This window comes from Ammospiza caudacuta, chromosome 9, assembly GCF_027887145.1.
Source record: "Ammospiza caudacuta isolate bAmmCau1 chromosome 9, bAmmCau1.pri, whole genome shotgun sequence".
NCBI lineage: Eukaryota > Metazoa > Chordata > Aves > Passeriformes > Passerellidae > Ammospiza > Ammospiza caudacuta.
Genome location: NC_080601.1, coordinates 34,274,446 through 34,395,010, shown reverse-complemented (window position 1 = coordinate 34,395,010; position 120,565 = coordinate 34,274,446). Strand labels below are relative to the sequence as shown.

The 120,565-nt window shown below is 43.7% G+C and overlaps 1 protein-coding gene across 10 annotated transcripts; it reads left to right on the top strand.

Annotated features, from left to right (window-relative positions):
- The first annotated feature begins 38,572 nt into the window (after positions 1-38,572).
- Positions 38,573-119,544, top strand: FGFR2 (fibroblast growth factor receptor 2). 10 transcript variants are annotated; one of them, XM_058810815.1, is made up of 18 exons: positions 38,573-38,745; positions 43,036-43,292; positions 57,995-58,261; positions 58,998-59,072; positions 66,536-66,705; positions 72,694-72,817; positions 89,821-90,011; positions 90,838-90,985; positions 94,954-95,157; positions 103,060-103,210; positions 105,921-106,042; positions 106,682-106,792; positions 107,538-107,728; positions 110,583-110,705; positions 111,954-112,024; positions 113,744-113,881; positions 114,681-114,786; positions 118,346-119,544. In XM_058810815.1, exons 2-18 carry the CDS (start codon positions 43,118-43,120, stop codon positions 118,508-118,510), a joined length of 2,532 nt encoding a protein of 843 aa, XP_058666798.1. In that variant the 5' UTR covers positions 38,573-38,745; positions 43,036-43,117; the 3' UTR covers positions 118,511-119,544. The 10 variants fall into 10 exon arrangements, with proteins under 10 accessions (XP_058666798.1, XP_058666801.1, XP_058666800.1 ...); XM_058810816.1 differs by lacking the exon at positions 38,573-38,745 and adding an exon at positions 40,632-40,820; XM_058810818.1 differs by lacking the exons at positions 57,995-58,261; positions 90,838-90,985 and adding an exon at positions 92,553-92,697.
- Positions 119,545-120,565: the final 1,021 nt, after the last annotated feature.

The window sequence follows — 120,565 nt, the reverse complement described above, 5'->3', positions numbered from 1 at the left end:
TTTGCTTTGGCTCACTCAGCAGGAAAGTTGTGGAGCATCTCCCACCAGGCTTAGACTCCCTCTGGGTGGAGGACTTGGGGGAGAAAATGTGGAGATGCTGAGGGCTAAGCTTGAATTTCGCCAGCTGGTTGACTTTAAATTTATAATATTTTCAAGTATTGGTTGAAGAAAATGGAGTTTGATCAGCTGCTTGGGCCAGGGCTGGATGTGAGCCTGGCTGGTGGGAGTGGGGCTGGAGCCTGCGTGGCGGCCGTGTCTCCACTCCTGGCACTTCCAGCAGAGGCACAAAAACCTTTCCCTTCCACACACAACCTCCTGCCTCCCCGGTGCCAGTAAAAATAAGAGAGCAGCATGGCTTGAATAGCAGACCTCCCTCAAAATAACTCTGTGGTCGTGGGCTGAGGGCAGAAACTGCTCCTTCTCCGCAGCACATGTGAGATAAATGGTTTGTGTGGTTACTTCTTTCCCCTTCCCCCATTTTTGAAAGACAGGGTTCAGATTTTTGAGTGGTTTCCTTCAAGGAAGTGCATGAGAGCTATTAAATACATATTTCTCTTGGAAATATCACCAGAGCCTTCTTTTCCTTGCACTGCAGAAAAGAAGTATATTGAAATATTTTCACTGAAGGGAGCTTCATCGTAGTATTTTATTGGGTTATTTTGCTCAGTCTTATCTATTCTTTGTCACTTTTAGATGAAGTGATTCCTCTGGCAACAAATAATTTCTCCCAGTCACACAACCCAGCCTGGGAATTTTCCTAATTTACTCCACAACAAACTTCAGCAGGTGGAGGAACAGGGAAAACTGAGGAATGCTGAGGCGCTTTGGCTCACTCCCACTTTCTGGCACCCGAGATTAAAGTTCTTTTTCTCACCACAAACCCCTGACCCCTTCTCTTTCTGGTAGCTCAGCATCCTCTAGATGGCCCTTAGGCACAGCTTACGCAGGATATGTGTAGGGGAGAGCAAGAATGGAGTTTCCTGCTGGGAAGGTTTTAGGGATTCTGTGAAATCCCAGAGAGATTCGGGGAAATCTGCATTATAATGCAGTGTTTGGGGCAGGTCTGTGCGCTGAGCGGGCCCACAAAAGGTAACGGAAACTAAATGTGTCAGGCATCGTCTTTCTAATCCAATGTGGCTCTGTTTAATCTCTTTCAAAAGAGGTCTTAAGAACTCCCAGTGTCTTCATTGAGCGCTGGGCTTTCACTGCTGCCCATATGGGGGCTGGGCGCTGGGGCTCTGAGGGCTGAGGCTTAATTAACTCATAGAGGCTTCAGCCTGGGCAGGAGGGCATGGATGTGGGGCTGGAGGAATTGCCTGCAGCCCTATAAGCAGCTCCTTGAGGAGAGAACTGGGAAATTCTGCTCTTTCTGTCTCAAACAGGAGGGACAGAAGAGCCCTGAGATGTGACTCAGGCAGGGCAGAAAGTGCCAGCTCATTCTGTCGGGGTCTCTAGCTGGTCAGAGTGACCCCAAGATGTGTTAGAAAGTCTCTTTTCCCAGCCCAGCAGTTGAAGAAGGAGTCAGAGCTCTTCATTTCTCGGTCTCAAGGTTGTTTATTGTATCTTATCTATAAAAAATTTTCTCCTGCCCTACCGAGGTCCGTCCAGCAGGGCAGTTCCAGCCACTCTGCCTCCCTGGGGTGGTGTTATGTCTTTATACTAAAAACTACATATACAATGTTTAAAATTACTTTCCAATCCCTATCACCCATGTTAGACAGTGACCTTCTACTCTAAACCGATCCAAAAGTGCCAACATCACAGCAGGAGATGGAGGCCAAGAAGAAGAAGGAGAAAGGCTGGACATGCCCAGACCCCTCCATCTTGCCCCCCTGAACCCCCATTCTAAAAACCCCAAAATCTACTTTTTCACCTCGTGATAAATTCACTGCCATTCTACTTAATTTGTTGTGGCTTGCAGATCTTCATCTAAAGTTGGTAACTTGCTCCACAGGTCATAATCAAACCCACAGGGGCATCTTGGGCTCTGTGCCCCCTGACAGGGTCTGGGCTGCTCAGGACAGCCAGAGGGGTGTCCTGGGTCCTGACACATTCCAGCTTCTAAACTCCTCCACCTGAATCCTCCTGTGCTTCCACAGCCATTTCATCCTTGCTTTGCCTCCTGCAGAGCCCTCTAGCTCAGACCCTGAGTTTTAGACTCAAAATTCAGTTCCTCCTTTCTCCCCATAAATTTGTCATTCTCCTAAGGCTGCTCCAGAAAGCTGAAAGTTGTGGGGAATGTGGGGCAGTGTTCAGAATTGGTGGGAGGGAAATCTGAGTTGAATATTAATAAAGTCTTATGGCCCCAAAAGCTGTAGCTCTACTGCTTCATGGAGTTTTTTATCTTATCATGGACTCACAGGATAGTTTGGGTTGGAAAGGTCACCTTGTTCCACCTCTGCCATGGGCAGGGACACCTTCCACTATTTCAGGATGCTCCAAGCCCTGTCCAGCCTGGCCTGGGACATCTCCAGGGATGGGGGCAGCTTCTCTGGGCAGTCTTAAGTTATCTTAAATGTTATGTTATTATGTTATATCTTATGTTGGAGCAAGGAAAAAAGTCTGGATTCTTGTAAGACTTAATGTGCCATTAACCACACAGTAAAGTAAGAGTAATATGCCAGGAAGAAAATGGCTGTATTGAGCAAGAAATGAATGGATGAGAAGTGAAGAATTGGTACAGGCTAAGCTTTCATCAACATGGATCTTTACCTGCTTGTGTAGTTTCACAATAGTAATTTTTGGCTACTTTGGGCAGCATAAAGCATGAAAGTAGAGCATAAAAGTAAGGACCACAGGGGCAGGTAATGAGAACAATGAATAGTCAATCAAGCAGGTTTTTTTTTTCCTCAGTACTCGTCTTTATTTCAAAATTCTAGGTGAGCTTAGGAAGAAAACCTGAATACTTAAATATTAAAAATCAGGAAATGACAGCATTCAGAGAAATGCACACATCCTGCACTGAGCTGTGTTCTGTGCACAGAGCTGCCTGCTCTGGTTGTGACCCAGGTGAGCTACACTGTGACTCTATAAAATACTATTTGCTTTGCAAAGACACAAAAGAAAGGGAGAGGTAGGAGAAAAATGCAGAATCCCTTTATTTTAATCCACCTTCCAATGTTTGGCTTAGCTGCAGAGTAACAACAAAAGAACAGTGTGTATTTATTAACTGAACACTAAAACTGGTATTTAAATATCTGTGAAAAGAAGAAAGGCCTAACACCTGTGCAGCCAGCCAGGTTCTGTCTGTCCTTGTTGGCACTGGGACCTTCAGCTTCCCAAACTGTGCCTGATGGGTTTTCAGCTCTTCCTGGGGCAGAGGAGCTGAGCTTTTCCAGGGAATTCACCACCACCACCAGCACTCCATGCACGGAAAGTGGCATTTCAGGGGGTCACAGCATGAAATGCTGGAAGGATTTCAGGACTGTCAGTCACCCTTGGTCTTCCAAACTGCCAGCTGAAGCCATAAGTTAGTTTTTAAAGTGCTGCTTAGCTGATTTTAAAGCTGTGCTGGTGGGTACCCCAGGAATGCCCAGCTGGAAGAGACTGAAGCTGTTCCTGTCTGAACCAGTTTGTCAATAAAGCCATATATCAATAACTATTTACAGATTGACATCCTGGGGCAAATTCTGGGTTTTATTGTGTCAATGCATTGACACCAGTCTTCACCACTCGAGGGCAGAGGCCCCGGGGTTTCCTAGCAGGGATTTTAATTACCTTAATATATTCTCAGTTGATGACAGGCGACTGCAGCACACAACATATTGCTCTTCTATAGCTCCTCTGGCATTTTCTGGTGGTATTGTGTGGTTGGAGCTGGTGGAAAGGATTCAATTGTAAAACAAAATGTGAAAATACATTGAATATTAAAAAAAAAAAATCCAGACTTCCATGAAAATGTAGCTATCTCTTTATTTATTTGTTTTAAATAGCTCTTTCATGTATTGGGACAAAGGGACATTGTATTAATCGTGAAGTGTGAAATGTTTTTCTTGTTTGCTTGGGACAACAACTGGGAATACATGGATTTGCCTATTTACGCTTTATTGTTATGACAACATTTTTTTCACAAAGTATTTGAAAGCCAGTGCTATGAAAGGAATAAAGTTGGCTATAAAGCTGGAGGAGTTTCATGCTTTTGTTTTAAGCTTGTGTGTGTGAGCTTTGTCAAAATTGTGAGGCTTTCATCTGTGGTGTCTGCCTGATTCAAGGGTTCTTTTCTTGTTCAAATATCCTTTAGTGAAACCCATTTGACTGAAAGGCTGTGCAAACACGAGCTGGCTATGATAAGAGTTCTACATGAAATCTTTAACATGCTTTGTCAGCATGAGGTTTTTTCAGCTGTGGTGCCCTAGTAAATATTCCCCCTCCTGCCTAAAATAAGTTCATTTTCTCCAAGTGCATTTCTCATTTATAATTGCTGTAATTTTGTGATGGATTTATGACAATAAGCCTTTATGCCTTAGGTGAAATGTTAATCCACTTGGATTAGAAAAATAGTGCCTCGTTTCAATAGTTACTTGAAAAACAGTGCCCTAGCCCAAGCTGTGCTACTAAAACAAGCAGCACCAGAACAGTCAGGTCCCAGCCATGCCTGAGTTTGCACTGGATCTATTTTCTGTGTTTCTCTTTCCTAAATGAGCTGCCTGTCAAGCTTTCTTTAGCACCACTAAAAGTAAGGAACCTCATCTTGTGACTTTGCTAGAGGAGGACACATAAATAGCTTAATCAAAGTCCAAATGCGTGATTTTTCTTTCAAATGGGGTTGTCACATCATGGCATGGGCAGGAGGGTTCACCTAAACCCTCTCCCAGCTCTCTAACATCCAAGAGAATTTGTGAAGAAAGAGTTGTTTGTTCTGTAAGAAACTATTCATATCATGCACGACACAACTTATTTTCTCTATCTGTTTGGTTCTGAAATGGGTTTATGGGAGGAACAAGGAGCCAAAGTTGTCCTTGAAAAACTCTTTGTTTCAGTGCTGTTCATTCCTGTGTTGCTGTTTTAAAGTCTGAGCTTTTCCAGCTCCCATTCATCCCCGCTCACCTTTGCTTTTCTTGGTAAAAGTCTGCATTGGCACACAGCTCTGAGACAGGAAAATGGAGACATTTTACCACATGCCTCTGCTGAACACAACTAATAACACGTTGGATATTTTCCACTCCACCCAAGCTGCATAATTGCTCATGGTATGAAATGAAGTTGAATCTGTGTAATGATTTGATGAGTAATTTTAATCAGGGCTGTGAAGAAACTGCTCTCAGGTCTGGAAATGTAAGTGCTTCCTGTAGTAAACAAATCTTGTGGTTTTAGCATTTCGCTTCATTTGGTTTTTCAGATGACAGAACATGTTCCTTCTCCTTCCTGATGGTCTCCAAGGCTTAGGAACAATTTTGTAGCCCAAGTTCATTTGTTCTAGCCTTAAACCAGTTAAAGGGGAGAGAGAAAATGTCATTCTCACCTTTCCCTTTGATAAGGAAAGTCTTGACCTTGACTTCTCTGCTTTCAGCTGTCCTTCAGACAGCAGGAGTGTGATTCTGCTGTGGTTCCCCTGACAGTGAGCAGCTTCTTTGCAGGGTGGCTGCTGGACCAGTGTCCTGCTGGAAGAGCACATGGGAGATGGGTGAGAGTGAGTGGGTTTGACACATTTCAGCACCTGGCAGTGGCTGCAGCACCTGGAGCCAAAGGGGTCCACCAAGGAACTCTCCTCACTTGTAGGAGATGCCAGGATGAATTTGGTTTATAAACAATCCTTATTGCATGTCCTGGGTGCTTTCAAGGCTCCTAAATACACAAGGTTTGCTCCAGTCTAACCTTTGAAAGCAGAAAGAAGCTGCAACAGGAGTGGTAAAATGACTTTTTTTTTTTAATTTTTCTATTGTAATGCACAAGGATTTGTCTGTCCTTGGATGGAAGAGCCTGATCTGATTCTTGGTTTGTCCCAGACAATCTGTGGCTACAAAGGCCAAAGTACTTACATGTCCAGAGTGAGTACAGAACAGAAATTCAAAACTGAACTTTTCAGTTGCCATGTATTTTATCCACAGGCAAATGAAATATATAATAATTTCTGCAAGAATATATAAAGGAAGATAAACCCCTAGATTGGCTGGCTGTTTATTTATTACAGCAATCTTACACTTTCAAACCCCCCTTCCCTGCAGGTTCCTGTGTGCTGCCAGGCAATGGATCTATGGATATATTGTGTATTGGTGAGAACACCCACCCCTGGTCACCCTTGGGAGCAGAATTCCTGAGAAAATGGGAATGCTTGTGAGTCAGGAATTCACGTTTTAAAAATGCCCTCCTATATTTCCATGTGATTCCTTGGTTTTATGAATTTTCCATTAATAATCTTGTTTCCCCAGAATGTTTCCAGCAAGAAAGCACAAACAGGGAAGTGGTGGTCATTTTAATATATATGTAAATAGGAGGACAGTGGTGTGATGCAGAGGATATTAACATCGAGCAGTACTCCACCATTTGCTCTTGGTAAGCACCATTTCACACTGCAGTTGGAAGTTTAAAGTAATGGTCCCATGAGCTATCCTGTCTCCCTCTTTTATTAAATTCTTTGTCATGGATCTGTCCTTTGCCAAACACATCACCTGCTCTTTCAAAACTGAGAATCTCCAGATGTTAATTTTTTACTAAAGCAGATTCAATGCTCCCCCTGTAAAATACCATGGCAAACAAAAGATGCATGCTGTTACAGAAATGATAGGCTTCTTTTTCTGGCAGGTATTCAGCAGGCTGAGAGTGCAGGGAGTGCCTGCTGAAGTTCACGATTCCTGAAGTGCAAGAAATGTCTTTTAATTCCACTCTGCAGAGAACAGGGATGTGCAGCTTTTGCTGGTCTGCAGCATCCGTGGTGCAAGCTCTACCCTGATGAGAGCAATGGGTGAGAAACTGTCCTACCCCTCTCTACAGACAGTCCTAGAAAATATTGCATTAAATTTCTTCACGCCCTAATTGTATCTCAGCCTTCATTTGGTAAGAAAATTTTAAAGGACCTCAACTTAAAGCACTTTTCTGTAGCAATCATTGTCCCCATTTGTGCAGCATCTGCCATGTGGTGATGACCTGGCTGTTGCATCTCCCTCCATCTGGGAGGAAGAATCCCACTACTCCTCCTTTACAGAGAGGACCTGAATAGCAGAATGAAATGCCTTGTGCAATGTCTCAATGAGGCAGAGATGAATTCTGAACTTTGGTCTTACCAGATCCTCACCAGCATCACAATTCCTTTCCCCTGTTCCAAAGGTTTCAGCAAAATAAGCCCAAATGGGCAGCATCACCCTGAGAGTGTGCAGTGGCTTCTGCTTGGCCCAGAAAATGCTCCTGCCTGGTTGGGGAAGGTTTCCCAGGGATTTATGTCACATCCCAAGCACTTGTGAAATTCTCACCAGGAGAACTTGGGATATGGAGATTTCAAAAGGAGTGGTTGGTCTGAAAGGGAGCCCAAGGCATGAATGCTGCCAAGGTGAGTTGTGGGTACAACATGTATTTAACAAAAGTGTAAAATATTGATTTTCTGTGGCCTGGATGATTTCACAAATAATTTTGGCACTATATTTTGTTCCCTAAGCTGTCTAGGGAGATACTGCATATCCATGTAAAAAAAAAAACAACTCATAGCTCAGCCCCTCCTTGTCCTTCACTGCAGAAGCACACCTGAGCTGTATCCACCTCCTCTCACAACCATTGTCCAATACTGCCCTTCCCTGGGTGTTAACCTGATTTATTTGCTGCTCCTTGAAAGACTGGTTTCTTCATTCAGCCTATGTCTTTTATCACCAGCCTTCTCCTTGGCTCTGTTGATAACACAGTTACAGCAAAACAGAGGATTTGATAATACTCTAATTTATTGAGGTTTTTAAATGTTAAATACTTCAGCTTCCATTTCCTGCAGACAGAGGAGGTTTTGATTCTGGCTGCACTGAGGGGTTTTAGGTTTGGTGAAGATTCGGGATGGACACGAACTGAACCCTTTTATCTTCTTTTCCTTTGTAAGTAACCTTCAGAGCCAGTCTGGCTGGAGGACATACGTCTGGCTGCTTCCTTTCTGTGCAGAGACACTGGATCAACACCTGTGACACACAGCTAGGGATGGATTCCACATATTGCAGCACTCACTCCCCTGCAGATGCAGGGACAGAGCAGATTGTCAGCTTCTGCTGCAGCCATCCAATAACCCACCATCTGCTTTCCATTTTTAGTTTAGACACAAGCAATAGACCTGAATCAAAACCGTGGTTCCAGACCCCGTGAGGGCTGATAGAAATTCTTCTGAGCATAATAATTAAATAAATGACAACAACAGCAAAGAAATAAATGGTTTAATCTCCCAGCAGAAAGGCAGCACGGTGCTGTGCACGTGCCTGCAGCCTCATTTCCTCATTCACTCCAGCCCCCGTGCTGTCAGGGCTTGTTCCCTGTCACATCTCAAGTTCTAGCAAAATTTCTGCAGGGCAGGGACTGTGTATGTTTGCCTGGTCATGTATCTATGGGAATAACATGAAGTACTAATGGTATTAACAGCAAGTGTGAAAGGCAATTTGGAAACCAGAGTTAATTTTGAAATTTGGCTCATTGGTTCACCGTGAGTAACCAGGGAGGAAAAAGAAGCCTGTCATTAAATGTAATTAAAATTAGGGGTTTGAAATGAGAATTGTCATCCAAATCATAATGGCTATCGAGGATATGGCCAGTGAAATCATCAGCCATGGTCCAGCCCATTGCCACCCCAGTGTGGCCACCAGGACACCTCCTTCCCTTTGGGCTACAAGCAAAGGTGATGGATGTGGCACAGGGCTTGGGCACAGAAGGAGGAGAGGCTGCAGTGTTGCTCTTTGGGGCCTGATTTGGGATAAATCCATCCTGCCAGGGGAAGCAGTGACTCAGAGGGACCACTCCTCCTCCTGATTGCTGATTCCTGTCCTGACGTGGTTCGTGGTTCTCTCCCCACAGCCTCAGTCATCGCCTTCTCCTCTCCAGCTCTGATGATGCACTCCCAGCCTGCTGGCAGGAGTCTACCTAGAAAACCGAAGGAGCATTGATATAAGAGAATAATGTTATCAAAATGCAGGATTTGAGGGTGAGGCTTTCCAGGGACTGTCTCAAGCTCCTGAGGATTGAAGAGTCATCAGGGTTAAATTCTAAAAAGAAGCTAGTTGCCAAAAGACCTTTGTCTAAAGTGGTGATGTCAAAAGGAGAAAGAGAAAAGGGAAAAGTCTCGTCTGCTGGTGTTTGTCACTTGGAGACAAAAGTGACTGCCCATGGCAGGGGTCTGGAACTGTGTGGGAACTTTAATTTCCCTCCCAGTACAAACCACTCTGGTTCTCTGAGTACCTGAGGGCTTCATTGGTGCTGTCAGAGGGTTGGAAAGCATTTATGGAGTGAGCAGATGAATCTCTCCACAGGGAGGGCAGTGACTAGGCCAGTCCTTTGCTCCCCAAACATCAGGCATTTCCTGACTGTGCTGGGTCTGTGGCACCCAGATTTCATTGCTCTGTTTCCAGTCTGTGGAGCCAAATACTGCCTTGGGATTTTCAGCAGCATCTCAAACAGTCCTCAGCAATGGAGCAGGCCTTGCATACTACTTTGTTCTCTACATGGCTGCAGGCCCTCTGCCAGGTGCTCCCAATCTCCTTGCGAGAGCACACAGGGAGCAGCCCCATTCCCATGGAATTACAGGGCTGAGGCAGAGCTGGATTTGCTGCACGGGAGGCTGCTGGTGGGAGAAGTCTGGCTGAGCTGCATGGCTGGCTGCTGGCAAAGGGATGGGAGATGTTTCCTCTCCTTGTGGCAGAATGAATAGTTTGATCTAGTTTGGTTTCCCCTGACATGGTGAACAAGCTGACAGCACTGGTGAGTGCCAGCTGAGGAGGGGAGAGGAGCAGCAGAGCTGCTGAGAGTCACAAGAATATTATGTGGGACTGGGGCAGGCTTTCCTCTAGGTCTCACTTATGTTTTAAAACCTGGATGTGGCCTTGGAGTTGGTTAGAGAGCGCTTCTACCTTCCTCCAGCCCTGCCATGAGACAATATCTGAGCTAAGGAACCACTGCCATTCCAGAGCCTCTGGTGCTATCCCCTCCCAAGAAAACAAGCATGTGGCTCTCTGCAGGGTGAGAGAGGATTTGGGCACTGCATTCAGGCCTGGCCCTGTGAATGGAAAGACTGAGCTCTGCACAGCACTGAGCAAAGCTCCTCACAGCTTTCTGCCCAGAAGCTGAGTCTCCTCTGCCAGCCTTCAGCCTTGCCCAGCCTTCCCAGGATGTTGTCCAAAGCCATCCTGATTTCTGCTCCCCACTGCAAGGAGGTCAGAATTAGGATTAGGATAGGTGGGTGTTGTCCTGGCCCCATTTTGGAAAGGCTGGTTACCAGGAGTTCAGCACTGAAAATACCTGCTATGGACATGACCCTGCACAGCTCATCCAATGTGAAGGAAACAGTTTTTTTCTGAGTCTCCCAAGCTAGGAAGAAAAAGTGACTTCATAATTTTTTTTAAATGTTTCAGCTTCTGCCTGACTGTTGCAACCTTCCTGTTATTTGCTGCATCATTGTTCATCCTCGCTGGGGAGGGACAGGGAGGGCAGCCCTGCTGTTTAATCACTTGCCTTCACTGCTCACTTGTGGTTAATCCTTGCTCCTCAGCACAGCAAGTGGAATGCAGTAGTGCTGCTTTGCATTACCGCCCTGGAGCTCAGAACCAGGCCAATATCATCAAAATTCAAGGCATTCCTTTCCCAAACCCACTTTACATGGAAAAGTACCCTTAACTCTCTCTAGCCCTGAATGCCAGGCTTGAGGGCCTCTTTACCTGCCAATGATGCTGGGCAAGCTTTCAGCCCAGATAAATCACAGGCAGCTGGGGAATGGGTGGAGGCTCTCGTTTCACCACTTGAAAGGCAACTTTTAAAAGTTGGTTGGAATTCAGCCTTTAATTTTGCACCCACAGATTTGAGCCTGTAATCAGATGTGAGCTGGGATCTGCAGATCCCATCTGCTGCAGCACCAACACCACCTCTGCCTAATCCAAGAGAACAGTTAGGTAATTAAAGGTCTGGATGTGTTCAGCTTTTCCCACCGCTGAATATGGGCAGAGCATTAAAAGGCTTTGGGTCCTCTGCACTCATCCTGGGTGAGCAGATTCCCGTGCTCCTTATCTCCTGGTCATTCCTTTGGGGTCTCTAAGTGCTCCCTGGAGCTTTCCCATTTATCACAGGCTGCTTTCCTAAATTAACTGCTCTGATACGCTGCTCCAAATGAAATTATTACTATTATTGTTGTTATTATCATCATACAAAGCTCCTAAACCCACACAATTCCAAAAATGAGACTTCATTTAGTGAGGATTCTTTAAAATATATTAATTTTATTTTCCAAAACCAAACTTCAGGAGAATTTTGTATGCAGCATCCATGGCTTGGGGCTGTGCCTGTGGGCAGCCAGAGCCTCAACACTGCTTCCAGGGGAATATTGCTCCACACAGCCCAGCAGAAAATTGTTGTTTTTACTGGCATTTGTGCTGCAGCAGAATTTGCTCTGCTTGCTCTTGTTGTCACTGGTAAAGAAACAAATAAATTTTAAAACTGCAGCCCCTGTTCTCTGCATAATGATGGGGAAAATGGTGCTCTGGCTCCTACCTTACCTGAAATGTCACTGCACATCTCGAAGGAAAAGTCAGGGAAGTAAATGAAAAAAGAAATATGGTGGGGTTTTTTTCATTTTTTTCCTAAGTGTATGTAATAAGTATGGAAGGAGAAGGTATATTTTTGCTGGGATACTCCTTGAAGAAATCACTGATGTTTGTGTTTACCGCTGGATCCCATCATGTCAGACCTACTTCAGTCACAGAATGATGGATTCAACTCACAGGATGAAGTGCAATGGAGCAAAAGGATTGGACTTACTTTGAAGTACGTGACTCTCACAGGTGCTGTCTTATTTTATTAAGAAATAAATGAAATCTCTGCACATCTCTGCATGGCTGGGGGCTAGAGACTTCCCCAGAGAAGCCAACCCCAGGCTTCCAGCCAAGCCAGGAAAGCATCACTTACAGTCAGGCACAAGAGGGGAGATGGATTTTGCTCTGGGGCTGTGCTCTCAGCACCAGTTCTCAGTCTAGATCATGATTAATGCTGTGTCCAGTCTAAAAATTTAGATTTTTTTAAAATATATATAACTGGGCATTGAGCTTGCTTTTTTATTTTTATTTCTTGACTCATTTGAATGTATCAGACAAAGTCTTTTTCCTCTCTTGGAAAAACTCTGTAAATCTCTTGTCATGACTCCATCTTGGTTCTCCCCTCCATCTTCCCCTTCACTCTGGAACCTGCATCATGTGTATATTTGACACGATCACATTTGTATTTCTATGTCTTGAGATTCATTTTCTTCTTTCCATCCTTTTGCTTTCATTACCTTGCCTTGTTGCAATTCAGATTGTAAAACCTGTGGGGCAGAAATTTTCCTTCTACAAAAGCACACCCGGGGTGATAAGCAAACCATGGTGCAGAAGGCACATGGTGTGTTCTCATGGGGTGCTGGGGTGTTCACAGGGAAAAGCTCTTTATTGCAGATGAAAGCAGAGCTTGGAAAGGGAGAGGAATTTGTATTTCACAGAATCATTTAGGTTGGAAAATGCCTTGTTAAAGACCATGTAATATATATTCCACATTTGCTGGCCTGAACAACTGAGCAACGTTGCTGAGGGCTGTTACCTCTCCCAGCAGTGGCTGTGGTGGGGGTTTTGTGAGGCTGTGCAGGCTCCTTCAAGATGCAGGACCCTGTCTTAGGAATATCCTGTTTTATTATTTATTTAAAGGATGTTTTCATGACACTGCAATTTCTAACCCAGCATGGTGAGACCATAAAATAATAGCGGGTCTGTTAGGGAGGACGTGTTTTGTTTGGCACATTTTGGGGAAGAGCAGTACAAAGGAAGAAAATAAAGTTGCAATGAGCTGCGCTCTCTGTCCATTGGTAACCACTCACCACAAATAACTGCTTGCTGCTGCCCACACGTGATATTTTAAGGGCTTGAACTCTTAAAAAGAAGCTCTTAAACATCAGCAATATTTAGTGCTGTGCAGCCTCCTGGCCACACATAATGACTGCAGTGTTTTTTATGAAAATGAAACTCATCACATTCTGGGCTTTGCTTTAAGACCTCCCATCAATCACTCAACCCCAAGCCGTGCCTCACACCTTTTCAATTCCCAGAGTCTTGCTCTTTCCGTTACGTTGCTCTTAATGTCTCTTTTTTCTGCCTTCTTCCTTGCTGCCTGCTCCTTGAGGAAATATCCTCTTTCCAAAGCTGTTTGCTGAACAGTCCTCCTACTGATCTGGAGGAGAGAGGAAAACCTGATCAGGCCCATAAGGCAAATGCAATTAGAGCACAGTTATTGACTGTTACAATAAAAACAAACATAAGTAGTACAAAGATCAAGCAGCACATGAGGCAAGTAAAGGAAAAAAATATTTTTGTCTACCACAAAATTACTGGTGGTACTCACTTCCACAGGATATTGCAAAGGACAGAAATAGAGATTATTTTTTCAAATTAACTAAGAAAATGAATGAAGGCTGGATTCATCATCACTTGTTGTGAAATGCAATGACTCAGGTGAAAAAAGCTGCTGAGAAAGCTCCCAGGCAGTTGGTAGGAGCTGGGAGGACCAGGAATCCACTGCTGCTCCTGTGGGATGTGGGATGGATCTGACTCAGCCTCTCTTACGTGCTTTTCAATCATGCCACCTGTCAGGAATAAAACAATTACAAAACATAATTACAAACTGCTACGGACTGCATAAATGCAGTTAACTCAAGGTATGGATTTGCCTTACTGATGAGATTACCTAGTTCTTCAACCTTTTCATCTATCAGTTTCTTCCTTTCTGCCTAATATTATCTTTGTCCTGCTCTGGTAATGGGAAGTTTTGTTTTGCTGCTTCTCAGGGCTGTGCCTGTGGCTTTCTGTCTGTAAATTTGTCTCACACAACTAAAAGTAAAGCAGTTTATTAATTTGTTTTTTCTTTCTCCCATTCCTGACAACCCCAAATACTCTGGCTCTCCTTGCCCCTTGGTCTCCTCCTCTCTACATAGTGGAGAATAAACACTGCAGAAAACTTTTCCACTAAGCAGGAAAGCTTGGTAGGACATTGCCAAAGTGCTTGGTCCCTTATCACAGACCCTCATGGGAAAACTGGGGCTCAACCAGCACCAAGGCCACTGCTGAGTGTCTGAAAACTCTTCCCACCACTCTGTTTTAATTTGAGCCCCCCACCTTCTGCTTGTTTTGAATTAGGGTTTTGGCCTGGGATCACTGCATTACACTGTGTGATATGAGAATATATATAATATATATTGCACACAGAGCCCAGCACTGCTGGCTGGCTGAGCATCCCTTTATCTCTTGTGGCTGAGGGAGTGCAGGATGCAGGCAGCTGAATTTCTTACACTGACACAGCTCCTTCCTCTCCAAGGTTATGATATCATGAAGGAAATGCAAGATAAACCACGGCTTCAGCAATCTCCTTTCTCTTGTCCCTCCCCATCGAGCTGCTGGTGCACACAGACACTGCTGAGCTTTGTTTGGTGCCCTGCTGGGCAGCAGGACAATGCCCAGTGCCACAAGCCACCAGCTGTCCCACAGCAAAGGCACCCACAGTAAACAACCAGGGACAATGGGGGCTCTGGAGAGGGGGAGTGGGGCTGTACCAGGGCTGGTGACTGTGCCTGAGGTGACAAAGGGACAATTCAGCCCTTTGGGACTGTGCAGAGAGAATCAGTGAGGAGAGATTAGCAAGGCTTGGCTTGTGCAGGCTGGCACATGATAACATTATTGGTTGTCATTTGATGCTGGGTGAAGAATGCAGGAAAAAAGTGCTTTTAGCCAGCCAAGTTAGCATACGATGGTGGTAAGGTTATTTTACGGCATTTTCTGCTCCCTTTTTCTGTCCCCTGCAGTCTGGTGGAAGACCACTCTGCTCCTTTCATCTACTGATATTCCTGGTTATCAGACAGCGCCAGGATGGTGGGATTCCTGCCACACCAGCACCAGCACAATACAGCCAGAAAATTTCTGGGTGCATTAATCCCTGGGCAGTTAACTGGGATCAATACACCCAGAAATTTTCAGGGTGACTCATCTTGGGCAGGCTTTGAAAGTATCAAAAACTGAATGCCTGGCCTAAAGCATGCAGAATGGAGGAAAGGAAACTCACCTGTATAAAAAATGGTCTGATGAGGATTTACACTCTGAGGAATTGGATAGCTCTGCACAGCACACAATGAGAAACCCAGCAGTAGGCACCTGGCCTCGAAGGTGTTGGTTTGTGTTCTCCAAGACATACTTTGTAAAACCAAAATCTGAGTGTAAATAGAAGATAAAGATTTTTTTTTTTCTTTAAATGGCCCATTGCCATGACGAAATGGAGCTGGGCAAGCAAACAAGCAAAGGCAGCTGAGAGAATGAAGGTCCCATAACTCACAGTGCATTTGTTTACTTTCTTTGGCATGGGATGCAGGTGCGAGCTGGGTCTTTGTTTCTTGCTGCAGGCTGGAAGGAAGCCTGCCTGCTCCTTGCCATGCAGGTAGCATAACTCCAGTACCAAAGAATATTCTTTAGCCACCTTTTTAATGAAGGCACAAATGCCTTTTGGAAAAAAAGTCCAAGGACCTGCAGAAGTTGAATAAATAAAACCTGCAAACTATTTCGTGTAAGGCTCTAAGGATGGTTTTAATTTATTCACCTCACTTCCCCCTGAAATAACCTAAACTGAATGTTCATGGATTACTCTCCCTAGTTTTGCTTCCTGGCCTAGATCTTTGCACATTTTCACCTCTCAGGTGTTGCAAATCCCCACAGACTCCCCCTGAGTGTAGACTCTGTACATGCTCTCTTCTTGGTTCTGTTAGTCTTTTGTATTTTAAACTTTGTAAGAATTTTTTTTTATAAGCACTTTTTGATTTTAGACCCTTTTAGTGCAAGTTTAATGGAATCACAGAGAACTTGTGGGAGGGCAAAGTGTAAGGGCAGTAGTGAGGATGGCTGAGTGAGCCCAGGTCGGAGTTGCTGGATAAACAGTTTTTGGGGAAGAGTTGCTACATCCAGGCATTTCAGGAAAAGCATTTCAGTTTTCAGAGCTAAATAAGCTGTGGGGAAGCCCCTCCTGGAGCTCCAGGTGGAGGAGGTGTATGTGCAGGAGCAGGAGGCAGACACCCAGCTGTGTAACCTCAACACTTTTCCTGTGGGATGGATAACAGGGAGGAAAGCAGCCTCGGTGGACTGACAACATTATCCTGTGTGTGAGGATGCAGACACTGCAGAGCAGGGAGAGGAAGAGAGAAAGAGCAGGCAGCTGCTCTGTGGATGCTCCGTGTATTTGGCTAATGATGGTAATAAAACAGGATTAGCTGCTAGCCCTGGATTGATGGCCGTGGCAATTGCCAGACACCCCGCTTCCCTTCTGTGAGCAAAGGAAGGTGGCTGCATGTGGGAATTACTTTTAAAAGCTCATTAGCTAGGTGTTAAGTCTCATCAAACAGTTAACATTTCAAACAACTACAACCTGGGTATAATTGCAGCCTCTCTAAATTTGTTTGCCCCATTAATACCTGCCACTATCAATTATTTAATTCCTCCTCAGCTGTTTGAATGCTCAAACTGAGCATTATATGGCTTTATTTGTTTGCTTCTGACCAGAAGATAGCAGAAGCTTTTTTAACCAGAAGAGATGTTTTCTGCTTCACGAACCCTGTAATCTGAAGGTAAGAGATTAAGTGGGAGACAATGAGGATGGTGAGGTTTGGTTTCATGCTGCAAAATCTATGGGAGATTTTGAGACCAGGTTTGAGAAGATTGGTTTGGAGGACCTGGTTTGAGTGTCCCAGATGTGCCAAGGAGGTCCCACCAAAGCAAATGGAGCCTGAGTCATGCAGGAGACTCCAGCTCGTGTTTATTCCAGCAACGGGAGAACCATAGCAGCAGGAAAACAAACTTTGGGACAGAGGACAGATAAATGAGACATTCCTGGGCAGCAGGAGTGAGTTCCACAGGGATGCCAGAGGGGAGAGAGGGACCCCTGCCCTGGAACACTGGGGGAGTGTAAGAGGGGTAAATTGTCCCTGCCAGGCTGATAAGGAAAATAATAACCTGGAAAAACCTTTATTAGTGCTGACCCAAACATTTTTGCCATTTCTTACCTCGGAATATTTGCTTTTATTGCTGTTGATTCTCTTTTTGTCTGGCTGCTTTTTATTGCTGTTGATTCTCTTTTTGTCTGGCTGCTGTGTCTCTGCTGAAAGTTTTGTGGCACAGATGGTTCCCTGGTAATTTCTGTGTATGTCCTCCAGGACAGCTATTTAAATTTTTCCATTTTTTTAAAGTGGCACCTGTTGTACATGGGTATTAACTGGAGAGGGCAACAAAGTGGGCTGGCAGGTGAAAGCCCTCCTCTTGATCTCCCTGTGCTTATCTTTAATGCTTTTAAGCACAGAGAATCAAAATAATTAATTAGGGCGGCATTTCTGCGGTCAGAGGGAGAGCTTTGCTTTGGCTCCCAGCTCCCCACAGCTGCTCAGCTGCCACGTGAGCAGGCATTTCTGTGCAGTGCATATGTGGCACTCTGTGCTCCTGGTGACTGAGAAAAGGGGTTTATTTTGGAAACTGCTAATGGCTTTGTTTGCACGTTTATTCCCTTTGCTGAGAGAGGCTGTGGGCTTGTTGCTGTGACCTTTTGTGCTGCTGTGATAAGAAGCTGTTGTGGAAGAAAGCAGGTCTGATGCTTTGGGCATCCTGGGGCCTTTGGAAAGGCCTCCAAACCATCCAGGCAGAGGGAGGCAGGATGCTGATTGCAGCTGGAATCCATAGGCTGGGCAATGTTTGCTAGGGTAAATATTTGGAATGTAGGTGTAGGAATTTAGAAGGAAAGAGGTTAATGTATGGACTTCTTCAAGGCACTGGGTTGCTGGTTTTGAGAGAGCAGTTCTGGAGGCATCTCCAGCCATGCCAGGGCTGCTTCCAGTTCATTGCCTGCACAGCAGAGGGATGTACATGGAGGGGAATGTGCCTTCCTCCCATCCTCAGTCAGGAACCCTGCAAAGCTGTCAGACACCAGCTGAAAAGGGGCTTTTGCTTCCTGGAAAGGGAAATTGAAAATCACCCCTAAAGACTGAGCAGCAGCATTCTCAGTGTTCTCCCATCTCCAGACTATCTGTTAAATATAGCTGTAAAATAATTCAAGTTTAAATGTTATTTTTTATATAAGAAGCAAGCTATAATTTTTTTCTTGCTCTTTATTTTGACACTAGAGCTGCAAACAAGGCATGTCATATTGCCTTTATAAATTAACCCCCCAAAAGTGGCTCTAACTGACTTTCAAGATTTGGTAATATTGGTTTCCATACATGTTCCCAGGTTCTAGTAGTAAAAAAAGTCTACATACATGAATCATAAGTTATGAGAGGGAAAACTGAATTATGAAGATATCCATGTTGAAAGTACAACAATTTTTTTTTTTTTAATTATTATTCTTGGTTAGATAAGTAGCTTGGAACTGGTCATTTAAAGAAGAAAAACAATGCTGGTTGCTTTTTCAGTGGCCTCTTCAGCTTGTGCATGTAATAATATATAAAATGAGGCATATTTCCATAGCTGCCATTCTGGAGTGAACAAAGCTTGTTATTAGCTTGTCTAGCCTGGTTTGTTTGATTTGAACTTCAGTCAGGGGATGAGTGCATGCTTGACATTTCTTCTGCACTAAAATGTCTAAAGCAATGCCAGCCTGGGCTCCATTATGAGAAACAAGTAAAATCCATTCAGTATGTTCATGAGCAACTATTCTGACTTTTAATATACTTACATAGTATATAACCACTCTTGGCTGCTTATGCAGCCAAATGTTTTTGATATTTAAAAGAAGAAAAAAAAAAAAACAAAACAAAAACTAGTGTAGGTTTTCTTAGATATGGAAAAAGTACCAGCAAAATCCATATTTGTTTTATGTGGCTGAACCTGTTTATATTGCCCATGCTGAGGATTATGTGCCCTTAAACAGGAGAGGAATTTTATCCTCAGCTGTTGTGGGGAGCCTTCATTATAAAAGATGACACAGAAAAAGTGAAGAATTTCCTTAATGAGTGTGTTAGTCATGAAAATAGAAGACAGATCTGTGATTTTTAGCTCATTCCTCGACCTCTGGAAATATTTCAAGTACATCCCTGATCTGATCCCTGTTGAACAAATAAATTGAGTATATCTTTGAGGTTATTAGTTTCAATGGGGCTTACACATGTGCTCAATAACTATGTACAATAAAAACTCTGCTGAGTTCAGGTTCCAGGTTTGCTTTTCAGGTCAAGAACAATGGCATTTGTCCTGAGAGCTACAGATAAAACCACTGTGGGTGTTCAAAGTACTGTTCTCCAAGCTTAAAAATGTTAAAGAAATAGACAAAGTGTGTTTCTCCCTCTTGGATTCCCTGGAGATGTCTGTTTTGGCTGATGGCTTGCCATCAATGTGATCATCAGATAATCCCAGAATGAAAGCATCATTAAGATTGGGAAAAGCCTCCAGCGAGCCTGAGCATGGCCAAGGCCACCACTAACCCATGTCCCCAAATGCCACATCCAGATGTTTAAATCTTCCAGGGATGATGACTCCACCGCTGCCCTGGGCAGCCTGTGCCAATGCTTGACCATCCTTTAGATAAGAAACTTTTCCTGATATCTAAACTCCTCTGGCACAACTTGAGGCCATTTCTTCTTGCCCTGTTGTTTGTTACTTGGGAGAAGAGACTGATCCCCCAGTGATGTTCATCCCTTTAGATATTGCTGAGCAAGCTCCAGGCATCTCTTTTAATTAATGGCATTCTTTGTCTCTCTAAGTATGCCCAAACCTTTTTTTTTCTCCTTTTGCCACAGCAATTAATTAGCCTAAAGGATGATATAAATGGCAGTGAGTGTGACCAGAAATCAGTGTGCAGAAGCAGCCTCTCCCACACACCTTCATGCTGGCTCTGCTGGAACCCTGCTAGGGCTCCTTCCCACAAGATGTGTCTGAGCAGGAGGCATCCAGGCTCTGCCCTTTTCCAGCAGCAGCAGCAGGAAGCAGTTTCAGAGTTCCTCCTTTGGGTTCATGCCACCCAAACATGGATATTTTTCTGGTAAATACAGCTTGCATGCAGCCTGCTTGACCTCAGTAAATACTGAGTGAGCCTGACTGTAAACTTGAGGCCAGCGTGCCGTTGGTGACTTGGAGAGGCTGCTCTGGCAGCGGGGACCTGCCATCAATCACAACCTGATTTTAGGGTCAGCCCTTGCAAGCAGAGCAGGCTCTGTCAGTCTGTAAAAACTCCAGATGAGGAGGAGCTGACTGGTGACAAAGCAGCACTGCTGTGTGAGGAGATTCATCTGTGGCCCTGCAATGCATGCAGAATAACAACAAATCCATACCTTTCCCCAAATTAGTCACTGTCAGTTTTTTTCCTGGTTGCTGGCAGATATCACTTGAATCTTCCTAACTAGACTGAGTCCCAAATAGTTCCAAACTGTCCCCTGGTCAACTTGTATGGAGAAGAGAGTGAGTTCTTCATTCACAAACTCTGTAAATTTGTGTTTCCTTAATGAAATCCCTGCTTTGGGATATCCATGAGGTCTTTAAACTTTCTATCTCCAAATCTTCCTATAAAGGTCAAGGTTGGCACCTGGTAGTCAATGTTTTCCTTAACACTTCACATCAGACAGTGTAACTAACATCCTACTATTTATTGTTTTGTTCTCTGGGGGAAACTTGATTTTTTTTCTTTTTTTCTAATGATTAACCCAGTCACCCGAACCAGACATTTCTGTGATGGTTCCTGTCAGAACATTTTCAGTAGTGGCACAGTAGTGTTAAAGATGGAGATGAAGCAAGACAATATGGTTCCAACAAAGCTAATAGGAAAAACTCCCATGAACTTCAGCAGAATCAGGATTTAATCCCTGCTATTGTAGAGTTAAGAAAAGCTCCATGAGAGAGAAGTCTTTAAAAGAAATTATTAGAGAACAGTTATGATCTCGCATGTCAAATGTATTTAATTAGAAGAATTTTTCCAGTACCTCTAGAGATTTAGGGACATGCAGTGGGACCTTTTCTGTTTGGAAAATACTTTGCCCATTGTGGGCACTAGGAGAGGAACAAAATTGAAATAATCTGTATCCAATTGCAGTTAGAAATGTAATACAATGGGATAGGGCTGAGACCCACAGGGAAGCAGTGGCAGCACTCCCACTGACCTTAATGGGAGCTGGACCACATCCCACACGGCCTCAGAGACGTTTGTGGGGGGAAAAAAATGTCTACTGCAAAGCTGAAAGATGAGAACGAAGAAACGCATGGATTTCAAAACTCTGTGGCTCGAGTGGGGCCAGAGCCAGAACCTGCTGAAGCAAGCACAGAGTCAACGGTCAGGCAGGCTTGGTTTGACTCGTTCTGTTGGCTCCTTTGTTTTGCAGAAAGTTTTGTGGGTTTGTTTGCTCCCACTCTTGAAAAATACCTGTTCATCAGCAGATAATGAACATTAGTAACTCCTCTGTGTAACTGATATGCTGGGTTTTATCCAAAATCACGGGTTTTATCCAAAACCACACTGTGTTTTCACTAATGAAGTCCAGCAGGAGCTGGTGACCTCCACTCTCAGCAGTTCTAGTCCTAGAGAAGAATGTCTCCCATGGGATCACCTGAGCAAGGCCTGGGAAAATGCTGGCAAAAAAGAGTCTTACAGTGGTGGGGTTTCTCTTGCTGCAAGTGGAGGCAGATCATGGTGGTAAAAATGCCGCTGTCTCACTGGCTTTGAAGACAGCAGAAAAATGATGAGGGGGTAAAATTTGCTAGAGGTAAAATATTTTCTGGGTTTGAAACGCAGCTGAGGAAAGGCTTAATGGTGAAAAGGCATTTCCTTCATGTAGAAGAAAAGGAAAGCCCAAAGAAAGAGAATGAAAATACCTTCAACCTCAACAGGGCCAGCAAAGGCCAGAGAGCTCCCAAGCTGCTGTTGCTTCCTTGCCATTTTGTGACCATGAGAAAAGAGGTCTCCACCATGGTTCAGTTCACAGAACTCTGGTTTCTGATGTACAAATGTGGAGAGCTAAAGCCAGGACAAACACAGACCCTCTTCTGGATACCAGGATGAGCTTTGCTCTGTGTCTCTCCAAGTGCATTGGTTCTCCAAACTACATGGAACAGTTTCCAGAACTTTCAGCAAAGCAGGGCTCACCAACACCAGCTTCATAGTGAATTAGGAGGGTCCTCACCCCCAAAGAGCTCTCGGAGAGACAACACACAGGAGGAGCCCAGCTCCTGAGCAAAGAGCTGCCTGTGCTTCCAGAAGAACTTGCTAGAAGCCACAATGCATCTTGGAAGGAGCAGGGATCATATTTCAGCCCTGGATTTTAGGCACACGTTGTGACAGCCGGCGGCAGACATGCCAGGAACTTCATTCCATAAATCACATTTCTTGCAAAGGAGGCCTCTGTGCTCAGTAGTAGTAGCGTTTGTTTCTTCTTTTTCTTGGCTGCTTTGCTTGGAAGTAGTGTAAAGACTTAACCCTGGTGAGAAGGACCTGCAGAGAAATAATGGAGTATGTGAGAGCTCCGGCTTTTGCCTTGTTAAATGAAACTTTGTCTATATAAACACCCTTGAAAAAACCCACTGGTAATGCTGCAAACATGGGATTCAGCAGTGGGCTGTTTTCATTTAGCCTCTTGGCAGCATTTTTAACAAGAATATGTTTTTTTGCGACTTTCAAACCAGACACATCATCTTGGATGAACTATAATGGTAATAAAAGCATTGCAAATATCTCTATTTCTAACCCAGGTTTTGCTGGAAACATCTTACTGCTCAGAGGAGAAATAGAGCCTTCATGTACTGAGTGCAAATTGCTTAGAATTGAGCATATTCCTGTCTTTACCTACACCCCAGCTCTACTCTTAGTGTTCTTTGGTTGGCCCAGTATCACCCCCCTTATTAAGGGTGGCTTTTACTTTCATCCAGCTGTGCTGCAGAAACTTCAGAAGCTGCTGACCTGATGTACTTTGCCTTTTCCCTGTGAAGTGTGTGATGTGTTTAATGCAGCAGTGTTTTGTATACACAAAGGCTATCATCACCCCAAATTACCTGTTTGTAGACAAATGTTTCCTCAGTCACTTGCTGAGGGTGAGCAAGATCTCTGCTGTCAGGTAAGAAAAGGCCTCAGTCTGGAGCCAGGCCTGCTTTGAACATTTCTGAATGAATATTTTGTAAAGAAATGTATATATGGAGACATGGTGTTCAGCTTGATTATAGTGGTGACCCTAAAAAATGTAAATGGAAGTGGAGATAGTAATCACAAAAAGGGTTTAATTAGCAAAGCACTCACTGATTTGTAGAGCAGACATAAGCAGCTTCAATTTGAAGTTCCTGCTCATACCTGAGATGCTGAACCCCATCATCAGCTCATCATAACCTTGTATTATTAACTGTAAGCCTAGGGTTAGGAAGGACTTTACCCTCACTAGTATCTAGAAATTTACTCCAGAATCTCTCTCAATAGCTCAAAACTTTCAAACTTCCATGTGTTCTACATTTTCTTGTCATTGCCAGCTGGTAAAGTTTGGCATAACTGTCACTGTTAATCCTGAGCAGCACAACTCCATTCATTGCACCAGTGAATTCAGTCTTTCTTTTTATTCTTGTCTGATCTGATCCCATTCTCCCTGAACAGACATTCTCATCTTCCTGTGTTTGACAGTCCTTGCTAGTCTTATGCTATCATCAAAATTCAACATGCTCCTATTTTCTGTGCCAAGAATATTAATGAAAATGTCTAATATTGATCTAATATTACTATTAAGCTAATTATCTAATAACCCAACACTCAGTGTCTGGGAACTCTCCTGTTCCACTCTCTATCTTGATGTCCTGTCAGTTTGAGATGACACTTCCAGTTTCTCTAAGAATTCCCTTCTGGCTTTCTGCTGGAAATGCTGGGCTCTGCCCCTTGCTCTGCTCAAAAGCTGGGTGAAGACCAAAAAGCACATTTCTTTAAAAGGTATTTGTAATAGAATCACAGAATGGTTTGGGTTGGAAGGGACCTTAAAGCTCATCCCATTCTACCTTCTGCCCTGGGAAGGGACATTTCCACTGTCCCAGGTTACTCCAAGCCCTGTCCAGCTTGGTCTGGAACTCACAGGGATGGGGCAGCCACAGCTTCTCTGGGCACCCTGTGCCAGGGTTTCACCAACCTCACAGTAAATAATTTCTTCCTAATATCTCATCTAAACCTGCCCTCTGTCAATTTGAAGCCATTCCTTCTTGTCTTGTCATTACATGCCTTTGTAAAATGAAAAAAAAAAAAACAAACAAAAAACAAAACCAGCAGGACTCTTGAAGCTGGGGTTGTCTCTGAGCCAAAACACATCTTAATAATAAGAAGTTGAGTGAAAAAATTAATTGTGCCTTCTACAAAAATGCTGGGTTTATAAGAATCATAGGTAATGGGATGTTTATCACCAAGAGCCCCCAGTGCCTCATTGACTGAGCCATCTGTGAAGATATAGATTGGGTGTGTTGTCACACAGCTGCTGTTTGCCAGTGCAGTTTAATTCCTTGAAGATGTGGCCTCAGCACCGAGGAGGCTGCCCTGCTTTGCAGCAGAGGTTCCTCTGGGAACGCCGATGGCAGCTGCAATGCCACCACCACTGACCACAGCAGAAACCATCGCCTCCAAACACGTTCATGTGGAACAAACACCATGTGGAACACCAGAGCCCATGCTGTTCTCAGGGGCTTTGCCCTTTCACCTGTGTCCTCCTTCACCCAGCAAAGCGACCATCAGCGCACCACAGCCCGCTGAGGGCCCTCACCAGAGGAAGGAGCGAGGCAGCAGCACCATTGTGGTGCAGATCATCCTTCCAGCCCATGTGGTGCTCCAGGAGGCAGCCATGGAGTTAACTTTGTGCTCTGGCATGGCTTGGAGCTGCCAGCCAGCCCGTGAGGAGGAGCAGGGCCCACGCGCCGGAGCCGTCAAGCTGCAACACGCCAGAGCCATGGCGGCGCTCCCGGCACGGCTGGGCCTCACTCCGCTGCTCCTTCTGCAGCCTCCCAAAGGCCAGTGGAAAATAACAATCAGGTGCTGCATTGTTTGCCTTCAAATCTCCCGTGCCAAGCACAACAGAAATTCCCTGAGCTGTGAGGTGCAGACAGGCACAGGAGCGGCCCAGTGGCAGTGCGTGCTCCTGCTGGTTTGTGACTCCCCAACCCAGGGCTTTTTGTACTTTGGAGTTTTGGGGACAGCACAGCCATGGTGCTCCAGGTTTGTGTTGGTATTGTCATTTCATGGAGTCACAGAGTGTGCCGAGTTGGAAGGGATCCATCAGGACCATCAAATCCAGCTCCTGGCCCTGTGCAGGACATCCCAGCTATCCCATCCAGTGCCCAAGAGTATTGTCCAAACACTTCCTGAGCTCTCTCAGGCTTGGTGCTCTCACCACTGCTCCTATTCCAGTGCTCAACCATCCTCTGGGTGAAAAATATTGATACCTAAACCTTTCCATAAATATCTCATTTTAATGATGTTTGATGCAGTGCTGTCCCTGCTGTCGGTGCAGGCTGAAAGCACAACTGACCATGCTTTCTTTTTTTCCAAAAGTTTAACTGGCCTAAATAAAAGTCTGGATAACTGGCATCGATTTAGATTACTCAGGAAATTCCTGTAAATGTAGCAAATTTGCAGTTTACTGGCTATTGCATGCAGTCTCTCCCTGACAGTATGTGCATCACCCCATGCTTCTCTGTGTGACAAACCATTAGTGCCAAGGGGTTCTGGTGTGGGGAAAGGGCTCTTTAATGAAGCAAAATTATAATGAGGTTTTGTGGCTGAAAGCTGAAGCTGAAGAATTCAGACCAGTAATAAGGTGTGCATTCTTGGCCACTGGAGAATTTAATATCTGAAACAATTTGCCTAGGGATATGATGAATTCTCTCTTTGAAAACTTAAATTAAGATGGGGTTATTTTTTTTTTTTTCCTAAACAATCTAGTTCAACCAAAAGTTATGGTCTTAATGCTGGAGGTTCTGGTAGCAAGTGCCTGACCCAGGCAATGCAGGAGTTCAGACAAGATGCTGCAAGTCTCCACTTGGGTGAAATAAAATGTTTTAAATACTGTACTAAAGCATTGCTTACCTTCATGCTTTAAGTCTTAACTCAATCTTTCCTGCATCAAGGAGTGAGGGAAAAGTGAGAACAAATGGCATTTTCTGAATTTTTCTGTGATGTGCTTTTACTTCTGTATCTATTCCTCCAATAACTTCTCCCCGACATTAAATATTACTTGGCTTAAAGGGAATTGTCTCACCTTTAGAAAGCCTCCTGATCTCTTTTCTTGTCCTGGGGAATGGGTTACTGCTTGCCTGATGGAACACCAGTGCTAAGGGATAATTCACCAGGAAATACCCCAGGCCAAGCAATGAACTGTACAGCAGCCCTCTTTCTACTCATTTTCCTGCAAAAACAATCCTTGTGTGCTTAGATATTTAAGGAATGCAAAATACAGTGGTGGTAGTGACTTTTGTAGTTGCTAAGTATATTTTTCTTCTCTTTCCTTAGCATAGAGGGGAATTTTACAAAAGCCCCTATGGTGGGCAGGGCACAGACCTCCCTGGCTGGAGCAGGATTTCTCCTCCTCGCCTCTTGTGGAGGAGCTGTGGCTGAACTGCAGTGGCATCCAAACCACTACTACCTGCCCAAGTGGCTCCTGACCCTTTGCAGATGAGCTGGGGAGGGTATGGGCATGGAGAAGTTTCAAATACCTGGGCTGGCAGGAGTTGCCAAGGCTGTCACCACAGCAGTGCTGAACAGTCAACAATAGGCTTGTGATTAGAAGGGGAAAAAAAGGCAAAACAAGAAGAGGACCTTTGATACAATCCCATAGAAACCACCCCTCCAACCCAAGAGCACCATACAAATTCATCCAGCACTGGATAAATCAACTACATTAATCCAGTGCTCATGATCTAGATGAACCCTTGTGCTCATTTCAGCTCTTTCTGTACAAGGACCTTGAAGGAAAATGAAGATAAAGGCTTGTATGTGAGGCCTACTTGACTTTTCTCTGTCTCTGTGATAGTGGTGAATGAATGTCTACAGGGAATGCCAAACTTAATTATGTTGTCTGTGAATAATGAGTCTTCTCTTAATACTCTGGAATTAGTAGGTAAACAAGAAGTGTTTTTTGGGGACATAGATGTAGTGACTCCAGTATTGGCCATGATTTTACACTTAGATTTATTCAGTCAGTGGGTTTGATGAACCCTCAGACCATGTCCCCAAAATGACATCAGCCAGACTCCCTCTCTTGTGCTTTAGGAGCTCATCCTAATAAATGTTGTTATTTTTTAACCTGTGAGCAAAGCAGGGTTAGAGGAGAACTGAAATACCAATTTACCTCATGTGAAAAGCAGGCAATGTCCAAGGGATAAAATACTGGAAAATTATTCTTTCATTTGTCAGCATGCTAAAGCCAGGATCCATCCTTTTGCCAGTGCTAAATTATTCTTCATTGTGTACAACACAGCTTCACAAATTATTGCTTTTTCAACCTTACTGCCCAGTAGTTATTGAAATGAACAAAAAAACCTCATGCTTTCATTTAGAAAGTTGCTCACTTTGGAAAAACAAATTTATTTACCAGCAAGAATTTTACTTTTTGAAGCAAAACCAGTACTTTGCTGGAGAGTGTTAAGGGGAAAACTGCATATGTTTATCTCCCTGTGTTTACTGAAAATAGACAGAAAAATCTTCCTAACAGAGGTTCTCTTTATTGGTGATGAGGCACAGACCTGAAAATCTCTGGTGGGTTGGGAGCTGGCAGCTGTGAAAGTTCTTATTTTCTTCTGCTTTTGTGGCTTTCATCAGCAGAGATGCACAGGGTGGCATTTGGAGATTGTAGCTCACCAGGAGAGTGGGAATAAAACCCTCTGGATAGGCAAGGAGATGAGATTTATACAAGGAATTTCAAAACCTGCAATTGAGGACTACATGCAGGTAAATTTTGCTGGGCAGATGTTTCTGTCCTGGCCTGAAACACACACACTTTACACTGCTTTGTGTTTGGCCAGTAAATTATTTAATGGAACAAACAGTTAATCTTCAGTCCCAGCCTTGACTCTGGCTCTGCTCTTCAATCTCATATTCACTCCAGAGCAAATGTTCCTGCTGACAAATTCACAGTGATTTTTCACATTGTTGGCACGGTCTGGCACATTTCTTCAAGGAAAATAAATCTTGATATCAAATAGGGAATATTCACCTAAGGAGGAGCTGAGTAAAGGTTGGCTATTGGTTATTTGGGTGTACCTTCCTTCAGGGGAAGAAACTCATCCTACTGTTTAACTCTTGAAAGATATTATTGACTTTAAATAGAAAGAAAAAACATTGAGAGCAGACTACAATCTCCAGACAAATATGTAAAATCCTATCCATGTGTATTCACAGAGCAGAGCTGGAACCAAACAATGAATAAAAAACCATCAGAAAACTTGCAGTAGATGAGGCAATGAGCAATGGCCCAGAATGGGTGGGGATGAGCTTTTTAGCAGGGCTGGTTGTGATCAGACAAGGGGAGGGTGGTTTCAAACTAAAAAAAGGTTGATATAAGGAATTTTTTTTACAATGAGTGTGTGAAACACTGGCAGAGGCAGCCCAGAGAAGCTGCCCCATCCCTGAAATTGTTAAAGGCCAGGTTGGTTGGGGTTGGAGCAACCTGGTCTAGTGGAATGAAATTATTTTTAATGTCCCTTCCAACCCAAATATTTTAGGACTCTGTAATTCTAGAAAGAATAAAAGAAGATGTGGCCCTGGGGTGCTCTGTAGCAGTAATAAATTCAATTATAAATTTCTAGGACTGGACAGGTATATAACTGAGCCTTACCCCAGCACAATGACACCCTGGATGGAAAACTGCTCAAAGGGAGATTTGTCATATGGAAGCGGTACCCAGTCCTCACAAGGAAATAATTTCTGCTGCTTATCTACAGGCTCTTCTGCAATGTGGGGTGAACTGAAGTCAAATATTACACTCTAAAAGACAATTACGTGTCTTTCACTTCCTCAAGTCCCTCAAAAGCCAAACAGTGCTATCTAATCTAAACCACCCCAGCTCTTCTCCATCCCCTCAGACACATGCTGTGCATTACATTTCTGCAGAAATCCACTGGAGTCTGCTTCAGCAATCCCTTTGAAGTCCTTGGAAGCTTATCTGTACTCCAGCAAGCAAGGGTGTGTCTCCAGGCCAGCTTGCGGGCGACCATAAAGCACAAATTTATCCCAGAGGCCACAGGTGGCTGTCTGGGGATTTTTTTTCTCTGAGTATAAAGAAATCTCCAGAAGTTACCCCAGAATAAAGGGCTTCTGAGGCTGTCAGTGCTGCTGAGTGGGAATGTAGCGTGGGCATGGCTCACCAGGACTGAAACAAAAACCTTCAAGAAAGCAGTGAAAATGGTCACAGCTGCCTTGTGACAAAACTCAGCAGGTAAAAACAAAGAAGGTTGGCAGGAGGCAACTGCCTATCTGCCCTCCAAACCCCAGCAAATGCCCCAGGTGCACCCACCAGCACCAGACCTCACCTGCCCAGCTCCATTCCCACTCTCCAGAGGAGGTACAGACCCCACTGCCCCTGCTTATCACCATTCTCATCTCCCTTTCCCAGTAACTACAAATGCTTTGCCAAAAAATAAAAGCTGGAGAATGGTTTTAATGCCACAAGAGAAAAGCAAAAAAAAAAAAAATAAAAAATCTGACATTAATCCTGAGATGAAAATGGTTGAGCAAGTATTTATGTCGATTTAGGGCTGTTCTTGTTACATTCTTGAAACTACTGAGGTTATCTTGTAATCCATCTGAATTGCAGCTTGAGGCATTTTGAGCTAATTTTCAATTGTGCTGCATTTAACTATTCTTTACCTTCTTCTGCCTCCCAGTATTTGTGGAAAAACATTCATCAGGCTTAGGAAACCTAAGCCTAGAGCCTCTGAGGTGTCTCTGCATCAGAAAATGGAGACAGGATTTCTTAAAAATACAAATTTCAGGGTCTGATGAGATTTTGGATTCTGTTGAGAGATGACACTTTTGCAGGGCTGTGTTTTGGCTGGAGGAGGGTTTACTGAGCAGCTCCCTTTCTGTTTATTTTCTGAATGTTTGGAGTGAATGCACGTCTCTATAGATGTTTAGAAAGCAGCGGCGCTGGAGATGAGGTTTATTTATTCCCAAGATATGTATCATGCAAACAGCTGTGCACTGCTTCTCCTCACTGCTCTGGTGATGAGATTCAGCTCCCAGCCCACAGATCCCACAGGGAGAGGCAGCACAGCCCCCCAGGAGTGCCTGGAGGCTCCTGCCTCTCCTCCAGCATCAGGCTTATCCCATTCTGCAGCTGGAGCTCTGTGGAAAGGGGGAGGAAAACTGGACATGACCCAGCACTCACAGAAGCTGTGGCTGCCCCATCCCTGAAGTGTCCAAGGCCAGGCTGGACAGGGTTTGGAGCAACCTGGGACAGTGGAAGGTGCCCATGGCAGGGGAAGTTGGACTAGCTGACCTTTAAACGTTCTTTCAACTCAAACCATTCCATGATTCTAATATGGAATGTTAGAATTAATTCCCTTCTCCCACCATTCTCTCTATTAACAGAAGAGCTCCAAATGGGTGGCAAATTTGCCAGAGTTTTGGATGCAAGGGCATTAGGAGGTTTTTTGCTGCTGGGCCAGTTTGGTGATCTTCTCAGCATCCAAGAAAAGGAAGTCTCAGTACCAAACCCAGCATTTAACATATCCAATGACCAGAGAGATTTTCCTGGAGCACAAAGCAGCTGGCTGTCTCTAAGCACATGGGATCATAGCATGATTTTCCTCTGGGATCTTTTGCCAGTTGCTCCCCGAGGAAAGTGGGGGTTAACCCCATTTTTCACATGCCTCTGGAAAACACTCCTGATCTCCTCCTTACCCCTTAAACCAACAGAACCCGGGGTATTCAAGGCAGGAATGAAGAAAGAAAAGAAACCTTGTATTCCCCAAAGAAACTTTGTGTTTCCCCATCACGTCCTGGCTCCCCGACAGTTTTAGGGGGAGCACCATATGAGCCCCTTCCTTTCCTCCTTCAGCTTCTTTTCCCTTTTGTCCCTTCTCTTGACCCCTGGGCACCCCTGTGGCATGGAAAGAGACCCATTGCTTGTAGTTGCTCCTGCCTGTTTGTTTGCAGAGAGAGGGTTAAACCTGCATTATTTCTTATCTATAAATGATGTTTTTCCTGTTGAATACTATTACAAATGCAGCTCCTTTGCTTTTAGCTCAATTTTTCACTGCTTGTTCCTCCCCCCACCTCCCCTTGGTTGTACTCTGGTGATCACAGCAGTTTCTGTTTAAAATGTTTCAGTTTCCCTGTTTTCTAGAATTAACCACGAGCTTGTTGCTACATGTGGAGCAGGGCGGGACTGCTGATGCCTATATTTTCTTTCTTTTTTTTTTTTCCCCTCAGAAAGTAGATTGCTGAATGTAAGGCTTCAGGGAATAAAATTTACAGGAGAGAAATTGCCTTGTATGTTTTTAAGGCAGAGCTACATTGCTGGCCAACACAGGATTTCACCCTTTGCATGCCATGAAAAACTCTTTTTAGAGCTATAAATCTGGGATCAGTGTTTCTCCAGTTCCTCACTCCTTACTACCCTTTTCTTGTCCTTTGTGGGCAAAATTGAATTTGTTGCTTTCAGATGTGTTGCTGCTCTAATTTGCAGGTAAGGAGGATGAATATTCCAGTAAAAATTTGGAGCGCTGTGTAAAATCTTTTTCTTAGAAGAGATTTTTGAGATTTATCATTTGTCACCAACCAACATCATGATCCTTTTCAAAGGACCTGCAAAATTTTGTGACCCATCCAGCTGGGGAAGGTAGGGAGAGGCTATTTGTCATGAAACCCCCATGGGGGACACCTGTGGGACAGGTCTCAAAGGGTCTCCTTGGGAAATTAAAGGAGCACCGGGATTAAAAACCAGCAAAAGCATTGCTGCACATCCTCACGGACCTGCTGTATTCCTCCCACTAGAGGACAGCAGCTGGGCTCGGCAGCCACCAGGAGCATTTCGCAGCAGAAGCAAGAATAAAACAGCCCTACCCTTCCTGTAGAAACTTGTTCCTTTCTAGTGGTTTTCACATAATGAATCCCAGTGAATATTTAACTAAGTCTCCCCTGTAATCAAGTTTCTGGCCTCTTTACTTGTACCCACAGTGCAAAACATTTCCTGACCCACTGAGCTCAGCAGCCCTGGGAGTCTCCAGCAGGATCTCTGCTCAGTTGGCATCAGGAGAGCAGCATGAGGGTTTTTGGGTTTTTCTCATCCAGCAGTCACCAACACGACCTTTGCTGTCCTTTAAGAAATGGAATCTGACCTCAGCTTGGCTATCTAAATCAAAAGCAGGTCTTCTCTCAAGCCCTGAAATATGGCTGTGTGTTTATACATATATGAATATTCATTCATATGCATATGAATATTCAGTAATGCAAGTCTGGATTTCATGCAAAGCAAGCTTCCCTGCAACCCTTTATTTAAAACAGAAAAGAATGAAGGAGAAAAGGGTGTTTCTGGGTCTGTGGGAGCAGGGAAAAGGACACTTTGGGTCTGAGTGTGGGAAACCTTTCTGTGACTTTGCTTTAAGGAACTCCCCATGCCTGAATCAAATTGTCTTTGGACTTTATCTACCTGACCATCACCTTGCCATCCCATTTTTGGGGACTGCAGCTTGTGAACCTGGTTACAGAGTTAACAAATGAGGGCTGTTAAACCTCGATGCATCTCTGTTTATGTGGAGACTTTCTTGGGCAGATCACTGGCTGCTTTCCAAGGCAATCCAGAGAAATTGTGGGTACCACAATCACCTGGCAAAGTGGAGGAGGAGGCCATCCAGTGGGGACTGGAGCTGATAAAAGGCATGGCTTTCACTGAGAGAGACACAGAAAGGAAGAAGCAAATTCCTGTGAAAACTATGGTAGGAGATAGGGAAGGGAAATTATGTGCAAAGGATGGGGAGAGGAGAAAGAATATTAACTGCCTGGAGAATGCTGACTTGAAAGATGTTTGAGGGTTTAGAAGAATGAGGCAGGGAAATAGTTGTAGGCATTTAGTGCTTTATTACCCAAGGTGGGAAGTAGGAGAATTACTTTTATTTTATATTTTTAACTGCTACAGAGTGACTGTGCCTGCTTGTGTCTGCACCTGGGCCTGCGGGAGAGAGAACTGGAAACGCAGAGCTTGGCACTGCAGCAGAGGATTTGGGAAGCAGGAGGGATCTGTTGGGATTTGGTGCTGTGGGACAGCTGGGTCCTGCCCAGAAAGAATAGAGTGCCCACACTGAGGGTTCCTGCCTTCCAGTTTCCTGCTCCTTCCAGGGTTTCAGCTGTAACACGAGCCCTGGTGTGAGGCTGACTTCACACCTCCCGCTCCCAGGCTGTGCCTGGAAGTTGGAGCACCTCTGCTGAACCCTGCCGTGTCACCAGAGAGGAATCTGATCTGATGTAACACTGCAGGGGAAGCTGCCACAGCCACAGCGGGTCCAGTGAGACACAGGGCTCCAGTAAAACAAACCAGTATTGATCAGCTGGAAACAGAAATGAGAAGTGCTTGGGCCAACAAGCAAAATATGCCCAAGTTCTGCAACAGAGGGAGAAATTTTCTTTGCAGCCTTTGTCTTCTCGTTTTTACAAGTCTGGCTCTGTTTTGCTGTGCCCTGCTCAGCACTCAGAAGTTTATTCACAAAGTTTCTCTGCAGTCTGCTTTAAAGGAGATCACTGCTAAAAGATCTTCTCCAATGGATGCTGCTTTCCACTGTTTAGAAATTATACTGCTCCCCAAGAGTCAGGGGTGCTCTACCAGGACAGTGTGTGACAAATTCTTTATGAGGGAATACATAATAAATGGAGGATTTTCTTTTATTTTGATTAGTTAGTATTCAATATTTGCATTATGGAAGCGCCTGGAGGTTCCAGCTGAGATCAGTACCCTATTGTTCTAAGCCATGCATAAAAACATGGTCAGAGATGAGGAGCTTACCATCTAAATAGATGAACTGGATAAAGGGTGGGAGACAGGAAGCATCTATTATTCTCATTTCATAGCTGGAGAGCTTGGACACAGACAAATTAAGTGCCTTTCCCAGGAAAGCCAATGGAGAAGGGCAGAAATCATTGAATGTCCAGGATCCCAGTGTAATACCCTGCTCAAAACACATCATATTTCCTGTTTAAATATATCTTGCAACACTGTAATGAAAACAACAAATATTTGTTTGGAATATTTTCCTTAAGACGCACAAAATGAGAGGAGCAGCAGAAAGGTTACATGGCTACAAGGCATAACAACCTAAGGGGAGTGTTGATACTCAAATGCCATTACAAGACATTGACAAAGCAGCAGTCAAAATAAGATTTTTTTTTCTCAACTACTTAGCCTTACTGCCTGAAGAAGTATTTTCTAGAATGTTCGACTGTTCATAATGTAGAGGAAGATCAAAAATTGATAGACAAAAGCACTTAATTTGCCCCCTTCTCTAGCTTAACCAAAAATAAGGTTTCCTTGTTTGATCAACACCCAGTAAAACTATCCTTTGGTGGGCCAGGAACTGCAACCCCCCCTTCTCATACCCGTTTTCCTGCAAAAGAACTTGGTAGCCCACCTGTTTCACACTTTCATTGATAATTATTGGATTTATTTGCATTAAAATAATTAATTGTTATCTCAATTTTTCAGTTTAGCAGCCCCTTGAAGTAATACCTGGTGACAACTACTCAGGGAAGACTCTCTTTTAGCAGTACCTTTTATTTTAGAATGGAGTTGCTTTTGTATGAAATTACTTTTCCTAAAGACACCTAAAATCTATAGAGTAACTTTGCCTGTCTCTGAAAAAAAAAATATTTTCAGAAGTGGGTTCCTATGATTTGCTCCTTGGTACCCTAAAAAGGAATTTGAAGATGCCTGGAAAGAGAACGATAAACACTTTGGAAACCAGGTAAATATTTTAGCTGCCAAAGGTTGGGTTTAGACACTTAGCTTTGGAAGAACTTCAAAGAAAAAAAAATTTAAAAATAAAAAGAAATCTTAGACAAGCATTTAATCATATTTAGCATGGGGAGGCGAAATTTTTGGATGGGACAGTTGGAATAACAGGGAAGAATTGTTGATTCCCATTGTCTTTCATGGAGAAAACCCTCGGTGATGTGTGAGGTTGAATTTGGATCTAGGGAGTTTCTCCCTTAGACCTCTAAGACTTGAATGTGTGGGCTTTCATTTTCTTTCATTTTTCCCCTAATTTAACTTCTTGTATTTTATTCCTGCTTTCATCAGATGGAGCTGCGGCATGTTAGCAGGTCCTGCACCTGGAGAACAGATCAGTGCTGCAGAACTTCCTTCCCCGGGGTACCCACGGCCTCCCCTGCCATCTGTCTGCCCCGTGCCAGGAGCCGGGGCTGCTTCCCAGCTGCAATTCCATGGAAGAACCGGGTCCCCTGGCTGCCCTGATGTCTCCGGCACTTGAAAGAAATGTCAGAGAGTCTGCGAGGAGCAGAACTGAGAGCGCTCAGCAGCTCTGTGCTGCGCTTTGTTCCGAGGTGACTTTTCCCACATTACTCGGAGGGGCTGCTTGCCCATCTCACCCCATCTCTCGAGCTGTTTGTCACCTGCTGAACCTTCTGCCTTCATCCCTTCCAGCTGGGCTTTGGTGGGTGAGCTGGGCTCTGCTGGTCCAGCCCAGGAGCACATCTTCACCGTACCCAGCAGGTAACAGAGATGTTGGGCAGCACGAATCCATCTCCTCCCCTCTGCTGGGGATTTGGCCGAGCCCAGCTGTGCCCTCGCTGCAGCTGGAGCCGGGCTCGGACCCTGCCCCTGTGGAACATTAACTGTATCCCTGCCTGCGTGCGGAGGGAGGACCGGAGCTGGGCTGACAGCAGCCACAAAGAGCTGGCAGGGCTGAAAGATTCAATTTAACTTTCTTTCTCCTCCCCCGCTTCCATATGCGAGGGCACACAGCGCTGTTCCTGCTTTTGAAACTTGCGGGGCAAAGGAGCATTGGTGTCCTCATTTTCCTTCCTCCCTATTGATGTATCATTGCCAGGATGAAAAAGGACGTCTCAAGAGCTTTTGAAAAAATGGGTGACTACTCAAGACATTTTATAAAGGAGGAAGAATGGGAGAGAAAATAGGACTCGGTAGGGGGTAGAAGGAGCCTGAATGTGTGCCTTGTCTGTCTATTCTTTCGCTTGAAACCTGGAGCTGTTGTTCCTATTTCAGTTCAAACTGTCACCTTTAGTTCATGATGGCTTTACTGCCCTTGCTCCTGAACCTCAACAGATTGGGGCTTATTTACCTATTCACACTCTGCTGTGGAACCTCATTAATAGGCTTATTAGCCACACCATTCACGTGCAGGAGGGCTCACAGAAAGGATCCCAGCCACTTTGAGAGGAGGAGGAAAAAACTGTAAAGAGATTATGCTCTCATTCAGCAGCCTAACTGCTATGAAAGGCTCCCTGGGCCCACTGAGATCTCTTGAAGCCTAAATATGATGACAGAATTGATCTCCCCCCCCCCCCCCCCACCCCTTTAATTCCAAACATGCTTCTGCTTTTCTCAGATTGAGGAGCTGGGCTGTTGTGGGCCACTTTAGGAGAATGTGGCTCATTTAAGAGAAAAGGCTGCTATTGATAGACTGCTATCTTTTCATCCTCCAAAAGAATAAATTCTGACAAGTGCTTCCAGACCTTGGAAATAGGTGTTCTGATTTGTCATTTTTAGTGGAATGCTTCCTTTTCTTTCAGAGCATGCAAAGATATCGATGAATGGGGAAAGGTATTGCAGCTTCCTGTGCCAGACAATAATTTATGTGAGAATGTGTTAACAATGTTTTCAATGGGCGATGGACATGCCCGGTGCTGGGAAAATTGGATCTTGACTGTGACATCTCAGCTTCTCAATTAGAACATTCAGATGTCTGTTGCTTTAGGAACAACAAAAAACCCTCCACAAAAACAAAAAACTAAACCTGTGTTTCCAATCAATTACAAATTTGTCTGCCATCCCTCATAAAGACTGCAGTAGTGGTGGGAAAATACATGCTGGGAGGTAAGTACATACTCTACAGAAAACTTCTTTTCAAGTTTTTGGTGTCTAGGTGTGTGTAAATAGTCTTACACTATGATGTGTGGCCTCAGTCCTTGAAAATCCCCTTGATCAATACTGCACACACCATATAAAATGTACAGTAGAGCTTAAATAAAGTAACATTAAATTGATCAACACTGATTAAATTTGAGGCAACCACCACTTATTGATTTTGTTGTCAGGCTGACTCTACACAAGCAAGCATTACACAGACTCCATATTCAAAACCTTTTAGTTGATGGTATCTAAAGCAAATGTTTTATTAAGCAAGGATCAGGCAAAGCTATATTGAATTCTGAATACCCATATTATGCAGTTTTAAATCTGTGTGTCCAAACAAATGATGTTTGCATAACTTTTCGACAACTTTTCCCATTTGGGCACCACACAGGTATTAAATGCGCACTGTCAGAGCAATTCACGGCGCAGCTGCAATCAAGCTTTGGACTGAGCAGCTCATGAAGGTGACTTTTGGAGCGGGTGTTATCCGACCATCCTCTCTAGATGGAACTGGCCACAGGCCAACCATGGCTTCTGAGCCAGAAACACTTCAGGAGAGGTTTCGAGGACCGCTTTTGAGCTGGTACCATTTTCATGTGAGGATGCAGATGCTGCCCAGCGCCGGGGTGCCGGTGCCGCAGCCGGGGCTCACCCTCAGCGGGGGCGCTTTCCGCGCTCCCCACTTTCCTTTCCTCTCCTCTCCTTTCCAACCCGCTGGAAATCTTTCTTTCAGCGGAGCGCCCGTCCGGGAGCTGCTCGGGGTTCCTCCCCGGCAGCCCCGCGGGATGAGCTGTCCCGCTCCCCGGGCAGGCAGCGCCCGGAGCTGGGGTCCCGCTCCCCTCCTGGCCCTCTCCGGTGCCGCCGAGCGCTCCGGCTCCGCGCCGCGGGGGCATCCGCGACCCTCGGGCGGGGTGGGCGCTGCCGGCTCCGCACCCCGAGGGCCGGGCGGGGGAAGGGGCTCGGCGGCGATTGGCAGAGCCCGGCAGCGCCGTCCAGGAAACGGCTCGGGTTGCAGCGGGGGGAGTGACCGGGGGAGGAGGAAGGAGCCGGAGGAGTGCGCCGAGAGGGGGAAAGGGGGGAGAGAAAACCCACCTCCCACCCGAGGGGGCCGTCGGCGTGACAAAGCTGCGGCGGCTCGGGGCGGGCGGCTGGATGGAGCGGAGCGGGACCCGCGGCGCGCTGCTCGGCGATGCCCGCGCGGGGGAGGAGGCAGCTGGCGCCGGGCACGGCGGGCTCGCCCCTCTGAGGCGGTAGCCGCTGCGGCCGAGCCAGGGCACGGCACGGGACGGGGCGCCGGGCCGGCTCCTGCCTCGCCTCGCCGCCCTCCTGCCTGCCCCGGGCGCGTCCCGCGGGGGATGCGCGGCGCTGCGCCGCTGCGGGCTCGCCAGCCGGGGCCGCCCGCGCAGTGAGCGCGGCCGCAGTGCCGGCACTTTCGCCCCGTCCCGGGAGCCGCCGCTCGGCACCGCGCCCCAGCCCGGGAGCCGCCGCGCAGCGGAGCCCGCCCGGCGCTCTCGCCGCAGGTAAAGGCAGCGGGCGGGCCGGGGAAGGGGCGGCCCCGGGCAGGGCTGGGCTGGGGGTCCCGCCGCGCTGTCGACTCCGTGGGGCTCGGGGATCCCCCGGTGCGGGCTCGGGGCGGGATGTGCCGCTGCGGGGCTCGGGGATCCCCCGGTGCGGGGCTCGGGGATCCCCCGGTGCGGGCTCGGGGCGGGATGTGCCGCTGCGGGGCTCGGGGCGGGATGTGCCGCTGCGGGGCTCGGGGATCCCCCGGTGCGGGCTCGGGGCGGGATGTGCCGCTGCGGGGCTCCGCTCTGCAGGAGCTGCGGGTCGGGTTGTGGTCACTGTGGCCGCTGCGGTGCGGGGGAAGCCCGAGCAGCAGCGCTGTTCCCCTGCCTTCCCCGCATCCCCGCGGGTGTCTTTGGGGACGGTGACAGCAGGACAGGCAGCACGGGCTGAGGAAGGGGAGCTCGGCCCCGGAGCAGCAGCCCCGGCTCGGTCCCGGCCCCGGCTCGGAGCCCCGTGCTGCCCCGCCGTGCTGCGCCCCGTCTGAGATAAGGGGGGAGAGAAATCAATGAAATATATATTTAAATGCAAAACGGCCCCTTCAAACTGGGACCCATTATGCGTTCGGTGTGAAACGCTATCAACATTTAAAACTTTATTGTCTCCTTTGTACCAAATCCCTGTAAATCTTCCACTAGCCTTTTCTCATTTTCATCTGAAAAGCCTGTTTGGGCTGAATAGACAGCAATCAGCAGCCTCTGGACTTCTCCCGCTCTCTGGAATGTCAATTAAAATGCAGATTTTTTTTCCCCCCCCCTCCCCGATCTCTTGGTGGCAAAAGACTTGAGAAAAACAGGATAGTCCTGGAAAGCAAATGAAAGAAGTTCAAACAATGAAAAAGTACTGAAGCTGCCAGCCGGTTCCCATTAGTCCTTCAGAATTAATGTTTAATAGCTGTGATGCTCAGATTTGCTTGGAGATTGAACTCTGCTGAAGAGTCTTGTTAGATATATATGTGTATATATGTTTTTATAGACGGATGTATATTTCTGCATTTTCTGTCCATACACAATTCCTCTGTCAGTGGAATCGTGTACATAAAGCTGTTAGCTTCAAAGCTTCATCTACGTGGATTTTTCTGATGAAGATACTGGGCTTTTAGAGCGCTTGAGGTTTCTTTGTGGAGGGAAGGTCCATATTTCACTCACATTTTGCTATTCCCCGCCTAATTGAGAAAGATGCTGAAAAGTTATACAGTGAGCAATGTATTGATTTGGTTAACATACTCTACAAATCGTACTGTCCCTGGGGAGTGATAAACATCTTATAAACAACAATGCAAGTAGATTAAAAAGAACACTGAGCATTGAATTTAATTAATGCCACTGCTGAACAAGTACTACTTGTTTGTGTGTGCGAGTGTGTTTAAACTGAAGTACAGCTTGGAGGAATTTGGTTGGGCTCCCAAACCAGTCTGCTTTCCCATGCTTGTCAGTTTGGCAAAGAAAATTTGGGCAGGTATGTGACGAGGTGAAAATTGACTTGATGAGCGAGTGGCAAGGAGAGCCATCAATCATTGGGGGCTGACAACTCCTCCCCAAAGTGTAGGCTGAGAAGAGAGACAGAGTTCCCTTTCAAGGGGAAAAATAAACACTACGTGTGGCTTTCACTGAGTCTGAGACTCCAGGAGGGATTATGGTATTGTAGTCAGGAAGCCAGAATTGTGGAGGCCAAAAAGCATGCTGGGGCTGTGTTCCAAACATTGAGATAGACGTACATAATTATCCAGCACAGGAGGTCTTTCCAGGGACTCGTCCCCCGGCAACTCTGGCAATTAAACTACGAAAAGAATTTGGTTTCGTTTCATCTTCGCTGGACTCCACTTCTTTTGGGAGAGGGCAACCCTTGAAATTGAAGCCTGTTTGCTGTCCTGGTGCTAGAGTGCTTTGGCTCCATGGATGGGTGCAGAGCTCTGATTTTTGCGTTGTTGCACCTTCACAAGCCGGGATTTTGGCTTTGCTGCTGCCCTGTGGGTGAAGAATCCCTTCTTTCTGCCGGCAGATGTTGAGGTGCAGGAGGCAACAAAAATCTTCAGGTGAGGAGACGCGGGGCCAAGGAGCCTTGTGCTCCACTTCTGGCTTTAGGATGAGGATAGGAACCACAAATGTGCTTTCAGTGGGGTTTAGTGTAGCCTGAAAATCTGAAACTGCAGGAATGTCAGCGGAATTAATGCTCTTGGAGTCTGAAATACACACTGGCCTTCTGGTATGTTTTCTTTCTGCAAAACCATGATGGGATTTTGCATTTATCAACATAGACCTTAATCGGAGTTTATAGGATGATTTATGGAAATTAAATCAGCATTACAGCCAGGCTGTTAATGAGGGGTTTCTACCCACTTTACAGCTGGATAAACTGAGCTGCAGGGCAGTGGAGCTGAGTGGTGGCATCCAGGGGGGTTTGCTCCATCCTGCTCCACACACAGACTGGTCCCAAAGACAGAGCTCTCTTCAGCTCTACACCTGCTCTGTGCTTATTTAGAGAAGGGCTGGGCGAGCTCTTGGCAAATGTTTGTGCAGTGGTCTGGTGGTGTTTTCACTGGAAATTTAATGGTAGTTGCTAGCTTGTGGTCTGGGGTGCTGGAGCCAGGCTGAAATCTTTACAGGAGGGACAGGGCTTTGAGGTGATACCAACCGAGTTGGGAAAAGCTTGTCCTGAAGTAGCAGGGATTCACCTTGTATTGTTTTCCTCAGGTGACTTCTTTATGCCGTCCAAAACCTGTTTCTACTGACTCCAGAAGTTACTGAGTATAGTACCCAAGATAAAAGATGCCTCAACAGCATTTGTGAAATTTGTGGCAGCTATCACAGGGCTAATAAAAATCAGAATCAGCTCTTTAAATGGTTGGCTTTATAAAAGGAGAATCTGTGTCCCTGTTTCAGCTTGTTGAGGTATCACACCAAATCCCGATGACAAGGAATTTGGAGAAGGTTTATTTATCTCCACACTCCCTTACTTTTTTTTTTTTTTTTTTTTTTTTTTTTTTTTTTTTTTTTTTTTTTTTTTTTTTTGTTTTTTAATTTTCAAGTGTTGAGGGCAGGAGGGAAAAAGAGGTTTTGTGTTATTTTTTCCCCTTCCAGACAAGCGCTCTCCAAATTTCAGTTGAGTTTCATCACATCTAAGATGAATCATTGACCAGATTAGAACAATTGCTGCAGTTACTTGTTTTATCCATTTACTGAGGTTTTACTTTTATTTCTGAAGCGGAAAATCAGGTCTAATTTTCTGCTTGAGCTGTTTAATCACCCTGTGAGGAGGATGCTCTTCTGACCCTCACCTGGCATCATCTCAGTGTGGAGGCAACAGGGTCCCCTAAAGGGAGTGCCAGTTCCTTTGGTGCCACTTCTCTGTCAGACCATGGCTGGATTACCACTTAAATCCATCCATTTAAATTCATTTTATTATGAATAAGATATATTTTTTCGGAGGTGGGGGGAAAAAAAAGTCTATCTCAATAAGCATCATTGAGAGACTGAGCAAAGAAAGTTTTGTGCACATAGCTTGGCATGTATGGATGGAAAGTGGTGCTGGGCAGGTCTCCTATGAAATAGCAATCTATACCATATTTTATCCATGTTTTAATTGCCTGTAATGCAGCGTAGCAAACCAATATCACTGCAAAGACTTGAGCCTTTCACCTGCCCAGGACTCAGGGGCTTCCAAAGGACACTAAACTGAGTCAGAAGAAGGTACCTCCATTGGGGAGCTGGGAGTCCTGAGTTGAAATAGTCTCACAGATTTTTCCAAGTCTAAGCAGTATATTTTTTCAACTGTTTTTCTTGTGGAAAATTACTGAATTCCTGCAAATTCATCTGGCTGCAGAACTGCCTAGGTGAAGGAATGAAAAACAAGGCAAACTTACATAAACCTTCACACAATAACAAGAATATAATTTGTATAATTGTGGTAATTTTGTAGCATTACAGGTTATGTGCCTGCACATGTGGGTGCCTCTCACTTTTGAAAACCTGTATGTTTTTCTGTCAGTAAAATAGCTCTCAATATGTGCTGAGAAGTGATTTTGTGAAAACAAGGAGGACTTGGTTACGCCTCAGGTGATGATGGAAACTGCTAACTGCTAACAGAAAAGTCACTCACTTTTCACATATTCTTGAAGCTGGAAAACTATTTTTCCCATCCTCCTGCTCCCCTCCCTCTCACTTCAGGTCCGTTTGAGGCTTTATGAAGGTTTTTGGTTTGTGTTTGGAGATGTTTTTGCTGACAGCGTTCAATCTCTCTCCTCCCCGCAGCAGCAGCCGTCGTTCCAAGGGAGGAGGCATTACCCTGGCCGAAGGCACAGCTTTCTCTCCATGCTTCTCTAGAGGTGCTCAGATGGGATTAAAGTCCACATGGAGATATGGAAATGGACCAGGAATTTACTCTAAAAAGATGGTCAGCTGGGATTCGGGTTGCCTTATCTGCCTGGTGGTGGTCACCATGGCTGGACTTTCCCTGGCTCGACCTTCATTTAATTTAGTTGTTGAAGACGCCACGGTGGAACCCGAAGGTAAATCACTCTCAAATGCTTCATTCCTTAAAAGAACTTAATTTTAAATTCTTGGACATCTGAAATAGAAGTCAAGATCTTTCCATGTGCTCTGGTAAATCTAAGGCAAGGAACAGAGCAGCCCTGGAGAGTTACGGTTTCTGACTTTCCCTGCTCTCGCCCGGGCTGTATTTGTACAAGCGTGAGTTTGTTTATTCTTGTGCAAGCCAGTGGTGTCAGTGATTTCACTTGGGACTGTCATCACGTTGTATAATCAAAGTGCACAGATGAAAGTTTTCAGGAATGGGTCTTTAAGGAAACCAGTCCGTGGCACTTTGGTGCTGTTGTGTGTTGCTGTCTCAAGGAACGAAGCGGATGAGTGGCTGCTCTGCTCTTTGGGATTGTCTTAACCTGAGGAGTCCAGAGAAAAATGAATCTTGGTAGTTTTCATTTGTGAATGTTTAGTTTTGCAGGCACTCTGCAAAAACGGTATTGCAGCTTTGTTGGTGTTTGCACTCGGGACAAACTTCCCTGGTGCTGTTACTATCCAGGCACAATCGGTGGTGCAGTGTCTGGATCACCAGTTCTGGAGGTGTGAATGTTGAGATCTCAATAGAAGGGCTGGAGTTTATTGCTGTGAGAGCAAAGGCCATTCTAGACCTTCACGTTGAAAGAGGTGTTTTGAAAAAATCTATTTTTAGCCTGCACTTGTTGGTATGTTCTTGGTTTGTCTGTTCCTCAAGCTTTGCAAAGTGGTTTTCTTCTCTGGAGAGCTTAGGAGGGGCTGTTTTTTTATTGTTGTGGGCTGATCGTGTTGAAGAATGATTTTGCTGTGTTGTGCTGGATCATTCCTGCTCTCTGAGCATCTGGGGGAGGAAGTGAGGCTTCTTTCATAAGGTTGTATCTGTCTTTTGGAGGAGTGATCACAGTTCCAATAACTCAGCTGTCAAGCTGATCTAATAGTCCACAGGGCATTTCTGAGCTGGCAAGCTTGCTGCAGAGAGTTTGGCCTTTACACATTCTACTACTCATGTCCGTGGACGCAGCTTGGTTTTTATTTAATAATTCTTCATGCAAAACTTATTTGTTTCTATCCACTGCCTCTAAAAATAGACGTCACCAGCTAACACATTTCTAGAATCCACTCCAAGTACATTTTTATTGATGGCAGGGGATGAACTATTTAGAGATGATGAACCCTCTTCCCTAGCAAACGTTCCTGAAAAAAATTCTCAAAGAATAGCAATATTGTCATCTGTCAGCCACAGAGATGGTTGATAGCAAAAATGCCTTTTTTTTTTTTTTTTTTTTCTCTTTAGAAGGTAACCCGAGATTTAAAAAAGAAAAAAAGCCCAACTCTTGTTGCCACTTACTGTATGATTTGTTAATTGAACATCTGGTGCCTTTTTGGCTTTTCAGGAGAATGACAAAATCATGAATAATTCTGGTTTCAGACTAGCTTTGTAGTAAGGTCCCCTAGTTTTTGGGGTTAAGTCAGAAATAATGTATTTGAAGACTGGTGAAGTGTTTTACAGGAAGAAAAGTAATATTTTTTGGATGGTGACTGGTAATTTTGTAACTTTTCAGGGAAAGAATAGCTTTTTTTATTTTGGAAAGCACTGTTTGAGTTTGTGTCTTACACACTAAATATGTTGGGGGTGGAATCTGGGTTTTATCAAAGAGTAAATTGTTAGAAAAGATTTAAAACATCTTTCCTGGGCAGGAATGTTACTGATGTGAAACAATTTTAGATGTGAGAACCCAAATCATTACCAGCAACAAGAAAAAAAATCAGAAAACGCTTCTAAGTTAATAGCATAATAAGAGCTTTTATGCTGTAGAATACAGGGAATTGTGTGGGATTTATATCTGAGATTTGGGAAATAAAACCTCCTTTATGTATTTCATGAAACCCTTTGATAAGAAAAAACAAACCAAAACACAACCAAGTTTTTACACAATCACCTTCTCTGGGTTCTATCACTGCCACCCACAAGCTCTCCAAGCCCAAACCAAAAAAGCCCTTCAAAAGATCTCTTCAAAGACAGAGCAGACTTCTTTTTTTAATTTAGTAAATGCTGTTTTGGACACAGCTAATTTGGGGGGTCAGGTGCTGCAATAATGTAAATTTTCAGTGGGGGTGCTGACTGCAGTCATTAGAGCTATGACATTTCATGCCAGCTGAGGAGGTCGGCAGGGCCGTGACCTTTGTGACATTTGCTGATCTGCTCCTGACTCTTCCTTCACAGACATGCCCTGAATTGTCTGCTTTTATTTATTTATTTTTAATACAAGGTGCTTGGATTGTTATTGTTTATTGTCTTAGTGACTCAGACTATTGGAAGTGTGGTACAACATCAACAGGCATTGAGATTTGTTCCTCTGGGTGTAACAGAGAAAATACCTTCTCCCATCTGTGTGCAACTTTAGGATCATTTGAAATAATTTTCTTCAGAGTGTCTGGCTATGTATAAAAAGTACTGAAGCATGTGCTTTAGTTCAAGCAGTATTTATCTAACAGGGTAATCAGCTGGTGGATATGTGCAAGATGTCATGCATTAAGGGGGTGCTGTGCTTTTTGGCTCTTCTCAGTCACTCTTGAGTAAATAAATCTCCCTCTGCGACCATTGGGTATCACTCTGGTCCGTATGAAAGTGTTTACACTGAAAATGGCATCTTGATCCATTGTGAGTGGTAATGTTGGTGCTGGTGCTGTGGGATCCTGAGTGTGGTGGATCTCAGCTGTGGTGCTTTATTCCCGAGCAGTGATGGCCAAACCCGGGGCTGTTGAGCTGTGTGAGCAGAAACAGGACCTGTAGGACTTCTGTGGGGACTGTCAGCTCTCAGATTATATCTCACATCAACTGTTTGCATACATGTTTTCGTCCTAGGGGAGCAGAGGGACTTTTTCTGCTTTTAAACATTTAGAAACAAGCCTCCCCCAGCGTGCACAAAGGCAGCATTCTCTGAGCCTGTGTGTGCCCAGGCCTTTGATGATAGCCAGCGTTTCACAAGGGCTCTGACCGCACACACGGGCTCAAGGCTTACTTTGTGAACTGAATAATTAGTTTAGACAGATATTTGATAAATAGTGAGCTCTCCCTTGACCTCCCCTTGCCCAGGCTGTGTGTTATCATCCTGCTGGGGAGCTAATTTGGTCTCTTACCCTCCTGCAATGCCTTGACACCGTCCTTGGAGCACCCACTTGGAGCCCCTGCCTGGTGTGGTGACGACGCGTTTCAATTCTTTTAATTTAGGTCAAATTTCAAAGGATTAATTTGAGCTTTCCACAAGGGACAGCCTATTTCTGTGTCCCGTGGAAAACACAGTAGTTCAGAATGGTCCTAAATTTGGGAGGTTCCCAGGAGCAGCAGGGAAGGGGAGAGATCCCCTTTAAGGGGTGATGTGTGCTTATGGTGGAAGTGAATAATGGGTTTTTCTATGGGATTTACTCAGTCATAACCACTTGCTCACACTAAACAACATCCAAAAAATAGGTATGTTCAGCACAGCACCTTCCTTTCTGCAAAAATGTTGAGTCATATTTGCAACGTACCTTCATTTTTGTGAAAATGTTGGCAGTGCTTAAAGATTAATGTCACCTGTGGTCAGCACTGTCCACTTGGAGATCCTTCTGTAGCTGCTGTGCCCTGCCTGGGTCAGGATGTGGGATTTTGTGAGGTCTCCAGTGTGTGGAGGAGGGATGCTGTGGTGGTGGGATGTCCCCTGTCCCACTCCCCAACCTGGTGTCCCCATGGGTCTTCCCCAGCCAGTGCCACCCTTCTGAGAGGTCACAGGGCTGGGGGGACCCTGCACATCCATCATTTTCCTGGGACAGAGCACCAGAATGCTGCTTCTGGTTTGGTAGGAAAAAAATAAAGCAAATGGTTCACCCAGGGTTCCCTTTGGGCTGTTTTATTTGGCTTTTTCTTTTTCAAATGTGAACAGCGGCTTTGATATCTGCGAGTTAAATTAAGAATTCAAACCTATTAGTTAAATCAGAGTCGGCTTTATCTTTTTAATTTCTTTTCCTTTTAATTTTATTTCATGGAAGGGCAATTATTAAAGCCCATTATGGAGGAATGTGACATCCCCACAGCTTGGTGAGGGCTGGCTGCCCTTTCAGGGATCTGGTTCAGTAAGTTATTTGGCCCAGGACAGGATTTGCTAGCTGAGATTCTGGGGAATTGTACAAGCAGCCAGATTAAATCAGTCTTAATGTGTCCATTCTGTGTTTAAAATCTGCAGCCCTTTAGCAGGGGCATGGTCTTGAGCTTCAAACTAATTGGACATGGGTAGGGTTGTTATTTACAGTCAGTGTTGATGAGACACTGGGAGTTGGTAGTCTCTCAGTGTGGCTACTCTTTTGCAAAGTAGCAGAAATAATTGCATGTTTTAGGCTTATCTGCCATACAGCTGAAGCTTTTTGAAGGAGTATAATAGTTATTAACTTTTGGGAATTTGATTCCTTTAGTGAGGGTTTGGCTTTTTGGGATTTTTTTTTTTGAGCCAGAAGACTTTCAAAGATGCTGAGTTGTGAGTTTTTTTAATCTTTTTCTTCTTTTTTTTAACCCACTTGTATAGATAAAACCCCAAACCAGTGGCCGACTCCAATGAATGCATAGTTTCCTAATATTAAAATAGTTCTTCCTTGGCAGTGAAATAGCAACAAATTTCAGGCCATAGCAGCTTTTTTACAGGCAAGTTTGAAACCTCTGAAAGCAGAATTTACAATGAAAATGCTGACATCTTCAGTTATGCAAGGTTGTGTATGCATGAGAAGATGGACTATTGTGATGTTTTAATAATAACCATAGCGTAGTCCTTAATGAGCTTATTTCTATATCCAGCTTCCCAGCTTCACTAGAAATGATCTTTAAATGACTTTAAACAAAAACATTCGTGTTTTCTTAAAATGAGTATTTAGTTTTGGATCGGATGGGAATGCTAGAAAAATACTGAGCTATGTCTTTTTTCTGTCATTTATAGAGAAAAGTTCTGTATTGGAAGTGTCAGATTTTCAAGTTTTTAACATTGTGCGAGTCTTAAAAATTGAAGCTTTAGAGTAAAAGAGACTTTCTTCAAAGCAGCGCTCCTGAGCAGTTTTACTCTTGTGTTTTTAAAAGAACCATCACCCACTTCAGCAAGTTATGTCTTGTCTGTGTGTAATAGCACACCTGGTTTGACTAGGGGAGAAAATTTATTTCAGTGTAATTAAAGAAGTGCAAAATTCAGGCTGAAAAGGGACCATGAATCCCAGCTGGACAAGTGGGAGCACCTTCTGCAGAGGACACTGATTTGTGTTGGTGGTGGGAAACAGGGCAGTATTTGGTTTGGCACGGAGCCTCCCAGTGTAAAATCATCCTCTGAGCAGTTTGGGGACTGATTTGGAGCTGAGGCCTTTGAGTTGGGGTTCAGCACACTGCAGGGTGTGTTTGCAGTGGGTTTTTTTGGGGAGATTTGGCACAGCATGCTCCCCAAATCACAGCCGCCGTCTTGCAGTACCCGCGACTAAACTGACTTTTAGGCTGATTGAAAGAGAAGTTGGAGCAACTGAGCAACTCTGGAGCGACTTTGTGAGAGTCAGATCTTAAATAAGGACCAGATTTGCAGGAGTTCAGCAGCCAACAGCTCCTGTTATAATTACGAAACGTGCGCTGGGAGTGCCAGAGCTGTTCTGGAAGTTTGGCCCTTCGGGTTTCAGTCGGGGCTGGGAGCGTCAGCAGAACTGCCTTGGCATTTGTTCCTTGGGGACTGTGCTTCCCAACCAGGACAGTTGCAAAACAAGATTCTGTAAGAGCAGTGGATTTTTTTTTAATGTGGATTTTTTTTTTAAACTTTCAAAACCATCTTATAATTCATAAACTGATTATGTATGTCTCCAGATTGTCCTTTCCCATCTCTTAATTATCACTGGTGGTTTCTTTGGTGGTTTTTTTTCCAAAGAATCCTTTTTTATGGTTTTGTTTTTCCTGGACTTCTGAATATCAGAGTACCTGATACTGGGACGTGTTGTGTGGGCATCATTTTCTGCTGGTTCAGGTTTTTGTGCCTCTTGTCACCACACAAATGCAATTATCCATATCAAAGAAAGGGACAGAAAGCTGAATTCTACAGTGCTGCTTTGTTCACTTGCTGTGCTATTATTATTTTAATTGTATTTTTAAAGTGACTGTAAGTGAAAGCATTTGGTGAACCCCAGTGAAGCTGAGGAGTTGAGACCTGACCTACTTTCATTCCCCTCCTCACACGTTGCAGGTTGTGTGTAATTATTGCTTTTCCTCCCCCACAAAAGAACTGGCTCATCAGTTTGGGACATTGACCCTGTCAAGCAAAGCCACAACAACTGGGAAGAGGGGAAAATTCCTTTGTACCAAAGAAATGGCTTGCATTTGTGAGGGTTTACTGGAAAGGGAAATGTGTTGGAGGACGGGAAGGGAGAAAAATGAGCATGAGAGGCTGGTTGAGAACAAGAAAATCATAGTTTGGTTGTACTTGAATTTTTATTTTTTTTTTCCCTCTTAGCTGTTCTATTTTGAATAGAGTTTTGTTATGTGGAAGGAAAAGGTAGGAAAAGAGTTTGGTGACATCTCAGGCTTTCTCCCAGGGGATTTGTGTCTGATTCTGAGTGGGGTTGGAGTGGGATGCTGTGGCTGGGGATGCCTTGGTGGGCTGCACCCACCAGAGAACAAGGCTGTAGGAGGTTCCAGTGTGGTTGGACAGACAGAAATTGATCAGAACACTACGCAACAATTAGTTTTTAAACTGTAATAAAAAGTTGTAGGGTAGAAAAAGTCATGCTAGGCTTCCTTTAGGATGGGCTGTGTGGAGAGGTGAGCTGCTGGCAGGACCTGCTGCTGGGCAGGAGCAGAACCTGCTCTGGGAGACTGGCTTTGCAAGTTTGGAAAGTGCCTTGCTCAGTGTTGCAATATTTAATTTGTTTCAAGGAAAGTAACATGACATCTAATCCTGAATGCCACCTGACAGTTCTTGAAAATAATTTTTCACACCCAGTTCAAATTTAGAGTAATTCTTGAGCATGGTTCTGTTAAACATTGTTTATTTATGAAAATCAGTGCTGTTGAGATACTACAGTATTGACGTACCCAGATTTCCCTGATATTGTTTACTCAGCAGGGTAGCACAGGTATTTCAGCCGTGCAGGATTGACATGGAGACTCTCCAATAAATCTGTAGTGAACCTCAGCTCAGTAATAGCTCTCCTGGCTATTCAGAAGGTCTGAACACTCTTTCATTAGTATGGCAAAATGCCCAGGAGCCAGTGGTGCCATCAGGAGTGATGGAGGTAAAGCATTGCGTGCCACCTGGAAGGGCAGGTAGCCAGCCTGGCTTCTCACTTCAGGGCTTGTGCTGCTCTTTCTTTGTCCCCACTGGAGACTGTCCTCTGTGTGGAGCTGGAATTAAACAAGCTGTGATGCCTCTTGCCTAAATATTGCTCTGGGTTGAAAGGGAGCCTGGAATGCCTTGAGGCTTTGAAGTGTTTGGAGAATATCCCGTGGTTTATACCCCTGTGTGTTGTGGATGGGACTCTCAAAAATGCTGAGAGGATGTTTTGGGGATATTGTTTCCAGTGCCTATTTTCAAATCCCGCTTTAGGAAGTGGGGGGAGATGGATTTCGGGGGAACAGGCAAGATGAGACTTCCAGACGAGCTGCTAAAATTAAGAGGATTTGTATAGTCAAGTAAAAATGGGACCGTGTACAAAAGAAACAACTGCTGACTTGCTTGTAGGGAATCTGAATAGATGTTCTCTGCATCCAGAACTAACACTGCAACATTGAATTGTGCAATTTTTAACCTCCCAGTTGTAATTTATTTCTTTTGCACATTGAGCAGTAATAGTCTTGAGCATGGACTTTGGCAAACCTAGAAGAAGAAGGTTCTGTTTTTATGTTTGGATCTATGCTACGTTCTGTTCAGGTTTTATGTTGCTCTTGAAATGCAAATAAAGAATCTGAAAAAGTGCTACAGATTGGAATAGATGGAAGAAAATACTAAGCCCAAGAAAAACCTTTTGCAACCAAATGTACGTGCTGGTACGCTTTCCCAAGGCTGTAGATCTTATTATGGAGCCTTTCCCAAGCACACTTTAAGGCTGGGTTGAACAACAGGAGCTGGTTTAATTGCTCTGCCACTCGGTTACGTGCAGAGTTCAGTCAGGGAGATTTGAAATTCTGCTCTTGCTGAAAGAAGAAACAATAAGAAAATGTTCCTAGTTTCAAATTCTGCTTTTTTAGAAAGAGAAGATTAATTTTTTTTTTCAGCTTTTCATTTGAGGTTCTGGCAAAACGTGATTCATTTCCCCTTTGTATTGTATAATAGATTACATGAGAAGACTCTTCTGTAATGAGTTTGAAGAGCAGTTAATTATTTTTGAGATTGTGTTACATGTGTCTTAGGTTTGTTGTACTTCTCAGTTCACTTAGCAGAGAGACTCCCACTCTGTTACTTAAAGCAGATGGTGGAGTTTATGACTTGAACAAAAATGGTCAAGATTTGGTGAATGCTGGAACCAAGCATTCACATCCTGGAGATGACCTTTAGTTTCTCATCAAACGGATGAAATTACAGAAGCCAGCACAGTAATTTTAGGGGGTTTGGTGTGGCTTCTCAAGGTTGGGGGTGCTCTTTCCCTCCTTGGTTGCCAAGTCTTGGTGCAGAAGCCATCCTGGTGCTTTGCTGTTTCTTGCCCTATCTGCAGACCAGTGCTGTGGTGCTGCTGTGTGCAGAACCCTTCGTCCCGCAAGGAGCAGCCCGTGCGCAATGGGACAAACAGGAAGAAGCGGCAGGGCAGTTCCCAGCAGCAGGAGGTGGCCTTGCTGGTCTCTCTGCTGTTTACTTTGAACTTGGCATGCTCTGAGTCTTCCCTGGCCTGGCTTCCAGCAGCACAGAGCCCGGGGCCAAGCCCAGGAGCATGTGATACTCGCCGATTTTGACGCAGCTTGTGCAGCCGTAACCAACAACCACGGCTATAAAGACAGGTAGGAGCAAGCAGGCTACGAGCTGTAGGAATTTTTCATCTCTTCACGAAGCCTAGACAAGTATAATTTATTTTTCTTTGGGAATGAATATTTCCTTAACCACGGGGTGGGTGAGACACATCCACCCAACTGCTTGGCTTGGTCAAAGCCCTGATGAAGCTTTTCATGTCCCTCACCCTGTGTCAACCAAAATCCTTGTGAGGTTTGGTCCCACTGCCCTCCTCTGCTGGCTGTGATGAGATTTGGGTGGCTGCAGCCAGAGCCAGATGCTGCCTGGGGATTGTTCCCTGCTGACCCAAGACAGATGGGATATAATCACATGGGGATAATTTCTGGTTTTAACAGAGATTTTTTTTCTTGTCCACGGAGTCCCCAAGTGGCAAAACGCTTTGTTGCTCACCAGAATTTTTTGTTTTTCTAAGCCTTCAAAGCTTAGGAAAACAAGATATAGTGCAGTGTAATATTTTCCCTTACCCATGATGACATTGGCAAGTTATTGCAATTGGAGGAGATTCACTTTTTTTTAGATGGTTTTAGTATATGTAGCACTCAGTAGGAGTTGACATGGTCCAGGTCAGTGTGGCTGGAACTCAACACTGCTGGAGCACCAGCCATGTATGATGTGGCAACTTTTTTTTGCAAATGTTCATTTCCAGGGCAAGAGGATTATTCCTGTTCCTTACGTAATTTTTTTTTTTTTTGGTCTGGTTTCATTTCTTTACCATCAGATGATTATGTCCTTATTCTATAAGGATGACAATACTAACGAACATGCCAGGAAAAAGTTAGTTTGGAGAATCTGGCCCTTTGTTTTGTGAAACTCTGTCAAATAGAGCAGCCCAGGAGTTTCTGGTAAAGGAACAAGTAAAGATGTAGAATCTGCTACATATTTATGTTTGTAACTATCATGGATAGCTCTTTCAAGTTTTGTGTTGAAGCTTTTCTACAAGGCCCAGATCTTTTTGATCAGATTTGAGCAACTAATGATTTTATACATTAGATGGGGGGAAATGATTCTTGGTCTTTGGAGTCTTGTTCAGGGACAAGGGATTTAAAAAACAATGAATTGTTAGTGTTTTAAAATTATGGGAGGAACTGTAGCAATTTGGAAAGTGTTTTATCAGAACAGAGACTTCGTGATGGTGCCTGGCAGAGGCAGAGCTGGGCAGAGCTGGCAGCTGGCTGATAGTGGCAGTACAAATGGGACAGCAGGAATGCAGTGCCTGTGGAGCAGCTGATGGATGAATTGCAAACACTGTTTTGTGCCCCTTTGTCTGAGGAGCCTTTGTTTTGCTGTTGGCTAATGGGAGGTGGTCACCATGGCCAGGAATGACTCTCTGCATTCTTAAACTGGTGGCTGTGTCTTTTGCAGGCTGATTTTATCATCCATTGTCAGAAGAGGCCATGGAGATCCTCTTGATAATGGTCTGCCAGTTTAAATTAAGGGATAATCACATCATCTTGTCTCTGGGAGGTGGGAGGGAAGGCTGCACACCTGACTGGTGATACCTTGGCTGCCTCCTGCAGCCTCCTAGAGCCTCGGGCTTGGCTTGCAAAGTCATGAGACCTATTTGACATCCCCATTGCATGTTGTTCATCCAATGTGGTCTTGCTGGACTTCCCTCAATGGCAGGAGAACCATGAGGAGGGGCAGGAGAAGCAGCAGCGGTGGTGGTGGTGGTTGGCAGCCTGGTGTTCCCTGTTGGGACATTCAATTTTGCAACGAACCTCTTGGATTCTTGACAGGTCAGGTCTGTTGACCCTTCTGGGCACACTGTGGTGAGTGTTTAGTTATTTACTAAAGCCTTTTGAAGTGAAAGTGGCTTGATGGGGTCTGAGGCTTTTGTGTTCTGGAGAGTTGTGTGAGAATCTTTGCTGGGGCTAGCTATTAGCTGATCGTTTCATTATTTGGCTCTGTAACTAAGTAACTAAATGACTTGAGACTTAAGATAAGCAGCTCTTTGTTAACTTTTTAGTAAATGGAGACTAATAATTATGATAATAATAAATTTTAAACCTAAGGAAGTATAAACCTCTCAGTGACCGAATTTGGAACAGAACTGTGATTTGGAATACAATTGCATATCTTAATCATCTGAAATAGAGCAGTCAGAGTGTCCCCAGTCCTCTATTGTGGTCACGGCTTTTATGCAAACAGTCTTTACCCCACTTGGTGGCTGGATGGCTTAAACCATGCTGTGAGGCTGTATGAGCAGGCAGAGAAAAAGTTCACAGCTGTTTATTTAACAGCAGCTTGGTTTTCCACGGCAGTATTGTTCAACAGCTCCACCTATACAGTTTAAATACATTGTGTGCACCACTGTTATCAATAAGGATGTGGCTGAGAGCAGAAAATAGCAAAAGCAGTGTCCCCTGTCCTGCAGTGTTTTGAGAACACCCAGAGTCATTCTGCATGTTACTTGTTTGGTGTTCTAAGGGGTGACAGGTGTAATTCACGTCACGTAGTGCACCTCTGCAGGAGGAACCAATGCCACAGTTACAGGATTTGCTTAAAAAGGAATCCTGTGCCTCCTTAGATGGTTTTGAGCTCCCTGCAATGAGCTGGGACATCTTCAGCCAAAGCAGCCTGGCCTGAAATGTTTCCATGGATGGAGCATCCACCACCTCTCTGGGCAACTTGTGCCAGTGCCACCCTCATTGTAGAAACTTCTTCATACCTAACCTGACAAACCCAGCAAAGGGCTGGTTCACAGCCCTGTGGTGATGGCTGAGCTTCCAAGAGGGCTGGAGGAGCTGGATGTGATAGCAGGTTATCAAACCTTCCCTGTGGAGCAGGGACAGAACCCTACTGTCAGCCACAGGGGAGCCGCTGGTTTGATGGTACAGCATGGACATGAGCTCAACATTTGTCCCTAAATTTCAGAGCAGCGAAAAAATCCTTGTGTAGTGTCCCAGGGAGAGTTAACTTGCAGCATAGGTTGTTTATGTGCTGCTGGGAATTTCTGAACAGTTTGAACTGGTTGAGTTTTGCAGTGAAGCTGTTGGGTGGATTCATGCCTCGGAATCCCACCTGTTCTCTGTTTGCTTTTGGGCACCATTTCAAACCCACACTGGAAAAAAGTTTATAGGCAAACATTATAAAAAGTGACAGTCTTAAGTGCTGCTACATTCTAGTTTGGCAACACAAAGGCTTACCTGAAATAACTCACAATTTCCAAACATGACTTCATTATATCATGACAACACTTTGCTGCATCTTCCCTGATACTCTAAAGAGAAAGAAATGGAGGAGGATAATATATACCAAATGCTAATACCCGTTTGAAACTTGTTTTTCCTTTAGTGTACCAGTGATTTTCTTTGTAAAAGGAATTTTTTTAAATTGTAGTTTTGAAACTAATTACTGTTCTTAAGTTTGGATTTGGACTTGTGTTGAAAGACTCAGTGCAAATTTGGAGTTAGTGGTTTAAAAAGAGATGAAATCAGGGATGTGATATTAAAAATTTGTTTTAATTTTCATTTCCTTTTAATTGTGTGTGGGCTCATCCTGTGAGTTTCCTGGCACTGTTCAGCAGAAGGCTCTAATGCACTTAAAGGAGGTTTGAGGTATCATCACCCAAGGTGGCTTTTAAAGAAGTTTAAACAGACATTTTTAGACTCCAGTACATTGCTGGCACAGTCTCAAGTTTGTACAAGAAATTTTTTTGCAGGTAGAGCATTACAAAGAATTCTTACTAGCTTCAAAGTAAATTAGGTAACTGGCATCAGGTACCTTTTTTATTTGACAGTAAAATCTAATTAAAAAAAATTCTCAAGCAGACTCTAACACACTCATTACTATGATGAAATATATGTAGAAAGGAGCCCATGCCTCTCCTGGAAATTCTATTTCTAAAAGCATAATGTAGCACTCAGTGAAACACCTGCATTGCAGACCTGTGGGTTCGTGATTATACCAGCAAGACTGAATTAGTTTATAAGAGGTATAAATCTGTATTGGAGCCTGTCCTAGACTCTTGAGATGGAACTCGGCATGATGGAAAGTTTAGAGACCTCATTATAAAATCTAAATCCAAGAAGCTTTACAGTCTCTGTAACTGGTTGTGTTGGATTGGGTTTCATGTGCCACCCTGATGTGTGTGTGTGTGTCAAAACTGTTCTTTGGGAAAACATGTTTGCCCTAATGAAAAAGGCAGGAGTCCCCCACCGTGCTGGACCCTTCTGGTGCTCATGGAATCATATTTCAAGTTAGAAGAGACTCATGGGGACCATCAAGTCCAACTCTCTGTTCCTTTCAGGGCTGCAGAAAACTCAGCTACTGACAGAACTTCAGTATTTCCAAACTCCCATCTCCAGCCCTGCTCGGATGTAGTGCTTGTTTCAGGCTGCCCTGTTGAAAGTGTGATACAAAAAATGACAACCCAAGGAGGAGGAACACTGGTTTCAGGGTTTTGGCATTCTTAGAAGGAATTGTGGACATCGAAAAGCCACCTTTCAGTGCTCCCTGAGAGTCGCAAGCAGCCAGAGAGGTGTTTTATTTATTCCTGGGCACACAGGTTGTGCCTGTGCAGGGCAGGACGTGTCCGGGGTGCGCGGGGAGCAGCTGTCTGTGCGCACTGACTCTCCCCATGAGCAAACAGAAGATGCCTCTGTGCTTCTTTCCTTTATTTACCATTCCTGCCTCCCTTGGCAAAGCCCTTGGGACAGGGATAGTGCGGTGGTAGGGACACACCAGTTCCAGAAGCAGTGCCTGTCTGTGGGACAGCCTGAGCTCGTGGTAGGTGTGCTGAGCCTTCCCACTGCACTGTGGAGACAGTCTGCAGTGCCCGGGGCTGCTGCTTCTTTCCCCCTGATGAGAGCTGGCCCTGCAAGGCAGGGATGAAGCCCTAGTAACTATAGGCAGATGTAGTTTTCCAAGGATGTTTTTTTGGAAAAAGACTGTGGTTTGACATTCTTCTTGTTACCAGAGGGAGCTGACGGATGAGCCATTGCGCTCGGAACTTCTGCGCGTACTGCGACTCTGAAAGCTTTGCCTGTGCTCCTGGGTTTCTGCTGTATTCACTGGGCAGAGGTTGTGAAATAAGTAATGAAGCAAAAAAGAATTTAAAGGGAAAAGTTACTGCCATGGAGAGAGAAGCGCTGGTAGCGCAGAAGGGAAATGTAGAGACTTTGTGATGGGCACAGGGAGAAAAATAAAAGGCATCATGTATACTGTGTATAGGGACTCATGGTTATTAGCTTAGTGAGTGAAGGGGGTTTTGGACATCCTTTTCTTTCAAAACAGCACTTCCCAGGTTTTAAAAATTGAAAAGCAACCTAAAATAAAATCAGGTGGGGAATGATAATTATTCATTGGAATTGTGGACCCAAATGCTAAGACAGAAAATGGATTTGCCTTTTGACCCCTCCTTCTCCTACAAGTCCTTTGAAGCCTCCGGGTTCTGCAACCCTCATTGTCCCCTGCTCTCTGTGACTGATGAGAGGAGTAATGTGTTGGTGTGGCACTGGGGACAAGGGACATGCCAAGACACTGATCAAAAGTGCCTGAGCTTCACTTTTGGTGAACTTCTTGAAAATAACCTGCATGTGGTTCAGTTTAACAACACAGAACACTGGGCTAATCTGGATGAAACTTTTTTTTAAAATTTAACATAACTTGATTTCCGTGGATGAAAAGGGCCTTGACTGACCTGTGTTGGAAATTCTCTCCTTTCCCTTCTCTTTCTTCTACTTTTTCCTCCTTTCCTTCCACCTTCGCAGAGCCGCCAACCAAATACCAAATCTCTCAGCCAGATGTTTACTCAGCACTTCCAGGAGAGACGCTTGAGTTGCGCTGTCAATTGCGAGACGCCGTCATGATCAGTTGGACTAAGGATGGGCTCCCTTTGGGGCCCGACAATAGGACAGTGATTATTGGGGAGTACTTACAAATTAAGGATGCCACAGCCAGAGATTCGGGCCTCTATGCTTGCACTGCTGTTAGGACCCTAGACAGTGATACTCTGTACTTCATTGTAAATGTTACAGGTGAGTGAGTAAAACACAGGTTTTTGCATGCAGAAGCTGTAAGATGGGATGTTAAGACACTTTATGAGCTAATATGAAACGGTCCACTAGGGCACAGTGAGTTGAGTTCTGTAGCTGTAAATTTTATCCCCAAATTTTAAATTGTATCCCCAGATTTTTGGGGATTTCTCTCCTTGTCCTGACCCTAAAATGGACTCAGTTTGTATCTGCTCCCTTTTGCTCCATGGGCTCTACAGAGATTAACAGTTGCTGTAGAGCTATCTGTTTTATGCTACTCTGACAGGATTAAATTAGACAGAGTTGCTGTGATGATGATGATAAAGCCAGTAGAATGAATACAGGTTTTTGCCCCATGCATCAAAAGAGGAAAATGTGTGTTCTACATCCTTCAAGTTTAGAGAGTGTGTTCGACATCCTTCAAGTTGTTCTGGAGATGCTCGATTGTGTTCAACTGCATTTCTGTAACAGAAGTTAAAATATTAAGCAGAAAGAGATTTTTGCAATTAGCAAACTCCCTTGGGAAACTCTGAGCACTTCAGGACTATTAGCTAATTTTGTTACAATTTTACATGGAAATGGCAGATTTTGTGGCTGGATTTTCTTTTCTCTAGCTTCTGCACAACTAACATAAACACTTGTTCTTCTTAATATACAGTCTAAGATGTAGCTTATCAATTTATTTTTCTGTAAAAAAAAAATAGGCTGTTTTAAAGACTTGGTTGTTTTTAATGTGCAGATGCTCTTTCCTCTGGGGATGATGAAGATGACAATGATGGGTCCGAGGACTTTGTGAATGACAGCAACCAGATGAGTAAGTAACAGAAGTCACTGCCAGAAGTCACTAGCAAGATCCACATGGAAAATTTTGTCCCATCTCTTGCACTCCTGTCTTCAGAGCTTCTTGGTTGTTAACTGCATGTACTGTCAAATATCTTTGTATCTTGTCCTCCTCTGTTTTCTGTTTCTCGTAGCTCATAACTTGGAAAAGAAAAATAAAATAAACTAATATTCTTTTGAACGTGCTTTTCTGGTCTGTACTTTCTTTTTTTCCTTCTTCCTGGCATTTCTGCAGTTTCCTTTCTTTCTGAATCGAAGTTTGGTCTTTGTCTGGTTTAGACTCTGACAGATGAACTAACTTTTCCTGAACCTGAGCAGAAATTCAACAGAAGAAACAAAGATCCAGCTCATTTTGTTAAAAGGTGATATGAAAACTTTTAAAAAAATTAAGCTGTAATGAGGAAAATCCTTAAATCCCTAATCTCAGCAGAAATCTCGCCAGGGAAGATGAATTTGGAGACAATGAGGTTCTTTTGTCTGCAAAGGACCTTAAGGTTTGTTGCAAAGAAGGCGATTCAATGCTAAACCCACATTTTATGCTACTTATGTGTGATGAAAATGGGCTAAAAGAATCTTAGACCTATCTGAATGCGTTAAACTCCGTCCCCTTTAGAGAATTCATAAAGCTATTAATAAACTCTAAATAGAGCACTCTCTAAGAGGGAAAAAAAAAATGTAAATTCCACATTGGCTCCTGATGCACTGTGCAAAACCTCCTCCATGACTGGTGGTTTTCTGTCACTGGTGCCTGGTAAATTCAATAACAGAGAGAGCACAGAAATCCTTTGTGGGAGGTGTCAGTGAGCAGCACCCACAGTGGGCAGGGGGTGTATTTGCTGCTCAGCCTGGTCAGGAGCTGCAGCTTGGAGCAGTGTCCAGGTGAGGAAGCACAGCCTGATTTGGGCTGCCCCAGTGGTTTGTGCCTTTTGTGTGCGGCTGCCCCCGGCCTGGAGCTGTGAAACATTAGATGCTATTTAAAGTGATATAAGTTCCTAGCTGCCTGTTTGGCCTCTGCCATCTGTTAGTGTGATTAACCCTGGGCTGATGCACAGGTGCCTCTGGAAAGGGCTGAGATCAGGCAGCTGGAGGCTGCCCTGACAGAGGAATGCAGTGGCAAAGAGAATTGGAGAGCTTGGAAAAGGGACACTGCTTTTAAAAGAAGTTGTCAAGGCAAAACTCACCAATCCAGGCAGTGTTAGCTCTGCCCTGAGATGGACCCATGGTTAGAAATTCCTGTTAGGAAACACTTCTGATGTTTGCTGTTCCTTAAAGCTTTACTGGTATTGGTCAGAAAAGGGCTTGTGATGTTTTTGGTGACAACTGTGCTTCTGGTCTGCAGTGATGGCTTTGGTGATCCATTGTGACCATAAATGGCTTTTGGGAGAAGTGAAGGACCTGCTCTCAAGGCAGCTGTGCTCTGTTATGGCCTCAGAAGGATTCCTGCCCTTCCAGCCACAGGGAGCAGTGCCCAGCGGTTGCGCTAATGACGTTCTTGTAAAACGAGCTATCATTTTAAGCTACTGTTAATCAATCTTGATTGGGGAGCTGGTGAAAGGCCCTTGACAGTGTCCATCTGCTGGGACAGGGCTGTGTGCTGCAGCAGGGGCCAGCACACTTTCCCTGCTCTCAGTGAAAGATGCCTCTCAGGCGGGAACGTTCAAACATCACGGATGGCGGGGAAAGCGCAGCCGTGGGGATGGAAGGGAGGAAACTGCAAAAGGAAAGATTTGGGCCTGAGCAGAATGTTCCAGAAACAACTCCTTGTTGGATTGCTCTTTAAGAGGTGCCCACTGTCTGCTGGGGGAGCAGCACAGCCTCCCAGGCTCTGAGCTGGAAGCAGGACAATGACTGAAGGGTCATGGCACCGTGTCCCTCCAAGCATTCTGTGCTCAGTGAAAAGCTGCATCACAGTAACTGCCTTGGATTAATACAGGGCTGCTGAAAGAGGGTTGAGATTTGGCAAACCATGTGTGGAAGTCAGGGGTGGGACTTGGTGTGGTGTGCTTTGTAATCCTTCTTTTCCTCTTCCAAGTTTTCTGTCACATCCAGGAGGCCACGTGTGACTGAAGGTACTGTGTTACAAGGCAGGTGGAGAGTGAACCAGGAGCTGGGTGTGCTGTGGGGCAGGCAGTGCACACAATGGCCAAATGCCCTTTACCTTCCCCGCCTGTGGGATGCTGAGCCTGGCAAAGTCCACGACCTCACAATGGTCCCTGGCTGCTGGTCTTCTACAGAAGTCCTTTAAGTGTTTCCTCAATCATGGTTTGAGCTTTGCAGATCTCAAATGATTTAACTGATAATTTGCATACAAATTATAGCTGTGATCATTAAGGATAAGCAATGGAAATTGGCCTGGTTATGCCTTTACTGATGGAAACAAAAGGCCATAGTCTTCAAAGGTTGTTGCTTTTTGATGAAACAATTCTGATAAAGTCCAGCTGTCTTGGCATGTTAATTATGATGAGATGAGGCAGGAAATGGCTGTAGTGCCTTCAACAGGAAGCTGAACCTTGGCATTCTCATTCCTGCATGCTTAAAACTAAAACAAACCTTTTAGAGCTGTTTTATTTGCCCTGCTAAGTATTCTTTTAAGCTGTTTTATTTTCTTTGCCTCTGTTGCAGATACATATTTCAGAGGCCACGGTTTCTGCATGCAGGTGGAGAGGCTGTTGAGGAAATCTAGTGCAATTTTCAAGGCAGCCCAGAAAGTACAATTGCTCTTGGAGTCAGTGGAGGCTGTAGGTGACTCTGTAGATGTGAGGAGCAGCTCCTCCTTGGGAGAGGAGGGCACTGGTGTGTACCATGTGCATTTGACCACTGGCCCTGTGTGTATTTTTCAGTGAGAGGCACACAGAGCAGATCTCACTCTGTGTTTGCTGTCCCTTCAGCTTGACAGATACTTTAACTGTCTGAAAAAACACTGTGGTAGATTTGTTCCAGACTGCATCCTGAATGGATTTTTATTACTTCCAGCTTTTGTTGAAGGGATTAGTGCTCGTGGGGAAGGTGCGGGATTGGTTCCACTGCAAAACAGTCCCCTTTCTCCACAAAATGCCTTTGTTGGCAACTCGAGATTTCCCCTTTGTTACCCTAAAGATGGACCTTAGCTTGGATCTTGGAGGGTCATCTCCAAGGACTTGCTTTTACAAGCTTAAGTGCTGATCATCATTCTGGCAGCAATTGAAAAGACATTGCTGGCGCTTACTGCCTTGTCCTTGTTGAGATTTTGAGAGGTAGCTCTAATTTGAGGGGTTTCTATACTCCTGGCCTGATACTGGCAAGGCAGCAGCTGTTGTGGTGGTTGCAAGCAAGCCCACCAACTAATTTATTCTGTAGACCTCTGGGTAGCCCTGAAGATGCTGCTGCTCTGCCTTGAATTCTGGTCAGGCAACTGGAGGCTTTATGACTTTTTTTTTTTTTCTTATCGCCCTTTAAACAATTTCTTCTGGGCCAAGCAATGGTAAATTGGCACCAAGAACAAAAAGTATCTAAATGTAATCCACATGCTGTTCCTTTCATGCCTTGAAGAGTTTCAGAAAGGATGAAACAAGGTTCAAACTCATCAAATCCTGTAGAGTGGAAACCCACTCAGGGGAGCAGCAAAAATTGGATGTTGCCTAGAAGTGTTTTTTAATTAAAGGTCAAATACAATAGTACTGCAAACCTTGGAGGTGTTTGATGTGGTCACTTATGGCGCTCTATTGCCTGCTTGAGGAGCTTGTCAGGCAGGCTTGGAGTTGACTACTTTTGTGTTTCTTTGTATTAGAGAAGTCCAAATAAAAACTGAAGAGTCCTGAAGTGAAGTGGTCCCCTGGGCTTCCTAATTTCAATTTCACATGCAGGAGATTTGGCTGATTAGATGTAATGTGTGTGCAGTGTGGGTCAGCAGGATATTTTCCTCACTAATGAGAACTCAGAGCAATCAGGAATTCCCACCCGTTCCCCTGCTGCTCCTTGCTGCTTCATGCTGGAGTCTGCCCTGTGGTCACTGTGAACTTTTAGCAGTGGTGGCACCTACATCACCTGTCCTGGTGGCAGTGATGGGATGTGATGGACGTGGCCTGTAAGAGAAGTCAGCACCTGGTACTCATTAACTGTTCATTATCAGTTTCAGTGAAGCTCAGTGTTTTTCCTCTCAAGACAAATAGAAGCACTAAAAGTTGTTTTAGGTTATGATGATTTAATCTATAAAGAAGAAAGCTGTGTGTTGATCAGATCAATCACTGAATGAAAGCACAATTTGAGGGCAAGTGTGATGTTTTGTGATGTTGCTGCCTTTTCCTCTTAAACATGCTGAGGAGCTGCCAAACGTAGGATGTCTTGAAGCATTTTCAGATGGTGCTTTCCATATGTGATGTCTGCATGTTTTTCTCCAAGCTGACCTGTAATTTAGGAGCATTGCAGGTTATGCTGAGGGTTGTGTGAGGAGAAGCTTTCCAAACAGACCTTTCTCCCATGCTGAGGTGTTCCACAAAATGGAGCTACTTCTCTTCATTCCAGCCTGCATCTGCCTGGCCTCTTTTTTGTACCCATCTCTGTCAAGAGATTTCCCTCTGTCCATTTGTTGTATTGGAGCATTTTCAGGAGCAGGTTGTTGATGGAAAGGATAGTTATTTTCAAGAAAACCAGAGGATGGGCTGGACCATAACAGTCCAAACCGGGCTGTGTGAAGCAGCTTTATTTGGGGAGCTGCTGGTGGCTGCATCCTGGCTGACTCCAGTGCCCTGGTCCCAGCCTGCAGCCTGGTGGGAGCTTCCCAGAGCTTGGCCCTTCCATCCCGTGGGCAGCAGGGCAGCTTTGCCATGGATGGGTGTGGGATCTCAGCACCTCAGGATGGAGGTGCAGAGAGGCCGAGACCACCCTTGGGGGGCTCGGGAATCCTGGAATGTTGCCAGAAGTGTCTGGTGGCTGGACTTTGATCCTACACAGGAGATGAGACCTGTATGAGGACTGGGAGGAATTCACTGGGTGAATGGTGAAGGGATAAGTTAGTTAAAGTGTAAAACACAGGGTTTAGGATTTTGGTACAGGGGGGTCTAAAGAAGTAAGATGGAGGAATTGGGGCGTGTCCTGTCCTTCTTCTTCTTCTTCTTGGCCTCCATCTTCTGTGGTGGTGGTGGCACTTTGGGATTGGTCATTACTAAAAGTGCACCGGTTAATAAGGGTAGAAGGTATTGGGGAGAAATGATAAATATTGTACACGTAACTTCGGGTATAAAGATAAGTGACTGCCCCGGGGGCTCGCAGTGTGCCCATGGCTGACTTGCTGTGCAGACCTCTGTCGGGCTGAAAGAAAATCTTTTAGATAAACAATTAATAAACACCAAGACCGAGACAAGATCAGAAGTCTCTCCTCGTCCTTTGAAGCGTCGGCTCTTCAAGGCCATCCCTGGGCCTTTCCAGGCCACCTAAACAGCTCACAGAAAACCTTACAGATGGGCTGTGGAGCTCGTGGCTCAGAGGCTGTGCTGACAGTGGCTGCATGTGAGCTCTGTGTGCCCTGTACTGTGAGAGAGGTTGGTGTGATGGATGTGGTGAGGAGTGACCCTTGCTGGGTTGGCAGTACCCACCTGGGGCTAAGCCAGCCCTCTGCTCTGGCTGAGGTGCTGATACAACTGGTTTGGATGGTTGGTTGTCTCTGACCTGCCCCAGTTCGCTCTGACTTTGGGGGAGCTGCAAGTAGGGCCCAGCAGTGGGAGAATTTTGAGGAGTCCAGGGAAAACAGCTTTTATAGTCCCTCAGTACCAGCATGTAATTCTGCCTTTGCCTGGTGTACTTGTAATGTAATTTGGCCCTTGCGTGTGGCAGTTAATTCCTCTGCTTGGCTTTGTTTAAAGTCTTCTGTTGTTTTAATGTGATCCTGCTTTTAGCAAATAATGTTAACAGTGATTTTCCTTGCATCTCTAATTCACTTTAGTCTGTGTAACAATTTCTTAGTGTTGCAGTTTAAATTTTCAATAGTTACTTGATTTTCTATTTTGATTACATGCATAAATTTGCTTTGCTTTTCTACTTCATTAATTTTAACACTAATTGCCACTTCGGGCAAAATAAAAACCCAAACACTTATCGTTCATAGCATCATTATAGGACTTGCTTTTAGAATGTTTTCTTTATACTGAGAGAGACTTTGTTAAAGGATTTATTCCTGTATTTTCTGTCCAGCTGTATTTTTATTTAGAGAGGGGGGGTAGCAGGATTTCTGAGTTTGCACTGATTGTAAGAACTCCTATAAATATTTGAGGAACGGAAGAATTTATTTATAGTGGAGTGTTGGCCTGCTAATGAAGGAAATGAAACAGGGCTGAGAGAAATGGAGTTATTTTTCTGGACCCCTATAGTCCTGAAAATTCCACGCTAATCTGATTTGCTTCAGGAAACCTCCATTGTAAAAGAAATTAATGTTTCCTACTATTAAATAGATCTTGAATCTTTAACTTAGAAAAAAACAACTGTTATGGTGAGATGACTGAAGCAATGCCATGAAGTCGTTAAGAAATGTAGATGAAGCTGTGCAAGGACCCAGAGCATGGGATAACTTTGTCTTTGGGTCTGTGTGTCCAAGTTTACTTCTGTGAGGGTAAAAACATATGGGCAGCTGTAAATTTTGTTCTGCTGTGTTTCCTCTGCTGGTACATGACAAATGTGCTTGTCATGATGTTCATGTGGGCACAGGCTGGGCCAGGACATGGCAAGGGGTGAGGGAGAGCCAGGAGAGCCATGTCAGGGTCTGGGAAAATGATCACCTCCAAAATGTGTGTTGAGAGAGAGGCACTCTCACTTTATGCCATGGTTTTGGATGTCACTGACCCTTTGGACTTCAGGAGGCTCATTAGTGTGGGAAACCCCTCCAAAATGATAAATGTCTTTTGGTGATCCACATTTACTCGTTTGGTTTCCTCTGCTTGGGTTAAGATTTCAGAAGTATGTTCCATTTGTAAATACATTTCTGTGGTTTCTATGCACAGTTCACCTTGGCATCACACACTGCAGCCTTTTGCTGCTGTCAGACTGGTGGGTGTTTTTATCCCCCTTCTCACAGAAGTGAAAAGGGCTGATGATTCCAGCCATTTTCTGTCTTGGTCTCTCTGGCTTCACAGCTGAAGGCCATAAATTCTGAATTTGAACCATTGCAGTAACTCAGCTTGAGGTCCAAAGTGTCTGATGAAAACCCGGTGCCCGTGTCTTACTTGACGTACACAAAACAAAAGTTGTCTGTTTAATTATTGGAATTTTGTCACAAATTAAACACCCAGAGCAGCAGACTGAGCCGTTTGCAAAACCCTGGCTGGCACCTGCAGCAGCTGATCTCCACTCTGCGCTCTTTCCAAACCGCGCTGAAGGCGGGTTCCGGCGGCTCCGTGCGCCCGTGCGAGGGGCTGGAGGGGGAGCTCAGTTCCCAGTGCTGATGTTTCTGAATGTGTCCCTTTGGAACAGGGGCGCCCTACTGGACACACACGGACAAGATGGAGAAGAGGCTCCACGCCGTGCCGGCCGCCAACACCGTCAAGTTCCGCTGCCCTGCCATGGGCAACCCAACGCCCACCATGCGCTGGCTGAAGAACGGGAAGGAGTTCAAGCAGGAGCATCGCATTGGCGGCTACAAGGTAAGGGCTCACCGTGGCGTTTTGTGGTTTCTCTTCTTGACCAAAGCTGTTTAAAAAAAACCCCAACCAAACAACCCAAAGCCAGCCTTCCTCCCTCTCAAAAAAAATCAAAAATCTACCAAAAACTTGCTGAAGTTAACAGAAAATATTTTAATGGCTTTGGATCAAACGTGGAAGTAAAAAGAGGTGGTTGTTTTCTTCTGGGGAAGGGTGGGTGGTTTCTTTGGCGCTTACTGAGCACTAATTATTTATTTTTTTCTGAAATTTAAGCTTCTAGCCTAGCAGTGCAGCTAAGGATTATTTATAGAGACGTATTTGGAAAACTAAAGACTGACTTAGCAAAGCAGATTAAGACTGTTTTTCTCTATTCATTTTTGGCTGCATTGTTAAAAACATGGCCATCCGCTTTGGTGAGTGTAAGGCAGTTTAATAAAGGAAGCCTTGGAAGTCAAAAGTTATTATTTTCTATAGAGTTTATGGCCTGTGAAACTGAAATGGGAAGAAGAATTTGAGGGGAAAGTAACAGCAATTACTTGAAAGGGTTTGTTTGAATTTTAAATAGCTTCAGATTAGATGTCTTATTCTGAGTTGGTGGTTACTGATTAAGAGAGAGTTTTAGGGAGGCCAGCTTGCTCTGTGTGTTAGTGCACAGACCTTTAACCTCGTGGTATCTGCCTGGGTCAGGTCAGAAGTCAGGATTCGGTCATCCGATCCCTCTCCTCCAAGGAGCCGGCAATGCGTGACTTTGGTGGCAAATTGCTGCTCAAGCATGGCCATTTCTCAATCCCCTTCACCTCCTGTCTGGGTCTTCTCTCAGCAGTTTCCTCATGTCCCCAACACCTCAGCAGTTCCTCCCCCAAGAGGGGAAGTTTCTAAGGCAGATCTTTTGTGTCAGGGTTGGAATTCCCATCCTGGAGCTTGTGCTGAGCTGCTCCGAGCAGCTTGCAATGGTTGTTAGACACAAATGAATTGTCGTTGTCAGACACAAATTAATTGTCTTTGTTAAATAGAGCTCCGTTCTGAGTCCTGAGGCTGCCCCCCATCCTGCACCACTGCCTTGCCCCCATGGTTGCAGTATTTTTGGGGAGCTGCCTTGGTTGAGCCATTGCTTTGTGAGCTGTTGATTCAGGCCCTGCCAGTGCACAAAATCTGTTTTCCAGTGCAGAGAAGGACAAACTTCAGTCTCCTTTCCTCTCTAGCTGGATTTACTGTAGAAAGCGTCAATTTTTCCAACATTTGTGTTAGCAGAGAGCAGAGCCCAGAAAGTCTCCCTGCATGAGCACTAATTATCTAAGTAGACTTTTCCATCTATGTTTGCTTACACCATAAATTTCTGTTGCTTATGAGTGTACACCTGGCAACACCTTCTGCCTTTCATAACGCTGTGGAGTGTTAACGAATTGGCTCCCATTCAGTGATTTTTGCCCTTCTCAGTGCTTTTTTAAAAACAAAAAAAGCACCAATTAAGGAAAAAAAAAAAATCCCCAACCAAACTAATCCTGTCTTGGAAAATAATAGTAACTGTTCTGGTAGTAACCAGGCTGTTATTTTGAACACTTTGCATCTGATGGAGGGGAAATGAAGATATCACTCTTGAAGGCCATGAAGGAAAATGTGTGTCTGGAGAGGCAGGATGGAGATACCTGGTGTCTGCTTTGGGAGGGGGATCTTTGGTGGGGTAAATCAGCTCGTGTGGGGCTCTGTGCTGGCACTGCTAGTCTGTGTTAGGGAGCTGGGTGAAATCATTTAGAGTTGTGCCCATTAAGTGGCACAAATTAAGCTTTTAGTCACATGTATTAAATGTATGCAATTTCCCAGGTATGTATGTACTCTGGGAAGGAACCACAGATGCCTGTTCCTAAAGCCAGCTGGATACCTGTGAAGTCTGTACCTCTAATTCTAAATCATAACTTCTTCTATCTGTTTAGTCCAAAGGAAAAAAGAGGGCACACAGCTGAGGATTTCAGACTTTTCTTGCTGCTCATAAAGACATTACATTTTAAATTATCTTGTAGAATTTACTTACCATTGTCAAATCAACCAAATCCATGTATATTCTATATTCTGTCACTTTGAGTAATCATGTTTGAAGATGGAAGCTTGTTCCCAGTGAAGGGACTCCAGATTTTTTTTTTTTGAGCTGTGTCCTCATCCTGTTCGAGGGGGAGGACGAAGTCACTGTGGGCTCATGCAAAATTATACTAGAATAGAGAGAATTGTATTTTCCTGACATCTCTATGCCAATGAACTTTTAATGAAGGAGTCCTCAGGAAGGACTGAGTCTATCAGAGTTGGTCTGTGTTTAACCAGGTGTCACAGCAGCTCATGCTAAATCTTGCACATTAGCTTGTCTTGAATCTGGGTGTTGCACTCTGTAAGGCATTTTTTCTGGAGATATTAACAATATTTAGGATAGAAAACTGGATCCAAACCTGGCCATATCTGGCAGGAGACAGTCATCCCTTGAAGACTTTAGGGACAAAGAGAAAGGAAAGAAAATGTGAGGCTTCCCAGTAATCCCTCAGCCACCTCTTTCCTGTTAAGAACTGAGAAATCCCATGGTGTATTGTTTTTATCAGAATCAGATAGTGGCCTGTAGCACTTTGTCCCTGGGACTGGGGAATGTCTTGAGTCAATTTGCACTCGGGCAGGCCAGCAGGAGGGTGTATGTTCTGGCCAAGATAGCTTCCAGGGTGGAATTCCTGCACTCTGACTAATTCTGGGTGGTGAATTTCAAAATTGATCTTTCAAGATATACCCAGCCTCCTTAAAATAAAGAGAACAGGATCAGTTATTGAATATCTAAATACTTTATACTCTGATTTTTTGAAGTGATGATAACTCTTGTTTGTGCCTTTAGAGGCATTTTATATTTTCTTTGAGGTGATAATCTAAATCCTCTCTGAGACCACAGGAGCCTTTTCTTTCCTGTACACCACCCAGAAAGCAAATGCACTTCTATCAGCTGGTACTGTTTAAGCATTAACACGTGTGTGTTTGCACCTATGCATTTGGATAAGCTTCATCACTGCAGTTGTCTTAAACACATTTAAATTCGGCCAGGTAAATACAGAGTAAGAACATTTATCATTACAGGAACAACTGCAGAAGCCTTTGGCCTTTGCCAGGGGTGTTCTGTGCTTGTTCTCCTAGTCTGAGCAGTACCTCTCACAGTCTGAACTGTGCTGCTTTTGTGGAGAGTTGTATTTTCAATTCTAATCCTTCTTTCCCTTGAGATTAGTTTAAAATTGATCCATTTTTAGCTGACAACTTTTCATGACATTATCTCTCCGGTGAAGACACACATTTCAACGCTGAACAGAACTATCCACTGTTCTTTATGGGATACTCCAAAAGCAAAAAGTTTATATGAAAAATTCCTTGCCCTTTCCCAGTTCTCTGACCAATATTCCTTGGCATTTTGATTCCAGTTTGTTTCCCACCTCCAAGCTATAACTTAAGAGTGCAGTTTGTATGCATTTGGTACTGATAATTCAGTTTAGAAATGGAATCTTTTGGAGAGATGGTTTTACCTGTCCCTCCAAACTTTGATGGAGAAGATTTCCCCCCCAGTAAAGTGCTGGAAGTGTCCATAACTAGTCAGGAAAACACCTGGACTAAGAGATGTGGCATTTCCCATAAAAACCCACATTACCAAAGCCTGTGTTTCAAGCTGTGTGGGTGCAGGGATGTGGCTGCGCTGTGGCATGTCTGAGAATGAAATGTTGAATTTGGAACTCTTCAGTGAGACAAGAGGCTGCTCATCCCTAGCAAAGGGGGATTTTCCTGGGCTTTGCAATGCTGCACTTGTAGCCTCAAAGCACCAAGCCAACACTCTCGTTGGATCCAGATCCCTGCCATAAATCCAGTTGTCTGACAATGTGTCATAACTGCTTTGGACCTCTGCAGAAGTTGTTTAGCTTAACCCAAAGTGGCTTAAGCTGTTGTTTTGTTATAAAGATATTATCTCTGTCCATGCAGTTACAAGAAGGGAAATTGCACAAATACTTTTTAATATTCCCATCCAGTGTATCCACTTGTAGCTGTAAGTTATGTTTTCTTATTGAACATAAACAATTCCTTGTGTTTTCCTGTCAAATTAATTACCTGCAGCTTGTTTGCAATTTTTATTTGTTTTAAGTTTAGTGGAACTGTGATCTGTTCTTCCTGTTTTACAGCCACATTGGTTAAAAACTCTTGCTCTGATTCCGAGAAGTGTGTTTTAACTTGTAATGGCAGAAAGTTCAGGCCACTTTGACCAAGTGTCCTTCAAAATAAATCACAAAGAAGTATTTAATACTCAAAATATGTAGCTGTAGTATTTGTTATTTACCAACAGTTTATGACAGCAGCTCTTCCTGACCCAAACTTTCAGAATTGCTTAGTAGAACAACGAGATGTTAAAATAACACTGATAAACTCTTTCTAGTTCTATAAACTTATCCCTTAGCTCTTCACAGCGTGGAGAAAAATCAAGATATCATTTTGATGAAACCACTATAATTGTTTGACCAACAACACGAGGGGCTGAGGAGAGAAGCCTTAAGTTTGGGCTGGAGATTTTGAGGCTGTGTCACACATTTCTCTGATGTTAGCTTAGCACCTTCTCCTGCTGGAGTCTTGCCCACACTTTCTTTGCTTTTCAAAGCCCACATGGCCAGTCATTAACTAATATTATTAGTCCACAACTGAGCAATAAGAGACTTATCCAGCTATTGAGATAATTACTAGCTGGGGGAGCTAGGAAAGCCAGGAACTGCCTATAGAGAGAACTTCTCTTCCAAGCTTTGAACTGAAGGCATTTTTACCTCCAGCAAGTGCTCTTGGCACTGGGATGTGGCCCTGTGCAGCTTTTTCTGCTGGATAAGGACCTGCAAAACAGTCAGGCACAAGGCAGGATTTCATAGCTATAGTTGTAATGGTGTTTTAAGAATGTATGGTTACTGGAAGCATCACTGAATGGTCCATAAATTTTTCTGGTGTACAGCACTGAATTACTGCTTTCCATTTGGCTGATTAAAATGACTGTAGCAGATTGTGTTTTATTCCATTTGCTGAAATATGTACTTTGCAGTTGAAGAATTGTACATTGCAGCTCCAGAGAATGTTAAGCTTTCTGAGCACTTTGTCAAAAATGTAATGCTAAAACAAGGAATTAGTCTATAGCCAGCAAAAGGTCATTTTGGGAGCCAAATTCTGATGCAGGAAATAAATGTATGTAAAGGATGGCTCTGTATCCTTCCAGTACTGGGCTGGATCCTATTTTCTGTGAGACCAAAGCCAGTGCTCCTTTGGAGTTCAAATGGGAACAGAATCAGTACCTTCAATAAATTCTGTCTGAGAGGCATTCTGTGAGATAAATGTGTATCCTTATGCTCTGTTTCCATGAGGATTTTTTTCAGGCATTTTTCATGAAGCAGCATGATTCTAGGATTCATTTCTTTCTTGGGGTACCCCAGAGCAGCAGGAAGTCTGGGGCAGGAATCCCAAACATCACCCCTCAGTATCTCTAAAATGTGAGCTGTGTCATTGAGCTTTTAGGAAGGATGAAGACTTAGATGTTTAGGAGATCATGTCCATCCTGTCTTGCTGATGGGTATTTATTACCAGGTGTCTGTCTGGAGACAGATGGGGAATACCCTGAGGGTGTGCATTCACTTTGGAGTGGATTGAAAGGTAAAGCCCAGTTGTCTCACTGCTAATTGGTGCCATCCTGCTCAGCCTGGGAGGACTGAGTGTGCACTGACATCTGCAGTGCTTGGAGCAGGGGCCAGGTAGATTTACAGCTGTGAAAGCTTTCACTCTGCAGCCATGCTGTCCTGGATCAAGCATAAATCATTTCAGCATCCAGAACTGTCAGACAAGTGCAGAAGAGGCTTCCAGCTGTGGATTACACAAGGATAATTATCCAGGGAACAGTTCCTTTGGAAGGGGAGAGGGTAAAACTCTGCTTGAGAAGATCCCAGCGTGTCTGTTTGCATCCCCCAGGTCCGTAACCAGCACTGGAGCCTCATCATGGAGAGCGTGGTGCCGTCGGACAAAGGGAACTACACGTGCATAGTGGAGAACCAGTACGGCTCCATCAACCACACCTACCACCTGGACGTGGTTGGTAAGTGCAGCTCCCGTGGGCTGGACACTGCTTTTCACCAATGGCTTTCTCTATGAAAGCATTTGGAACTGAGCTGATGCGTTCCGCGTTTATTTTGGAGATGATTTCACAGCGCTCCAAAGATAAGATTTCACTGCACGGCCAATTGCTGCATAACTTTATACATTCATCTGTCTCACTCGTGCCTGTAGGATTAATCTACCTCTGCCTTGGCAAAAAGTGTAATATTCATGTGCAACACACACCTACAAGTTTGCCATGACGACCAAATAATACATGCTGATGCAACTTTAATCATTAGTATTACAATTTAATTATTACTTGTACAATTGTACTAACACAGACTTTAATAACTGCAGTTATGAAAGCTGTCAAGCAATCCTTTAGAGTCCTGTTATTATAGTATTATAACTGAAATGAATTTTTTTTAAATGAAAAGCTAGATATTGACTTTGCAGCTTGAGCAGATCTGGAGCTTCAGGAAAGGCAGTTTGCATTCACAGCAGTCTAAAATCTGAAATCTGACTGGAGCCTGTTGGGTGGGCTCTGAGCAGTCCCCAAAACACAGATGATAAAAATTCAGAAGTGTTTTACCTGAGGACAAATTCTAAACAGCTGTATGAATTTTTAAGTAGCAGCAAAGCTGTGATTACACAAGACTATTAAACACAGGCTTAATAATATTACCTTATTAATACCTAAATCCTGTTGACTTTAATAAGGCTTACAGATATTTATTTAAGTGGTTAGCTAAATTAGAGCTTGAAATCTCAGAAATAATTTCTGTTCACCACTAGTCTTGCTGATTAGCCTTGATGGGCGTGAGCAATTTTATTGACTTTGAAGGCATTGCTGTCCAAAATAACCAGTGTGGCTTTTCTTATAGGACCTTCAGGGATCTGAGCCATGGTTTCTGAAGTGTGTCTTGAATGGGCTTTGCTCTCTCCACCTTTGTGAGGTGATCTGAGCATTACAACCTCTGTCAGTAGGACTTTTGATCAATCACTACTGAAAGCAAAAATTAATTTGATTATTGTATGCTATTTTGCTGGTGACAGCCCAACTCCATAGATTCTTTGTGGAATATCTTACTGTAGGTGTTATACCTTACTGTAAGGGCTTATAGGGCTTAAACGCTGACAAAATGTTAATTTCCCTAGTTGTTGACTGGTTTTACATGAGTAAAAATATATTACTTGTGCATTGTTTTAGATGGTCTTTGGTGTCTTGTTTCTGTCTGAGACCACCTAAATCTGCATAAACACCCAAATCCAAGAGAAAACAAGTGCCAGCTTCTTGGATGGCACAAAAGGGAAACATTCCCTGTGAAAATGCCAAAGAGAGCTGGTCTTTGTGGAGCAGAGGAGTAGAAAGATGACTTTGGGATGAGGATGCCATCAGACCACAGCCCCACCATCAGCCCTCATCCTTCAGAGCCCATGAACCATCCAGCTCACCTGTACTCGAGTTTGGGCAGCCAGCACTGAAAGCAGTGAGCATTTCCATGGCCATGGCAGTATTTGGTCACAGGGTGAGCTCTGGGTATGGTTGAGGTGAGCTGGCAAAGCCATTTCTGTTTGAACACTTGTTTAAACAGAATTTATGGAGGGCGCAGCAGCAACAGCTGCCGGGATGGGTGTCAGTTGCTGCAGTGAGCTGAGTTCTGTATGGTGTGGTCCTCTGCTGGCCACCTCACCCTGCAGGGCTCAGGCTGCCTGCAGGGGCTTGCCAGGCTCTAAAAACCTTTCCTTGCTGAGATGAAACTGGTTAAAAATTCCCCTTCTCTACCCCCTCTTCGTTTTCCTGTCCCAGCCTGGCGTGTTTCATGTTGACCATAAATTTCTTCACCCGTTTTTTTTTTCCCCCTAGCAAATGTGTTCATGGATGATGCAGTCACTTGAGCAAATATTTGTTAGAAGCCCTCTCACCTCCTCTCCTGCTTTGAGCCTTTTGAATGTCTTGCATTGAGGAATATTTTGCAGAAGTTTATTTTTCCTGGCAGTAAATTATAGCGACCTGCATGAATGAATGGAATGGTAGTAAGGATTATGTCATTTATTTAAATGTCTAGTCCTTTCCTATAGAGAGGCAGGAAAGTAAATAATGGGGTTTTCAAAAGTGATGAGAGGTTTGGGGTGGTGGGTACCCAGCTGATGGCACGGAGGACCCTGCTTGTGTCCTGTAAGAAATGAAACTAGGAGTCCAAAAATAATTTTTGCAAGTCACAGCCTGAGTTTTGGAGTCCTGCATACTTAGTAATTTCACCATTTAAAAAAAAAAAATTCATTTGATGAGTTCGAGGGTATAGTTGTGAGTCTGTTTGAAAATCTGTGCATGGGAATGTGCACCTTGGGGTGAGTTTAGTGTGAATCTCTCAATAGATTGGGATTTTAACCTAAAGGGGGGTTGATGTTGGAGTGCTCAGCCATTCCTCTGTGGCTGGAGCTTTGCAGTAATTGTGGAGCATAAAATTGCTGAAGCAGTAAATTAAGGCTGGCCAGAAGGGGAAACTCTGACAGTTTTTCTAGTTGAGACAGTTCTACAGAGTTACCTTTATGCCCTTTTTTTTTTTCTGTTTTCCTATGAATTTTCAGTTCCCTTTTTCTGTTTTCCTATGGATTTTCTGTTCCCACAGGGTTGTGGAGAGTTATGAATGTTTGTTTAGAGGCAATTGCCTGCGTAGACCGCATCTTACGAACTTCAGGTCGTAATTTTAGGTCAAGTTCTGTGTAGAAAACTGTCAGTTGAAAGCCTCTGAAATTACTTTTCCTATATGGTTTAACTGGTTCCAGAGCTGATTAAGTGTAAGTAATAGCAAATGGTATTAAACATGGTAACATATTACACTAACACGAGCATCTGACTATATGGTGTAATGTAGAGAACCCTCTGATTATGTCACAGAGTTGGGAGGTATCCCAGCAAAAATCGTGCCAAATAGTGACACAATGCTAGTTAGGAATATGCCAATAACTTTCCAAACCTTGAACTCTTTTGACAATTAAAAGCCTGGAGCCAGCAGGGCTGAGAAGTTTTCAGTCAGAATGTAGGTGTGAAGTATTCTCATTTTTACCTTGTAATTACTTGCAAGAACTCTTAAGAGTCAGCTCAGATGGTCTTGTTCAAATTTACAGACCTGGCAAAACCCTTGCACTGATTTCTTTTTTTTCTTTTACAGTGAGAGTAGAAAATACAGGAGAAAAAAAAAAGCAGCAAGTCATTGGCAGCCTCTCTGCTGCACAGGATACTTGTGCACAGTGACTGTGTTAGCAGGGAATGGCCCATTCCAGTTGGCCAGGATGTTCTGTGCTGGACAAAGTTACTCTTTGAATGTTTGGGATACCCCAGTCAATGGCCTTTTCCTCCCTTTTCCATTTCCAAGTGGGGATTGAAGCAGGGCTTTGCTCAGGGACTCAGATGTGTTTGCAGTAGTGGCAAATGGTGGTGATAACAAGACTCCACAGGATGCTGTGAAAGGGAGATGAGTCAATTTTAGCTTTTTATTAGAGTAGTGCACGGAGGCTTCAATTAATATTGGATACTTATTGTCCAGGGCAACATGCCAGCATGCAGGAATTGCTTACAACAGAAATACAGCAAGGCCAGGAGAGGGAAATGTCACTGTCCGTTTTAGAGATGAAAACCCGAGCTGAGGAGTGATGAAATTTCTTGCCCTGGGTCACACAGGAAGCTGGTGACAGAGCCAAGAAGCAAAGCTGGTCTTTGAATCCTAATCCAGTACCTTAATTAAAAGAACTTTCTTTCCCTTGTATAGCTCAGCCCATTAGCTGGTTTTTTACATGCAGCTGAAGTGCCTTTTCTCCTCCTTTGTATTTAACAGTAGGTAGAAACTTGGGTTTTTATGGCAAGCTTACTAATAGACTAACTCCATTCTCAGTACACATTTATAAAGTCGTGCAACCTTGAGGGAGAAGGGCTGAAAACGAGGTGGTTTTCACTTATGAGTTGCATTGTAGTGAATCCGGGTTGTAGGAAGCAACGTGGGAATGCAGCCACTGAGACTTGTATATAATTAGATCACTCTTGGATCGCAATTATTGCTGGAAATTTCAGCAGCAGCAGTTCTGTTTGAGCATGGAGGAGCTAATTGAATTTGGGTTTTAACGGCAGAAGAAAAAGAAGGTTACTCTTTGAGCAGTCCTGCTCCAGGTAGCCATTTCTGCCCTATTTAATGTTGTCATCCTGGGAGACAAAAGATGGTTTGGTTTCAGGTGAAGTTTGCCACATTACCTCATTTACTGAGATTTATAAGCAGCTGCTATAGCACAACACCTCTACAAAGAATATATGATGACCCTGCTGTTTGCTATTAAAATGAATATATATAAAAATATATTTTGCAAATATATTTTTCCCAAAAGAAGCCCTTTTTCAGCCAGGTTAGCAGTACTTTAAACAGTTCCTAATTTGCCTAATAGCCATGCCTTTGGCTCTCTTTGCTGAGGAGTGAGCTCCAGGGGTGGCAGAGCACCATGCAGCTGTCCCTTAACAGTAATTCATATTTTCATATAAAACCAGTGTGAGAGTAACTTCTCACCCAGAAAGCATTTTAAATGACTCTCAGTTTAAAGCTTGTGCCTAAGAAATCTCATGTATGAGTGATTTTACTGTGCAGAAAAACAGTTATTCTGAACTCTTGGTGGTTTTAGGGGATAAATTTTAGGATATTATAAGATACCCTATTTGCTATAGGATAAATTTTGTTCTTGTTGTTTTACAGCATGCCATTAAAAATCTTGCTAAAACAGAATCAACATTTTGCTATTGGTTCTTCACTGTTTATGTTTCCCTTTGTTTAGACAGAAGGAAAAACTTCTGCTTTTGCTTCTAGTCAAGTTTTATTTTTGGACTTTCATGTGCTCTCCAGTCTCTAGCTGCGAACATGGCATGAGCACTTTTTTTTTTTAAAGATATGTTTCCATTTTGTCATTCCCAAATTCACAGAAACATATGGATTGCTGTTTGCCTTTTGCTGAGGCTTGTTGAAATAAAGTTCAGAATTAGTTTGACTCCAGCGCAGTCCTCCCCTTAATTTCCAAAGAATTGTTTTTAGGATTCGGGTTACATACGAAAAAAGGAACTGACACCAACTCAATAACATGCCTTGGGTGTTGCATCATTAATGTCTGGCAGGAGTTAAGGGCAGGTATTAGAACCAAGCCTAAACTTGCATTTCTGGCAGATGTTGCTGTAGTTGTTGACTGGCTCTTTACAAGGACAAGCTTTGGCTTGATGTCTTCACCCCGGCGCTCGCGGCGCGGGGCAAGACGAGGCAGGGCCAGAAAGCACGAAGGAATCCAGGCTGATGCCTGCCCTCGGGTATCTGCTTAGGCTGAGAGGGAAGATGCTTTCATTTAATGTGCTGATAAGCCCAGAGTGTGGACTTTACACCTGGCACCAGGCTTTTGGCAAGGTGTGTGCCTCTCGGGAGGAATTACGCAAATTGTTTAGCGCTGGGGGCTGTGCGGTTCACTCCCGAAAACAAAGCCCACACTGTGATGGTTCAGCTCAGGCAAAATGAAAGCTTATGGGTTTCCCCCCCCTCCACTTCCTTAATAAGGTAAAAATATTCCAACCCTATAGTTTTATAGCATTAAAGCTTCTGATTTCATTGGAGTAGTCTGGCTAAATTGCACTTTATGGACAAATACTGGTGTCATTACTTCATCTGCTGGGTGAACAGTGAATTTGTCATGTTTGGAATGCTTCCTGCAGAGTCTGCTGGGGAGGACTGGTCTCCCTGTCCCACTTTCTGTCTTATTACAGCCCCAAGGCAGTTATTTCTCTTTCTTTTGATGAGTGATGAACAGGATATTGTTTCAGCTCTGTTATTATAATTTTTAATCATGCCTTCTAATTTGTGTTGTATCCTACTTGTGGAAGTGCAAGTAGGAATTTGCAGGAGTTGTCTGAAGATGCAAACAGAGGACCGTTGCCTTGTTAGTGTGCACTTGGCACGTGTCAAAAGCCATATCTGTGCCTAACAGGAGGGGCTTTCTGACCTGAGCCAGGCTTTTCTCACAGCTTTATTAGTGAAAAAATGGAAGTGTAATTGGCAGTAAATTGATAAAGCTATGTATTAAAAATACAGAAAAAACCCCAAGCTAAACAAATTATTATAAGTATAGAAAAATTGTGAAATGAACTGTGATACAGGCTGGGTGATGACATATTGAAGACAAACACAAGGTTTACAATCCAAGAGAAAAACAAAGTTAAGGGCTGTTACCAAGGTGAGAAAGGTGAGAGGAATCTGGCAGTAGAAAAGCACAAATAAAGCAGTAAACTGTAAAATTCTGTGTCTAATGAAGAAAAAGGTTGCACTTCGAATGTTAGTGTTGGTCTCCTCTCCCCTCTCTGCTCTGCAGACCACTCTGTGTGACCTGACATCCAGAGGTGGCTGTGATTTACAGTTTTTGAGGGTTTTAAGCCATTATGTCATTTTTGGATTGCTACCGTTCCTGTGGTGCAGCTTCCACAGCTGTTGTTCCATTTAAACATAAAAAAGCACGTTAAAAATCAGAGCTTGGTAAACACATTTGAATATTGAGCTGCTCTGTAAATTTAAGATACTGAGTTTACTTTTTTCAGATTGCTCTTTGAAAGGTAGCATGAATATGTTGAAATTGTTGACTTTTCATGAAAGTGAAACACTGATGCTGTCAGAACTTTAGCAAAAGGAAGAACCCAACATGACAGAATATTACTTGGAATAAAGCAATTTATAATTTTTACAAGATGCTTATAAAAGTCTAAAATTGCATATCCTTTTAGGAGGTTTTTAATCACCATCACAAATAAGGTGATCAAAGCATCAATTGTTTTGCATTCTGAATTTATAAGTGAATCTCCATGCATCCCTTAGTGTTTATACCTGCAGCACTGTTTCTGCTATTGAGTTGGATTATGTGCATTACCAAGCAATATTATTTCATTCCCGCAGTTGCTTTCCTTTGATATTTGTGCACCTAGGGTATTTATGAGCATACCTATCTCTATATTTGAGTGAATATCCCAGTGAATGGGTTTTACTGCCCCAACTGCTTTTCAGTGACATTTTCTCAGAAAGCAGCTCTGGCACCTGCTGCTCAGCCAGGGGCTGTTGGTGGTGCTCCTGTCTCTTCTTCCTAGGAACTTGTCCATTTTTGCTGAAAGGCAGGAAAATAGGGCTGCAGGAATGGTGTGGATTATCTCCAACAGGCAACCAAGCGCCCGCATGACTCTTGCTTACTCCTCACCATGGGATGGGGGAGAGAAGGGCAGAATTGAGGACTCATGGGTTGAGATAAGAACAGTTTAATAGTCTAAATATGAGGGTAATAATGAAAAAGAAAATAAGGAAAAGAGAGAGAGATAAAACTTGGGAAAGTCAGGTGAAGCAAATGAAAAACAATTGCTCACCACTGACTGACCGGTGCTCAGCCAGTGCCTGAGTGGCTCCTGGCCAGCTTTCCCCACAATTTATGCACTGAGTATTTGGTCTGGAATATCTCTTTGGTTAGCTGGGGTCAGCTGTCCTGGCTGTGTCCCCTCCTCAGCTCCTTTTGCCCCCAGTTTTCCCCCCTGGCAGGGCAGGAGGAGCTGACAGGTCCTTGACAGAGTGTGAGCGCTGCTCAGCAACCACCAAACCATCACTGTGTTCTCAACATTATTCTCATCTTTAATCCAGACAGGGCACTGTACCAGTGCTAGGAAGAAAACTACCTACCCCAGCCAGGACCAGGAGAAGAGCTGTGGAAAGTTAATAAATTAACTTTGCAGTTCTGGAGCACCAAGTTTGTGTCCAAGCATAGCCGGCCTATGAACGTTGCTGCATCTTGTGAAATTTACTTGGATTTACCCAAAGTACTGGAAATAAAATGACAAATATGTATAGTCAGGGTCTTCCCATGAGCAGGCTACAGCACCTGAAGTGGATTGTGTGTTGCAGAAGGGAATGTGGTGCTGATGGAGGGATGTCTCCAGACTTCACCACCAGGGAAGGGAAGCTCAAAGGGCTCAGTGGGGGCTGACACAGATATATCATGAGGCTGAGCCAGGACTGTCCAGCACTGAAATTCTGGCTGCTGGAGCTTCTTTCCTACCCTGAGACCTGCACAGTCAGCTGCTGGTTGGCTGTGTCTGGCAGGGAGCTGGGGAAGGGTGAATTCCACAGTGCTTCCAATAATTTCACACCTGCATTGCTCAATAGAGCGAGTGTGCTGTGTAAGAAAAGGGGGGAGAGAAGTGTAGAAATGTCAGGAGTGCTTTTAAAAGCTTTACATAATCTTTTCCATTTTACTTTAAAGGCAGAGAGCTGTTTTCAGGCAAGGGAATTTGGCAGATGAGAAATCTGTAGCTGGGTCACAATACCAGCAGAAATAATAACTCCCCCTGTGTGCTTTATGGCATCCCTGGGTGCACTGGTGAAGCCACTGCAGCTGGGAGAGGACATCATCCCTGTGGGAGGGATGCTGTGTGCCAGGCATGCAGTAAACCTTTGGCAGAGCCTGCTGGAGAGCCCATTCCAGTGATGCTGGACCCAGCATTGTCTCTGGTTATTACACAGCAGCTGAGTGCTGGGAGCTGTGCACAGCACAAAGGATGATATCTCTGGGTGTAAAAATTAATGCAGTCTCTGGGAACAGCCAGAACAATAAAATTTTACCACTTGTCTGTGAGAAGTCACAAGCTGTTTTTCATATTCTCTTGTAGCCTTTTTCTTTTAGGGTACCCTGAAAAGAATATCAATGAAAATTGTAGCCTCTCATTGTTCTGTTTGCCATAGTTTTTTCACACTAAAATAAGGCCTCTCCACCCTTTGTTCAGACATGTATGAAGCATTTGCTTATGCATGCACTGTGTGAGGGACACTGCAAGGGAGCTCCAAGATTAGTGTTGTACAACTCTTGCTGCTATGACTTTTTCTGCTCCTGATGAAGCCCACGCTGTCAGCCTGACAATAGGGCCTTGCTTTTAAGGACAAACTGGTCTTAAAACCCTGTTGATAATTTAATGTTTTAAAACAAGAGCATTCATGTTTCCTGCCGTAGCCTCAGGCTTGCTGGATGTCCCTGTCTCTATTAACCCTCAGATATATGTGTGATTTGAAATAACTTTACCTAGAAGGAACTTTTAACTAGTTCTGATTCTAATTTTTAATATTTTTTTTTGGTACTGTTTTCATTGACATCAGTGGGCTTTGTATCAAGCCAAATAGGTCAGTCTTGCTTGCTGTCTCTTCCCCTGTGAGGAAGAGGTGTAAAGGTGTGCAGAGATGGATTCTTTAGCTAAAATGCAGCTAGGACAGAGAGCTGAAGCTCTGCTGTAGAGCTATCCAAGGAGACAGATGGGTAACATCAGTGGGAGCTTTGCCTGCTTGGGAAGCAGTGCCATTACTTAAAATTAGAGGTGAAGGTGGTGAAGCCAAGGACAAAGAGTTTGAACACACCTGCTTAACTTCTGTAAAGATTTTTAAAAGGCACTGCCTTTAACTTGGCTGCCCTTGGTGAGTAGAAGGGCTTGAGTGTCTCAAGGAGGTTGGGTGGAGTGACAGAGGGTTTGCTATGGGCTCTGCTTTGAAATATGTGACAGAACTTTAATCTTTAGCATTAAAATTCTTTTAAAATGTTCAAATGTTTAACTTCTTGTGAAAGTTTTCAGTGACAGCAGGGATATGTGGAGTCTGGTTCCCTGCTGTCTCACTCCCTGCTGACTGCTGGTACTGCCCAAAAACCAGAGCAGAGCTGGGTGAGAGACACAACAGCAGCAAGAAGTGCCTCAAATTTGTGTAAAGGGCTTCTAAATTAAAGGACAAAGGGAGCTTAGGTAATGGTGATGGAGGTTGGCCCCAGGTTCCTGTGCCAGCTTCACTGGACCTCCAGCTGTAGCAATGCCCCTTTGAGCTTTGCCCACCAAAATTATTTCTTCAGGTAGTGTTGGGCCAGTAGGAAATGCTGCACATGGAGACTCCTGCTGTACTGGAACATGGAGCAGCATGAGCCATTTGTTGGCTAATGCCTACTGGTTAGAAGATGCCAAAATTTGTAAGGTGTGATACCATCGGTACTGGTAGTGCTGTCTGATCCATGAGCTGTTCTGCAGGTCTGCCTGAGAGGCTCCTGTTCTTTATCAAGTGTTCTTGCCAGGGATGGACTTTATCTCTTACTGTTTCATGTCAGTGATGTTAATCCTTCCAGCCTTCAAGCATCTTGTGATTTTGCAGCGTTTAGGAGGAGAGTATCATCCCTAACTTGCTGTGGGCTCTACCTTGGCATGTGTGAATCACCCAGGAGGTGATGATTGGAGGGGTTTGTCTGTGTGTCTGTTTAAGTGGAACATGACAGCTGAGCAGCACTTCTGAACTGGCTGTAAACAGCACACAGTGCCTCATTTGTGCAGAGAGGAGCCCAAAGTGATGTGCAGCTGGTGGAGCCTGCTCAGCTCCTGGCCCATGGATGCCTGGTGTGTGACATTAATGAGCAGAGGTGTTCTGCCACACCTGCTTGGCTCTTCCTGATCTTCTGAAAGAGCAGCCAGCACTCAGCCTTCCTCCTCCATCCCATGGAGCAAACTGGAGTTAGGAATGTTCAGCTTCCAGGATTTCAGAGAGCACAGGACCCCCTAAGCAATGGCTTTGTGCTGGGGAGAGGAAGCAGAGGCTTGGCTTGGCCCATGGGCAGAGAGCTGCCTTGAGGGAGGAGAGAGGAGATTCCTGTGGGGGCTGGCATCCTACAAGTCTCCACCTCAGGGTGTGGAGTGCAAATGTGGTTCCAAACGGGGTCCAGTGTATGAACTCAGATAATGCTGGATTTGTGGAGAAACCCAAGTTGCAATTCCTCATTCTGGAGTTGCTCCTGGAACTCCCCTCAGAAAGGCTGTCTGATTCAGAGAACAATGATTAATCCAGCCTCTGAGTGCTTGTGAATGGATTTGCAGTTAGTGTAGGTGGGATCTTTCATGAAGGGTGGTGATCTTGTGTTTCCCCTTGCAAACTCATTCCTTTGCATTTAGCTAGAACAGGATAGAAACCTGAAACTCATTGATCACTAACCTGTAAGGGTTTAATAATCTTATCTTTCTTCTCATGGTGGATATTTACCCCAAATAGATGCTGATCAGGCACTGATATCCTGTGGCTGGCCTTTTGGCTTTAGTAAATGCTTCAATCCTGTAGCAGGTACCCACAGCACCAAAACCAGCATCAGAGCCAGCAGTAACAGTACCTGTATGTACAGTCCCCACAGGGATGTCAGAAAAGGAGCACAAAGAGTGGTTTGCACAGATGGAGAGAATTGTTCCCTCAGAATGTGACTGAAATGGTCACTAGTGCCCAGAGATGGGTGGCACTGCTGGAGAGGGCTCTGGGTATCCCAGAGATGCCCCAGAGATGGGTGGCACTGCTGGAGAGTCCCAGAGATGGGTGACACTGCTGGAGAGAGCTCTGGGTGTCCCTGAGATGGGAGACACTGCTGGAGAGGGCTCTGGGTGTCCCAGAGATGCCCCAGAGATGGGTGGCACTGCTGGAGAGTCCCAGAGATGGGTGACACTGCTGGAGAGAGCTCTGGGTGTCCCTGAGATGGGAGACACTGCTGGAGAGGGCTCTGGGTGTCCCAGAGATGCCCCAGAGATGGGTGACACTTCATTGGAAATGGTGGGAAAGTGCTGCTCCTTGGTGAAGATGAAAGACAGAGGGAGGAATGTTTCAGTCCAAGCCTGCAAAGAAAAGGCTGTGGTTAATTTTTTTAAGGCTTGCAACTCAATCTTGCAAGTTTACACTGTGAAGCCCAAGCCAATGCAAGAGACTGTGATTACAGTCTGGCCTGAAATGCTGGAGGATGCTTTTCAGACCCATGATTTACAGCATAATTGGCATCTTCCAAAGCAGCAGATGTTGCAGCTTCTGAGGGAAGGTGCCTGGGAGTGGATAGTGTTTTCTCCAAACGGGGTCCAGGCTGCTGTGAATAATTCCCAAGCTTGGAGTCAGGCAAAATAAGCAACTAGAGCTGAGGGTGCTGTGCTGACCAGGGCAGGAAGAGGGAATGGCAGCTCTGTGTTTGCAGTGACAGCCGGAACTACTTCATTTCTCATTCAGTGATGGCTGAATGCACAGAACCTCTACCAGGGCCTGTTGATCCAGAGGCATCATTTGAGGGATCCCTCTGTAGCTGCTCAGTGGCAGCCATCAAGATGAGTCCTTAGAAGTCAGTAACATTTCAAAACTGTGATTGGAGGCTCTGATAAATGTCTAGCTAAAAATTAGGTAATCTTTTTCTCCCTCCCTTCCCCCCTTAATTGAGGATCTCTCCATTGTCCCCAGAACTCATGCTTGGTCTTGCATTTGCTATTAAGCTTTTATTTTTCTAGCCCACACTTGAATCACACATTTGCAAGGAGAGGAAACAAGCACATTGAAAAGCAGAAAGTAAGAGTAGTTTTCATTTTCTTGTTTCCAATGAATCAGATGCCTTATGCAAAGCCCATTGAGTTCCCTGTGAGTTTTCCCCCTGACTTCAATGGGCCTTGGCTCTGGCTTTTAGCTCCCCTGAAAGGTCCTGAACTGTCTGTGCTGGGGTGACAAGGAGCCTTGGAGAGACAATTGCCAGAACTCTTCTCAGCCCCTGGCACAGCCAGGTTGCTAAGGAGACTTGGCCTGGCCCAGGCCTGGAGCTCCCCCCTTCCGGGGTTATTGTCTGCCGTGCCTGCCAAGGCTCTCTGGTGGCAGCAGTGCCACTCTCTCAGCCACAATCCCTCCCCAGTGGCCTCTGGCAGCAGCAATTCCTGCCCTGCATCTCCCCTGTGCTGCGTGCTTGGCGAGCAGCCTCCCTTGCCATGGCTGCTCCATCCTGCTCCAGGGTGCAGGGGTGGATGGGCTCGTGTCTGCTGGCCTCCCTTGGCTCTGAGAGTGTGGGTTTGGGCCCTGTCACCCACCTCCACACCCCAGCATCTTCACTTCCTACGGTTGCATCTCTTCTCCTGCCTTCTCCTGCCTTCTCCTGCCTTCTCCTGCCTTCTCCTGCCTTCTCCTGCCTTCTCCTGCCTTCTCCTGCCTTCTCCTGCCTTCTCCTGCCTTCTCCTGCCTTCTCCTGCCTTCTCCTGCCTTCTCCTGCCTTCTCCTGCCTTCTCCTGCCTTCTCCTGCCTTCTCCTGCCTTCTCCTGCCTTCTCCTCTCTTCTCCTCTCTTCTCCTCTCTTCTCCTCTCTTCTCCTCTCTTCTCCTCTCTTCTCCTCTCTTCTCCTCTCTTCTCCTCTCTTCTCCTCTCTTCTCCTCTCTTCTCCTCTCTTCTCCTCTCTTCTCCTCTCTTCTCCTCTCTTCTCCTCTCTTCTCCTCTCTTCTCCTCTCTTCTCCTCTCTTCTCCTCTCTTCTCCTCTCTTCTCCTCTCTTCTCCTCTCTTCTCCTCTCTTCTCCTCTCTTCTCCTCTCTTCTCCTCTCTTCTCCTCTCTTCTCCTCTCTTCTCCTCTCTTCTCCTCTCTTCTCCTCTCTTCTCCTCTCTTCTCCTCTCTTCTCCTCTCTTCTCCTCTCTTCTCCTCTCTTCTCCTCTCTTCTCCTCTCTTCTCTCTCCTTCACCCTGCTCAGCAAAAAAATAGATGCAAATAAAGCCAAGATGGGGAAGAGATGAGTCCCTTTTTTAGACATCCTCTGTTCAGGGCTTAAATTCCTTAAAGATTCAGTTCTCAGGGTTCCTTGTGAAGTGTGTGAGCTCCAACAGTCATTTCCAGTAGCAGGACAGGCTCCCACCATCTCTAGAAGTCCTGCAGTGCTTGGAACTTCCTGGGGAGCTCCTTCCATTGTGCTGGCTTTTGTTTTTGGAACTTGGAATTTTCCAGCTTTCCTGGATTCTTTGTAGTTTTATCTCTTGGAGGGAGGTATTTTGAAGTTTTAACATTAACAGGCTAAATGACAGCTTCCTCTAAGCCTTTTGGGCGAGGTCTTTTTGTCAGTCATCCCTTCAGATAGCGACTCTGTTTGCCTACAGATAAGTGAGCAGAAATGCTCAAGCCCTGGGCACTTTTATGGTGGTGTAAAATTTAGGTGCTTGTGGCCTTGAATCTGATATATCACACGTGAGCCATCATTTTGACTCTGTGTTTTGTAGATAACTAATTCCTCAGATGGGGATGATGTTGATTTTGTATGTAAACTGCAAGCTGGTGTCTATATTTTATAGTGGGAACCAGCATGAAACACATTGGGGGTGATTTTCTGAATTACAGCATATGTTTTTGACTTGATTTTATAACAAATTGTGTCATCAGTGACACTGTAACACTGAAATGTCAGTGTTCAGGCAGCATATATTTATTTCTCAAAGTGTTTCTTCAATATTAATGAACAAGAGGAATAGTGAAATCAGGCTCCAGAGCTATGAGATTCATTGCCAGCTTGTTTTGTGTGAAAATATTGTTTAAATAACTAGAGATGTATATGGTCACAATGTTTCAGTGATGATCCTGATTATAATTATTCAGCAATGATAATATCACTTTCACCAGCCTTAAAGATTTTTTTAAAGGCAACTTTGGCTCCTTTGCTGGTACTCAGTAAAAAGGAACACACTGTTTCCATCTAATATTAGTGCAGCTAGCTGTTTGAGTGATGATATCTGCTTACAAATGTGCAGCTTGTATTTTAAATGCTGAATAGTGATGTGAGATTTATGAATATGGCTTTGACAGTACTTGTGCTGAGCAGAGTCCTGAGATGTGTGTGGGTTTGCAGAGAGGTGGGATAACTTCAGGATGTTTTGGGTAACATTCTGAAATGAATATTTCCAGGAGAAGGTGCTGTACAAAATTAAACTTGGTCATTGGTAATTAGTGGAAGTTTCTTTGTAGCTGTTTTCCCCAATCCTGAGTGTATTTTGTGGGCTCTTTGGACCCAGGTTTGCCATGAAGCCCTGCTGGATTTGCATGGTGATGGATTTGTTCTCCTGTGCTGTTTGCCTGTTGGCCACAGGACTGCTCCTCTCTGCTGAAGTGGAGGAGTTGGTGAACACTGATCCATGTGGGGGAGGGCAACAAAAGTTCATTTTAACACATTTACCCTTAGAGAAGAAATCTCACAAATGGCCATACATACATACCCTTCTGTATGCACGCACTTTAATTTTTTTAAATGCAATTGGGGGCCAAGAGTGTGAGAACTCTGCTTTTAGTCCTTTGCTTTGCCTCTTCTTTTTTGGTAGAGGAAATGCTTGACAGTCATCAATAAAAGATTAAATCATTGATGGCTATCAGGATAAACTAAACACATCTCGTGTGTGGATGCTGGCATAGTAGGAACTTTTCCAAGATGTTTCAGGCCTCGTTCTCTGGTTTGTTAAAGGGCAGAGAATAAGGTCACAAAGGAAATCAAACCCTGATGTGGAGAAATGAAACATGAGGCCTACTGACTTCTAAAAAACATTTTAAATAACATTCTCTAAGGTTTCATTTTATACTGAAGGCAGCTGTAATAAGTTTTGGAAGATGGTGTAAGGTTTCTATTAAAGAGAGATTTTTGCTTGCTTGGTTTTGTACCCAAATGAAGGAATGAGGGAGATGGAATTAAAACTTATTTAGTATAAGGTGAGAAACTAAAAGTTCTCTCCAGAACCATAAAATAATAATTTATATGTTATACAGCAATTTACAAATTAAAAAATATGAAACTGTTCCTAGATCTTCGAAAATGACACACATAGCCATGGAATAATTTAATAACTGCATTGCAAATGCACTTTTGCCACAAGTAAAATAAGACTGCTGCTTTGTAGTGTGCTGCCAGCATAGCCTCAGTGAATAAATTCCCAGTAGATGTTTGCTGCATGCCAAATATATTGGAGTGTATAAAAGATCCCATTGTTCAATGGCATCATTATTTGCTATTATACTCACAATGTTTGCTTGTGAAACAATTTATTGGAGACAAGTATGTTTAAGAAGGAACGCTTGGTTTGAAATTCAGCTGATTTGGCTTGTAATGTCAGAGCTTTTACAGTATATAGCCTCTAAAAATAAATATTTAGGTCTGCTGTTTTTTACTTGTCTTTGAAAGAATTCCTGGAGCAGGGGAGAATGGGGAGCTGAGGCTGGGGATGGCCAGTGAGCATTTAACTTCTGATTCACAGAATTGTTTAGGTTGGAAAAGCCTTCTGAAATCATTGGGTCCAGCCATTAACCCAGCACTGCCAAGGCCACCACTAAACCACATCCCCAGGTGTCACATCTACACACATACATGACTTTAGATGCCCTCCTTGGGCAGTTCCAAATGCTTATGCATGGGCATAGATTAGAAGCTGAATTGGCTCACATTAAATACATTTTTACTTCAGTTTTCCAGAGAACTCTGTATTTGCCTGTGTTTTCATGAGAACAAGAATGAAGCAGTGTTTCTGCTGCTGTGTCTGGGTGAAGCAGAGAGCAGTGGTGGTGGTGGCGCTGATTTAGAGCATTTTAGGAAGCTGAGCTGCCTCATTTGTGCATCCTGCATGCTGAGGCTTCTGTTACTTTTGAGAAATTCCTTTTGGTTTATTTTAACATGTTTTAAACCAAGAATTATCCAAGATTAATCAATAATATTTCTTCTTAATCAATAATCAATTAATGTATCAAAATTAATCAACAATATTTCTTCTTAATGTGTGGAGGTCTAGCTGAGTCAAGACATTTTAGAACTCAGAGGTAACTTAATTACGGTAGCTTAAAAAAAACCCAAAAGGAGATATTTTACCTAATTGGGGCTGAGTTAAACCATGGAAAACGAGCAGAGTGTTTAAGCAGGGTCGTTTTCCCCCCCTCCACACAAATGGCTATTCTTTAAATTACAAGTGTAGCGCTCAAGCCATCTCCTTTGAACTGCAGGTTTTGTTACACGCTTTGGCCGCGGTGTTATTTCGGAGGAGTCAGCCAACAGGCTTACAGGGCTTTTTTGGCTGGGGTTCACTTACAGTTTTCTTGGCAGCCTTGCTTATTTATGCATCTTTATTTCTCTCTGTTTCTCCTCCGTTGCCTGCTGGAGCAGAGCGCTCCCCGCACCGGCCCATCCTGCAGGCGGGGCTCCCCGCCAACGCCTCCGCCGTGGTCGGCGGGGATGTGGAGTTTGTCTGCAAGGTCTACAGCGATGCCCAGCCCCACATCCAGTGGATAAAGCACGTGGAGAAGAACGGCAGTAAATACGGGCCAGATGGGCTCCCTTATCTCCAGGTTTTAAAGGTGAGGCTTCGCAGGTGCCGGCAGCGGTGGTGCCTTCTTTAGAGCGCGGTGTAAATCCAAGGATTTTGAGTTCCGAGCTTCTTTTGAAAGTGGAGATGTTTATGTTAGAAGTGAAATGATGAGTTAGATAAACATTTGCTTGTCTGAATGCTAACTGTGCAGCTTATAGACACTGTTTTGCTCCTTTTTACTTCCATGAAAAGTCCTTTGTATCTGAATGTTTCAGGCATGAATTGCTCAGAAAAAAAAATGAAAATTCTTCTAAAGAACATCATTGACATTTTTGTATGGGTAGAAAGCATCCAAAACATACCTGGGACAATCTACTCCATTTCTTTCATGTTTCTTCAGCCTCTTGATTTCAAAGAAACATGGCAGCTGCAGCCAAAAGCTTGCTGGAGGACTGGGCTGTGTGGATGCTGAGCCTGCAGAGATGTCTGGTTTGGAGCAGTGTATTGGTACTGTCATTCCTGCCAGTATGGAGCAAGCCTGACCAGGGAAAATGAAGCTTTCCAAGCTGGGTGGCATTGCCAAAACTCTGACAGGCTCTGTACCTGCTTGTCCCATGCAATACCTGCCCAGGTGGATTCCTTTTCCCCCCATGCTGCTGTTCTCGAACTCTTCGTGTGAAGCTGCGGATGTACGAAAACCAAACAACAACAACCAAAAGGAAAAAAAAAACCCCACAACAATAACAAAACTCCCAAACCCTTCAATGTTTAGAGGCTGATATTCTGGTGACGTGTTGGTGGTGGGACCATAGACAGATTGGTGTCCATTCTGGGCAGCAGTGACCTTGTTCTCCTGTGTTATTGGTCTGTTCTAGCACTCGGGGATAAATAGTTCCAATGCTGAAGTGCTGACACTGTACAATGTGACAGAGGCGGATGCTGGAGAATATATTTGTAAGGTCTCCAATTATATAGGGGAGGCCAACCAGTCTGCCTGGCTCTCTGTTCTGCCAAGTGTACAAGGTAACAACGTTTTTTAAAGCAAGCTGGAAAGAATGGTGCTTTGGGAGACTGCAGGCAGCTTGTAGGATACTCTCTGGCCTTGGTGGTATATGTGTAATCCTCCTTTGGTGATGCAGCTGGTGTTGCACCAGCAGCCATGGAAAAATTCCCACAATATTCTCTGTACCAGAAGCACTGCTTTGGTTTCTGTTTGTTGATCTTTATTCTCTCTTTGGTGTCTTTGTGTCTGTGTGTGTGTTGGACAGTTCTGTTGCTAATTCTGCATACTCTGCAGTTCACACAGAGGGTACTCCTTGAATAATGTAATTACAGCCTAGCAGTGTGTGTTTATATATACACATAGGTGTGTATGTGTGTGACCTGTTCACATAAAAACCCCCTGGAGCACAAGTCAGGTCAGTTTAGTCACTGTGACTGTGCAGGTGGGAGGGTTTTTCAGGTCTTACTCAACCATTACTAACTGGGTGAGTAACAATAAAGACAGCTAACTGTGTGACTGCAGCCCACAACTAATTTTACCTCCAAATTGTCCAATAAAAAGGTATTTATTCCTTGATTGTGTATTTCAAAGTAACATTTTTGAACAGAACAGAGATCAAAAGTATCAAACATTAATTTCTCTAATCCTCCATCACTGAGATCTTGATGTTGATGTCCTGACGTGCCCATCTTGGGGCAGCTGGGAAGTTCCAGACCTAAGATTTACTCCATTTGTATGAGTTTGGATAATCGCTGCTACTTGGATTGGTGTACAATGTCAAGCAACAAGTCTGGAAGATGACCAGTAAAAACCACAAAATGTGCAGAGTTTTTTCTCCTCTCAATCTTTAAGATGTAGAAAAATATGTTTTATTTTCATCTCCTGAGAAAATACTTCTCAAACCTTTGAAGTATTTTCTGTCCTGTCTGTGAGAGCCACAACTGAACAAGATCTCTGATTTTTGAGCAAGGATTGGGATACTTTCCACTGTGCTTCTAGGCAAACCATCAAATGTTTCCAGATATGAGATTTAAATGAGATTTGGCAACTCTTCACAATGTACAGTAGTAGTTACTACTCAAAACTGCAGTGCAGTGGGTGATGCAAGGATCATACAATCTAAGACAGCTACTAAGTTGTCTTTTGGACCAGAATTCACCCCTTTTTTATCATTTTAGAGAATGCTTTTATGGTAAATTCTTTCCTCTGAAACAGGTCTCTACACGTGAAGGATCCCACATTCTGTCCTACTTTGTTTTCTCTTTGTTTTTCTTTCAACTTTCTCTTGTCATAAAAGAAGAAGGAGAAAAAAAAAAGATTTGTGGGTGAATTTTTCCATGTCTTTTGATTGCATGCATGTTTAGGTGGTGAGTTTAGGTCTGGTGAAGGGTGTTGATTACTTTCTGAGGTGAGCTGGGACCTGTTGGTAAACGCCTTTTGGATGAGGGATTGTGGATGGGGAAGGAGCTTTGCATCTCTGCACCTCTGCCTTTACCAAGTGCAAAGCCCCGTGGCTCCACCTCCCTATCCACAAAAATTCTCTCAGTGTCTAGCTTTTTCTCTTGCTTCCCTCTTGTTTTTTTTTAGGCTGCCGGTGTTAACACCACGGACAAAGAGATTGAGGTTCTCTATATTCGGAATGTAACTTTTGAGGATGCTGGGGAGTATACATGCTTGGCGGGTAATTCTATTGGGATATCCTTTCACACTGCATGGTTGACAGTTCTGCCAGGTATACACTGCTCTCTTTCTGTGGTTTTTCCTCTTTTTTTTCCCCCCTCCCCTTTGTTGATTGCTGCAGAATTAGCACGGCTTCTGTCTTAAAAAAAAAAAAAAAAGACTTTTACAATGATTTTGGTTTTTTTTAAGCACAGTTGTCTCAAGCCAGTGAGTTGTTCTGTCACAAGTTTGCAACTCCAAAAATCAAACAGCAACAACAACAAAAAATGGTGTGGGGTGTGTGGCTATTGCACTTAATTGAAATGTTTTTACATCATCAGAAATGCTAAGGAGCTGCATTTCCTTAGCACTTCAATGAGACAACTGATAATCAGCCTGTAAATCATTGTAAACTTTGTCAAGAGGATGAAATTCAGTTTGTTACAAAGTTTGGAACTAATTTGGCCATAGTTATGTACTGGCTCATTAAAATGCCTGAGCTGTTCAGTGTACTTCAATTCACTTTTACCTATCATGCAAATCTCTCATGGAAATTCCAGTTTCAATGCCAGAGGATCATGTACAGAAGCAGTGCCTTCCATATCTTGGGAATCGGCTCCGTGCATCTTTAAACATTGCATGCTCTAAGGAAACAAGTAGTCATTTGCTTTTACTGCAAAGCATGTCTTGCTGTTCTGGGGTTGATGATGTTTCTGTCCTTAGAAGAAACAAACATCAATGTGCTTTATTGCCGAAAATTATTATCAGCTGTTAGAAGATGTAACTGTAGTTGGTTTTGACATTAGTCAAATTTTCTCATTTATAACTGTTGGCAGCTGCCTCAGGAGTTCCTTTGGAAAAAAACATGAACCACCTGAGGTTTGCTGGGTCATCTTGTGCTTAACATTTATTAATTGTTAATCCTAAGGAAGAGGTACAAAACCTGCATGTGTGTGTTGCTGAGCCTCACAGTGTGGGAGTTAAACATTCCCACTGTCTGCAGATAATTTCTTACCTTTTATTGAAATATATTGAACAAGGCAGCTTTATTCCATCTCACTCTGAACTGAACCCCAAGCCTGTGAGGTGTCACCAAGCAGGCAAAGCAGTGCTTGTGTAGAGCTTGCTTCTGCTGGCAGTGTTTGCATTTTGCAAGTGCTTAAACAGCATTTTTTTTAAACCAATTTTCTTCAACAAAGTATTTTTCTAAGCCTGGAAAGGCACAAGAACATTTCAGCATGAAACGTGCATTGCTTGCGGAGTGACCACTGATGGCTGTGGAATGCTGTTTATCCGGGGGTTGAATCCCAGATAAGGGATTAGGGACACTGTTTGCACATATAACTGTCTTGAAGATAGCTTCAAAATGGTTTCAATCAGAGTAACAGCTCTGGAGAACCACTCCCTCCCAAATCTAATCTCATAGGCCAGTAACCACTGATGAGGTTACTTGAAAGAGCGCAGTCCTCGCACAAGAGGGCTCGTTAATTAACGTGTCACTGCCAATTAGTTTTTCACTTCAATTATGCTTTTTAATCCAGCCCTGGGCTCCTCAAAGGACCTCAGGGGAGTTGGGCACCCAGCATAAAGCACAGCTGGCTGAGCAGCTGGACAGCCAGCTCCTTGAAACCCTTTTGAAACCCCTAAGCTGAGTTTATAGATGATGGGGGACTGATTCATCCTCCCTTCCCTCTGTATTTTGAGATCGTACTACAAATTTTGAATAAACAGGCAGACTCAAGCAGGCTCAAGCCCATATATTTATTTTAAAATTTAGACACTTTTCATTCAGGCTAGCTAATTCACAGTTTTATCTTTGGATGTGCTTTTGTGTGGTTCACACGAATTGCTGTACTTACACATTTTGACTCGAGTAACAAAATGAACCTGAGCCTAATTTGAACAGTTTTTGCTTCTCTCTAAAATTATCCTTAATCATTATTCATATGATTAAGGATATTACTCATATGATAAGGATATGATTAAGGCAATATTTCAATGTATACCTACGTACCTACCTAGGCAGACACATGTGTATGTTTGTCTATGCATACATAGATGCACAAGCTCACACTCAGTGCAAACTGAAAAATCAAAGCTGTAATCTGGAAAAAAGAATTACTCTCAGATAAAAATCAAAGCAATAATCTGGAGTAGAAAATTACTCTCAGATTACAAGATGGCCTAAACATCCAGTGCTCTGAATACCACACAAGAATTTGTTATATTTTCTATTTTACCATTACTTTGCTCCAAGCGCTGTGCCAAACACTGCCCTGTTCTCTAACCCTGTGGCCTGATTGTTCCCTCCCAAAACCTTCCCATCCAGCTCCTGAGAAAGAAAAGGAATACCCAACCTCTCCAGACTACCTGGAAATAGCAATTTACTGCATAGGGGTGTTCCTGATAGCCTGCATGGTGCTGACAGTGATCATGTGCCGCATGAAGAACACCACCAAGAAGCCAGACTTCAGCAGCCAGCCCGCCGTCCACAAGCTCACAAAGAGAATCCCCCTGCGCAGACAGGTAACAGAAAGTAGATAAAGAGTTACAAAAAACTTATTTTTTACCCCAACAACTAAGCCAGCACATCCCTCCTGCTGAGGAAAGGGAAGAGAAGAAGGGAGTTAACAAATTATAGCGGATTGCGGGTGGGATGGAGAAGAGGTCTTAGCATAACAATGGGTGTCTCAAGGAAATCAGGGTAGGAGAAATGTAAAAACTGAAATATGTTCTGTATTAGCAGTCTGGAGATGAGGAAAAAAAAATGTATTTCAAGTATTTGTGGGCCTGATCCCACAGCTTGTCAATGGAAAAAATGTTACTGCTTTAATGGGCTTTGGAACAGAATCCTATTTAATTGTATATTTATGATGTTTCTAAGGTGATTATTATTGTGGTAACTAGGTACCAGATACAGAGAGGTATTTCTCAGGAAGACTTTTGAAGACTGGAGGGAGGGACTTTTATAGCTAGGCATCCAGAAAACACCCCAAAATAGAAAAAGACTGTAATAAAGTAAAAATAGGGGAGATACTATATCAGATCTTGGACAGCTTGATTAAGATAATGATGCTTTTGAGCAAGAAACAAAAGCAAGTGCCAGATTTAAAATGCACACAACAGCATCACATGTAATACATTTTACAATTGTTTGTGGCTGGCAATGAACAATTCTGGAGAGGCTGATGCCACGAGCAACACACCAGTTGAACAAGTAACAGGACTTTGGCTTTATCACAGGCCACCACCTGCCAAAACAGCCTCCATTCCCACACACTGTCCTCTCCTGAAGGATTTGTGGTTTTTAGGAGTTTTTAGGAGCTGGAGTTTAATAGATTTTGATTTTCTTGCAATAGGCCTTGAGGCCAGAGCTCTGCACCCCCAGGTTTCAGCCCTGCACGATGGGGGATGTTGGAATTTGAGGCTGGGGTTCACCTCAGCAGCCAAAATAACTCTGAGAGGGCTGGATCCAGGCTCTGGCCAGGGCATTGGGGTGTGAGGGCTCACTTTGTGTCCATCTGCACCAGGAGGAAGTGGTGCAGGATCTTTGCAGACTTGTTTTTGCAGTCTGTCCAGAATATTGTCACTGTCAGAGTAATACATGTACCTTAAAAAGGGTTCTTCAGTGTGGGTAAGTGTTTGAAATGAGGTGCATGGGCCCACAGAGTGGGAGATTCTGAACAGCATTACATTTTTCTGGACCCTTGTTTCATTGTGTCTGAATTTCCGTGGTTAAAAATACCAGGGAGTGGAAGGCTTTAGCTACCATCCTCTGAATTCAGCATTTTACAGAATCCTGAGGTGAGGCACCTGAATGTTTCCCAGTCTGAAAGATATTTGGTTTGTCTTATGAGCAAAAAGTGTTAATTCTTTTTTTTTTCTTTTTTTCTGACTTTCTTTGCCACTTTGGGTTGGGTTTTTTCCTTTTTTTTTTTTTTAATTTTATGATTTTACTCATTTGCTTGAGTATCACTCGGACAAAGAGGGACTTTTCACTCTGAATGTGTCAGAAAGAGTGATGAGAAGCCCTCAGCTCAATATTCACACATCTCTTGGCTAGAAAGATCTGTGTAGATTTCTGGACAAAGGAGCCCTTTCAGATGATGTGTGCTTAGCCAGAGAGAGAGGGAGATACACATCAACTGCTTAGATAGGAGACATTTATTAGATTTCTGCCTGAATATAAAAGCCTAATGACTCAGAGACAAGTTGATGGTATAAAAAATACCTAGGGTTTGGTGTGAGCTCAGTTGTGTCAGCTGGAAATGGTTCCTCGGGGAGCAGAGTGTTATTTCATTTCATGTGACAGCAGTGCCAACTACTGCCCTCAGTTTAGCTATTTATCCTTAAATGATGCAATGTGGACCTTCTCCAAAGCTATTGTTTTCACAGGGGAAAGAAACTGTCTTACAGCATGTTTGTCACGTTGGGGTTTATCAATTTATTCCAGTGTTTTTACATTTTTTTTTAGCCGAAATAGCATTTTGCTTTTAAAACTGGGAATACTTTAAAAAAAAATATTTATATTTGAAAGTGCAAATGCTGTTTCAACCCCTAAGCAAAAATCCCACTGCTCCCAATTGTTCCTGGTACTGTTTTGTTAGCAGCAGTTGCTCATTGAAGGTCTCTGTGCTTTTGTGTCTGCATGGAGGAAAATGTAACTACTGTAAGCATTGTGTGCAATCTGTATTTCTGGTTTGATGATTTCACTGGTCAGTTTGCAAAGGCAGGATCAGACAAGCGGTCCCTGAAGATTTGCTTGTGAATATTCCTTAATTTCTCCTTGGTGCTGAGGCTGCAGCAGCTCTTCAGTTCCTGCATCTTTTAAATCTGGTTTTGGGTTTCAGGGCTGTTGTCACAAGCGAAGAATTGAAAAATAATCCAGATGTTTTATTTAAAGGGTGTGTGTTTCTGGATCATTCAACCCTGTTTTATTGTGCCACCAAGCTCACTTTGTTCCAGTTTATTTGTATTTCAGAGGACTGTATTTAAACTTGGTGGGGTTTTGCCACTAAACCTTTATTTATCTGTGGATCAGAGAAGGTTTCCCTTTGTGCTGTGTGTGAGGGATGAGGTGAGAGGATGAGAAGGAGTGAGATGCTCGTGACAGGTAGGCTTGAGAATGGGGCTGGATGCAGGGCTGGGATCCAGGGATTTGTTGGAATTCCAGAGAAATGAGGCCACAGATTGGGAAATTCTTGATATTGTTTTCAAAGCTCTTCTGCTGCTGGGTCAGGGTCCCTGAGGATCTGGGCTGGAAAATAATCCTGGTTCACAGAGAGACGTTTGCGCGGCTCTGATGCCATCTTGTCTGAGCAGGAGAAGAGTCTTGCTGAGTAACATATGGTTTGGTTTGGCTCCTCCTGCTCTGTTTAGCCTGAGCTACCACAGGATTTTATCATTCCCCACATGCAGGCGTTTTTTCCCTGCCAAAATTCAGTTCTATTCGCATGAAGTCAGGAATTATCAGCTCCCATCCCCTGCAATCCTCATCCTCACCAGGATCTGGTACTCAATTTTCAGGTTTTTCCAGGTAAATCCAGCAGGCAGCTCCTCTTTTCCTCAAAGCAGTTAAGTATTACCTGCATGGAGGTACCAGCTTGAGAGGAAGGGGATGAAGGATTTTTGGGATTGAGCCTCACAAGCTGATTTGCAGGACAGGCTTTAAGTGACAGGGCCACTGAACCAAAAGAATACAGATTAGCCTTCAATAGGATGTACATCTACTTTGTAGAACCTTTGTTTTAACAGATAAAGTGTAATTGAAGCAGACAAAAAGACAATTCCATCTCTTGTGACTTGCTCAAAGTCAAGTACAAATGTTTGTCATCACTAAAGGTTTTTGTTAGGGCTGTCACAGCCAATCTGTCAAATTTGGACCCCCTCAACATGCACGTGTCTTAAACAGGAAGCAGTGATCTTTCTTATGCTTTTTATTTAAAATACACTCTATTAATTTATGCCTATTGTTGTTGTGGAGTCTAATCCTTCATAAAGATATAATGGGTGTATTTGTGGTGAACAAAGACTGATCGATTTAAAGCGAGGCTTGAGCTCACCCAGCAGAATAGTTCAAAATGGTGTACTTCAATAATTCCAAATGATGATGGCAGCAGAAATGTAAAAAAAAAAGTGATCAGGAAAAAGGAAAGTAATGTAGTATGTCATGTAATATTGAGCAATAAAATCATAATTTTTTAGAGGAATAGACTATGAAGTGCAAAGATTAATACACAACTGTCAGTAAGATATTGTTGAATTGAAATTACCTTAAATATTTACCTTATTTTTTTCTTTATGCTTGGATTTTTTTATGGAAACTACTGGTTCTTCTAGTGGTACTTACTGGATATTATTTTGTGTATAAGTGTTTCCAAATGAGTGCTTTTCATGGAGGGGTGGTGCATGTGTTTTAAATGTCAGTACTTAACATTAGGATTACCCAATTTTGTGTAGTGCATTTAACCTTGTATTTTCCTGCATCTGGTCACTCAGATGTGCTGCTCCTACCAGCAGCTAACAGCATTATTTACTAATTATAATACACAAATATGCATATGATTTCAAATAAACTTTTACTGCAGAGCCTTCAAAAAGGCTGACAGTTATAGGAAATCACTGCATGCCTGCTAAAATGTCCCAGCATGAGTGCCAGAACTGACAGATCTAGGCTCCAGGACATGGTATGAATTATCAGTGCAGGAAAACACCCTTCATAATCAATTACAGACAATTACACACTGCTCTGCAGCTGATTTTGCCACATGGCATTTAGAGATTCCAGCAAAGATTTGTTTGTTTTAAATGCTCTGCTGCTTAGAAATGCTTGTAGAGCGTTAACTGAGAGCTGATTAAGGCACAGTGTGTTGGTCAGGGGAGGAGGATGTAGTGAAAATTGGGATATAATCAGGCATTGTTGGTGAGGTTTGAGTGCATTGGGCTTTTCTCCCTCTCCAGTGCAGATTTGGAGCTGAAGGTCTGTCTGAGGCTGGTGCTGTTCTCACTCCTGGCCTGCTAAAAGCACAAAGGGAGCACACAAGGAGTATTTTCTGGTGGAGCTCTGCCTTCCTGTTGAGGTTAACATCTACCACAATGGTTCTTCCAGTGCTCTGCCCAACTCAAGCTGACTTTCACCTTTCTTTCTTTAATTAAGGAATGAAACACCTCCCTAGAGCAGTGTCATCACCTAAAACAGGGTGTCAGCACACTGAGTGGGCCCCCACAATGTTTAATTCACCTGTGACAGGTGAACCTGCATGGTGAGGGGTTGGAGAGCAGAGCTGCACGTGGCAGGCTGGAAAAAAGAAAAATACAAAAAAAGAAAAATATAGAAAGCTGTCACTTAAATGTAGATTAAAGCTGACCATGTCTCCTGACCTTGGAATAGGTAGGGTTTTCCTCAGTCTTTTATAGTGTGCTCTAAGGCAGTGAAAAAAAAAATGCTCAAGGGAGGAGATCAAAGGTTAATCCTTTCTTATTGCAGGAAAGGTGAGAGGCCATTTCAAACCAGAAAATCTCCCCCAGCCACAGGCCAGGCTGGGTTGGCTTCATCTTTTCTGGAGCAGATTTTTATAGCCCTTGAGTTGCTGTAACTCCTTGTACTGCTCCAGTTAATCAATCAGGAGAATATTCCCTGGGAGTGCAGTGCATTTGTCTTCTCCCAGGCGTGGAGCAGTTCCTCTGGATTTCTCATCATTAATGCACTTTGGTTACCTCCAGTATCTGTGGCCCATCACACAGTTCTGCTGTGAGGTAAACACGTGGGGTAGTGTTAAAAGGGAAACTGGCAGAGCCTTTAATCTGCTCTTTTCTATACATTATTGCTGTTTAAGCTCTGTGTTTAAAATGCATCACTGGAGTATTTCAGTTTATTGCAAGTTTGTATTTATAGGCTTTAACCAGGCTAAAGCTGCTGAATGGTGAGTGTGAAAAGTAGTGAAAAAGTGAAACTCTGGAAGAGATCCAGACAGTGTCTAGTACAATGGTAGTATTCATAAAAAAAGAAAAAGAACAACAAAAACAAAACCCAAAAAATGAAAACAAAAACCAACCAACCAAACAAAAAAAAAAAAAAAAAAAAAAAAAAAAAAAAAAACACAACAAAAAACCCCAAACAAAAACCCAAAGAAAACCCCAAAAAACCAAGATCCCAGAATCCAGAACTCTGGACCATTTCTGATACCTAAAGTATCTAAATTTTGTAGCTTCGCTTCTGTCCCTTGAAAACAATGGCTGTAATGGCAAAGACAGGTGCAGAAGAAAAAGAAATGTTAATTAATAAAGGATATAAGAATCAAGACTTGAATAAAGATCTTGGTAGAATGACTGGAGAATAGTAAGTAGATTTTGGAAATATGGAGGAAGTGGTCAGAGAGTATTGATAGGTTTGTGGTGAGAGGTAGAAAAATGGAGGCCAGAAATAGCAGAAAAGTGGAATTCGAGAAAGGAGGGTTGGGGGCAGAGGAGCTGCCACACTGGAGATTTGCACATTTTGCACATTTCTTGGTGCTGAGCTGGTTCATTTCATGAAGCATGATTTTCAAACTGTTGTGAAATAATGAAAATGAGAAGGGGGGGGGGAAAAAAAAAGGCAGATCAGATTCCAGCCCTGGTTGTCCTGATGCCTGGTGCAGCAGGTGAGTTCCCCTCTGCAGGCTGGGCATGGCAGCATCTCTCTCTCTCAGGACTCCATTCAATATTCACTCACTGATTTATTTACAGCTCCATAGTCTGCCTTAATACTGCTTTTCTGTTTGTGTCCCAAGTGGTCACTGGATTTATTTTCCTAGAGGAATGTGCCAGGTACTTGTATTTGTTGAAAGTAAATATTATTAACATTCATGATGGTGGGATGAGTGGGGCAGAAGCAGTCACCTTTCATTTTTGAATGGTGGCCTTGTGTTTGTGCAGTTTCACTCTCTCTTTCCATGGCCTCATCTCGTGTCCAGGAGCTGTTTCTGATATCAGGAAAGGTCTGTCAGCTGCAAATCTGGTTACCAACATTCATTTTTTGATAGCAACCCTTAACATTCTCTTCCTTATGAAACCTCTTTCCGCTCTTAACCTCTGGTTTTAGAAAGATGCCTTTTTTAAATCTTAATTTTGTGGAACAAAGCTGCAACCTGGTGGCATTTTACATAAGCAAACCTGGTGGCAAAGCTGATCCTCATCCAGGTGATAAAGGTGTGGGTGCTCTGGTGCTCCAGGCTTCCAGCTGGGTCCAAGAGAAGAACCTGCTGCTCTATGGTGTGAGGATGGGTGCCAGTGGTGGCTTTGTGACATCTTCATCCCAGCCTGGCTGATGGATTTGGGCTTGGCCAGGATGCAATCGTGGCATGGAGAGAGAAGGACGATACACTCTCAGGAGGGGAAGACTGACAATACAAGCATTTCTATTTTGTGTTAGTATTCACTTGAAGCTCTGAGGGCAGCAGATGTCAGGCTGCTGCTTGCAGGCTTGAGGAAACAGCCTTACAGAAGATTCACAACAAAACAAATTGCATGGATGGAGCAGCAGCCTCTTTTTTCAGAATATTTATCAATAAGTACCTTTGGTACTCTAAGGATGATATTGGAGCTGATGAGAAATCACACTCCAGAGGTTCAAAACTGAGTTATTTTTAGGACCTCTTCCCCACATTTCCTGTAGAGTAAGAATGTAGTTAATTGAAAACTGAAGTGTTGTGATTGCTTTTTGATGCTTTCAGTATTGAGTACTTGGAAAGTACAAAGTAGTAGAATCATATAGGCTGGAAAAGACCTTTAAGATCGTTGAGTCCAAATGTTAACCCTGCCAAGACCACCACTAAACCATGTCCCACGTGCCACATCTGCTCATATTTCAAATCCCTCTGAGGTTGGTGACTCCACCACTGCCCTGACAGTCCATCCATTGAAGGAGCTGTTCCTAACATCCAATCCAAACCTCCCCTGGAGGCCATTTACTCTTGTGCTGTTGCTTTTCCTTGGGAGAAGAGATGGAGCCCCACCTGGGTGTGCTGATTTGGGAAAAGATGTGGTGACATGGACAACTAGGAGTGGAAAAAGAGAACTTATTGGTCACCTCTGCTCATGGTATCAGCTGCCCACTTGGATATCTGAGGGAAGTGATGTGAATACTGCCAGTTTATTTTAAAAAAATTAATATGATAAGCAAAAATGCCTTCTGAGGGAATAAATTTAAAACTTATGTGGTTTTTGATTTAGGGGACAGACTGAGAGCATTGGCAGCCATTAGAGCCAGTATTGTGCATACAGAGGAGGCTAAATGTGAGAACAGAGCACTAGAACCAAGACTTTAGATTCAGCCACTTCCTAACACCAGGGTTCTGAGCTGGCTTGGTGTCAGGTGCTGGTGTTTTTCAGCTTTTGGGACAAGATTACATCTCCATCTTTTTTTTTCCCTTGTTGCATCTTGCATTGCAACCACAGGTGTCGGCCGACTCGAGCTCCTCCATGAACTCCAACACGCCCCTGGTGAGGATCACCACCCGCCTCTCCTCCACTGCTGATGCCCCCATGCTGGCTGGAGTCTCGGAGTATGAGCTGCCAGAAGACCCAAAGTGGGAGTTCCCAAGAGATAAGTACGTGGATTGCTTCCCCTGTGTGTCTGAGTAACCCCAAACGCACATGGCAGGGGGAAGCATCACTCCTCGTGCCTGCCAGGGTTCTTCTGGTTTGAAGAAAAATCTCAGTTACCTGAAGCTGCTCTGAAGATCCAGTTCAATTGTCTGAGATCAGTTTGGTTAAATAGAAATGGAATTTCTTCTGCCTGCAGCCCCGATTATATTTTCAGATTTATTGCAGGTTTTGAGATGCTCTGCTGAAATGTAGCTCCTCTGTTAGGAAATAAGTTAGGAAAATTTGGTGTGATCCAGACTGGGAAAAATATCCACATGCAAGCACTGTTGAAAGGCAATGGTGATTTCCCCATGTTTCTTAGTTGACTACTTAATTGGCTAATATTTAAAAAAACAGGTAATACAACATGTATGAGATAGAGAAAGTCTAAATTATACTATTGTACAATCTTTTCTTTCTGTCATATCTCTGGGTAGGATTTGGTGTTGAGTTTGTATTGACATGTATTAATAGAGATGATTATTTTTAATGTAGGGGAACATTTTGCACATTGGGTGCATGCATGTGCAATTTCTGTGGCTTAAAAGTGATGGGTTTCAAGCAGAGCATACTGAATTTTGATATATTCAAATTCACATGGCTGCATAATATTTTCTTCAAAGTCTGTTGACTAACATACAAAATGAGCTTTTGCATAATTAATTAAAACTGTAACCATATTGCTCAATATAAGAAAAAAGCATGCAGAAGAGAGATAATGTTAACAAAGGTAGAACCTTTATGAACATGATTATTTGTCAGAATTAGTGCTAGCTTTAAGAAGTCTTTAGGGTCTTTTGAGAAAATAACACCTTTTATCATGGACAGTTCTCTCTGGAAGTTCAGGGCTGTAACTTTTGAATAGACAAACTGTAATTTTGAGCTTTCTGATAACTCTTCTGGAAATCATTTGATTGGTTTAGCTGAAAACAAGAGCAAAAGGCTGTAATTGCCACCTGCAGCACTCTGGTCAACAGTGGGGGTCTGTATATGTGCTCCTGTCAGCCCCTGCCCTGGGGGGATCCACTAAATGCGGAAAATTTTAGAGTTGCTAAACATTTCAACCCAGTGCTGAGCACAAATGTAGGGGGAGCAGATTTGCAATGAAAGGAGACTATTTAGAGGCAGTTTATTAGGCTGGGGGGCAGCAGGCACACAATGAGGGGTTTGTAATTTTGGTCCTAGCAGGGCAATAGCACATAAATTAACCAGTTTCCAGTGCAAATGTTTGTTCTCTGCCAAGACCCTAAATTCAGTTTTAGCTCTGGAGAAAAGGCAGGGTGACCTCAGCATATCATATGCTGCCCTTCAGTCTTTGCACCTTTTAAAAACTTGAATTTGCTTTAGAAACCAGCCCAAAACAGCTCGAGGAATTCTCACGAAGCCAGAACCCATGTGACAGAGTGAGCTGGCTGCCCTCAGGAGGAGCCACCTCACTTCTGTCCCCTGCCCGAGCAGATAAGCAGGGGTTCAAATCACTTATCCCTCATCTAACATCCCTGGTGATGGCATGACAGCCTCTCCCTGTGCTTCATCGTGGAAGACAGGTGTCCAGGCTTTTAAGACTGAATCCCTACATCTGTGATATCTGTGAAATCCTCCTGTTGACCATGGAAAGTCAAGTCCTTGAGAATTTGTTTACAAAAATGCTTGAATCTGGCCTCTTGTTGACCATGGAAAGTCAAGTCCTTGAGAATTTGTTTACAAAAATGCTTGAATCTGGCCTCTATGTTGGATAACGTTATCAGCATCACACTCACTGAGCATCCTCCCTGATTCCTGCCACAGCACTGCTGCTGGGTGTCACAAGGTATTCTCTGCAAGTAAAGGCACTAGCCCTTAAGCACTCAGGCTGGAATCAAAAAGATTTTGCCCATAGGTTTTCAAGTTTCTTTTTTATTTCTTCTCTTTCTCCTCATGAAGCTGAGTTCGACGCCCCTATGTCTGTCTGTTAGATCTAAGCAGGTTTTGCAACCAGGAATATGCTCCAGAAAATGCATTCTGCACAGCCCACTTAGTGACTGCTCCTTTTAGGAGGGTTTGGTGTTGGTGCTGTGATCACAACCGAGTTTGTTTTTCCCAGTCTCTGCCTCCCCTCTCTGAGCAGAGCCTGGGCTCTGCAGGCAGGAGGCACCTTCTGGTCCCCTCAGCCAAGACTTTTATGGCTGCAAAGAGCCTGCAGCCAAGAAAGAGCCACTGTGCTGGACCCTCTGTGGCTGAAACTTGACTCCCACCTCCTTGCAGTCAGTGTGGACACAGAGATGAGCAGCTCTGACACAGTGACAGGAGACGCTGGCCTGCTGCTAGCTGCTCTCCAACTCCAGCCATGCTCTGGTGCTCTTTCAAAGCTCTGCCCCTCCACACTGCATCTCCTCACAAGCCATCAAGTGCAGCCTTGAGGAGAGCTCAAAAAGCTCTCAAAATCTGGGTTTAGTGACTGCTGTGCCTTTCTGAGCTGCTCACTCCACCACCCCTAAGCAAACACACCCCGGCGCGCGCGGAAACCGACGCGCCCCCAGCCCTTATTGCTTCCATATGATAAACCCCTCCCTCGCGCTGCAGCAAGTTGCTGAAAGGTTTTTAGTTGAAAGGTTTTTATATTTAGCCCTGGAATTTCACTGGCTGCACCCCTGCAGCAGATGCTGTGTGTTAATCTGCTGTTTGCACCTCCAGGCTGACGCTGGGCAAGCCCTTGGGAGAAGGTTGCTTTGGCCAAGTGGTCATGGCCGAGGCGGTGGGGATTGACAAAGACAGGCCAAAAGAAGCAGTGACCGTGGCAGTGAAGATGTTGAAAGGTAAGAAAATTGGGTGATTAGGGATCAGAACGGGCAGTGTGGCGGCTCTCAGCCAGAGAATTTTCTTCTGTGGCATCTGAACTCTGTCATCGTTGCGGGGTGGGTCAAAGAGCACATAGCTGACCTCAGCCTTCAGCAGTCTGGGGTGTAAATCTGCACCCTTGACAGCCTGTTTATCTTGAGCACTGACTATTTGGGAGCCAGGAGATGTATTAGCATCGTGTGGGTCTCTCTGCTTTCAGTTTATTTCATGTCACAGGCTATCCTTGTGTAGATCTGAGCCCATTCAGTCCAGGTGGTTGGTACCAATTTATTTTGAATTTAATTGTAAGGGTAGTTTTCAGGAAAGGCAGTGTTATTGGGGGATTGATAGCTAAGGACAGCTTTTTTATGTCTGGTCTTGCTGTGCTTTTTTATCTCTGATCTTGCTGTGCTGCCACTTTACATAATAACACTTAAGAGTCCACCAAAGAGGCTGAGATTATTTTTTGGCCATAATATATGATGTGCAGTGTAAACTGGAAAATAAATCCCATATTTTGCATTTTGAGCCACACATATTTTACACCAGCTGATGAGCCTTACTGAAGCTGAGGCTGGCACACTAAAATTTATGAACTGAACCTGTGTCTTCTGCAGATGATGCCACAGAAAAAGACCTGTCTGACCTGGTGTCGGAGATGGAGATGATGAAAATGATTGGGAAGCATAAAAATATCATCAATCTTCTTGGAGCCTGTACCCAGGATGGTGAGTAGAGAAAAAAAAAAGTAAACCAGGACTTTCCAACAGGTCTGTGAAAGTCTCATTAATCATAATTTTTCAAGAGGTTTTAAGGAAGCAGTCATGCCGTGATAGGATTTTTAGGTATTTCTTTAGCTTAACAGCAATATTTTAACTTCTGTTTCTCATTATAGTTGCAGCCTTAATATGAGAAAGGGTCCTGTATCATATGAAAACTCTCTAATCCCTTGCTGTAAGGAACAAATGACCTTTTGCGGGGCCTTTACCCAAGTCTGCTGTTCTGAATTGTTAGCCCTTCTTTAGGAGAACTTGCACCCCACAAATTTGAAATGAGTACTTTCACTCCTGGAAAAGCTAATTACTCTACATAAAGTGATGCAGAATGGCATAATGCTCTGGGAATTAAAAAAAATTAAGACGCGCTTTCCCTTTGTTAGAGATCTCAGGTTATTTTGTGATTGAAAATATTTGTTTTTCCGTACATGGCGAGGTCTGAAAGGAACAGGCACTGGGGCAGGGTTTAGGGACTTTAAGGCATTAATTGTGGCTCTGCCACTCCTGCTGTGGAGCTTTGAGCAATCACTTCCCCATATCCAAACCTTTTATTCCTATTTTTTAAGGCGGTGCTCGCCATTTTCCCATTTCATTGATTCATTTAAGTAATCATAGTGCACTAAAAGCTTTTTTTACATAAAAAACACTTTACCCTGGTACCTGACCCTGCTTTTGCCACGGTTCTTTTCTTGCCAAGGTCCTTTGTATGTGATAGTGGAATATGCCTCCAAGGGGAACCTGCGGGAGTACCTGCGAGCGCGCCGCCCGCCCGGCATGGAGTACTCCTTCGACATCAACAGGGTGCCCGAGGAGCAGATGACATTCAAGGACCTGGTGTCCTGCACCTACCAGCTGGCACGAGGCATGGAGTACCTGGCTTCCCAAAAAGTAGGTGGAAAATCAGCGAACACAGAGCTTTTATCTCAGTTTGATTTTCTCCTTGTCTTATTCGCGTTCAGGAGTTTGCTGGGGAGGAGGAGCTGCCTCAAGGAGGTTGTGTAACCCACAGCCCTGCAGATCAGTGGGAAAATTCATGAACTTAAAAGGTTTTTCATCTTTGTTTAGCAGTATTGCTGAAATGAGGCCCGGAGTGGATCATTTAAAGTAAATACTGTGCATGTATCTGCAGTTTGAATGTAGGAGCACAGGTGGTCACTTGGTTACACAACTCACATCACTCCACCCATGAGCAGCAGCCTCTGTTTGCCTCCTTTTTCCAGTCAAACCAACCAAATCCTTTCACATTGTGGTGTAAAACAGATTATTTCGGTGGCTGTACAGAATAACAACAGGCAGGCCTGAGAAGATCCAAGTCAGCAGGGCAAAAAGAGTGGGCAGAAGAGGCAAAAATAAGTGAAGGGTATTAGTCACTTGAATTATACACTTTACTGTAAACTGGTGTTTCAGGAAAGTGAGCTGGTTGAAAGAATTTATTTATCCCTGTCCCCAGATACTTATTTCTAAAGCTTGTCTTCAAGCATTTCTTTTTAACCAGCATTTTGATTAAATCATAGTTATAAAACCTTAAATAGCCCCCTATAACTAACTCTGTAAACATGCTGTGGCTTAGTGGACGAGCCATCCTGGATACCCAGGGTGATGTTTGGACCCAAAGGCTAAACCAGAGCAGCAGATAGCAATGATAAGTACTTCCTGCAGGGTGTGGGGTGGTTAGCGGGATTTATCCAGATTTCCAGTCATGTCCACTCCCAAGTATGGAGCTGTTTTTAACCAAAGACCAGGGCTGAGTGTAACCCTCCATTCCTGTTGTGTGGAGTCATGATTTTGTTATTGTTTTTTCTGCCCTTGTAGAGGTTGGGGAAGAGAGGGAATCCAGGTTTAATTTTGCTTTTATTCTTTTTGTTTTGAAACAGTAAATCTTAGCTCAGCAGGGTGATGTGCGTGACAGCAAGGCACAGCTCTTCTAATGCAGTAAAGCAGGGGTATTGATTAGATGACACACCTCAGGATATCTCTCTTGGAAATTATTGCAGCTCCTGCCTGGCAGTGAGCCAGGCCCAAGAAAGCAGAGCTGATATGAAAGGAAAACATAAATCTTTTCATCAGCCATTCTTGAGAGCAAGTGTCCTCCTGAGGAGCTCTCAAGTGCTGCTGTAGGACACTCCCAAGAGCCAGTGCAGCCTTTTCTGTTTGCAAAAGCACTTGGTTGGTGCTGTGCTGTGCTGGGCAGATGGAGAGGCATTGCCCAAGGCAGAGGGAGAGCAGGGGCAGCACAGAGCAGAGCTGTGCATTCCTGTGCTCCAGGTATCCCACCACTTCTGTTTGTATTTCACCCCTTCCTCTCCCCTTAGGGATCCATTTTCTGAGCTGGAATAATAAGAGAGCTGCTCTTCTCATGGTATGGCCATCATGCCTGCACTGTGAGAAGGGCAGGGTTCTTGTTATTTCAGCCCAATAAAGGGGCTCACTGAGACTTCAATAAAGAAAATGGTGAAGGTGATGTTTGTTCACCTACCCATTGCCTCACAAGAAGTTTTTGCCTTACAGGCAGTTGTACTTAGAACCAGTATCCCATTTCCAAGGTTGGATGGATGATTTTAAAAGTGGGAAGCTTGGCCCATGTTGTTTCTGCCACCACAGCATTGCTGATGCAGAGTTAGAGGACTGATGGGATGCTGAAATCGTGCACTCTTGGCTGGTCCTGTGCTCCTGAAGGCATTGCTGGAGCAGGTTTTTCCTGGCAGTTCCCCATGGCTAACCCAGTGAGGAGCAGAGACTTCATTTTACCCATGTGGGATGAGAGATCTCAGCAGTTTGCTGGGGCAAGAAAAGGGCAAGAAAAAATGCTGGTTGTTATATTGCTTTTTGTAGTGTGTCTATGCACATACTGAAATTAAACATACAGTGTCAAAAGTTATCCAAAACTGAGGAGGGGAAAAATATATTAAAGTTGAAAATAAATAAAATATCCTGCTGGGATTCAAAGTGCAGTGTTTCTTACCATGCCCTCACTGCCACTTAGTATCAACCCTAATAAAGCTACTTGAACACAGGAATAATACCCAGAGCAATCAGAGTCCCCTCAGTGCCAGGATGATGCTGACATGAAGGGAACATCTCTCAGGATATAATAGGTTTAGTTTCAGTACAGAATTGTCTTAAAAACAAACAGTCAAACCCTGATTGTTTTTTTTTTTTTTTTTTTTTTTTTTTTTTTTTTTTTTTTAATTTTCCTTTTCATAATTGCGTTTTTATAATCTTGTGGTCGAAATAATTAAACACACCCTAGACATCCTGCTCACAATTATATTAATATCTTTACTATTAAAAACAGTTGCGCTGATTCAGACTGGATGCCAGCTTTTATCTCTGGTGAGACAATATAATTTAAGAGAAGCCACACAATAAAACTGTTCATTAACATTATTTCTGATGAAACTGCTATACCTGTACCTGGGCACATGTAAAGGAGAGTGCATCACCAAATGCTTGGCACAACCTGGGTCGCCACACAGCTTTTAACCTTAGCAAAAATATAAGATTTAAGCAGGATCAGGACTTTCTAAGACACTTCTTAGGGCCATGGAAACAGCAGCTGAGGGTATGGATTGCAATAATTAAGAAAAATCATCTTTCACAGGCTTGTAGTGAATGTGTGGATTTCCCACCTGGTCATTTAGGTTAAAATCTATAAAGGAGATTTAGTTGTGGTGTTGAAGTTCTTCCACTTTTGCTGCAGTTTATTTCAGTGGGCTGTTTTTTTCTTCTTTTTTGTTTCCAGTGCATCCATCGAGACTTGGCGGCAAGAAATGTTTTGGTAACGGAAAACAATGTCATGAAAATAGCAGACTTTGGTTTAGCCAGAGACATCAACAATATAGATTATTATAAAAAGACTACTAATGTAAGTGGATGGTTTTCTAATCTCTGGAAACAAGTGTTTCTTTCAGTGATTCATTTCAGAACTATGGTTGTAAAGTTAATGGGCTCCTTGTACAGCAGACTCACTTTTCATCCCAGACAAAAAAGCAGGGATCAAGGACATGAGCATTTCTGTCTCCTCTTACAGGGACAGTTGGTTAAAAAGATAAGCAAAGAGGCTGCATATTGGAGGATTAGAAATGCTGAAATACAATAACTTTTTTTTTTTATTGTGTCCCTGACTCCAGTCAGTCGTAATAATTGGAAATATTCCTGCTGATCCCAGCTGGTTTAGCACCCAGCCTAGGATCTTGCAATACAAACAATGCCAGCAACAACCACAATAAAAATCCTGTTTACTTGTGGTGATGTCACATTCAGCCTTCAGCCTGTGCCTGTACTTAGCTTGTTGCAGATTGTGATGGTGATCTCAAAGTGGGGCTAGAGATAAAGTTTATTTTACTCCCCACACTTTCACTGTTTTGCTGCTTAGCCTGTACCAAATCAGGAAGATAAAACATTTGGGATGTAGCAGTGATACCTGGTTTGAGCTCCTGACACCTCCTCAGGGGATCTCTTAAGGTCCTGCTGAGCTGCACTTGGGATGTGATGGGAGCTCTGCAGAACTCATTGAGTTCCACAGATTTTATTTGTATAAATATGGCTTCGTATTAACAATCATGTTAAGTGGCTTATTTATGAAAATCACTAAGTGATTAGTGGCATTTTAATTTAACATCTGCCTACTTCCAAAAGCCAGAACCACCATGTACAGCAGCATTAGAGGGGATTGAACCTTCTTCATTTCAGGCTCAGTGCAAAGCAACAGGCAGCTCTGACTGTGAGCTTTGGGACAGGAAAACAAAAGTCTTGGATTTAGTAATCAATTTATTTTTGCAGGCAGGCTTGTTTTTCAGAAGTTTAATAATTGTGGGGGTTTTTATCTTTAAAGAGCCATTGCAGAATGATACTATTGATTTTGATCTACTTATCCTACCATTCTCCTAGCAAGCACTCTGGGAAATCGTTGGGAACTCTTAATTGCTTTTAATTTTATGTTCAATGCTTGTATCCATTTTTATAACAGTCTCTGTACTTTAGCCCATCTTAGTGTTCTCTCACTGAAAATGCTCAAGGTAAATCATGTGCTGGTTGCTTTAGCAGACAGCTCTTAGAGAAATCATCCTGCCAATTGCTGCCATTTAATTCCTCTTCCTCTCCAAACTCACAGGGACGGCTTCCAGTAAAGTGGATGGCTCCAGAAGCTCTGTTTGACAGAGTTTACACACATCAAAGTGATGTGTAAGTGGCCTGATTTCACTCGGGTTTTGGGCATGGGAAGGGAGGCTTGTTTTGCTTTGAGTTTGTTAAAATTTGGGATATTTCATGTATATTTTGCTGTTGTCCTTTAAGACTTTTCATTCTGTTTCACATATTAATAGATGGAACAGGACTTGCCCTTAGAAAGTGAGGATTTTATGGTAGACTGCTAACCAGTGCTCTGTTACTAATCTGCCCAGCTTCAAAGCACATGAAAGGTGGAAAATGCTAACCTCCTTCTGTCACTGCGGAAGTTTCCCCCCTTGAACTTATTTACGGATGTGCAGCTACAAAGAGTCTATCTAATTTGCTTGCCTTTTGACATGCTCTGGACTTCCTTCAGGTTTAAAAAAATAAAAGGAGAGAGAGAAAAGAACGACAAAAAAAAAAAAAAAAAAGGAGAAAGTTCCTGAAAACTTCTTATAAAAATCTGTGCTGAGATTCGGTGCAGTAAAACGTAGGCTGGGTACGCTGGAAAAGTTTTCTCTGATTTTCAGAAGTGGAGTTGCTTCCCAGCAGTACTTCACATGTAATAGGAAATCATTGGACTCTGACAGTTCAAAACTCTTTTAATGTGTGCACAGAGCCACTGGCTGATGCAACTGCTCAGGGTTTATTCTGCTTCCTATTACAGTTCTATGTGCTTGAAGTAGACATTTATTTCTTATGCAATACAGATGAAGATTCTGTTTTTTATTTCTCCAAGAAAAACTATGAACTGTAAAGGGCTGGATGCTTCCCAGCAGAGGAGCAAAAGGTTATGCAAGTTAGTGCAGGGTTAAAAAGGAAAAAGGCAGGATGGAGAAAATAAGAAGTATCTCTTCTTTCTTTAACCTGGAGCAGTTTCCAAGCTTCTCTCTCCTTAAGAAAATCATTTGCTGAGGCGTTTCCTGCAATCTCCACATCATTTACAAAGGAAACTATATACACAGGTTAAGGGTGGATCAAACTGTGTTTTAAAATAACATCTTGGCAAAATATTTAAGTGAAGTTGGATTAAACCACTTCACTGGCTGGGGACTGAGAGTCAGCCTGAGCTCCTCAGCAGCCAGGGAACACGAGGATTTCAGTGCTGGGCCTTGGAGACTCTTGGCCCCATGGTGGCTTTGAAGATGGCTAAAGATAATATTATTGTAAGTTTGTGCAAACAGTTTACTAAAATACAGAGCTGGGGGAGCTGCAGAGGAGCTGGGGAGCCAGTGCAGGCTCTGTGCTGGTGCTCACCTGGCAGAGCTGCCTGCCACAGAGCCCCAGCTTGCCAGCCAGGCAGGATGAGGCAGGAAAGCTGGCTTAAAAATTATCCCACTTCATTTCCTAGCAGAAGTTAGCAACAAAAGAGAGAAAAAAAAAATAAAAGAAAGGCAGGGTGACGCAAAATATTTTTGTTTTGAGCAGTCTGCTTTTTCCAAAATATCCTGCCACATAATTGCACCCCAGCTGGGCTGGGAGGGCTCTGTAAGTCATTAAGCTGTGAAGATGCAGTGCTGGGCAGTGCTCAGAGCACACCAGACAGAGGAGAGGAGGGGATTTGGGAACATGCTGGGGTCAGTCCCCATCCTAAATGCTGTCCTTCCCTCTGATGCACTTCCCAGATCCCTGTCCTGCTCTGGGCAGGCAGACCTGGTTTAAACACCTCTAGGAGGGATGGGATTCTCTGTTTCCAGGCAGGTCTATTAATGCAGGTTTCTCTTTGATTTGCAGTTGGTCATTTGGTGTGTTAATGTGGGAGATCTTCACCTTAGGAGGGTCACCCTACCCAGGAATCCCAGTGGAGGAACTTTTTAAGCTGCTTAAAGAGGGGCACCGGATGGACAAACCTGCCAACTGCACCAACGAGCTGTAAGGACATTGATTTTGCTGTGCCAGGGCTGAGGGGCACAGCTGTGCTGAGTTCATGTGTTTAGTGCCCCCTCCAGAAGAATCAAACACTTTCAGAACTGCTTGACTCTAAAATTCAGGATGTTTGTGAGGGTATAGATGTGTAAGGGAAAGGTATGGGAAGGGTTTCAGGGAATGTTTGGCACAGGATGCTTCTTTGCACACCCTGCTGTGATCCTATTGCAGAAAGAAGAAATCATCTGCAAGCCAGTCTCTGTCAGTGTTTTTACGCCCATATTTGTTTGATTTTAATGTTACCAACGTGGAAATTCATAAATGTTGCACATACCACTAATCAAAGGTGAGGTACATCAGGCTGCTTTTATGCATAACAAAATACATCTGGGAAGTCCTGTTGTAGCACAGCATTATCTCCTGGTGGTGTGGGGAGTGTGATTTCAGGTATTCCAATACAGACCTTAACTATATTTAAATTTTTTTTTGCATTTTAATTTCTTCACAAAGACTGCAATTCCTGACATGTTAAAAATATTGTAATTTAATGCCTTTGAAGTTGCTGGGCCACAGAATTGGGCCCACAAAAAGGTAATTTAGACACTGAGCAAGGGAGAGACAGGAGTAGGAAGCCCCTCTGAGACAGGGGGTGTTGTCCAGGTTTGGGGATTTTCAGTGTTCCATTGAGCAGAGCTGTGTGTGCTCACTGCTTTCCTTGTGAAGGGCAGCCCTGACTGTGCATGGAAAGGTTTGTGAGGAGGATGTGTGATTTTAATTAAGCCAGGCAAATGTGTGTTTCTTCCAGCTATATGATGATGAGAGATTGCTGGCATGCTGTGCCTTCTCACAGACCCACTTTCAAACAGTTGGTGGAGGACTTGGATCGGATCCTCACTCTCACAACTAATGAGGTAGGTAAAGTGTCTCCCCCCCACAAGCTGCTGATCAGGAAAAATGGTTCAGGGGACAGATGGAATTTATTCAATTATGAAATCCTGCTCAGGTTCACTCCTTATTCTGTTTGTCATTGTCCTCTGAGGTTACACGCAGCTAAGCTATGTATCCTATGAAATCCTGGCTCTCCTGCCATTATGCCTGGGATTATGTAACTCAAAAGAAGCACATCTTTGAGGAGTTTTTGTTTGTTTCTCACTGCATCTCTGGATGGTTTTGGTGTTGAGGGACAGGCACGTGGCAGGTTGAGGGGCAGTGTTTGTGTTTCAGCAGGAATTGCACGTCAGGGAGGGGTGTGGAGTTCCTGGTGGCTCTCATTTGCTGGCTCAGTTTGATTCCCAGCCTTGCTATGTAGGTCAGGAGAGGAGAAACCGTCAATGGCAGATTTCAGATGATGTGTCTGAGAGTGAATTAGGTTCACTGCAACAGATCTCTGTGGAGGGAATGAGGACCCACGGGGGATGTGCAAACAGCCATCCAATTATCCAAAGGTCCTGCCTAGCACTGCTGCAGGTTGGGCTGTGTGAACGCAGGCAGGCTTTGTTTGAAGAGCTTTCTTTCAGAGGTCTGAGATATTATTAGTTTTAGCAAGGAACACACTGATTAGGGTATTCACACAGGAATCAGTCCTCTTATCGCTGAACCACGTGCACCTTTGAGGAAAGTCACAAGTGATGGAAATGTTGATTCTTTTGGTGGAAATTTCTTTTGAGAGACAATACTTGGTGTCCCAGAAATATTCTGCAAACTCCTATTATTTCTGAGAAATGAAATGCTTAATGGGAGCAAAAAAAGAACAAAGCAGTTACACCGGAAAGTTGCAACAACTGGATTTGACCATTTCAAAACAAGATTTTGGTATTTGTTATTGCTCTTTTGTAGAAAAGAAGATTTGAATCACTCTATGTGGCTCCTCAACATTATTATGTTCTAATTTTTTTGAATTGTTTGAGAAATGAAAAATGGATTGTGGAGCAGCTTTGGGAAAGCCTTTTCACAATGGAGATGACAGGAGAACCTGAATAAAGAGGTGGCATTTTTTATGATCATTTGCCCAGATCTGGTTGAAAAAGATTCTTTGGCTTCAGTAGCAGCTGTGAATTTATCTGGGTTCTGTTTTTAAGGCTTTCTCTAAAAAGTGGCACCTTCAGGGTGAGATATGAAGGAATATGCTCTCTCTCTGGAGCCATGGATGTAGCCCTGTGTCCTGTTACCATTTTCACCTCATCCATTACTCCCTGCATCTTTTCCTGCCTAATTGATACATGATTTCACAAGACCAGTTGGAGGTGGGCTGGCTGCCACTGTAGAGTGCTGGGTGGCTTGGACTGGATTCGTGTTTGCAAATTCAAGAGGGAGGTTCTGGGCTGCAATTCCAAGCCTGGGAAAGGATATTGCTTTCTTTCTTGCGTGCGTTTAACCGTCGAGCCTTCCCAACCCCGTACTGCTCACAGACCTGGAATGATCTCAAAGTTAACCTGAAAAGGCCTTTAGGGTTATGTAAATTACTTTAGACTAGAATCATAGGAAAAAACGTCTGGAAAAAGCTTAGGAACACATCCAGTCCATCTGATGGGCCTATGGCAGGGCCCACTATACGTTTGTCATTCCTGACAGATGTTTATGTAACTTGTCCTCACAGATCTCCACTGCTGTATTTCGGCATCGCCTCTGGACAGCCTGTTGCTTTGTTTTCCTAATCTCTAATCTTTCAACATCAGATATTGCTTTTGTTCTATTTACCCTGGACATAGAAAGCAAATCGTTCCACTTGTCTTCGCAGCGCGTTTCATGTTCCCGAGCGCTTGTCGTCATCTCGGTGTCTCCTGAGAGCTCCAAAGTGTCCCACTTTCCTCCACAGCTTTGCAGATCTCTGGTTCTGTGCAATCTGCATGGTCTTTCTGAAGTGCAGGTCCTCCAGGCTCACTGCTTATCCTCTCCCCACTCTCCCTTGCCCCCCAGAATAGCCCTGGCTCAGTCTGGTTTGCCCAACAACTCATTTTGCTGGGGCAGCCAATAATTTCTTCTGCTTTTGTGCAAGTAATGATTTCTGCTTAAATAGTAACACCTCATTCTTTTCCATGTTGAATCTTTGCTTGTTGGGTTTTTAATGTGTTTTATTGCTGGGGTTTTTTCCCCAAAAGGGTCTCATTCCCATGTTTCTGTGACCCACGTGAGCAGAAGTCACCAGGAGTCAGCCTGGTGGCTGTGGTGCTTTGTCAGCACCAGAAACCAACCTGGTGCTGGTTCTTGTGTCCCTTGGTGTGACTCTGGCTATTGGCACTGGATAAGGATCCTGTCTTCAATACTGAATTCATATCTGAGTTACATCAAGTCTTCTGATATGATGAGCCATGTCTGATAGCCCCTGGGAAAGCCCTGGCTCTTCAAAGACTGGGATCCTTTCTTCTTCTATCTATTTAGAAAATGTCTGATTATTTCTGCTCACATAGGGCTGATTTTCTAATCCACAAGTATGTAACAGGATTGCCCTCGTGGATTTTTCAAGAGCCTGGGCAGCCACATAGTCAGTAATCAATAGATCCAAACTCCCTCCTTTTGGTCCCTATTAAATTTTCCAGCATTTTAAAACATACCACACCCTCCTTTTAAAATGGTGACCATTTTTAAACTCTAAGATGGTAATGACTGAACCTCTGACTTAAAAAAAGGAATGTTAGCCAAAGGACTAAATTACCCCAAACCTAAGCACAGCAGCATAAAATACTGACTGAGGTGGAAGACTCGACTCGTCAGTATGATCATGACTTGTGGTTTAGCAAATGAAGAGATTGCATTTAAATGAATGCAGCTGCCTTTAGAAGTTGAAAGAGAAGGAACATTTCAAGGGGAAAAATAACTTTATTCTCTTGCCAAAACTGTTGTTTCGAGCAAAAGAGCCTTAACCCAAAACTTGGATTCAGCAGATGATATTTCCTTTTTTAATGACTACTTTGGTCATGGCTACTCTGGGACACACAAGACACAAATATGTGGTGTCAAAAACCCAAATCGTGTGAATTTGATTTTGTTTTTCCTTCAGATCTTTTTTGCACGTATGCCACTGCATGTTGAAACACAAATTTAATATCACAGAATATAAAACAGAGATTCAAAGTGACCAAAGGCATACAGAGTTGGAAGAGTCTTTCCCTCTCCAAATCACTACCATGTGCTAAAGAAAAATGGTTCTATTTAGGATGAAATTTCGTTTTTATCATTGCGAGTGAAAAGCCCTCTTTTGATGTGGTTGCCATGTTTATTCCCACTGACACAGCTAATGCTGGTGATGTTGGACTTCAGAAAATACCGTGTTATTGGCTTGTTTTTTCTTCCCCTAGCCGAGCTCCTTGTTTTATGAGGTATTTAGGCAACGAGGCAGTTTTGAAGGCAGCTGATTCGCAGCGAGCGAGTGTCATTCCCAAACCGCTCCCTCCCAAAACCCGCGCAGTGGTGACATTTTATTGTCAGCTCTGTTCGCTGGCTAAAAACTTGCTTTTATTCCTCTTGCCACAGGAGTATCTGGACCTCAGTGGGCCCCTGGAACAGTATTCCCCCAGCTACCCCGACACGAGGAGCTCGTGTTCCTCGGGGGACGACTCGGTGTTCTCGCCCGACCCGATGCCTTACGAGCCTTGTCTCCCCAAGTACCAGCACATGAACGGGAGCGTGAAAACATGAAAGGAGGAGCAAAGAGGCGAGAACATCAAAGCTACCTACCGTGTGCAAAGCTAAAGCTTTCCTCCAGGACCTTCACGTTTCTGCTTGTACATAGGAAATGCGGAAAAAAAAAAAAAGAGAGAGAGAAGAAAAAAGGAAAAAAAAAAATAATTTGGAGGAAAGCGGTCGGAACTTACATAAAGATTCTCATCACTTGCAGCTTTCAGATGTTCCCAAGAAAGAAGAATGTTTATGAGCTGTGTCGAGATACCCATTGCTATCAATTTTCTGGCTTCCTGTGAGCTGCAACAGACTTTGTTTGTACAATGGACCAGTTGGACTTGAGGCAAACTCTGGGTCTGCCTTTCTTGTTTATTTTGTAATATTTGGAGAAAATATATGTTGGCACACACTTACAGAGCACAAATGCAGTATATAGGTGCTGGATGTATGTAAATATATTCAAAAATATGTATAAATATATATTATATATATTTACAATGAATTATTTTTTGTATTGATTTAAAAAATGGATGTCCCAATCCACCTAGCAAATTAGTCTCTTTTTTAACAGCTATTTGCTAAATGCTGTTCTTACACAGAATTTCTTATTTTTCACCATCCAAAGGTGGAAAATACTTTGCTTTCAGGGAAAATGGTATATCATTAATTTATTAACTAATTGGTAATGTACAAAACAGTTAATCGTTTATAGGGTTGTTGTGTTTTTGTAATTTAAATGGCATTTCTATGCAGGCAGCACAGAGGACTAGTAGATATATTGCTCAGACTTTACTAGTTTTCAGATCTTTAAGAAAAGAAATATTTACAGTATATAACTAATTTGGGGAAATTAAACTTTTGATTTATTTGTGGTTGAAAACTGCAGTGTCAGATGATTATTCTTATCACAACCAAATCCTTTAACAAGAAAGTCTTTTTCCTTTAAGGTCCAAATGCAGAGTCGTTCCACTCCCAAAAAAAAAAAAGAAAGAAAATAAAGGACATTTTGAAGAAGGTTCTTAAAGTAAGGAGAGACATGAATTGATCTATAACCACAGCAGAACAGACTGCTCTAAAAGGAGCTGAGCTTCTACCCTGAGTTGCACATGCATCAAATTATCCACAATTCTCTTGCCTCTGTTGCATAATAGGTTCCAGACCTTTTGGCCTGGATCTTTTGCCTTTATCCCTCTATTGTAACTTAAGTTAAAAAGAGAGAAGTTGTTTATAATGACAGCTTGCCATAGGAATATCAGCATCTTTTTAGGGGATTAATTCATGCTGACTCCAGTATTTCCTTCTGAACCATTCCATAACAGTAGGTGTAGCACTGGCCTCTGCTAGAATATCACTGTTGTTTGCATCTTTTTTACAGAATCTTGTATTTTTACTTTCAGAACATTCACTTTGATATGGCCATGGAATATGAATGCAAATTTCACTGTTTAATGTGGTGGTGTGTTTGTTTTGGTTTTGTTTTTTTTTTTTTTTTAATAATTTTTAATTGGGTAAAATAAGTATTAAAATCTGTTAACTTTTGTACTGACAATAAAATGTTTCTACAGATATTAATGTTAAAATTACAAAATAAATGTCATGCAGCTTATTTTTCCTAATCCTTTGTGTCATACAAAATGGTTTCCTGAACATGAAGCAATGGAACATGTCCAGAAAATCTTCCTTTGGACCTTATCATAGATCCTACATTACAAAGCAATCCTTTCAGGAATAATGCTTTTGCCTCTGTGTTTTAAAAGTCTACTCATGAATATCATGGGTTATTTGAGTAAACATATGTACATATTTGGTGGAAAATGACTTGAAGTGTTCATAATGTAGACCCAAAGTATGTTCTCTTTTTATTTAGGCTGTATCCTTTAATTAGTGAGGTTTCTGATTCATTCAGGGGAGGCTGGAGGACCATTTGCATGGGAGATTTAAAAAAAAATCATAACAGATGGAAAGAGGGAAAAAGTTTGGTGTCATGGCAAGAGTTTAAAAGTTTTCTGTTGTATTTTTTCCTTTTTTTTTTTTTTTTAACTTGGAAGCAGAAGGAAGACACCCCAAAACAGC

Excerpts from the sequence above, each read along its gene's own strand:
- FGFR2 (XM_058810815.1), top strand. The coding sequence starts at position 43,118 with ATGGGATTAAAGTCCACATGGAGATATGGAAATGGACCAGGAATTTAC. Across the intron at positions 72,818-89,820 it reads CTACCACCTGGACGTGGTTG|AGCGCTCCCCGCACCGGCCC; the intron begins GTAAGTGCAGCT and ends CTGCTGGAGCAG. Across the intron at positions 106,043-106,681 it reads GGCAGTGAAGATGTTGAAAG|ATGATGCCACAGAAAAAGAC; the intron begins GTAAGAAAATTG and ends TGTCTTCTGCAG.